Source organism: Pleurodeles waltl, chromosome 6 (genome assembly GCF_031143425.1).
Source record: "Pleurodeles waltl isolate 20211129_DDA chromosome 6, aPleWal1.hap1.20221129, whole genome shotgun sequence".
Taxonomy (NCBI): Eukaryota; Metazoa; Chordata; class Amphibia; order Caudata; family Salamandridae; genus Pleurodeles; species Pleurodeles waltl.
The window spans coordinates 883,162,482-883,306,660 of record NC_090445.1 but is presented as its reverse complement, the minus strand read 5'-3'; positions in this window follow the sequence as shown (position 1 = coordinate 883,306,660).

Below are 144,179 nucleotides of genomic sequence, written 5' to 3'. Positions count from 1 at the left end.
GGGTCATTCTAACCCTGGCGGTCGTCGACCGCCAGGGCTAAAATGACGGGGGCACCGCCAACAGGCTGGCGGTGCCCCGCAGGGCATTCTGACTGCGGCGGTTCTGCTGCGGTCAGAAGTGGAAAACTGGCGGTCTCCCGCCGGTTTTCCGCTGCCCTTCTGAATCCTCCATGGCGGCGCAGCTCGCTGCGCCGCCATGGGGATTCAGACACCCCATACCGCCATCCTGTTCCTGGCGGTTCGCCCGCCAGGAACAGGATGGCGGTATGGGGTGTCGTGGGGCCCCTGGGGGCCCCTGCAGTGCCCATGCCAATGGCATGGGCACTGCAGGGGCCCCCGTAAGAGGGCCCCACAATGAATTTCACTGTCTGCATTGCAGACAGTGAAATTCGCGACGGATGCCACTGCACCCGTCGCACCTTCCTACTCCGCCGGCTCCATTCGGAGCCGGCGTCCTCGTGGGAAGGTTGTTTTAAACTGGGCTGGCGGGCGGCCTTTTGGCGGTCGCCCGCCAGCCCAGTGTAAAACCCAGAATACCCGCAGCGGTCTAATGACCGCGGTGCGGTATTCTGGAGGGGGGAACACTGGCGGGCGGCCTCCGCCGCCCGCCAGGGTGAGAATCACCCCCATAGTCTGCCAAATACTTTGGTGGCACTCTTCTGGATGCTGATGTCCTTCTTGCCCTCTCCTGTTGTTCTTCAATACGTGCACCTGCGCCTTGCTCTCTGCCTTCCTTGCCTAGCATTTCTCCATCATCCATCATCATAAACCCACTGCACTTCTCTCTACCTGTTTGTTCACTATTCTCTTTCACCACCTTTCCATCCTTTCCCCTTTCATAGAACGCCACCCTACGCATGTCCCAGTCACATTTTCCTAAACTACGAATGACTCATGTACATCTTTCACTCTGTATTGACCTCAAAATTTGATTAACCCACCACAAATCCTACCAGGTTTCACCTTCACCCAGTCTCCTGTTTCTGTTCTCTCTCCATTCTCCCTTTGTTTCCTATCCTTTTCTACTACCGTAGCTAAATCCCCTTGACGCATCAAAGTTTTCATCCATGATTGAGACATTTTGGTATTCACTTTTCTCCCTCTCATCACCTCAAAAGGTATTTTCCTCGTAATGCCATTACCAGTGGTACGTCACGCCCATACTAGGTCACACACCATCTTCCTTACATTCCCTCTTCTTGCTATCGCCATTTGGACCACCCCTTTCTCCATGCGGTCGGCCCTTTCTACCATGCGATTTGCTTGGGGATTGTAAAACGAGGTGTGAGAATGGTAAATCCCACAATGTTCCAGGTTTCTGGTCACCTCTTCCGATACCAATTGAGTTCCATTGTCAGTGATTATCTTACGCGGGTACCCCTCTTCCTTGAACACTTCTTCAAGTACTCTTATTGTGCTTTGAGTAGTGACTTCACGCATGAACCTCACCGCTAACAACCTACTATGGACATCTACCATCGCCAGGGCATATCTCAAATCATAATTCAATTTCCTCATAGGTCCTATGTAATCCAAACACACAGTGTGCCTCGGGACACAAGGATCACTTATTGTGCCCATCGTGCCTTGCTCTCCCACTCTCAACCTCTTTTCTCCTCCCTTGCAGTCATCATATCATTCTACCCACTCATTCACCTCCTGATCCATACCTGGCCACCAAAAATGTTCCTGCATTCTCCTTTTACTTAAAGTCTGACCCAAATGACTCTCTTGTGCCATTCTAAATAACACATATCTCCAACCTTCGGGGGCACTACTCTTTCCCCTCTCACAATGATCTTGTTATCACACACCATCAACTCATCTATTAACTCTATATATGGTCTAACTGATGGTGATACTGTACTCTCTCTCCTGCTTCCCTGGATCACCAAGTCCATAACCTGTTGCAAAACTACATCTTTGTCCATACAGTCAAACCATGTTTTTTCCTTTACTGCTCCTTGAGTGCACTCCATCACATCATCTACACTTGCTACTGCCCCCTCACCTTCAGATGCTTCCACCTCTTCCTTATCTACCTTGTACAACGGTAAGGGTGATCTGGACAAACCATCCGCTTGAACATTTTTCCACCCTGGAATATCTTTTACCGTGTCTTGGTATTCCTGCAAACGTACCGCCAACCTTTCTGATACTTTCCCAGCTCCACCCGGTACCAAGACTCTCACTGATGGTTTGTGATCATCACGTATTATGATTGGTGACCCCCACACGTACATCCTGAAATATTCCACAGCCCATGCTGCTGCCAATGCTTCTCTTTCTATGACAGGATTGTTGCACTCTGTGTGCGTCAATGAGCGTGAAGCAAATACTTCTCTCTTCTCTCCAGTTCCATTCTTCTGCGTTGATACAGCTCCCAAACCTACTGCACTAGCATCCACAATTATTATGGGTGTGAATTTCGTATCAAATGGAACCAAACCTCCTGCTGAACAAATTTCTTTCTTTATATGTTCAAAAGCTTTTTGCTGGTCATCCGTCCACTCATATTTACATCCCTTCCACTACAACTTTTTCATACTCTCAGTTTTTTCTGCAAAATCTCTTATGACCTTTGAATAGAATTCAATAAGACTGAGGAAGGATCTCAGTTGGTCCTTGTCTAACCGATGTGGTGCTTTCCCTATCACTTCTAATAGGTCTCTCTTTGGCCTCACTCCAGACGATGACAATGTGTACCCAAGGTACTCCACCTCCTCAACGCAAAATATACACTTTTATTTTTTAAGTGTTAGACTTGCTTCTATTATTCTATCCAACACTCTTTTAAGGACTATGGCCCTCGTTGCGACCATGGCGGTGGGTGATAAAGTGGCGTTAATACCGCTAACAGGCTGGCAGTAACTACAGCCAAATTAGGACCGTGGCGGTGATATCTCCGAAAGACAGCCAATGTACCACACCGACCGCCAGTGGCGGAAACAACAGGTACCACGGCGGTAGCCTCCTACAGCCAGGTGGAAGACAAAGTTCTGCCCATTATATTATGACATAGCAAGCCGCCAGCTTTTCCGGGGCGAAACCAACGCCATCTAAAGCCTGGCGGAAAGAGAACACAAAAGTCAAAGGACTCACCATTGGAGACACAGGGAAGAACTACTCCGGCATGGAACCAGAACTGCATGTTTTCCAGATGATCTTCCACGTCACGCTCCACCACGAACACCAACGCCGGCGAAGATGACAACAGTGAGTACAGCCACCTAGCACACAAGGCAGTGTGGGAGGAAAACGAGAGTGACACACACACGCACAACATACACCTGACACACACACACACCATACACACAAGCAGATGCACAAGATCATCAATTGTCCATGATAACAGGCAACATTATGCAAGGACTACAGGAATTGACTACAGTGATTGTAACAAGATCAACATCAAAAATAATACGTCAATGTGGCCATGCAACAGATATGTACAATCTTCCAACAAGGGACACTGCCCAGTCCATAGTTCACAGGGTCCACATGGCCACAGAGCAAAGTCCAAGGCCCCACTCGATTCCTGCACCAATACGGAGAGACCACTGCAAGGACATCAGTTGGCAAATAGGCAGGCACCTCAGGGGGAGGCGGGGGCACCTCAGCCGGATGCGGAAACAAGACCACTGGTTCTGGAGGGGGCAACATGCCCTGTGCTTGGTCCTGGGGAGTGCAAGGCCACAGTCTCTCGAGTGGGTGACTTGCCCACTGGTTCTGGAGGGGGCAACATGCACTGTGCTTTGTCCTGCGAAGAGCAAGGCCACAGTCTCTCGAGTGGGTGAATACCTCACTAGTTCTGGAGGGGGCAACACGCCCTGTGCTTGGTCCTGGGGAGTGCAAGACCACAGTCTCTCAAGTAGGTGACTTGCCCACTGATTCTGGAGGGGGCAACATGCCCTGTGCTTGTCCTGGGGAGTGCAAGGCCACAATCTCTCAAGTGGGTGAGTACCGCACTGGTTCTGGAGGGGGCAACATACCCTGTGCTTGGTCCTGGGGAGTGCAAGGCCACAATCTCTCAAGTGGGTGAGTACCGCACTGGTTCTGGAGGGGGCAACATACCCTGTGCTTGGTCCTGGGGAGTGCAAGGCCACAGTCTCTCAAGTGGTTGACTTGCCCACTGATTCTGGAGGGGGCAACATGCCCTGGGCTTGGTCGTGGGGAGTGCAAGGCCACAGTCTCTCAAGTGGGTGACTTTCCCACTGGTTCTGGAGAGGGCAACATGCCCTGTGCTTGGTCCAGGGGAGTGCAAGGCCACACTCTCTCAAGTGGGTGACTTGCCCACTGGTTCGTGAGAGGGCAACATGCCCTGTGCTTTGTCCTGGGGAGTGCAAGGCCACAGTCTCTCAAGTGGGTGAATACCCCACTGGTTCTGGAGGAGTCAACATGCCCTGTGCTTGGTCCTGGGGAGTGCAAGGCCACAGTCTCTTGAGTGGGTGAATACCACACTGGCTCTGGTGGGGGCAGGCCGCACAGCAGCCCATGGAGGCTGGACTATATGGCGTCCACCGGCGGTGACGGCTGCACTGTGGTGGTGGTTGTGGGAGGCTCCTGCTAAGCCCCTGCCCCCTCAGATGGCTGCTCTGTGGTGGTGGTTGTGGGAGGCTCCTGCTCAGCCCTGCACCATCCAATGGCTGCACTGTGGTGGTGGTTGTGGGAGGCCCCTGCTCAGCCTCTGCACCCTCCAATGGCTGCACTGTGGTGGTCGTTGTGGGAGGCTCCTGCTCCGCCCCTGCATTCTCTGATGGCTGCACAACCACAGCTGGCAGTGGGGGCTCTGTGACCGCTGCTGGTGCAGGCTCCTTCCCCTTCTTGGTGGCAGGTGCAGGCTCCTTCCCCTGCTTGGTGGCTGTTGCAGGCTCTTTCCCCTTCTTGGTGGCTGCTGCAGGCTCCTTCCCCTTCAGTATTTGTGGCCTGGAATCTTTTTCACCACGAGTAGGTGCTGCTGAAACTGGGCCCGTGGACTCTTTGGCTGAGGTGCTTGGCTCGGTGCTTGATACCCTGCCCATACGTGCAGGACAGGGGGTGGGGTAGGGAAGAGGTCAATCTGGAAAAGGAAAAGCTTTTTAGGGACATTGGGGAGGGAAGAGGGAGAAGTAATGGGGGTGGAGGATGAGGGAGTGGTTGTTGGAGGTGTTTGCTGGATTTGGGTGCAGGTGCATGGGTTGTATGCTGTTGGGAGGTGGGTGGATGTTGGGTGTCTGAGTGCTTGCATTTGTGTACTTTAGGAGGGGGGACAGACACGGTGGGAGAAGACACAGGGGACATGTGCATGGATGTTGTGGAGGTGTCTGCCAGTGAGGTGTGTGTTCTGCTTGGTGTGGTGATGATGCAGGTAGTGGTTGATGATGGAGTGCATGCAGGTGTGAGTGTGGACGTAACTGGGTGGGAGTTGGAGGAGGAGGAGGAGGAGTGAGAGACAGTGGAAATAGTGGATGTTGTTGTCTCTGCAACTGGATATTGTTTGTGTGAGTGCTTGTGGGATGTAGTGTGGTGCTTGTGTTTGCCTGTGACACTCATGCTCGCCTGCCTGTGTGCTTGGGATGGGGTTGAGGAGAATGGGACTGGGAAGTGGTAGTTGGAGGGGGGACGGTAGAAACAGGGACTATGGCTGCCATCAGAGAGGACGCTAGAGCCTGGATCGATCTCTGTTGGGCCACCAATCCACTGTTAATGCCCTCCAGGAATGCATTAGATTGCTGCATCTGTGCTGCAAGCCCCTGGATGGCATTCACAATGGTTGATTGCCCTACGGAGATGGATCTCAGGAGGTCAATAGCCTCCTCACTCAGGGCATCAGGGCTCACTGGGGCAGGGCCTGAGGTGCCTGGGCGAAGGAGATGCCCACGCTTCGGTGCTGGTACGGGGTGGCGGCTGTACCTGTAGTTGGGATAGTCACAGAGTTGTCCGCCACTACCAGGGAGCTCCAAGTGGAGGAGGTGCCAGAGTCTGTGATGTCCCCTCCAGTCTCCGCCGTGGTGCTCCCCTCACCTTCCGTCCCACTGATGCCCTCAGTGTCGGTGGACTCTGCCTCCAGGGTCCTGTGGGATGCAGCTCCCTCTGTCACTAGTGCCTCCGCCAGATGATGCTAATGCAGATAAGAATAGGATGACAAAACAAGAAGGGGGGAGAGATAGAAAGGATAACTGGGTCAATGACTGCACCAACACCACCGTTGGCATACACAGCACCCTCACACACAGGGAACAGGCCTACGCACTATGCATTGCACTACCAGTGATATTGCTAGCCACCAAGGTATGAGGAGGATCGCACACCACCAACTGCAGCACACCTGGGACCCACGCAGCCCTGACCAATAGTGGATGCCAACAAGCTTGGTAGGCAGTATTCCCCCTTCAGACCCTTAGCCACCAGAGGACCTACGCTGCTATGTCTGGCCTGGTCTAGGGGCACCTACTGACACACAACCACCACCCGGATACCACCCCTCCAGCTCTGAACTTCAATGATGGCCACTGTACTCACCCCCTTGTGGCTGCTGTGATGCCCTCAAGCACCCATCCACCTCTGGATAGGCCACTGCCAGTATGCAGGCCATCAGGGGGTCAGGGTCTGACGGGCACCCCTTCCTCTTAGGAAGGCCATCCTCAGCTGGGCCTCCGTGGTCTTCTGTGCCCAGCGTCTCAGGTCCTCCTACCGTTTCCGACAGTGGGTGCTCCACCTGCCATAGACCCCCAGGGTCCGCACCTCCTTGGCGATGGCATACCATATACCCTTCTTTTGATGGGTGCTGACCTGCAGAGGCAATACAGACAGGAGGACACCATGAGACAAAAAGTGCAGCCAGTAAAACCAATGGCCCACCATACCAGTTTCCATCACCATTAGCACACACATAGCCCAGCACACAACGTGTACCCAGCCAAGAGGACATCCCTCCCCCTTACACGATGGCTTCACACACAACTCCATGCATTCATGCCACAGGCATCGTGCCCACAGTGTACTCACATGTTGGTCTGGAGGCCCATACAGCAGTCCGTACTGGGGTAGGACCCCATCTACCAGTCTCTCCAATTCCTCATAAGTGAAGGCTGGGGCCCTTTCCCCAGTCACACAGGCCATGGTAGGTTCCAGACACAGGTCACAGCATCACATGCAGTGTAGGTCCTCTCCTATGGAAGCTCAGGAAACAAGTGAGGAATATGATAGAAAATGGTGGTCACGTCCATGGCGGTGCATACCGTCAACGATGGCGTAGATCACCATTGGCCACTGTCCCCCGTAGGGCCCAATAATAACCAATGAGGAGTTGCTCAGCGGCTCCCGACCACCTACCGCCACAGCGCACAACGTCAGCGGCATTACCTCACTTCCACCTGTCCTTCCACACAGGACAGGCAGACGCCATTTCAGGGGGAGGAACAGGCCTATGGAATAATGCTGCATCACAGGATAAATAGCCACATACTTGACAAATTACACTGTCCCATAGCATGTGTGCAGATTGCGGACTACTGTTGTTGCTCCATTGTTCAGTTTGTGACAACCTTCTCACTCTTTGGTCCCTCAGATACCTACCGCTGAAGATGAATAGGAGATGGAGACATACCCCCATGTACAGACGTGGACTTGGCTACACTGGAGGACAGGCACATTATCCTCAACTGTATGCTGGACAGGGCCACAATCACAGACCTATGTACCAAAGACAGTTCCTCATTGCTCTCCTTATTTGAAGACGATGTGGTTATATACATAGATTATACAAAAGATCCACATCTATGAGATGGTCGGACTCCATAACACATCTCTATTCTATATACTTTCCAACCTTATTCATAGAGAGATGTGTTCCACAATCCTTAAAGGTCCTTAGGACTATTGGAGAGACCAATGCATATGAATCATAAACAGTAAAAATTACCAATTTTAAATAGTTCTGAAACACAAAAATCTAAAAATCCTTCACCGTGCAAAATCTTTAAAAACAAAACAAAACACTATTATAAGATGTCTTAGCCACCAAACCACATTAATGTCATTGTGATTCTCATGCTCTATATGCTTAGGTGTAATTATAAGTGCCCATTCTATGGTCAATAATCCCTTGTGTCTGTGAAATGCAAATCGAAGTAGCTAAACTTAATTCTTTCATGCTTGAACTCTATTATCTGTACCTTTTATTGTTGACTCAACATTCATCCGCAGTCTGTACTTCTACTCTCTACAATTGGATCAAGAAATGTATATTAATAAATCAAACACTGGGTACCTCAAAGCTATTCTTTTGTAAAGCATTTTCTCTTAAAGCTTGGAGTACTTACCTATCAGCTGCTATTCATTGCTCCACTAACGTTTAAGGGATCTTTTTTAGCTGCCTTTCGTGGCTGTCGAGCTTGACCGTGTTCGTACCGAGTCGTACTAAAGCGGCGGCCATTTTGGAAAGGAAGTTATAGCGATCGCGTAGCTAAACGTGGCGGCCATCTTAACACTTGTTTTATGTTGCAGGGCTTATGTCTATATATCTAAATCAATGGGGGGGAGGTACCGGGAGGTTAATGGTCCAGTGTACAGTCTCCCAATTATAGTAATCATGAAAAGTGAACGAGTACACTGTTCCAATGCACTAAAAGAAAACCAGGAGACCTAATTCTACAGGAGCAAGAGCCCTCATACATCACAATAAATGACTGGCTTCATCATCGGAAACGCTCCTCGCCAGGCCGGTGCTGCAATGCCTGATGGGCTCCCTGGAGGGGGCTCTTAACCATATTGCTCTTCTAGTGGCTTATAAGTCCAGGTCATATGGATGGGGTACCCTATTCCAAGTACCAAAGCAAATCGGAGAGAACAGAAAAAGGATAAAATTGGTTATCCATCTCGAAGACACATCATACATTTAATCAGTACAGGTGAGATGAAGACCAAGATAAAAAACCATAGTGAAAGTAAAATGATGAGTGACAATGCTCAATTACTCTCAATAAAAAGGCAAAAACATGAGAGGACTAAGGCCCTCATTACAACATTGGCGGTAAAAGGCGCTTACTGCCGTGCAGAAGACCGTCAAAACACCGCCGCGGCTGTGGAATTCCGCCTCAGCTATTATGACACACATCTCGGAATCCGCCGAAATTCAGACACCCACACAAGATCGCCACACCAAAGGTCAGTGATAAACTGGCGAAATCAAAACCTCCACCGTCACGCCAACAGAAACACGCCCATGCTATCACGACCCACCAATCCACACGGCGGTCTTTCAACCGCAGTATTCCATTGGCGGTACACACCGCCGTGCTCAAAATACACACACATCTCCAAAACACTGCCACATTGGACAATTCAAAATACACACACCTGATACACATACAAACACCACTCCCACACCCCCAACACAATATAAAACACACACCTACATCACCCACAAACCCCTACGACCAAAAATCAGAGACGAAGGCCAGATAGACAGAGAGCACAGCAACTGAGAACCCCACCACACAGAGGCACACAACACCATCACCCATACAACATCATACGCACAAAACACCACACACCACTACAAATCACCACACACATCAACACTTACAGCACCCCACACATCACCCACACCACCTCATGTCACGCCAAAGACACCCCCGGTTTTCCGAGGAGGAGCTCAGGGTCATGGTGGAGGAAATCCTACGGGTAGAGCCACAGCTATTTGGCTCACAGGTGCAGCACACATCCATACATAGCCAGGAAGATGGAGCTATGGCAAAGAATCATCATGGACAGGGTCAACGCTGTGGGACAGCATCCAAGAAATCGGGAGGACATCAGGAAGAGGTGGAACGACCTACGGGGGAAGGTGCGTTCTGTGGTATCCAGGCACAACATCGCGGTACAGCGGACTGGCGGCGGACCCCCACCTCCTCCCCCACAACTAACAACATGGGAGGAGCAAGTCTTGACCATCATGCATCCAGAGGGCCTCGGAGGAGTCGGTGGAGGAATGGACACTGGTAAGTCAAATCTCAACTATCATATCCCCCACCCTACCTGCATGCCATCCCACACCCCCACCCTCACCCCCTCCCCTATCACTCCAACTCCTCACTAATGTACTCATAACACAAACCACCCATCCCAACACCAAGCCCCGCATGCAAAAACAAAGCATGGTCACCCCTCACCCAAGCATGCTCACTGCACATACCCATAACAACCCCCTAACCATCATCACACAAACCCACACACAGGAATGCTTGCACTCGGGTACACAAACACACACCCATTGCACACCATTACACACACACATGCAATAATCATGCTCTTATATCCCTGCAGGACCACTACGTAACGTCACCACACCGGAGGGTCCAGACAACTCCACTCCACCCACAGAAGAGGCCCACAGTGACAACAGCAGCTCTGCCCTGCTGGATCCTGATGACCAGCCCGGACCATCGTGGGCCTCGGGACAGTCGGTTCCCCTTGCACAGGCACAGCCCAACACTGACCTTCCACCCTCTGGTGACACCAGCACAGCACCCACCCAGCGGGCCCATACCTCCGTACCCAGGACACGTCAATCAGCTGTGTGTCCACCACTACAGGGAACCCAGGATAACCCACCACCCCAACAACAACAGGGACCTGGGGGCAGTGGTAGTGGGCACACAGTCCAGGGGACAGAGGCACAGGAACACAGGGGAATGGGGAGGGCTGCTGTGCGACAGGGGGCGGACAGGCTAAGGGAACCCACTCTCCACGAGGCCCTCTCCTCAAATCATGGGAGCCTACCACCACTCCCAGGAGACGATGGCGACGGTCCTGGCCAGGTTTCAGGAGACCCAGCGCCTGCAGGACGAACTGTATTTGGGGTTCAGGGAGGAGCTCAGAACCATCAGCTCCGCCCTGGGCACCATCGTAGGGGTGCTGAAGGACATACAAAAGACCATGAGGGACACCGTGGCACTCCAAGGGGCCCCTGACACTAGCATGGACGATGAACTGCCCACCACCTCCGCCGGCGCTAGTGGACAGGACGCCCCGCCACAGGACCACCACACCAGCACCCCACTCCCTGCAGACGGACAACCACCCCGCAAGCGGTCCCTGAGATCCAGGAACAGGACAGAGCAAGATGGCAAGACCCCCGCCAGGAAATGAGACCACCCTGATTGTCCTCCCACTGTCTCACTTTGTTACCCTGTCCCAATTGGAAGTGCCCCATCTCCACTTCCTATACCCATATGGGCAGTGCACCTGTGTGACTAATGGACTGGACTCTGCCATGGACATTCCTCCACCGTCCCCCATCACCATATCACTACTCCCCTCCATTTTTGAGCACTGAAATAAACACCCTTGAACCACAAAACAATCTGGAGTCAGTCTGTGATTTGGTAAATATGTATAATCAATGACAGTGTCAACATGCGTTTCCAATTGTAAAGCCAACATACCTATGTCACACATCACAAGTCCTTGAAGGATGCAAGCAGATGACACACGTTGCCAACCACACCTGTGAAACCGTAATGGAAAGGTACAACTCAGTGACCAAATACTGCTATGAAATGACAGACAGGATAGAGGTGGAAGTGTGAAAGTGAATGTAATGGTAAAAAGAAAACTGTTCTCACCTGTGTGTCACTGGAAATATTGCTGTATGACTGACTCCCTGTTGTCTATGTCTTCTTCCTCAGCGTCCTCCTCATCACTGTCCACAGGCTCCACAGGCTCCACAGCTGCCACAACACCGCCATCTGGACCATCCTCCTGCAGAAAAGGCACCTGGCGTCGCAAAGCAAGATTGTGAAGCATCGAGCAGGCGATGATGATCTGGCACACCTTCTTCGGTGAGTACAATAGGGAACCACCTGTCATATGCAGACATCTGAACCTGGCCTTCAGGAGGCCGAAGGTGCGTTTGATCACCCTCCTAGTCCGCCCATGGGCCTCATTGTAACGTTCCTCTGCCCTGGGGTCAATAGCCATGACAGGTTGTGGTAACCAGAGTCCCCCAATAGCCACACCCGGTGCCTCTGGAGTTGACCCATCATATTAGGGATGCTGCTATTGCACAGGATGTAGGCGTCATGCACTGAGCTAGGGAACATAGCATTTACCTGGGAGGTGTACTGGTCTGCCAAACATACCATCTGTACATTCATAGAATGATAACTCTTCCGGTTCCTGTACACCTGTTCACTCCTGTGGGGGGGGTACCAAAGCCACATGGGTCCCATCAATGGCACCTATGATGTTGGGAATATGTCCAAGGGCATAGAAGTCACCTTTAACAGTAGCCAAATCCTCCACCTGAGGGAAAACGATGTAGCTCCTCATGTGTTTCAGCAGGGCAGACAACACTCTGGACAACACGTTGGAAAACATAGGCTGGGACATCCCTGATGCCATGGCCACTGTTGTTTGAAAAGACCCACTTGCAAGGAAATGGAGCACTGATAGCACCTGCACTTGAAGGGGGGATCCCTGTGGGATGGTGGATAGCTGACATCAGGTCTGGCTCGACTGGGTACACAGTTCCTGGATTGTGGCACAGTCAAACCTGTAGGTGATGATTAAATGTCGCTCCTCCATTGTCAACAGGTCCACCAGCAGTCGGTACACCGGAGGATTCCGCCATCTCCTCACATGTCCCAGCTGACGGTGCCTAGGAAGGACAACAGCGACCCGAGAGTCAAGCAACTCAGAGGTATGTACTCACAGCTACACAGAACACAAAACATAATCCAAAAAGTTGTCTGTATGTGTGTTGGGTCCAGGCCTAGGTATGTGTGACGCAGTTGAAAATAAAGCCATGTGGGCCCCTGAAATGGCGGCTGCCTGACCTCTAAACTGGGACAATGGGATGTGAGGTAACTGCGCTGGCGTTGTACACTGTCGTGGTAGGCGGTCGAAGACCGCTGCGCAATGCTGCATTGGTTAACATTGGACCCTATGGGTCCCAGGAGCCAATGACGAAGTGCGCCGGCGGTGATGTTACGCACCGCCGCGGACGTCACCGCCATTTTCTATCTGTTGAATCACTCGATACCTGATCCTCGACAGGAGAGGACCTATACTGCAAGTGCTGCTGTGACCTCGGTCTGGAAGAGACAATGGCTCGTGCGTCTGGGGAAAGGGCCCCTGCCTTCACTGCACAGGAGTTGGAGAAGCTCGAGGACGGGGTGCTCCCCCAGTACACGCTACTCTACGGTCCTCCAGACCAACAGGTGAGTACACAGGGAGCAAGTTGTATGGGCTATGCCTGGGTGGAGAGGGCTGGTTGTAAGAAGGAAGGGGACAGAGTTCTGCGAGCATGAAGGACTGTGAATGCATGTGCCACATGGCAAGGGTAGGGATGTGGGCCACTCACTTCGACGTGCAGTTGGTAATGACTTCTCTTCTTCCCCTGTACATGTCATGTAGGTCAGCGCCCACAAGAAGAATGATATTTGGCGTGCCATCGCCAAGGACGTCCGTACCCTGGGGGTCCACCAGAGACGGAGCACCCACTACCGTAAAAGATGGGAGGACATTCGCCGCTGGAGCAAGAAGACGGCGGAGGCTTAGCTGGGGATGGCCTCCCAACGTGGGAGGGGTGCCCGTCGCACCATGACCCCCCTGATGTTCTGGATCCTGGCGGTGGCCTACCCTGAGTTGGATGGGCGCTTGAGGGCATCACAGCAGACACAAGGGGGTGAGTACACTCTCATTCAGTGGACTTTGCGCGCAGTGAAGGTGTCTGGGTGGGGGAGGAGGGCTGTGGGTTTCCCTAGGCCAGGGCGACTTCCGTAGGCTATGCCCCTCCGTAATGCAGGCCATGTGGCACTCCACCCCACCTCTGTAGAGTGCCAAGTACAGGTATACATGCCCCTGTGTCATCTATGTGTGCTGATGTCCACCATAGCCATGTAGGCCATATCCTCCACCTGAGGGAAAACGATGTAGCTCCTTACGTGTTTCAGCAGAGCAGACAACACTCTGGACAACACTTTGGAAAACATAGGCTGGGACATCCCTGATGCCATGGCCACTGTTGTCTGAAACGATCCACTTGCAAGGAAATGGAGCACTGACAGCACCTGCACTTGAGGGGGGATTCCCGTGGGATGGCGGATTGGTGACATCAGGTCTGGCTCCAACTGGGTACATAGTTCCTGGATAGTGGCACGTTCAAACCTGTAGGTGATGAGTAAATGTCGCCACTCCATTGTCAACAGGTCCACCAGCGGTCGGTACACCGGAGGATTCCACCATCTTCTCAAATGTACAAGCTGACGGTGCCTAGGAAGGACAACAGCGACCACAGAGTCAACAAAATCCCAGGTATGTACCCACAGATACACAGAACACGACAGCAAAGACAAAAATCTTCCTGTATGTGTGTCGAGTGTAGGCCTAGGTATGTGTGACGCAGTTGCAAATTAAGGCATGTGGGCCCCTGAAATGGCGGCTGCCTGACCTCTAAACTGGGACAATGGGATGTGAGGTAACTGCACTGGCGTTGTACACCGTCGCGGTAGGCGGTCGAAAACCGCGGCGCAAAGCTGCATTGGTTAACATTGGAACCTATGGGTCCCAGGAGCCAATGATGAAGTGCGCCGGCGGTGATGATACGCACTGCCGCGGACGTGACCGCCATTTTCTATCTTTTCAATCACTCGATACCTGATCTTCGACAGGAGAGGACCTACACTGCAAGTGCTGCTGTGACCTCGGTCTGGAAGAAACAATGGCTGCTGCGTCTGGGGAAAGGGCCCCTGCCTTCACTGCTCAGGAGTTGGAGAAGCTCGTGGATGGGGTCCTCCCCAGTACACGCTACTCTACGGTCCTCCAGACCAACAGGTAAGTACACAGGGAGCACGTTGTATGGGCTATGCCTGGGTGGAGAGGGCTGGTTGTAAGAGGGAAGGGGGCAGAGTGAAGTGAACTTGAAGGACTGTGAATGCATGTGCCACATGGCAAGGGCAGGGATGGGGGCCACTCACTTCAACGGTGCTCTTGCTAATGACTTCTCTTCTTCCCCTGTGCATGTCATTTAGGTCAGCGCCCACCAGAAGAAGGACATTTGGCGTGCCATCGCCAAGGACGTACGGACCCTGGGGGTCCACCAGAGACGGGGCACCCACTGCCATAAAAGATGGGAGGACATTCGCCGCTGGAGCAAGAAGACGGCGGAGGCTCAGCTGGGGATGGCCTCCCAACGTGGGAGGGGTGTCCGTCGCACCATGACCCCCCTGATGTTCCGGATCCTGGCGGTGGCCTACCCTGAGTTGGATGGGCGCTTGAGGGCATCACAGCAGACACAAGGGGGTGAGTACACCCTCATTCTGGGGACTTTGCGCGCAGTTGAGTGGTCTAGGTGTGGGAGGAGGGCTGTGGGTTTCCCTAGGCCAGGGCGACTTCCATAGGCTAGGCCCTTCCGTAATGCAGGCCATGTGGCACTCCACCCCACCGCAGTGGAGTGCCAAGTACAGGTATACATGCCCCTGTGGCATCCATGTGTGCAGATGTCCACCATAGCGACGTAGGCCATATCCCAGGAATTGCATCTGTAGAGGCCAGGAGCACGGCGTAGTGCAGGGGGCTGCTGTGTCTGTATTGTCCGCCAACGGTAGCGGTAAGCCATGCACTCAACCTGTCTTTCTTCTGTCGTCGTCCCCCTTTCTCTGCTCTCCCTGTTCTTTTGTGCATCAGCATCATCAGGCGGAGGTACAGTGGCACCGGAGCACGAGGGAGCTGCATCCCACATGGCCATGGAGGGCCACACCACGGACTCAGAATGCACCAGTGGGACGGAGGGCGAGGGGAGCTTCACGTCGGGCACCGGATCACCAACCAGCGACACAGACTCGTCCGCCGATGGGAGCTCCCTTGTGGTGGCGGCACCATCTGTGCCCCACACTTCTACAGGTACAGCTGCCACCTCCCCTACCAGCACCGCCCGCCCAGCATCCCCTCAGCGTTCGCCCCGTGCCCGCTCACCCAGGAGGGTGGGCATCACCTTCGCCCCAGGCACCTCAGTCCCTGCCCCTGTCACCCCTGCTGCCCTCAGTGAGGAGGCCATTGACCTCCTCAGGTCACTCACTGTTGGGCAGTCTACCATTGTGAATGCCATCCAGGGTGTAGAAAGGGAGTTGCAACACAGTAATGCATTCCTGGAGGGCATTCATTTCTGGTCAGGCTGCCCTTCATCGAACCCTGCAATCTTTGGCCTCAGCACTGATGGCAGCCATTGTCCCTGTGTCTAGCCTTCCCCCCTCCAACTTCCTCCACCCAGACCCAAGCCCCTGTACCCCAGCCTATCCCAAGCACACCATCAGACAAGCATGCACACACCTCAACACACAAAAGTAGCTCAGGCAAACATAGGCACCACACATCCCACAGGCACTCACACAAGCATCAGACACATACAGACACAGCAACATCCACTGCCTCCACTGTGTCCCCCTCCTCATCGTCTCCCTCCTCCCTCCCAGTGTCGTCTACACTCTCACCTGCATGCACTACATCTACAGCCACTAGGACTTGCACCAGAACACCCAGCACCACACCCCACTCACCTGCACTCACCACCCCCACTCCCATTTACACGTCCCCTGTGTCCTCTCCCAGTGTGTCTGTGAAGCCCCCTCCCAAAGTACACAAACGCGGGCACCCACACACCCAACATCCATCCACCTCACCACAGCCTCCAGAACCTGCACCTGCACCCAAAACACCTAAAGTGACACCTCCTACAACCACCTCCTCTTCCTCCACTCCCAGACCCCCTCCAGCTACCCATCCCAGTGTTCGTCATAAACTCTCCCTCAGCAACGTTGATCTCTTTGCCCCCATCCCCACCCCTCCAATTCATAAGTCCCGTAGTAGCGCCTCAGCCAAAAAGACTCCAGTACCAGTGGTGCGTGTTACAGGTGTGTGGAGTGCACCGTCCACCAGGGCAGGCAGTGTGACACGGAGCCAAAGCACTGCCAGTCCACCCTCTGTAAAGCATCTCAAGTTGGAAAGTGGCCGACGGGACAGGGTGAAGACTCCTGGCGGCAAAACTGCTCACAAGGGTCCCAGGGGGATTACAGAGTCAGCTGTGACTCCTCCAAAGGTGGTGAAGGGCCAGAGGAAGTCTGCACAGTCTGGTGAGAGCAGCATGGCGGAGAAGGGTGCCATCCTCCACCGCCAGCACCGTCGTCACTGGACAGGAGACCACCGCCCGAGCCATTGCCCAGGAGGGCAGGAGTATCGTCACTGGTCAGGAGACCACCGCCGGAGTTATTGCCCAGGAGGGCAGGAGTATCGTCACCAGTCAGGAGACCACCGCCGGAGTCAGTGCCCAGGAGGGCATGAGTATCGTCACTGGTCAGGAGACCACCACCGGAGTCAGTGCCCAGGAGGGCCCCGGCTTCCACAGCCCCGCTGGAAAATGAGGGACTGTCATGCCGGAGTCAGTGCCCAGGAGGGCATGAGTATCGTCACTGGTCAGGAGACCACCACCGGAGTCAGTGCCCAGGAGGGCCCCGGCTGCCACAGCCCCGCTGGAAAATGAGGGACCGTCATGCCACACACCAATGCACAGGTCAGAGACGGCCATGGCAAAGCACTTGAGAGACTGTGGCTTTGCACTCCCCAGGATTGTTCAGTGGGCAAACCAACCACTGTAGAGACTTGAGAGACTGTGGCTTTGCACTCCCCAGGATACATCAATGGGCATGGAGCCCCGTCGTGGATCTGGCGTGGTGCTGTAATCCGGCTGAGGTGCCCCCCCTTCCCTTCCCCCTGAGGTGCCTGTTGTATTTCTATCTGATGACCCAGCAGTGTTCTCTCCGTTTGTGGACAGGTATCTATTGTGGGCCTCGCCCATGCATTTTTGGACCAGTGGTGCACGGACATTTATATGTGTATACCTGCACTGCTTCTCGTAATATATATACTTTTGAATCTGTATATATATATCTGTATATATTTGGTAACTGTATTTTGATACATTACAATTTTGGAACTGATTTCTTTGGTCTTTGCATTCTTCCGGGGGGGTTGTGGGTTGTTACTGTGATGTTTTGACATGCAAAGCTGTGTGTGTTATAATGTGCGAGGGTGGGGGTGGTGGTGGGGGTGTTTCGTGTGTGTCCGTGACTTTTGCCTCCCCCCTCCCCTACGTCGTAGGTGCAGTACTCACCGTTGTCTTCGCCGCCGCCGTTGCTGGTGTTGGTAAATGAGCAGGAAGACAAGGGCAGGTAGGATTTGTAATTCCGGCTCCATGGTGTCCTCCTTCCTCGTGGGATGTGTAGAAGGTGAGCGTTTTCCCATTGCAAAAGCTGTTTCCGCCGTGTATTTATCCACGGTGAATCCGCCCCGGAAAAGGTGGTGGATTGGCGGGTTGTTATACTGTGGGCGGTACATTGTCTCCCGCCTATCTGTTGGTGGTGACCGCCGCGCTGCTTGTCTGTACCGCTGTGGCGGTCGGAGTGTTAAAGTGGCTGTCTATGTTGGCGGTTTCTGCCACAGTCATGATTCCCTTTTTTTGTCCGCCGGCCTGTTTGCGGTATTACCGCAACTTTAACACCGTCCGCCAGGGTTGTAATGACCCCCTAAGACTGTAAAAGTACCTCTAATCGTGTGTCAACATGCTTATGTCTATATAACCATAAGGTAAAATATATTCTACAATCATTAACTTTTCTTTCATTCCCTCTTACTAAACAGAAGCAGATAAAAGGCAATACCCATTATACTTGTCTCGCTTGTTTTATAACTGCTTTATCACGTTTCATAGCACTAGGACCTAAGATTACAGCTGCCATATTGGAAAGGGAAGGGTAACTATTATGTCAAGGACCTAGATGGCCGTATTATCACCTGTTTTATCGATTTTAGAACCTCATAAAGTTGTTACATCATTATAATCAAAAAGGCTCTATTTTTATTTTATATATCTAACACTTTTCCTGACCAAACCTTAATATTAGATTCCTAATATTTCTGCAGTCATATAGCTAAAACGTTTAAAACAAATCCCTCATAACTTTAACAGCAAGCCTGTCGTCTTCTCACAGGCCGGTTTGGAGGAAATATCTTTACAATCTATCATCTTAACAAGTGCTTTCTCACACCATTTATTCAGCTTAATTCTAGAGTATCAATTATCAAGCACACTGCTACAGCCTATTCACGATACATATATTTTTCTTAATATGCCTGCCTGTTTTTATTAAACGGATCGCTATCTACCACATAGCATCATAATCCTATGAATATTACCATACTAGACATTATCTACATGACACAAGAAATACATCATACACAAACGCTACACAACTGTTCTGTCCTGAATTTACTCATATAGTTGTCGCTTGATCAACATATAGAAAGACCCCCTAATACATGGAACATTTTATACAACATCCCGGAATCAACAGGTTTTCTGTAATACAAAAATGTCTCTAGATTAAAGACCAAATTTCATCCAAATGGTTCAGGCCTTGTCTTGCTGTTGCATATTTCTCGATTAGGCTTGCCTCCATTCTCAGCAAGTTATTGGATATTGAAAGTCCATCTCCATTTGGATGTAGCACTAGCAATACTGTCCACCAGATATCGTCTGATTTATGATTTAATTCACAAAAGTGTTCCACCAATGGTGCGCCTTGAATTGCACATTTAATCCTCGATCTGTGTTGCAGAATTCTCATCTTAACTTGTTTTGATGTTTGTCCAATGTACACCTGATCACATGGGCACTTAATACAATAAACCACATTCTTGGTATTGCAATTTTTACACCTGTTATGTCCTTGAACTGGGGGAAGTTGAAGCATCATTCTTAAATCTTTCTTTTTCTGTATGGGGAAAGCCGCTTTAACCCAGTGGTCCTGCAGATTTTGTACTTTTTTAAAAGAAAACAAAGGTTTTTCGATACTCAGACCACTCACTATTCTCCAATTCTTTTTCAATAATTGAACTTATTTTGTTGGCTTTAGGACTAAATGTGATAACACAAGTTAGAGGTAAAACAAAACAAGTGTTTGGATGTTTAGCGACGTGATCGATATAACTTCCTTTGCAAAATGGCTGCCGCTTCAGTACCACTCGGTACGAACACGGTCAAGCTCGGCAGCCACGAACCGCAGCTAAAAAAGCTCCCTTAATCGTTAGTGGAGCAATGAATAGCGGCTAATAAGTAAATACTCCAAGCTTTAAGAGAAAATGCTTTACAAAAGTAAAACTTTGAGGTACCCAGTTTTTGATTTATTAATATACATTTCTTGATCCAATTGTAGAGAGTAGAAGTACAGACTGCGGATAAATGTTGAGTCAACAATAAAAGGTACAGATAAGAGATTTCAAGCATTAAAGAATTAAGTTTAGCTACTTCGAATTATATTTCACAGACACAAGGGATTATTGATCATAGAATGGGCGCTTCTAACTACACCTAATCAAATAGAGCATGAGAATCACAATGACATTAATGTGGTTTGGTGGTTAAGACATCTTATAATGGTGATGTTTTTTTTTTTAAAGAAGATTTTGCATGGCGGATGATTTTTAGATTTTTGTGTTTCAGAACTATTTAATATTAGTAATGTTTACTGTCTATATTTAATAGGCATTGGTCTCTCCAATAGTCCTAAGGGGGCCCAAACGTGAAGGGGCCGAAACGCGTTGACTTTTGTGATATTGAGAGAGGTTGTAAGGAAGATTTATTTTACCTTTCAGGATTGTGGAGCACATCTCTCTATGAATAAGCATGGAAAGTATATAGAATAGAGATGTGTTATGGAGTACAACCATCTCATAAATGTGGATCTATTGTATAATCTATGTATATAACCACATCGTCTTCAAATAAGGAGAGCAATGAGGAACTGTCTTTAGTACATAGGTTATGGCAGGTTATGGTTTTTACGTATTAATGGTGATTTTATACCAATGATTTTTGCCCTTTTTGTGAATAAATGAAGTAACAAATTCTGTAATTATTTTCATTGCTGTTGATTGATTAACAACAGTTGCCTTGTGTGCAAATTAAGTTTAGAGATTATTTCCTACTATTAGGCCATTTACATTTTGTGTATTCTCTGCCCGGGTATAGTAGGGTTAAAAGGGTAGATCCCTTTTAATTAATTTTCTGATAAAACACATGTGCAGCTACATTGCATTCCCCTAGGTTGAGGATTTGGCCACTGTGAAGGCCAGGTTGTATGCAATGGGACAATATCCCCAATATAATTGGGGTGATTGACGGAACACATATTGCATGTGCCCCCCATTGCCAGAATGAACAGGTGTCCAGGAATCGTAAGAGTTTCCACTCCATGAATGTGCAGATGATGAGTTTGGCGGACCAGTGCATCTCCCATGTCAATGCTAAGTATCCTGGGTCGGTGCATGATGCCTTTGTCCTGAGGAATAGCAGCATTCCAAATGTGATGGCCCAACTACAGAGGCACAGGGTGTGGTTAATAGGTGAGCCCTGGTTCCCAACCGGTATTTGTTGTTGTATGCCTATGGTGTGGGCCATGTAGGATGGTGTGTGTCTAAATGTTGTCCCTCAATATTTGCAGGTGACTCTGGTTACCCAAACCTATCATGGCTGCTGACCCCTGTGAGGAATGCCAGGACAAGGGCAGAAGAACGTTATAATGAGGCACCTGGGCGAACCAGAAGGATAATTGAAAGGACCTTTGGCCTCCTGAAGGCCAGGTTCCGGTGCCTCATCTGACTGGTGGATCCCTGTGCTACTCACCCAAGAGGGTCTGACAGATAGTGGTGCCATGTCCCTTTTCTGTAGGAGGAGGAGACTGGAGATGCCCCTGTGGCAGCAGTGGACCCTGTGGGCAGTGAGGATAAGGAGGCAGAGGATGAGGATGTGGACAACAGAACATCTGTGATCCGTCAGTACTTCCAATGACACACAGATGAGGCAGTGCAACTTTACATTTTAATGACTTTGGTTGTATTCTATGTGTCTTTGGCATGCTGGTATTTACCACTTCTATGCCCACTTACTGTTACCTCTGGCTATTCATTTTGCAGATGTTGGTGATTTGACAAATACACCTGGTGTGATCACAACAGCCAGCTACAGGTTATTGCTTCTATGATCATTCTATGTACAGTTCATTTGCAATGGTTGTACCTGTTTCAATCAATACATATTTAAAACACATGATATACTCAAAATCGATTTATATCAAAGGGTGTTTATTGTAGTACTAATATATAGAGGGTAAAGTGAAATGGGATTGGGTGATGATGGAAGAAAGTCCAGGGTATTGTTCCAGTCTGTTTGTAGCACAGGTGCATTGTCCATGGGGACATAGGAAGGGGAGCAATGGCAGTTCAAGGTGGACAGGGTGACTGAGTGGAACACAAGGGGGCCAATCAGGAAAGTCTAATTTCTTGGCAAGTGTCTCTGGCTTCTGTCTGGATCGCAGGGAGGGGTGCTGGTGGCCTGTGGGTCCTGTGGCAGGGCCCCCTGACCACTAGCGGCAGCAAAAGTGGAAGGCTGTTAAGATGACTGGATAGTGGCAGGGGCCCGCTGGTGTGACACTGCCTCCCTCATAATGTTGCCCATACCTGCCAGCAACCCTGCTATGGAGTTCAGGGTGTTGTTGATGGCCTGCAAGTCCTCCCTGATCCCCTGATATGGTCCCTCCTGCAGCTGCCTGTTCTCCTGCACATTGTCTAGGATCTGGCCCATCGTGTCCTGGGAATGTTGATAGGCTCACAGGATCTCGGAGAGTGCCTCCTGGAGAGTTGGTTCCCTGGTCCTGTCCTCCCCCTGGTGCACTGTGGTCCTCCCTGTGTCCCTGTTGGCCTGTGCCTGTGTCCCCTGAACTGTGTGACCACTGACCCCAGGTCCCTGATTGTCTTGTGTGCGATGTGTGGCCTGGGGTCCCTGTACAAGTGGGCACACTGCTGATTGACGTGTCCCGGGGACAGAGGTGTGGGGACGCTGGGTGGGTTCTTTGGTGTTTCCTGATGGGGGAGGCTCTGTTGTGGTCTGTGACTGGGCTTGGGTAACCGGCTGTCCAGTAGTCCCTGATGGGCCAGGTAGATCGTCCAGATCCTGAAGACCAGAGTTACTGTCATCACTGTGGGTCTCTTCTGTAGGGGGACTGGATAGTGCTGGCACCTCCTCTTCAGTGACATTGGCTGGGGTACCTGTGGGGATGTGAATGATGTATTATGCTGTATGTGTATGACATATTGTACATCCCTGGCTTCCCCTCTATGGTTGGGGTTGCCCTGCCAGCTTTTACTTGTGTATGTTGGTGTATGGTGGCATTGTTAGTTTCTCTGTGCTGTGCATGCTTTAGTCATGGGTGTCCATGCAGGGCTGTGAGAGTTGTCCATGCATTGGTACAGCATGCAGGGCTTGGCATTGGGATTAGTGATATGTGATGGTGGAGTGTGTGGGATGGCATTGGAGTGCTGGGGCTGAGGGTGAGGGTATGTGATGGCATGCAGGTAGGGGGGTGATAATTGTTGTAAGTTGACTTACCAGAGTCCAGTCCTCTGACTCTGGCCAGGCCCTCAGGATGCAGTAATGCCAAGACTTGCTCCTCCCATGCTGTGAGTTGTGGGGGAGGAGGTGGGGGTCCACAGCCAGTCCTCTGGATAGCGAGCTGGTATCTTGCTGCTATTGAATGTAGCTTCCCCCGTAGGTCGTTCCACCTCTTCCTGATGTTATCCCTTGTTCTTGGGTGCTGTCCCACGGCATTGACCCTGTGCACGATTCTCCGCCATAGCTCCATCTTCCTGACTATTGATATTTGCTGCACCAGTGCTCCAAATAGCTGTGGCTCTACCCAGACAATTTCCTCCACCATGACCCTTAACTCCTCCTCAGTGAAACGGGGGTGCCTTTGTGGTGCCATGGGTGTTATGTGATGTGTGTTGGTGATGGTGTGTTGCGTAATGTGTTGGGGTGTGTGAAGTGGGGTGCGTGAGGGGTGTATGTGGTGTGTGTGTCTTATTGTCGCAGTGGTATTGGTGTCAGTCTTGTGTCAATGATTTGTAATCATGGGTAATGTGTGTGTATGTTTTATAGTGGTGTGAGTGTGTGGGTGTGATGTGTGTATGGGTGTCAGGTGTGTGTTGTTTGAATTGTCCAATGTGGTGTTGTTTTGTTTGTGGGTGTCCATTGTGAGTGTGGCTGTATGTACCGCCAATGGTTTACCGCCATTGAATGTCCACCGTGGTGATTCGTGGGTCATAATGTGATGGGCGTTGTTCTGTTGGCTTAACGGTGTGGGTACCGCCAGTTTATCACTGACCTTTGGTCTGGCGGATTTGTGTATGTGGCTGTATTCTGTCAGATTGGTGTGTATGTGTCATAATATGGTGGACGGATATCCGCCGACACGGCGGTAAGTTGGCGGCTGTCAGTGTGGCGTTAAGCGGGATTTGCCGCCAGGGTCGTAATGAGGGCCTATGTTATGATTTTCGATGGTGTCCGAAAAAACTAAAATGTTGTCTTGGAAATACACTACCCCATCAATTCCCTTCAAGATTTGACCAATCATCCTTTGAAATACCCCAGCTGCAGATGAACGTCCAAAAGGCATCCTAGTAAGCTGGAATACCCATTCTGTTGTGATAAATGCTGTAAGTTGTTTAGAATCTTTATGTGACTTTATCTGATGGTACTCACTTCTTAGGTCCAATTTGGAAAAATACTTTCCTCCTTTCGAAATCAATATTAGCTCATTAATATTGGGAAGTGGTAAGTCTGTCATTATATTTTGATTCAATGTGCGTAAGTCCACACCAAATCTGAGGGTACCATCGGATTGCTTTGTGATGACTACTGGAGAAATCCAACTCAAAGTGTCTATTGGTTTAATTATGTTTTGATCTTCTGTCTCCTGAAGCATTCGTTTAACCTCTTGTCTAGCTATTATCGGATCCTTCTGCACTTTATGCTGGATTGGAGTTGCTGAAGATTTAAGTTTTATTCTGTGTACACAACCCTTGAGCTCCCCAATAATTTCCTGAAAACACTACACTTGCCTCTTCTAGTATTTGTGCTACTGTAATTTCATCGACCACCATGACTTGGCTGGGTGACCTGGGGTTAATTATCAAATGAAGGTCGTACTGATGTTCCCATCCTAGTATTGGTGGTCCACTTTCTGCTACATACACCTTTCCCTGTACCCATCTGTCATGGAACTCAATCCTACCCAACATGTATCCCATTATTTTTATTTTCTCTCCCTGATACCATCCTGGATTGATATCTTTAGGAAGCAAGCGTACTTAAGGCCAATGCAGCTTAAACAAGTCTTTAGGTACAATTGTGTATAGCGATCCTGAATCTACCATCAACTGTATCTTCCTGTTTTTCCCAATGAACATAGCTTTCGGTCTGTTCTGCCTCCCTTTCTATACTTGACCATCCGATACACATAAAATCATGTCTTCACTTATGTCTTCATCCTCTCCATCGTCTTTGAGTGTCACTATCTTCGATTTGTTATTTCACGATCCTTGCCTACCGGATTCAGATGTATGATAACTACTCCCACATCTCGCGCACATTTATTCTGTCTTCACGGTATAGTTGTTTCCCTTCCTGTAAACAATGTTTTTCTTCATGCTCACAGCATAATCTTTGGGGGTGCCTGAGATTTCTTTCTTATCTTTGTCCATATACAACACATCATCATCAGCTGTTTTCCGTTCCATCTCTTTCATACATTGTCCCGACTGCTCTACCACCTTTGCTATTTCTATAGCATCATGTAGTGAGGGTTTTTTGCAGCCCATGGTTTCTCTTGCATTCTTTTATTTTTTAATTGACCTATCAACTGGTCCCGTGTCATCTCATCCCTCATATTTCCAAATTGACATTTTAATGATAGTTCTCGTAATCTCATTACAAATTGGTCTATAGTTTCATCACTTTTCTATGGTTGTGTTTAAAATTTATACCTACACATTACTACGTTTTTTGTCTTTCACAAAATGTTTTTCTAATCGTGCTTTAGCCTCCACATATACATCAGCTATTGGTTGACCATTCTTGCCTATTGCTGGTGGCAAGTATTTAAATATGTGTTGGCCTTCCTTGCCTAATGTACTTAACAGCACAGTTTTTTCTCCATGGGCGAAACTACCTTCCATCTAAAGCCTCTATATAATTCTCAAATATCTCTAACCACTGCTCCCATTCAATCTGTGGAGTTCCAGGTTGTGCTAAAAATACAGGTGGAAGAATGACGGCTCCTTCCATGACCGCTCTCACTTCCTAAAGAATGTGGGAGAAAAAAACATGGGCGTTATATTATTTTATTAGATCTATTGTTTTCCTTTTTTCTTCCTTTTTTTCACAGTAGTACATACTTAAATAGTGACTGACTGAACTGAGACACGCATTGAACCCATAGATGTGCGCATCATCACGATTTCTTGCGCTCCACTTTTACACCAGTGTTTTAATGGTACGTCGTGCATCACTAGATGTTCATGTAATATCTCCCAATCTCTCAAAATGGCCGCCAGTGCATCACTTTCAATTTTTTTAGGGGGATTTGGTCTTGTTTCATTGTCTAGTCCAATGTAAACTCCTTCCCCCAATCAATTAAGATGGCCACCATCAAGTAGTTGAGCGTGCCTCTCAAAAGGAATCAGCCCTTGTTTCTTCCAAGAAGTCTTTGCACTAGAGCACTCCTGTGCTCCCAACTTTTTTTCGTGCACGCTATGTGGGTGCTGCCCAGTGATCACGTGCAATCAGCCCCCAGTCGTGAGTTTTGACTATTGCTTTATTCTTTTTATAAAGGGGCGCCTCCCCTTTATCGTTCGCTCGGTGTTTTATTATCACCTAGAAGTGTCACTTGCCTTAAGATCTATGTTGCTTTGTCAGTTTATTCCTCGTGGGTGCTTGCACTGATTTCCCTTGCATCAATGTCCATTTCTGAGGCTGGAGCTCATCGCCAGTGTTGGAAATGAAGAAGCTTCCCTGTAGTGGTACGTTGAATATAGGATTTATTGTTGTACTCGTATTGACGCCGTCACTGCTCCCTCTCCAGCCAGCTGTCAACTGACAACTGACCATAGAGAAAACTCCCCCAGCATCGTAGAACACAGAACATTACCCTGACATTCGACATTAAAGATATATACACATTACAACAACTTACTTCAGCGCTGGTGCACAAACTGCTGCCTAGCATCAATGTAGGCACCCTTGTGCCATGGTGCATGGGTGTCTGCATTGCAGGGATGATTGTTTAGGGAACCTTCCAGCACATAAAACCTCATTAATGGTGTTTTCCTCTTTCTATGTGTGCTGCATAATGCAGCACACATAGAAAGAGGAAAAAAACAGGGAGAAACAATTTAATTTCTCCTCATTGCGCCACTTTAATGCCACACCTGAGGTGGTGTAGGAATCGGACGCATTTCCAGCCTTGTAAACATGGGAATGTGTCAGATTCCATGGTTGTTGAGTGGAAACACCTACAGCAACACCAATGGAATTCCCCTTGCGTGAAAGAGGGGCATATTTGCAAGGCCATGAAAAGCCACACAATGTGGCTTTGCGTGCCCTGGTAAATATGGGCCGGCACACTGTGCCATTGGAGTGTCAAAAAATGATGCTCTGGTGGCACAGTGTGCCGCTACAGTCTTGCAAGTGAGGCCCTTAGTTATCAACGTTTTTCTCTAGTGTCTTAAATATAAGAATGGAACTGCTTATATTTGTAAACCTTGCACCCTTCCTCTGGTGTATATAGGCAGAGTCTCCATGGTGAGAGAAACCTCATTTCAGCAGGCCACATATTTTTTGTTTTACATAAAATAAGCAACAGATAGATCAGCAGGACAGAGACCGTCACAAAGCTGTGCATGTACACGCGGATGGTGTGATATAGTTGGTTCTATCCACGAGACTGTATTAACCCAGAGTGAAAAATAAATCACACACAAAAAAACATGAGAATGGAACAATAAAAAACATAAGAAAAACATATATTGGACAATCTGAATTGTATCCAAAGCCCTTCTTTGGTATGTTTTGTGCACATAGAAATGAACATCACTTTAAATGAAAGCAACAGTTTTTCTTTCAATGGCTACATATAACAAGCATTGGCAAAGCCAATAGGTCTCGCCTATGCAAGAGCGATTGGCTTTGCCAATGTGTTTTAGCCATGTTGTACACCATTGTGGCTGCTGTTCAGCATGGCTTAAGGTTAGTGACATATAAAAGAGTAGTGTGGAGTGTTGTTGAGTTAAATGGCAAAGAGTGGAGTAGAGTTTTGTAGAGTGTTGTGGCAGAGAGTGCTGTGTATTGGAGTGGCATAGTGTGGAGTCACATAGAGTGGCATACACTGGAGTGGGATAAAGTAGAATGAACCGGTGAAGGGTCCATTGGCGTAGAGTGTTGCAGAGTATAGTGGTGTAGAGTGCAGCGGCATTGAGAGGAGAGGCATTGAATTCAGCGGCATACAATGCAGCATCACTGAATGCTGTGGCGTGGATTAGTATGGTGCATCGTAGAGTGCAGTTGGCGCATAGTAGAGTGCAGTGGTGCAGAGTAGAGCAGTGAAGAGTGGACTGGCACAGAGTAGAGTGGCGCAGAGTAGGGTGGTGCAGAGGGCAGTGGCACAGAATGCACTGGTGTAGAGTGCAGTGGTATAGAGTGGAACACCGTGGAGTAGAGTGGTATAGAGTGGTGCACATTGGAGTTGAGTGATATGTAGGGCAGTGTTGCAGAGTAGAGTTGAGTGGCATAGAGTGCAGTGGCATAAATGGTGCAGATTAGAGTAACATAGAGTGGTGCAGAGTAGAGTATAGTGCTGTAGAGTGCAGTGGCATAGAGTGCAGTGGCATGGAGTGGAGTAGCATAGGGTAAAGTAGTGCAGAGTGGAGTGGCGTAGAGTTAAGTCGCAGAGAGTGGCGTGTTGTACACCACAGTGTCAGTGTGCAGTGGTGTAGAGTGGAGTAGAGAGGCATAGAGAGCAGTGGCATAGAGTACAGTGATGTAGAGTGCAGTGGCATAGGTTGCATGTGCCAGAGTGCAGATGTGTGTATTGCATTGGCGTATAGTGCAGAGGTTAAGAGTAGAATAGCCTAGAGTGCAGTGGCATAGAGTGGAGAGGTGCAGAGTGAAATAGAGTGACTTACAGTGCAGTGGCATATAGTACAGTGAAGTGGCATAGAGTGGAGTGCTGCAGAGTGGAGTGGAGTTGGGTAGAGTGGCATAAAGTGTAATACATAGAGTAAAGTGGTGTAGAGTGCAGTGGTCTAGAGTTCTGTAGTGTAGAGTAGATTATAGTGACGCTCAGTGAATGGGTGTAGAGTGCAGGGGTATAGAGTTGAGTGTTACAGAGTAAAGTGCGTTGGCATAGAGTGTATTGGCACAGAGTGCAGTGTTTCAGAGTGGTGAAGACTACAGTGGAGTAGAGGAGTTGTGCAGAGTAGATTTGTGTGGCATGAAGTGGTGTAGAGGACAATGGTGTAGATTAGAGTAGCAAAGAGTGCATTGTCATGGAGTAGAATGGTACAGGGTAGAGTAGAGAAGTGTAGCAGGAAGTTGCTTAGAGTGCAGTGGCGTAGAGGGGTGTGGTACAGAGTGCAGTGGTTTGGAGTGGTGTAAAGTGGAGTGGTGCAGAGTAGAGTGCAGTGGTGTGGGGTGGTACAAAGCAGAGTGGAGTGGTGTAGCATGGAATATTTATGCTGTGGTAGTCCACTGCCCTTACAGACAACACATTTTCAATTGAAATGCCCATTACATTTGCACAGACAGAGAGATTTACTAATAAAACTATACAGTGCACAGATGAACATGTGTGGAAATTACATCACCTAGTGTAATGATTTGTTCTGATCATGTTAAAGTATTTGTTTCCAACACACATCAGAATAACAAAAGATGTGCTTCATTTGTGTTCCTAATTCTGAAGTATTCTGGAATACTTACACAGCTCATTTAAATGTTGTTTTGTGCTAGAAAAAACTATTTCCTATCCCAATATCCAGCAAGATCATTACATTAATCCTCTCACTTTGAAGTCGGAAAAAGAAAATTAAACAAGTGCCCCCCTAGGACAGTGTCTGGCATTTCACCTTGGTCCTTGAATGCACAGCAAATATGACGAGATAAAAACAATATTTACAATCATATTTACAGAAAAGGAGTACTCATATGAATATTGTAAATAAAGTTTGGACATGGGAAAATACAAACTCAAGCTGGATAGCCTAAAACAAATAAAGCTAGCAAATGGAAAGCAAGAAAATGTGAATTAAACCGCGAAGGCATTGACCAGCCACAGTGAGAATGTATTCCTAGGTCAGCTTTCTGAATGCCCCCAAGATATCTTTAACAAACCAGACATCTGTGGTAGGCCGCATCCTAAAAAGGACTACATAGCAGCCATGCCATGCAGCAGCCATCTTTTGAGAAGCTTCCTATGTTAAAATCAATCAAAGCCGTCTCTGTTGTTTCACAAAATGAGAGGGCAGCTGGGGCTGCAAATCAACACAGATGCCTGGATTACGTTTAAAGACTAGACAAGTGCTGTGCTATTTTATTCTTATTTTTTCCAACTTGCTTTCAAATATTGAGGAACATTTTTTTTCAGATTACAAACATCAGCCTTTTTGCACGTTCTTTTGCTCTAACAATATTACTCTGTTGACAAGTGTTTGTAGCATCAAGTAGTCATTGCCAGTTATTCTTTGGATTATTGTTATGGATGGTGCATCAACAAGAGGCCACCTACATATAGCTCTGAATAACTGTAAGAAGCCCAGAAAATGGCTTTTTTAGGACTGGGCTTTGACAGCAAAGCTGTCAAATAGAGTTGTTGCTAACAATATATATCTATAGAGAGCATTGACTTGGGATCCTCCCGTTCCGGCTATTGCATTTCTTCAATTAGTCTTTTTCAGTCATTGGATTGATACTTATCAATAATATCTTGGTTCGTCATGGTGGATTATTCATCTCTTACCTAATGCTATTGTCTGTCTGTCAGTATCCTTGCACTTCCACTTGAGCACTTATATTGAGCTACATAAGGTAGTTGTTTGCAACCATAGCTCTGTTTATTTGAAATATAAACAAAATCATGACTGTATGGAAGGCAAGTAAGCCTTTAATACAGTATGGCCCTCATTACAACCCTGGCGGTAAATCCCGCTTACCGCCGTGCAGGAAACCGTCAACATACCTCTGCAGCTGCAGAATTCCGCTACAGGTACCCACAGCTCGGAATCCGCCACAATACAGACACCCACACAAGTCCGCCACAACAAAGGTCAGTGATAAACTGGTGATACCAAAACCGACACCGTCACGCCAACAAGAATACGCCTACACTATCACGACCCACGAATCAACGCGGCGTACTTTCAACCATTGGCGGTACACACCGCCGCGCTCAAAATACACACACATTTACAAAACACAACCACATTGGACAATTCGAAATACACACACCTGATACACATACACACACCACACCCACACACCCACACCACTATAAAACACACACCCACATCACCCACAAACCCTTACTACCAGAAATTTGAAAGCAGGCCAGAGAGAGACACACTACCTTAAACAACACCAGCATTAACAGACACACAACGCCATAACTTACACAACATCCACGCACCTCAAACAACACACACCAACACATCCCCTCACACATCACATCAGACTCCACCTCACACATCACCCACACCACATCATGGCACCTCAAAGACACCCCAGGTTCTCTGAGGAGGAGCTCAGGGTCATGGTGGAGGAAATCAGCCGGGTAGAACCACAGCTATTCGGATCACAGGTGCAGCACACCTCCATTGCAAGGAAGATGGAGCTATGGCAGAGAATTGTCGACAGGGTCAATGCAGTGGGACAGCATCCAAGAACTAGGGATGACATCAGGAAGAGGTGGAACGAACTATGGGGGAAGGTGCTTTTCGTGGTATCCAGACACCAGATTGCAGTACAGAGGACTGGCGGTGGACCCCCACCTCCTCCCCCACAACTAACAACATGGGAGGAGCAAGTCTTGGCAATACTGCATCCTGAGGGCCTCGCAGGAGTAGCAGGAGGACTGGAATCTGGTAAGTCATATCTTCACTACTTTATCCCCCACACTACCTGCATGCCATCACATACCCCACCCTTACCCTCACACCCAACAACCCACAGATATCCCACCAACACAACCCACACATCCCAAAAACAAGCCCTGCATGTAACACCAATGCATGGAAACCCATCACCAAAGCATGTCCAGTACAGATACCCACACAGACCACAAACCAACTATCACACAAGGACCAAGCCAAGAATGCAAGCACTGGAGTACAGGGTCACTCACCCATTGCACACAATGGCACACACAGATGCAATAATCCTGCTTTACACTCCTATAGGACCCCTACCCAATGTCACCAGACAGGAGGTGCCAGACATATCAAGTCCCCCCAGAGAAGAGACCCATAGTGATGACAGCAGCTCTGCACAACTGGATCAAGATGACCAGCCCGGCCCATCAGGGACCTCGGGACAGTCGGTTCCCCTGACACTGTCAGAAGCTAACAGACCCTCCCCCCTTAGGAAACACCACCACAGCACCCACCCAACGGGCCCATCCCTCTGTCCCCAGGACACGTCAATCAGCAGTGCGTCGACCACTACAGGGAACCCAGGCAACCCTACTAACACAGGACGATCAGGCACCTGAGGGCAGTGGCAGTGGGCACACGGTTCAGGGGACAGAGGCACAGGACAACAGGGAAGCTGGGAGGACAGCTGTGCGACAGGGGGAGGACAGGCCCAGGGAACCCACTCTCCATGAGGCACTCTCCAACATCATGGGAGCTTACCATCATTCCCAGGAGACGATGGCAACAGTACTGGACAGGTTTCAGGAGACCCAGCGGCTGCAGGAGGAACACTACCTTGGGATCAAGGAGGACTTGAAGTCCATTAACAATACCCTGGTCACCATTGCAGGGGTGCTGGCAGACCTTGTCAACACCAGGAGAGACACAGTGGCACAACAAGGGGCCCCTGACACTAGCCTGGATGATGAAAAGCCCTCCACCTCCGCAGACGCTAGTGGACAGGAGGCACCGCCACAGAAACACGACACATGCACCCCACCCCCTGCAGATGGAGAACCACCCCGCAAATGGTCTCTGAGATCCAGGAACAAGACAGAGAACATTGCCTAGACCCCCGCCAGGAAATGAGACCCCCCTGAATGTCACCCTTCTGTCTCACTTTGTCACCCTGTCATCCTTAAACTGCCATTGTTCCACTCCCTATGCCCCTTTGGACAATGCACCTGTGAAAAAAATAGACTGGACTCTGCCATGAACATTCCTCCACCATCCCCCCAGCCCATTTTACAACCCCTCCACTTATTAGCACAGAAATAAATACACTTCAATCAAAAAAAACAATCTGGAGTCAGTCTGTGGTTTCACAAATGTGTAATTGCAATAACCATGGAATAAAGAAATGTCAATTTACTTGTGCACATACCGATGTAACACAGCTGTAGGGCAGGAGGAAATATAGCAGAGGGCACAAAGTGGGACCCACATCTGTGAAATGGAAAGGCAAAGTGACAAGTCAGGGTCCATACACTGAGTGAAAATGACAGACTTATGCTAGCTCCAACAATAGTATGAGATGTGGGAGGCAGTGACATCTTCTTACCTGTGTCTCACTGGAAGTATTGCATGATTATGTTGTTTCGGTTGTCGATATCCTCTTCTTCTGCCTCCACTTCTTCACTGTTCACAGGCTCCACAGCTGCCACAAGACCACCAGCTGGCCCATCCTCCTGCAGAAAAGGCACCTGCCGTCACAAAGCCAGGTTGTGCAGCATACAGCAGGCCACGATGATCTGGCACACCTTCTTTGGTGAGTAGTATAGGGAACCACTGTCATATGGAGGCACCGGAATCTGGCCTTCAGTAGGCCGAAGGTGCGTTCGATCACCCTCCTAGGTCGCCCATGTGCCTCATTGTAGCGTTCCTCTGCCTTTGTCCTGGGATTCCTCACTGGGGTCAGTAGCCATTACAGGTTGGGGTCACCTGAGTCAGCTGCAAATATCGAAGGACATCTGTTAGACACACACTAACCCTTAGGGACAACCCCATACTCACACACCTATTCACACTGTACTGGGTCCTTGGCCTCACCTATTAGCCAAACACGGTGCCTCTGGAGTTGCCCCATCACATAAGGGATGCTGCTATTCCTCAAAATGTAAGCGTCATGCACTGAGCCAGGAAACTTGGCATTCACATGGGAGATGTACTGGTCTGCCAAACACACAATCTGCACATTCATCGAATGGTACCTCTTCCGGTTTCTGTACACCTGTTCACTCCTGCGTGGGGGTACTAATGCCACATGTGTCCCATCAGTGGTACCAATGATGTTGGGGATATGTCCCTGGGCATAGAAGTCACCTTTCACTGTGGGCAAATCCTCCACCTGAGGGAAAACAATGTAGCTGCGCATGTGTTTCAGCAGGGCAGTCAACACTCTGGACAACACGTTGGAGAACATTGGCTGGGACATCCCTGATGCAATGGCCACTATTGTTTGAATGGAACCACTTGTCAGGAAATGGAGTACTGACAGGACCTGCACTAGAGGGGGTATCCCTGTGGGATGGCGAATAGCTGACATCAGGTCTGGCTCCAACTGGGCACACAGTTCCTGGATTGTTGCACGATCAAGTCTGTATGTGACTATGATGTGTCTCTCTTCCATTGTTGACAGGTCCACCAGAGGTCTGTACACCAGAGGATGCCGCCATCTCATTACCTGCCCCAGAAAACGTGCCCTATGGAGGAGAACAGCGAGCAGAGAGTAAGCCAACACTGAGGTATCACAAAACGTAATTTGCAGAAATTTATTAATCTGCTATGTGCTTGTAACTGTGTGTATTCCATGCCTAGATCGGTGTGACGCAGTTATTATTAATGCCATGTGGCCCCCTGAAATGGCGGCTGCCTGACCTGTAAGGTGGGACAAGGGGATATGAGGTAACTGCGCTGGCGTTGTACACCGTTGCGGTGGGCGGTGGAAGACCGCAGCACAATTCAGCATTGGTTAACATTGGGCCCTATGGGTCTGAGCAGCCAATGACGATGTACTCCGGCGGTGATGGTACGCACCGCCGTGGACGTGACGGACATTTTCTGTCTGTTCACTCACTTGATACCTGACCTTGAACAGGAGAGGACCTACACTGCAAGTGCTGCTGTGACCTGTGTCTGGAAGCGACAATGGCTACAGTGTCTGGGGAAAGGGCCCCTGCCTTCACTTCGGAGGAGTTGGAGAAACTAGTGGATGGGGTCCTCCCCCAGTACACGCAACTGTACGGTCCTCCAGACAAACAGGTGAGTACACTGTGAGCATGCTGAATGGGCAATGCCTGCTTTGAGTGGTGTGGCTGGAAGATACATGGGAGGGCTGAGGCCTACATGTGCGGATGGTGAGTGTATGTGTGTCAGGGCATGGGTAGGAACTGGTGGGCAATGAGTATTGGGACCCGGACGGGTGAGTAATAACCTTTCACTCTGTACCATTCCTCTAGGTCAGCGTCCACCAGAAGAAGGCTGTTTGGCATGCCATCGCCAAGGACGTCCGGACCCTGGAGGTCTACCACAGATGGAGCACCCACTGCCATAAAAGATGGGAGGACCTGTGCCGCTGGAGCAAGAAGACGGCGGAGGCCCAGCTGGGGATGGCCTCCCAACGTGCGAGGGGTGCGCGTCGCACCATGACCCCCTTGATGTTCCAGATCCTGGCGGCGGCCTATCCGGAGTTGGATGGGTGCTTGAGGGCACCACAGCAGCCACAAGGGGGTGGGTACACTCTCATTCAGCTGATTCTGCATGCATTACGGGGTGTCTGGGCGGGGGAGGTGGGCAGTGAGTTCATCTAGGCCAGGGCAATCTTGGTAGGCAAGGTCCCTTGTGAGGCAGGCTATGTGGCACCCAAACCCCACTAGTGATAAGAGCCATCTACACCTAGTCAGGCTCCTGTGACTTCCAGGTGTGCAGCAATTGGGCTTAGGCCTCGTACCCCATGGGCATGTGAAAAATCTACGAACTATAAGTGCATGGCGTAGTGCAGAGGGCTGCTCACTGTCTGTTGTGTCCGCCAACGGTAGTGGTGTTGCATGCACTGAACATGTCTTTCTTCTGTCTCCCCCCCCCTTTTTGTGGTCTCCCTGTTCTTGTGTGTAAAAGCATCATCTGGCGGAGGAGCATTGGCACTGGAGTAGGAGGCAGCTGCATCCCACTTGGCCCTGGAGGGTGAAGCTATGGAGTCTGAAGCCACCAGTGGGACGGAGGGCGAGGGGAGCTCCATGGAGGGAACAGGAGCAGAGACCAGCTAAGCGACTCCTCCTCTGATGGGAGCTCCCTTGCGGTGGTGGGCCCCTCTGTGCCCACCACATCAACAGGTACAGCCACCACCCCCCTACCAGCACCGCCCTCCCAGCAGCCCCTCAGCGTCTGTCCCGTGCCCGCTCACCCAGGAAGGTGGGCATCTCCTACGCCCCAGGCACCTCAGGCCCTGCCCCAGTCAGCCCTGCTGCCCTCGGTGAGGAGGTTATTGACATCCTGAGATCCCTCACTGTTGGGCAGTCTACCATTCTGAATGCCATCCAGGGTGTTGAGAGGCATTTGCAACAAACAAATGCATACCTTGAGGGCATTCACTCTGGCCAGGCAGCCCAACAGAAAGCATTTCAGGCTGTGGCCTCAGCAGTGATGGCAGCCATTGTACCTGTGTCCAGCCTCCCTCCTCCAACCTCCTCCACCCAGACCCAATCTCCTGTACCTCTGCCTATCCCAAGCACACCATCAGACCAGCATGCACACACATCAACACACAAGAGTGGCTCAGGCAAACATAAGCACCACACATCCCACAGGCACTCACACAAGCAACATACCCATGCACACATACCAACATCCACTTCCTCCACTGTGTCCCCCTCCTCCACGTCTCCCTGCACTACATCCTCAGTCACTACCTCCATCACCATCACGCCCATCACCATACACCGCTCAGGTGCAATCACCACCCCCACTACCATTCACACATCCCCAGTGTCCTCTACCAGTGTGTCTGTGAGCCCTCCTCCTAAAGTACACAAACGCAGGCACACACCCAGCCAACAGCCATCCACCTTACAACAGCTTCCAGCCCATGCACCTTCACCCAAATTTAGCAGACGTACATCTCCTACAACCACTACCTCTTCCTCCACTCCCAAACCTCCTCCATCTTCCCGTCCCAGTGTTTCTAAAAAACTCTTCCTGGCTAACATTGACCTCTTCCCTACACCTCCCCCCCGTCCTTCCCCTAGGGCCAGGCTTTCCAGGTCCCAGCCCAGCACCTCAGCCACCACATCCCCAGGCACAGTGGTGCCAGCAACTGCGGGGTCATGGAGTGCGGCAACCATCAGGGCTGCCAGTGTGCCACGTAGCGAGGGCAAGGACATTCCGCCACCTGCCAAGGTGAAAAAGGTGCCCACATCCCAGAGTGAGAAGCCGAAACTACCAGCCACCAAGGGGTCAGCGAAAACGAAAGGGGATAGTGGCAAGACAACTGCGCCACCATCCAAGGTGGGGAAGGGCCAAAAACAGAAGGGCCGGGCAGGAGAGGGCATGGTGGCACAGACTGAGGGACCAGTGTCACACCTTCTGTTCACGTCCACGCCAACCTGTACGGCGGCGAACACCGCCACCTGCACCGCCACCTGCACCACCTCAGGCACTTCAACAGCCGCTGCGACAGTCTCCAGCCTCTTCCCCGGTGGGCAGCCATCCGAGGCTGCAGGAGACATCCTGCTTTCTCCCTCAGCAGGTGCTCACACATGCCCTGCCACCAGCACCGCCACCACAGACACCGCCGCCAGCACCACCACCACAGACCCTGTCGCCAGCACCGCCACCACAGACCCCGCCGCCAGCACCATCACCACAGACACCGCCACAAGCACCGCCACCACAGACACCGCCGCAAGCACCGCCAGCGGCCACGCGACGTCCTAGGACAGTGTCACCACCGCTGACATGCCTACCATCCCCAGTGGTCAGCCGTCCGAGGCTGGTGGTGAGTTCAAGGACCCTGGGCAGCTTCCATGAAGCATTAATGTCAACACTGTTGGCACCTGCAGGTGGAATGCGAAGCTGCAGCAGTGTGGGGTATGTCGCTGCCTCCATGGCGTATCATGCTACCTGTACCTCGCCAATGTCGTGCCACGCACACCCAGGTGAGTGAATTGTATCGGCCACACTGCACGTGGAGCACTCTGGACACCAGGCCCCCTCCAGAACCAGTGGAGAATGACATCCACTACCTCAGTCCTTGGCAGGATGAAGCACTCTGGGCACCAGGCCCCCTCCAGAACCAGTGGAGAATGACATCCACTACCTCAGTCCTTGGCAGGATGAAGCACTCTGGGCACCAGGCCCCCTCCAGAACCAGTGGAAACTGTTATCCACTTGGGAGACTGTGGCTTTGCACTCCCCAGGATAAAGCAGTGGGCAAACCACCCACTTGAGACTTGAGAGACTGTGGCTTTGCACTCGCCAGGATACAACAATGGGCATGGAGCCCCCTCGTGCAGCAGTGCCATTGTGCGTTCATCTGGCTGAGGTGCCACCCTCCCCCTCCCTCTGAGGTGCCTGTTTCATTTCGATCTGATGCCCCTGCAGTGTTCTCTCTGTTTCCAGTCAGGTATCTAGTGTGGGCTTCGCCCATGCATTTTGGGCCCAGTGATCCACGGCCATTGATTGGTGCACTATCCGGACTTGTGTAGTTGGTGTACATAATTGTATTTCCTGGATTTTGAACTTTGATAATGAGATTTCACATGATTACATTTGTTCAAATCATTTCCTTTTGTCCTTGCGTTCTTCCAGGGGGTGGGTGGGATGTATGTGTAATGTTGCTGCATGTATTTGTGGGTATGGTGTTGTGGTTGAGGGTGGGGGTGGGGGTGTTGCGTGTTGCGTGTGTGTGTCACTCTCTTTTCCCTCCCTCCTCCCCCCTCCCCTGTGTTGTAGGTGCAGTACTCACCGTGGTCGTCGCCGCCGTCTTTGGTGCTCCTGATAGAAGAGAAGGAAGACCATCATTGGCAGTATCTGCAATTCGGGCTCCATGGCGTCCTGGTTCCTCGTGGGGTGTGGAGAGGTGAGTGTTTTCCCTTCTGTGTACTGTTTCCGCTGTGTTTTTGTTCGCGTTGGTTCCACCCCGGAAAAGGCGGATAGGCCTCTTGTGATACGGTGGGCGGTACGTTGTCTTCCGCCTGTCTGTTGGCGGTTACCGCTGCGGTGTTTGTTTTTACCGCTGTGGCGGTCGGAGTGTTAAAGTGGCTGTCTCTGTTGGCGGTTTCCGCCATAGTCATAATTCAATTTTTTTTTCCGCCGGACTGTTTGCAGTATTACCGCCGATTTAACACCGACCGCCAGGGTTGTAATGAGGGCCTATGTCTTTCAGCATTTGCCTGGCTCTAATGTGTTTATGCAGCATGCATGGGAATATTAAAACTATTGACATTACCAATGCTTGTTTCTATGAGTGGTGAGTCCTTCAGGAGCCAAAATTCTGTTTTCGATAGAGTTAAAATTCTTCACAACATTTCTGCTTATTCTTTAACTGATAACAACCTACAACATGATCTTGTCTAATCAGTAGTTGTTTTAGACTGCAGAGTTTTAACGAGATATGTAGAGTTGGAGACTGAGAGAGTGTAGCCTGGCTGTGCCACTATGCCTCTTAACATGAATGAGAAAGGGTGGTTATTTTTCTACATATGATGAAAAGACGTTTTCATATAAATGATGCACTGCAATACACACAAATAAAGTGCACAGTTGGATGTAACATTTTTAAGCAAGCTATATTTAATCATAATTTTAAAAGCATGTTTATGTTGTGATGGTTTAGAAGTATTATTCTATATAATTATTTTGTATTTATTCATAAGTAATGCATAGAATTCATTTAAACTGAAAGTATATTTGTGTTTCATTAGCCTGGCTGAAGTGAAGGCCACACATATTTTTTCTGTGCCTAATCTTCAATGTGCAGCTTGCTTTTTCATGTTTTTTCATGAGCTCTGGGGCTGAATTAATAAGGAGCCCTTTGTGCTTGAGAGATAAGAAGATCTGCAAGAAATGACACAAGGATGAAAGGAGTAACCTGGGATGATGGTTGAATCTCTTCTGAAATTCCTGAGAGTGCAAAGGTGCACAAGATCAATGCAGAAGGCTTCAGAAGGTTTCAGAAAGTTAAAGTGTCAATTAATTTTAATTTGAAGACTCGTTTTTCAGCAAGGATGTTTTTACAAATAAAATAGAGGGCATGTCAACTTATGGTCCACTCATAGTGCGTATGGTTAACTTAGCCAAGTAAATATAATTTGAACAATGTCCTTCATATAGGCTGCAAAAATGTACACACATTTAAAAGTTTCAAGTCTGCATGATTAATATATTGTACATGTAAATCCTCTCTTAGATGCGTTATACTTACACTGCATTTTTTTCGATTGCCCATGGTCCTGGAGAAAGCTCAATTATTTGAGCTTCAAAACAACGCAGTACATGCTGCCATCGATGATTATTTGTATTTAAATAGCACAATTCTAAGATGCTTTTGTGAATGATGTACTGTTGTTTGAGTTGTGTGGGTTGGTGCTGTCCAGTATACTTTAGGAATTTGGGTAACTTTGGGTAACTGACGAATATCAAAATTCCTGATTTTCACACAAAGTGCAGCATGGAATGGACATATGATATGAAATCTATAATATATAAAGCATCTGTTTAGGGATTATTTGATTGGGAAACATCTGATAATTCAGGAGGATGGCCAAGGAGATGTGAACAACCAGAACTCAGGAAATATGGCTCCTATTAAAGGACACGAGTTTCAAGATTGTAGCTGGCATGTTCCCCAAGTAGCTATGCTCCCCTCTTTGTCCTTTGGCCTTTGGCTTTGTCTGGTATCAGCAGTATAGTTGCAGAACTGAAGACACAGTAAGAATAGACCTTTCTAATGTTAACGTTAATATCAATAAGAATTTATAGATTTCCCATCCACCTTAGATCGCTTAGCTCTAGAACTTTTCGGATGTTCATAAGCTGATTCAATAAATCCCATACTCTTGTTAAAAAAGCCAGGTCTTCAGGTATTTTAAAAAAAAAGAAGTATCCATCACAGATCAGATTATACTCGGCAAAAAAATCCCAACTGGTAGAGGTTGTGCTACAAAACGTTGGCCACCAGATCTACACATCCAGGGACAATCAGCAAATGAGAGCCTACTGACTTCAAATTACGGGATGAAGTACGTTAGTTTATTTTGTCTGAAATCAATTCTGGAGCTAAATTATTTAAGCTCTTTACAATCAAGCAACAAAGTTTAAACTGTATTCTTTGTTTGACTGGGAGCCAGCAGAGTTATTTTAATAAAGGGGTGACATCTGTATGTCTAGGCTTGCTAAAGACCAGCCTGGCTGATTTATTCTGTAACACCTGAAGTTGATGCAACAGGACATCAAGTAAGGTGGCATACATTGCATTTGCTTCATCCAATCTCGACAAGATGGTAGCCACAACCATTATTATACATGCTTCAAAGTTATAAAAGGCACAGCTTTCCTCAACATTCTCAGTAGAAATTTGCATTTTGGTACCACCAAATTTACTTGGGTCTGCATTGTAAGATACTCATCCATCATTACTCCCAGGCCTTTAGCCCCTATTGAAGGAGGGGGTGGGTTGGGTCCAAGTCATCAGGCCAGTAGTGTAAACTTCAGGCCTTGAAATTATTATTCAAAAGGATGGCTTCAGTCTTATCAGCATTCCTTTATAGTTGATTTAATTCCATCATTGAGCAATAAGTCTCATTGTGTCCTGAAAATGTATTTGTGTCCAAAAGGTGCCATCTAAATGAGAAATCGGACGGCTGAAGTGCCATGGCTGGTGTATGTTCAGATGCTGCTCCAGCACCAGGCTCCATATCCATCCTGCCTGCGGCATCTGTGCCTTTGTCTATGCCTCTGGCAGCTGGTGTTCCCTTCCTGCCCTTGGCAGCTGGTGGTGCCTCCTTCCTTCTGCCAGCTGGTCGTGTCTCCTTGTGTTTGGCAACTGATGGTGCCTCCTTGCTTCTGCCATCTGGTCATGCCTCCTTGCGTTTGGCAGCTGGTGGTGCCCCCTTGCTTCTGCCAGCTGGTGCTCCCTTTGTGGATTTTACAGCAGGTGCTCCCTTTTTGCCCTTGGCAGCTGGTGCAGGCACACTGGCTGTGTGGACAGGTGTCTTCACAGAGCCTCTCACAACTGCAGTGGTTGCAGAAACAACAGTGGCCGTGGACTGGGTGGCTGAGGTGCTAGCCTGGGTCCTGACCACCCTGGTCCGGTTGAAGGCCAGGGGGAGGGGCAGGGAACAGGTCAAGGGCGGAGAAGAAAAGCTTTTTAGGGACACTGGTGCTGGTAGAGGGAGAAGGTTTGGGAGTGGAGGAAGAGGGAGTGGTGGTAGGAGGTGTCTGTCTGCTGTGTTTGGGTGCAGGTGCATGAGCTGGATGCTGTTGTGAGGTGGATGGCTGTTGGGTGTCTGAGTGCTTGCGTTTGTGTACTTTGGGAGGAGGAGGCAAAGACACAGTGGGAGAGGACACAGGGGACGTGTGCATGGATGTGGGGGTGGTGACTGCCAGTGAGGGGCGTGTAGTGATAAGCGTGCTGGTGATGGAGGTAGTGGATGAGGATGTAGTGCATGGAGGTGTGAGTGGAGACGCTTTTGGGAGGGAGGTGGACGAGGAGGAGGAGGGGGACACAGTGGGGGCAGTGGATGGTGGTGTGTCTGCATCTGGATGGTGCTTGTGTGACTGCCTGTGGGATGAAGTGTGGTGCTTGTGTTTGCCTGAGCCACTTCTGTGTTTTGATTTGGGTGCATGCTGGTCTGATGGTGTGCTTGGGATAGGCTGGGGTTGAGGGGAATGGGACTGGGTAGAGGAAGTTGGAGGGGGGGGCTAGACACAGGGGCAATGGCTGCCATCAGTGAGTTGGCCAGAGCCTGGAATGATCCCTGTTGGGCCGCCATGCCAGAGTTAATGCCCTCCAGGAATGCATTTGTTTGTTGCAAATGCCCTGCCGGACCCTGGATGGCATTCACTATGGTTAACTGCCCAACATAGATGGATCGCAGGAGGTCAATAGACTCCTCACTGAGGGCAGCAGGGCTGACTGGGGCACGGCCTGAGGTGCCTGGGGTGAAGGAGATGCCCACCCTCCTTGGTGAGCGGGCACGGGAAACACCCTGAGGGGCTGCTGGGAGGGCAGTGCTGGTACGGAGGTGGCGGCTGTACCTGTAGTTTGGGTGGCCACAGAGGTGTCCGCCACCACCAGGGAGCTTCCATTGGAGGAGGTGTTGCTGTCTGAACTGTCCCCTCCAGTCTCCACCGTGGTGCTCTCACCATCGGTGGATTCGGTCTCATGGTCCATGTGAGATGCAGCTCCCTCTGTCGCAGGTACCTCTGCTCCTCCGCCAGATGACAGATGCACAGAAGGACAGGGTGACAAAACAAAAAGGGGGGGAGACAGAGGATACACTTGTTCAATGCCAGCAACAACACCACCATGGGCGCACAATACACAAAGGGAACAGCCCTATGCACTAGGCCATGCACTACCAGTTACAATGCTACTCACCAGGCCATGGAGTACAATGCCGAACGCCAATAGCAGCACAGCCGAAACCCACAGGACCCTGCCCAGTAGTAGATGCCCACTAGCATATTAGGGGTTGGGGTGCATCAGACCCTGCCCATCAGGGAACCTATCCTGACATGTTCGTCCTGGCCTAGGGGCACCCACAGACCCACATCCCCCACCCAGACAACACCTCAAAATGCACTATTTTCTGAATCTGAAACTGTACTCACCCCCTTGTGGCTGCTGTGATGCCTTCAAGCGCCAATCCAACTCTGGATAGGCCACCGCCAGGATGCGGAACAACACGGGGGTCAGGTTACGACGGGCACCCCTTCCTCGTTGGAAGGCCATCCCCAGCTGTGCCTCCGCCGTATCTTTGCCCAGTGGCGCAGGTCCTCCCATAGTTTGCGACAGTGGGTGCTCCGCCTGTCAAAGACCCCCAGGGTCCTCACCTCCTTGGCAATGGCACGCCAAATACCCTTTTTCTGATGGGCGCTGACCTGCAGAAAAAGATACATAAAAAAAGGTATTAGTCAGACCGTCAGGACTGTTACACTCATGGCCCACCATATCCCTCCCATCCCCTTACACACATCGATTGACCACCATACGTCCAGCACTCTGGCCAGGACCCCTCAGCCACCCCTCCTTACACGAGGCTTACACACACAGCGCTCCATGCATTCATGCCCCATGCATCGTGCTCACAGTGTACTCACCTGTTGGTCTGGAGGACCATAAAGTAAACGGTACTGGGATAGGACCCCATCCACCAATCTCTCCAACTCCTCAAGTGAGGGCAGGGGCCCTTTCCCCAGACACTCGAGTCATTGTCGCTTCCAGACACAGGTCACTGTAGCACTTGCAGTGTAGGTCCTCTCCTGTTGAAGGCCAGGTAACAAGTGAGTGAACAGATAGAAAATGGCAGTCACATCCAGGGCGGTGTGTTCCGTCACCGCCGGTGTACATCACCGTTGGCTACTGGAACCCATAGGGCCCAATGATAACCAATGAGGTGTTACACGGAGGTCCTCGACCGCCTCCCGCAACGGCGCACAACGTCAGCGGAATTATCTCATTTCCACACAGTTCAGGCACCCGCCATTTAAGGGGGGTGGCAGGCCATGGCATCTAACTGTGTCACAGCACAAATAGGCACATTTACTGAACTACACGTTCACATATTGTTTCTGTCAGAACATGCAAGGCATTTTACTCTGAGGATATGTCTGGATATGACCATCTGCTCACCGTTCTTCACCCTAGAGTTCAACTGGTATGGATAAATAGGAGATGGAGACATCCCCCCATGTACAGACCCCTCGTGGACCTGGCAACAATGGAAGACAGGCACATTATCCTCACCTACAGACATGATAGGGCCACAATGCAAGAGCTGTGTGCACAATTGGAGCCAGACCTGATCACAACTATACGTCTCCCCACTGGGATCCCCCCTCTTGTTCAAGTCCTATCAGTGCTACATTTCTTGGCAAGTGGCTCTTTCCAAGCGACAGTGGCCAGGGCAGCAGGCATGTCACAGCCTACGTTCTCAAACGTGCTGACCAGAGTGTTGTCAGCCCTGATGAAACACATGCGCAGCTACATAGTTATCTCCCTGGCGGAAGATTTGGCCACAGTGAAGGCTGACTTCTATGCACTAGGACATATCCCCAACATCATTGGTGCTATTGATGGTACACATATTGCCTTTGTCCCCCTCCCCAGAGAAAGGAACAGGTGTACAGAAATCAAAAGAGCTATCACTCTATGAATGTGCAGATAGTGTGCCTGGTGAATGCAAAGTATCCTGGCGCTGAGCATGATGCCTTTATCCTGAGGAATAGCAGCATCCCATATGTAATAGCTCAACTCCAGAGGCACAGGGTGTGGCTAATAGGTGAGCCCTGGTTCCCACCCAGTGTATGTTGGTATATGGGTGTGGGGTTGGCCCTTAGGGTGAGTGTCTGGCTCACAGGTATCCCTCGATATTTACAGGGGACTCTGGTTACCCCAACCTCTCATGTCTACTGACCCCAGTGAGGAATCCCAGGACAAGAGCAGAGGAACGTTACAATGAGGCACATGGGCGAACAAGGAGGATCAATGAGCGCACCTTTGGCCTCCTGAAGGCCAGGTTCAGGTGCCTCCATCTGACAGGTGGACCCCTGTGCTACTCACCCAAGAATGTCTGCCAGATCATAGTTGCATGTTGCACAATCTAGCCTTGAGACGCCAGGTGCCTTTTCTGCAGGAGAATGAGGCTGGAGATGGTCGTGTGGCAGGGGTGGAGCCTGTGGACAGTGACGAAGAGGAGGCAGAGGAAGAGGATGTGAACAGAACGACTATAATACAACAGTACTTCCAGTGACACACAGGTAAGACACTGTAACCTCACCTTCCATTGCTACTTTGTGAGGTGTATTTTCTCTGGCTGGCTGCTGTTCACACTACAAGGGCCAATTACTGTACCCTTTAACATGTCTATTTGCAGATATTTGTGCCCTCCTCTGTCTCCTGGTGTACTGACTGCAGAACATTACAGGTTATGAGTATGCATACATCACTGTACAGTCTATTTACAACGTCCACAGATTGTTAAACAGCTACATCCTTAAATCATTCGACATACACCATACTTGTTTTTTCCAAGGGTGTTTATTTCAGTGCTGAGAAGTAAATGGGGATGTGCAATGGGCTTGGGTGATGGTGGAGGAAAGTCTAGGATAGGGTCCAGTCTATTTGTTTCACAGGTGCATTGTCCAATGGGGCATAGGAAGGGGAGCAATGGCAGTTCAAGGTGGACAGGGTGGCAGAGTGGGACACAAGGGTGACAATCAGGAGAATCGTATTTCCTGGGGGGGGTCTTAGCAATGTTCTCTGGCTTCTGCCTGGATTGCAGGGCCCGTTTGCGGGGTGGTTCTCATTCTGCAGCGGGTGGGGTGCTGGTGGCCTGTTGTTCCTGTGGCGGGCCTCCTGTCTACTAGTGTCAGCGGAGGTGGAAGGCTGTTCATCAGTGTGGCTGGTGTCAGGGGCCCGTTGGTGTGCCACTGCCTCCCTTATGATGTTGGCCATGTCTGCCAGCACCTCTGCAATGGTGACCAGGGTGGTGTGGATGTCCTTCAGGTCCTCCCTGATCCCCAGGTACTGTCCCTCCTGCAGCCGCTGGGTCTCCTACAACTTGTCCAGTATCTGGCCCATGGTCTCCTGGGAATGGTGGTATGCTCCCAGGATGTTGGTGAGTGCCTTGTGGAGAGTTGGTTCCCTGGGCCTGTCCTCCCCCTGTCACACAGCAGTCCTTCCAGCTTCCCTGTTGTCCTGTACCTCTGTCCCCTGAACCGTGTGCCCACTGCCACTGACCCCAGGTCCCTGATTGTCCTGTGTTTGTGGGGTGCCCTGGGGTCTCTTTAGTGGCAGACACACTGCTGATTGACGTGTCCTGGGGAGAGTGGTATGGGCCAGCTGGGTGGGTGCTGTGCTGGTGTTTCCTGAGTGGGGAGGCTCTGTGATGGTATGAGACTGTGCATGGGTAACCGACTGTCTAGAGGTCCCTGATGGGCCAGGTTGGTCATCTTGATCCAGGCGTGCAGAGGTGCTGTCATCACTGTGGGCCTCTTCTGGGGGGGACTGGATGTTGCTGGCACCTCCTCTCTGGTGACGTTGTGTGGGTGTCCTGTGGTGCTGTAAATGCAGTGTTATTGTTACTGCGTGTGACATCTTGTGCATGGGCATGTTTACCTCTATGGTTGTTATTACCAAGGCAGCTTTGGCTTGTTTGAGTTGTAATTTTGTGAGCTAGGTGATTCTCTCTAGTGTGCATGCTGTGGTGATGGGTGTCCATTCAGGGCTGTGAGTGGTGTCCATGCATTAGTGTTGCATGCAGTGCTGGGTACTGAGAGGGGTGGGTTGTGATGGTGTGGTGTATGTAGCGGGGTGAAGGTAGTAAAGATTTGACTTACCAGAGCCCAGTCCTCCTGCTACTCCTGCGAGGCCCTCAGGATGCATGATCGCCAAGACTTGCTCTCCCCATGTTGTTAGTTGAGGGGGAGGAGGCGGGGGCCCGCCGCCACTCCTCTGTACAGCTATCTGGTGTCTTGCAACCATGGAACACACCTTCCCCCGTAGGTCGTTCCACTTCTTCCTGATGTCGTCCCTTGTTCCAGGGGTGCTGTCCCATGGCGTTGACCATGTCAATGACTCTCCGCCATAGCTCCATCTTCCTAGCAATGGATGTCTGCTGCACCTGTGATCCGAATAGCTGTGGCTCTACCCGGATGATTTCCTCCACAATTACCCTTAGCTCCTCCTCAGAGAATCTGGGGTGTCTTTGTGGTGCCATGGGTGTAGTGTGAGAGGTGTGTGTGAGGGTGTGTGGGGTGATGTGTTGGGGTGTGTGCTCTGTGGTGCGTGGATGGTGTATGGGTGATGGTGTTATGTGGCTCTAGTTGTATGGGTGCTCTTGCTGTATCTCTCTGTGTTGGCAATTGTTTGTAGTGGTAAAGGGTTGTGGGTAATGTGGGTGTGTGTTTTATAGTATTGTGGGTGTGTGGGTTTGGTGTGTGTATGGGTGTCAGGTGTGTGTTATTTATATTGACCAATGTAGTGGTGTTTTGTAGGTGTGTGTGTATTTTGAGCGCACGTTATGTACCAGCCAATGGTTTACTGCGGCTGAATGTCCGCCGCAGTGATTCGTGGGTTATAATGCTGTGGGCGTATTTCTGTTGCCGTAACGGTGTGGGTTTTGGTAGCGCCATTTTATCACTGACCTTTGGTGTGGTGGACTTGTGTGTGTGTATGTATAGTGGCGTATTTTTATGTGTGTGTCATAATACGGGTGGCGGTATACAGCCACGGTCGCGGTATGTTGGCGGCAGTCAGCATGGCGGTAAGCGGCACTTACCGCCAATGTCATAATGAGGGCCTAAAAGTCTGATAGTCATTTGAGATTTTGTGTAGATCTCAGATCACCTCATCAAAACAATATTGCAGGCATGTATCTCTTCCCCAAAATTGATGAACTTTTTCAAGTTATATCTGTAAAATGCTTATCATCAAAACAGGTTGCACAATGATTTGAAACTGTTTACATCATGGATTACCATGGAGAGCACCTTTTCATTCACAAGCATATCATTTAGTTTTGTCTCTGCAGTAAGTGTCTTCCAAGGAATAATAGCAAAGCTTTTCAAGGGTGCTCAAATTAGTAGCACCTTTACGTTCAGACAAAGACATACTGTAATCTTGCTTGGGTCTCCCAGAGTATTACTCTAAATTTGTTGGAAGGTTTGTTGAAAAGACTGAATCCCTCAGAATGTTTTTAGGGAAAGGCTGCAATTTTACCTAGGGATTTGAGCAACACAAGTTCTTTGAATCTATCAAGGAAGAACTATGTAATGAGGTATTTCAGTTGCATTTGATACCAGATTGAAGTCTGTCATCACTGATAATGCCAGTGCATAAGGAGTGGGAGACGTTCTATCACAAGTCCATGGGGAAAAGAGAAAACAGTTGCTTTTGTCTTGAGTACTTTGACAGGTACTGAATGAAATTACTCTGTCATTGAATGGCAAGGCCCCTTGTGATGTCGCTGGGACCCAAGCAACACTTGACTACACTGTGGCCTCCTTGTCCCTATTTTCTGTAATCACTAATTATCATATTATAAAAACAGATAAGAGTGACCAAGGTCAACAATGTCTTGAGATGGACTGTGGCTTTCCTAGATTTAATTCTGCTCCTACTGCACCAAGGAATGTTACTATCACAAACTATAAGGACCTTCGTTGGAATGAAAAATCAATGAAGTCCATTGGTAACCTTTCAACTGCGATATTTGAACAATGCCATAATGTTATTTCTTGTGACCCAATAATCATTTGGTCAACATTTCTGGACAATTTTGCAGTTGGTCTTCTTACGGACAGACAACCAAAAATTCACGGAACCATAGGCAAGTAAAAATAAAAAAGAAGATAAAAATGTTAGCACATATGACCAAATTAAGAAGGCAACGGAACAGACTCTTCAGGCTACATAAGAAAACCCAAAGGACTGTCATATTAAGGCTGATCTAAAAACATCAACAATTCCTATCGGAAACAAATATGGAGCCATAAAATGCAGAATACTCACGACTTTCAGGTTAAGGCACTATTCCTGAGTAAAAAATCAAATTCACAGGGTTTCTGGAAAATGGTAAATGAATTGAATAAAGCCCCAATGATCTTGACTAGTTCAAATATTTCAGAATATTTATGGTCTGAATACTTAGCTCATCACTTTGGCGGATATGATGAAAAAAATTAAGATGTGATAACAAATGAACAATGCCCAGAAGGAGCAATACCAAATCCCCTAACTGCCCAAAGGAATCTGCATATTTAGCCTTCTTTAAGTCGGAGGTTGTTAACTTAATAAAGAGCAGTAAAAGTGCAGGGGCCCCAGGTCCAAATGGGGTCCCAAATGCACTGTTCAAAATGAACCTGGCCTTTTGGGGAGAAAAAATTGTTTTCAACCTATAACCATTGCATAGAACTAGGAAGTATTCTAAACTCTTGGAGGGGTGCTATAATTTATCCAATATGTAAAGGAGGCAGCAAATTATGTCCCGAAAATTATCGACTGATTACGCTAAGAGACGTAGAGGCTAACTACTATGCTGGTCAATTATTGTAGCATCTTCGTGCATGGGCAACTGAGAACAATATTATTCCCCCAAATCAGACTGGTTTTGCAAAGGGCCCATTTTAACTCTTTCCATTGTCTTTGACAAATGCAAACAGAAAAATCAACCTTTGTGTTTGTGTTTTGTAGACTCCAAATCAGCTTTTGATTTGGTACAGCAAAGTCTTCAATGGGAAAAGCTAGCTGCCTGGGGTATACCAGAGAAATTATTAAAGGGTATTCAGCAGTTATATACAAATACATGGATTAGAGTAAAAATAGGGGACGGTTCTTTCCTTTCAAAGAAAATTGAAACAAAACAAGGACTGAAACAGGGTTGTGTTCTGCCTCAGTATCTTTTTAATCTCTTTTTATCAGATCTGACTCTTAAGATCAATAAGGTGAATGTACATTCCCCTAAGGTTGGGGACATGTCCATTTCCAATCTGTTATACGCTGATGATGTAATACTCTTAAGCCAAAATAAAGTAGGTTTACGTCAGCTTATCGTAAATGTAATTGAATATGCTGAGCAGAACGGAATGAAAATCAATCAGATAAAAACCAAAGTGATGGAAGGCAGTAAAAAAAACTTTAGAGATGATAAATGGTGCACACAAGGGGGAGCATTAGAACAAGTCAACCATTATAGATACCTGGGTGTACTAGTTGATAAACGAGGTTCCTTTCTCCCTCAAAAACAGGATTTGCATAGGAAAGGAAATGTTCTACTGCTTGCCTTTGGCACTCTGAAAAAGTCCCTAAATGTCCCTATCTATCGCCCCCTCCTACAAGTTATTGCTGCAAAACTAAATTTGCCTATAGGCTATGGTAGTGAAGCTCTTTGAGGACAAGACGCCGCTATTCTAAATGAAATAATTGGAAAAATATTTAGGTCTCTATTCCAACTACCAGGATACACTTCAGAAGTTAAAATTAGGCTGGAGTTTGGGTACTTAAACCAAAATTTTGCTAGGAAATGCAGCTACATTAAAACATGGAAACACCTACAGTTAACAAAGGAAAATCATCTCTGCCAGGCACTCTGAAAGAAGATCAGTTAAAATCCTACAACCAAATCCAGACAGTATTTAGATCAAGCCCTAGAAGACTTGGTGGTACGGGAACTATGGGATTCAAACCTCTCCTATTGCACCTTTAAAAAAATCTTAAACTGAATAGCGAAGAACAGATCAGTACTTATGGATAAGACCCTGTTAGCAACCAGGTCACACTCATGGATGGTTATCAATGAGTAAAAAAATTTGAAATGCCAGCCGTATCTTGAGGCTGGGTCGTCAAAAGTGGATAAGGATCTTTTTATCAAATGCTGATTTGGCCTTATTCCTGGAGGCGCCACCTACCCCCACGGGAACGTACTGCAACAACTTTCCAGTGTAGGCTCTGTGGGTGTGGAGTGGAAGACATTACTCATCTGATCTGCATCTATAATGGTCTGCTGAAAGAGCGTAAAACTCTACTAAAAACAGCCTTCAATCAGAGGGGAAAACGATCCTGTAGAGAAGCGGTGAAAGCTTGTTTTAAACCTTCTGACTATATTTTGAATGCCAGATTTATAAAGCTTGTACGTTTGATAGTTAAACAATTATCACATATTTATCAATCATTATAAACATAATACATGCTTGCTGACCTATAAGTTATGAAATTATGAAGATCATTGCAGTTTTTAAGTTTCCTCTATTTAAAATCCATGGAAGTATTTTTGCTTTTTTGATAACTAATTCAACTTATAAATAATTTTCTAATTTAATATTTAATTTTTTTTAAGGAACAATGATGTTAAAAACTTTTAGTTTGTTTAAGATAACTTATCACATACGTAGAGTTGCACTGCAAGACAATGTGATGCACCCAATTGAAATACTTATGTGGGTATGATTATAACGTATTTACTCCTAAGAGGTTTTTGCTAGTAATGACAATGAATAATAATATATGTTTACAAAACGCAAATTGAAGAAATCTCGGCTAGTTACATTGAATCTATATGTTATAATTTATATTCAGAGTGAGCATGTATGATGTATTGGTTTTAATTAACTATGCATTTAAACAAATAAACTAAAACTAAACTGTCATTGAATGGCAAGTTCTAGAAGTGAACCTCACATCATCAAGAAATGTGGTACTTAATAATGCTTCTGATTTTTGGACAGCCAGACCAGGGTAACCAAAGCTACCTTAGGAGGCACAGTCTAATTGGCTACAAATTGAGGTTTTTCCACTGGTATGTGAGACAACATCCAGGCCACTGAAAATAAGTATCTGAACACTTGAGGCTCTTATCACCTAGCGGTCCGGCCCGGCCCACTGATGAAAACTGAGAACTCGATAATAGACTTAGGTCCAGATCAATAGTTTGGCAGACAGTACTTTGTCTGTCACAATGGTGGAGATCATCTCATATTCCACCCTGATTGATTAGTGTCTGCCAAATATTGAAATCGCTGCTGACTCGGTGGTGATCTCTGTACCCACGGAGGAACTATCATCACGGCAGGTCCTTTGAAGGTACAAGCTTATTCCTGTGCTTCCCCCATCGGGTTTGACGATCATCTACTAAACTTTTTTTTTTTCAAAACCAAACTTCCTTTGCTCTCAAACAACAAATAACTAGGGACACCCACACCCTGAGAGTCTTTTTTCCCTGGGTGTAAGGTTCATTAATAATATTTTCCTGTATGTCACGGCCAGGTTTTTCCTCGCTGTGATGGACAGGAAAAAAGTACACCAGACAATCTGTTCTAAATAGGGTGGACAGTCTGATGCCCTTACTCCGATGGCAAGTGCTTTGTCGAGCCACTGGAGGTAGCGTCCTGTTGACAGAACCAAGAAGGGCTCAATCAACAGAAAGCTGATGCTCTTTCTGGCCTTAAATAGGGCAGGTGGACTGTTATTTTGGCAGATGGGGCATTCTATTAGATTAGTGATTCAGTACCCTGTCAGCCAAACTCTAAATAACCCGCTAAATCTGAATTCAGAACTTGAGAACATGGAAAGTTGACAAATTAATCTCAACAGTGAACCAACAATAGTGACTTCATAATCTAGCTTTGTCCCGCTTGGCACTTTTGGTCCCAAAAGAGAAGGTTTTATAGGGCACTCATTACCTGAATTTCTGACCTCCTGGGACTCTTGTTGGCTTAAGCATTATGACTTATCCCACTGGTAGAAACTGTGACCCAAAAAAGCACCAAAAGTCCAAAGTTAAAAGCTATTGTGTGACTTTCAAGGCTTACCAAATCCCTTCTCCATCTTGGTTGTCTTAAAATCATGTCTAAATTCTGGTCTGCAGCAAACATTAACTTTAATAGATAGTTTTCTTTTCTTGACACTTTTTGTCTTACAACTTTAAAAATCCATAGTTATGTGTCCCTTAACACATTTTGTTATACTTTTTGTGATTTGTTTCGATTAATTGCTATTCATTTTTTATTGGTTTTGGCATTTTAATTAGTTGTGCTATTATTTTTTTAATTTGTCTGGTAAATTATTTCTGCTGTGTTATTAATTTTAATTAACCTGTTTATAGCTTTAACCTGTTACTCATTTTTCTGGGAAATTGCTTGCTGAATGGTGAGTTAGGCTAGGTGGTCAACACCCTACCCAATACACATGGTCACATGTTGGGCACAGTAGGATTAGTCTAAATAGGCATTGCTAAAGGCCAGTTCCTGAGGCTAACTCCTTCTGTGCATGGCCAAATGCTGTGCACATTGGGGGTTGGGCTCATAGCAGGTTTGCCTTATGTCCAATCCCTGCAGCACAGGGTAAAAAGCCATGTCCAATCGATTGGGTGTATGAGAGATGTATGTAGTATATCATCCAAAATTCACTTGAAATATTATGCTATGGGTAATTTATGATTTATTTTGTTCTTAAAACTATAACACATGCATAAAAAGACTCTAATTGACTGGAAAGCACAGTTAAGTGATGGCTATGAACAAAACGTTAAAAAAAGCATTGAAATTGAAAACCTATGGTTAATTGAGCAAACCATAACTTGCCTAACATGCACTACTCAAGACCTCACATGTGATGTTTCAGATGACATTTCACATTTTATTGTGTGCCAGTATAGGAATGAAAAGTTAGGTTGTGGTGTTAGAAGTTTCATAAAGCTCCCTTGTGTGACTGTTAGGTAACATAAACATAGAGTTCCAAGGGATGTTCTGTTTATATCTTGCAGATGAGGGAACAAAAGATCCGACAGAAGAATGTGTGAGTCGTACAAAAGTTACCATGTGATTACCATTATACTTTGTTACATTTGAATTGTATAATTTGCCACAAAACCACCCTGAACTTCAATCTAACTCAAAAATACCTTTGGTGAAAAATGTAACAGTTTCTTTCTCTTTAATGTACTCGGTTCAAGTATGTTCTCTGTCATGAATCCATGCACTTATAATAATTTCAGAGGATACAGAAATTTCCTGTTTCTTGTTTGGCCTAGTCCTGAATGTGTTTTGCAAGCACTTACATCAAAATTGATATTGATGCAACTATACAAACTACAAAGGAGAGTAGTTTTAAAAATAATAAACACAAGAGAATGAAAAGTCCCTGAAGATGCGCTACTTAATGTGTCATCTGTTCCATACATGTCTTGTTAAGCCACACATTGAGGATACAAAATATTTACAAAACTACTTGTGCTCATATTTACGAATTTTCAGAAATACCTGACAGCATATATGAAAATATCAGACAGTACTTGACCCAACAAGGCCCTGTTTAAGGAGGTTGCAGTGCTAAAACACAGGCTCCTCAGTTCTCAAATGAGAGTTTCATGTGACCGGGTTATCCTAATAGCTGGTGGAATGAAATTCCATACTAGGTAGTCTGACAGAACTGAGTTATCATACCCCACACCCAAGTGCACAGACCATTGAACTACTTGTTTAAAGTTTAGATAAAGGATAAAAGATTTATGGCCTGATTTAGTGTTTGGCAGATGGGGTTACTCTGTCACAAACGTGACGGAAATCCTGTCGGCCACATTACGATTCCATTATATCCTATGGAAATCGTAATACTGTGGATGGGATATCCGTAACATTTGTAATGGAGTAGCCCATACGCCAAAACTCTAAATCAGGCCCCTTAATCCCGTACATAAATTTGAATTTAAATTGTTCCTCATGATTGTGCTCTGTCATCCATGCTAGGATTATGAATGATGCCGCTTATGGGAGGACATTTTCAGACAGAACTGAATGTTTTTAGGCTACATGTGATAAACGTGTTAGGATGGTTTAAAATGTAGGGGAAATGTTCTCTCTAAAGTTTGATAAGTATGGTTGATAGAATTAAACCTATGTGAGACCTCTTACTGTAATATAGCATGTTTAGAGACAGAATTGGCTAGTTTTATGTGTTGACAGAAGTTTTTAAGGTATGGCAAGAACCAACCGAGGACTGCACCAACTAGTCTCATCCACTCCTTGAGCATCTTCAGTTGAGTGGAGTAATTCCCCATGTTGAGTGCTGCTTTGAGTTAATGTAGAATGAGAAGGCAGAAATCATCTTTGTCCAGCATGCAAAGAGCATTGTCAACTATTTTCAAAGTTTTGTTTTCCATGCTATGTCCTGATTTGAAGCCTAATAGGAGGTCACATAGGAGTTGAATCTCTTATAAAAATCGTTTGAGTTGGGTAGCCAAACACCTCTTGTCAGGATTCAGGTTCAGCAAATTCAGGGAACTGGGCGTAGCCCTAGTCAAGGCTGAAGATTGTGGAGAATTGAGCAGCGGAAAATAAGGAGACTGTGAACATTCGACTGTCAACTGTTTGATACACTAAAACACTAACTTCCTGGCTACATGAACACTTCTGGGGAAAAGGTGGTAGAGCTAGGACGTAAGACCATTCTGATGTGGAGTCTGTGCCTGGCACTGTGTTTTGGTTGGAATGGCTCTCTTTTTCTAGATAACACGTTTACTTGTCTCACATGTTTATTGGTTTTTCCCTACTTCGTTCCTTCACATTTGGTTCCTGTTGCAAAATGGCCCTCTCTGAAGGGTCACTCCAAACCTTTTGCCTTCTTCCTCCTCTTTTTCTGACCTCCTTTAGGACTCTGGGCACTTTACCACTGCTAACCAGTGCTAAAGTGCATGTGCTACCAGCCTGAAACATGCTAACATTGGCTCATACCCAGTTGGCATATTTAATTTACTTGTAAGTCCCTAGTAAAGTGCACTACATGTGCCGAGGGCCTGTAAATTAAATGCTGCTAGTGGGTCTGCAGCACTGATTGTGTCACCCACATAAGTAGCCCTTTAGCCATGTCTCAGGCCTGCCATTGCAAGGCCTATGTGCGCAGTTTCACTGGCACCTCAATTTGGCATTTAAAGCTACTTGCCAAGCATTAAACTCCCCTTTTATTACATTGACATGACTTGGTAGTGAAAAACACCCAAAGTTGTTTTTCACTATTGTGAAGCCTTTTTCTCTCATAGGTCAGCATTGGAAATTCCCTTATATACTTTTAAGTGGTAATTTCTGAACTGAAAGGAGTGGCATTGTCATGTTTGGTATGGTTGGAATGGTAGTGGGAAATCCTGCTTACTGGTGAAGTTGGATTTAACATTACTATTTTATAAATGCCACTTTTAGAAAATAGGCATTTCGCTGCAGAATCCACGCAGCACCTGTCTCACGGCTGAAAAATCTCAGCAGTGCCTCCTTAATCAATGCAGTGCCTTTTTCATCAATCTCAGTGTGTTTTGGATTTTCAACACATCGTCCCATGGCTTCAAAATATTCCCACATCTCAGTAAGGAGCCAAGGCTGTGCACCGGCAAAGCAACGCATCATCGTGCTTGAGAGGAAAGAAACAATACATCACCTCTGCCATGCTGTAAAAATCAATGCATCACTTTACTTTCCAATGCATCACCTCCCCTGCGGCTTTCTGCATCGTTATTTTTGATGCATCCCAGGTGCTTTGTGCTAAAAAGATACACCCATTGATTCCTGTAGATTAATACTTACCTAAATTTCTAAGAAGTGATTTCTTGACTTGTGCATATTCGATTCTTGTCATTTTGGTCTTATATTATCTATTTCCCTAAACTGGTGTGGAGTACTTTTTGTGGAGTTCTCACTGTGTTATTGTATGACTTATTGCACAAATACTTTACACATTACCTTCTAGGTTAAGCCTGGCAGCTTTGTGCCAAGCTACCCGAGGGTGATCTCAGGATAATTAATGTTGTGATGTGACTTACCCTGACTAGGATTGTGGTCCCTACTTGTACAGGGTGCATACCTCTGCCAACTAGAGACACAATTTCTAACATTGGTGTTCAGCAGTGAGGATAGGACCTGTGTTTCTGCAATGCCTTACAGTGGCTTAGTGTACACTACTATCCACTTCTAAAGACCTCCTTTTTCTACCCATTGGTCATTTTTCCAAATTTGATTCCGTGTGTCTCTTTGTGTTGCTCCTGGGATACCTTGACAGATTGGAAATGAATTCCAACTTCCCAGCAGATTACAATGAGATGGACCTTGTCCCGACTGAATCCATCAGAAAGGCTAGGCTGAGGAAGTTCTTTAAGGATAGAGGGCTGGCTGTGAAAAAGTGGTCCACCAGCAAGACCTACAGGATGCCCTATCTGCTTTTAAGGAAGCATGTTGGCTGACGTCTGCAGCAGGGGACCTAAAGGATGATGACCTTGAGAAGGAGGAGGAGGATAATGACTTAGCAGTGGCTACAGAGGAGAGAGTGGAGCCCACAGAGAGGGGGACCCCTGCTGGATCATATGCTGGAAGCAGTGTCTCCTCCCAAACCCTGTCCCCTGAGGAACTGAAGGACAGACAGGCTGAGAGGGACCTGATACTGCAGCTGGCCCAACACGCAGCAGAGGAGAGAAGAGCTGAGGCTGACAAAGCCCTGCTGGAGGGGAGGAGAGCTGAGGCTGAAAGAGCCTTGGAAGAAATACATATCTTGTTGGCTCATGAACTGAGTCTTAAGGAACTGTAGCATAGGCTCTCATTATCCTAATGAGGCTGCTGGATTCAGGCGACAGAAACACCTGACTTGTGGGGAACTGTGTCCAATCTCACACCATGAGACAACTGTCAGCCTTATCTGGTTTTCCGGCTAACTAGCAGCACCTCAACTCTGCCCATATGCAGGGGTGATTGTGGCAACCGGGCACCTAACAAAATTGCCTTCTCAGGGGAATTGTGGTATATCAGATCTCATCATTTTCTCTCAGTTACATTAGTCTCACACATGCAAAGACAAACAAAGGCAGAGGATGGTTCAATAAGGTTTATTGAATCAGCTGCACCTTAGATAAAATGGCATGAACTGCAATAATTAGGATGATGAAACACGCTAGAAGCAAAATGGTGACAAGGAGAGTGAAGCACTGGAAAAGTCCCACAATACGTCACTATGTGTAATATATATTGTTCCTACCTAAGCTATGTTAGAGTACAGCATTTTAAGCCCTAATCTGCCCTCCTGGGAAGACATCATCCCCCATACCTGAGTAAGAAAGCCAGTTGTCTAGAGAAGACACCATCCCCATGTAGGCCAGGGAATCAGCAGTCTCAGCAAGTAGCTGTAGCAAAGACAATCCGCATGCAGTTGTGGCCACCTGGCTCTAATCTCCCTCTAATGGGTATGGGACAGAGAAGTGTTTTTATAATAAAACAGCTAATGTTCTCAGAAAATGTCCCCACGTAAGAATGTGTATGTTTCTGTGAATGTTGGAGACGCAGTGTACCACTTTGCCGGCAACTCTATCTCGCTGCAGCCTTAAGGAAAGCACAAAGTGAAAAGAATGTCTTGCTAGAAATGCAGTGCATTCCTAGGCGAAAGAACAACTAGATAAAGAAAATAAAACAGCACTGCATATGTGGGCTATGCTAAAATAATAAAATTAAGCTGAATAAAATGAAACGTGGCTAGAGGGCACAAGTGGTAGGCCTAGTTGTTAAAATAACGTGACTAAAAGACATTACTAAAATGGCTATACAACAAAACGGGACTTGAAAGCAAAGCAGGAAGAGTCCAGTGGTGGCAGCAAAACTACCAAATCCAGTGCTGAAGAAAGGTCAACACACCCAGAGATTTGGTGTCTGACATGAGGAAGGGGGATGACAGGTGATTTGAGGAGTATGAGGTCAGTCTAGTAGCGCACAGGATCACTGAGGAGGATTGGGGAACTGCCCTATGGAGGCATATACCTGGTGATGCAAGAAGTGCCCTTCTGGCCCTATATGGGAGAGACAGGCTGTGGTATCCTATTGTGAAGGAAACAGTTGTCAAGAGATATAGTTCCACCCCAGAAGAAAGCAAGTTGAGATTCAGGAGCAGTAGGAAACTGTCTCACCAGTCATGGGGGAATTTTGCAGGTTACTTTTGCCGGGCACTGGATGGTTGGGTGAAGGGTAGTGCGGTAAACACTTTTGAGGGGCTGTACAATTTGATTGCCAGACAGCACATGTTCATTCACTGTAGGTTAAGCCTGGCAGCTCTGTGTAAAGCTACCGAAGGGTGAGCACAGGATAATTTAGGTTGTGTTGGGACTTACCCTGACTAGGACAATGGTCCCTATTTGGACAGGGTGCATACTAGAGACCTATTTTCTAACAGTTCCCCTTAATTTCTCCATTCAAATGTGTATTTGGATGTGCTTGGTACTCTAGGGTATCTTTCTTTCTCTTTCTTACCTCCTTAGTTCCTGGTTGGTGTGGTTCGCAACAGCATCTTGAGGATCCCCTCTGGTATCCTGGTCTGAAGGATGCTTGTCACATCAACATGTGGTACTGAAACCTGTAAACCTACCTATGCCTTGTTAGTTCAATCCTGCTTGTAAGTGTATAGTTACCTCTGGTCTTCCCTTTACCCTCCTACAGCTTGTTCAGTGACATACCAGTCCTATAAACACCAAAGGTGCCCTGTGTCATCCTCAGTGGGTGAAGATCCACTCCAAGAGTGAGATCCCATCCAGCGTTAGTCTCTTACTTCATTTCTCTGTTTTTCTGGATTCCTGCTTTGGGTGGGTTATTGCCTTTGCCATCTGTATAGGCTGCTTGGCTGTTTTTGGAAAAACGGTTTCTGTCTCACTGAACGCTACTTCGTTCCGAATAAATGAACTTTTCTCTGAAGACAAGACTCTAACTCTTATCTGTTTGACCATTTCATACAACGACAAAATATCTTAATCTTGTTGATGTTTTACTACTGTATACTGTGTGCTGTGATCTCTCTTGTATGCCATCTGTATAGGTGTTCAGGGACAGCATGGACTCTCAGCAGGTCTGATCAGCAGGAACCTGACACCTCTCTAAAGTTTTCCCTTGAAAGAGAAGTTTAGAGACTGGGTGGAAACTGTGAACATCCTTTAGACACACCCACGACTTTTATTTTTTTAAAGAGTTGAGACCTGGTGTATTTATAAGTAGCCTGTAACTGTCCTTTGAGACAAGAAGGCATTATTCCGGATGAACCAAGTGGTGCAACAGAGAAGCTTATGTCTTTCAGAAGTATTGTGGGGATGAGTTCTTAGATATGGGAAGTGCACGTGGTCTCAGCAATGGAATTAAGCTATTCCACAACATCTCATTTTATGAAGGAAGACTGTTTATTTGAACATAGTGATTGCCTATATCTTCTGTGAATGTATGTGAAAGAGTCAAAGCTTTTTAATTTTTTCAATGATTAAAGTTTAGAAATTGGCATAGCTTTCCTTGGAGACATTGGAGATCCCATCTAAGAGGAAGGCTGATGGTTGATTTTTTTCACAATTCTTACAAGCTTTTTTTGGGATGTTTTAGCAAAGTCTGTCTCTACTTTCATATTTATTTCATTTATTTTATGCATTTTATTTGAGGTTACAAGAGGGCTGTTGTGGAGAAGGCATTATTATTCTACTACCTGATTCATAAGGGGAGTCTTTAAAGATCTTCTTCATTTGAGTTTGTCCTTTTCTAGTCTCAGTTCAAGAATGAGTAAATTCCCCACAGAACCAACAGGTTTTCCCCTTTATTGAATTAAGTGCTGTCTGTATCACTGCAAGGTATGAAGCCCGACTGAAAGTCCCTTAGAAAGTGTTATTCTCTGGGCTGAAAGATATTTGGTGGGTGATGACAGTTTCAAGTGTTAGATCATCGATGTCCACCGTGGACCTTTTTGATGGTTTGCTTGTTATTTGTTTAAAGACCTGGGGAATTACTTCACTAGATTAGATGGGTCAAGATCAGCCTAAGTGTATGTATTATAGGTACACTGTACCTGTAATTTTAACTGATATGTATAGAATTGGCTTTGAAAATATATTTTGTATAGTTATTTAATTCATGTCAAAGTCACATCATGTTCTTTTGGGAGCAATCGTGTCTGTGCTTTTGAAAGATTTCTTTTCCAATTTCAGTTTTTCTGAGTATCATTGTACTACACCTTTTTTGAGCATCTCTCCTGTGCTGTCAGTGCATTCTAACACGGTCTCAACGTAGCGATTTAAATCAAATTCCTCAGGGATGAACTTTAGAGGGCAAACTACTTCTGAAGCTACTAAAGTGGCATGAATATTCTTCAGCACTATGACCCATTGCTTGGGTCTTTTGAGTTGTCCAATGTTCACAACATTTGAGGAGTGGAGTCATAAGGGGGTTGAAGAAATGGTCTGGCCATTACCCCGGGTTAGGATTTTTCAGTCATTAATAATCCTTCTTTCATCATAATAGGACGTAGGACAGAGCCTTTTTGTCCAAAGATATCACACTTATTTGAAAGACATAATTGCATGTCAGGAAATAGTACAAAACTAAAACACCAGATTTTTTACATTCTTCCAAGTGTAATTTGAAGTTTTACTTGAGAATGTTGTTATTCAAAGTTGTCAACAAATGTTGAATTGTCCCATGGAGGTTCATAGAGAGAGGTTTGGTAGGAGATGAGTCTCCTGCATTTAATCTATTGTGAGACAATGTAACAATAAAATTAGTAATTTGTTAAAGCCCTGCTTTTATTGAACTCACCCCACCACCGGTTTTATGTATTGTATTGAGATGGGTATTGAGTGAATTCTTTCAGACAGGTTTTAGTCAGGAAAAGTAAGCCAAGGTTTGCAGATGTTTTTATGTTTCCAATCTTCAGCCTATGTTGCATTGCCAAAATATGATTATGCACAATGAACCATTGTGAGGATTATGTCATGCAATCTATGGGCGTTATTATCATTTTTGTTTCTCTTAAGTTGTCAAGGTGTCCATTAATGCTGTGACAGACCAGTACCTATTCCCTTTTGTTCTCAAAGATAGACTTGTGTGCTCAGTGTGGCTGCTGAGGACATGAGCCCTTCTAGTTGGGCTGATTCTATCATAGTGCCTATTTTCAAGAAGGGGGGATAGATCTGACCTGAAGTGCTATTTTCCCATTTCCCTCCTGGACTCTTCTGCAAAATTAATGGGCAGGGTTCTATTTCAAAGGTTTGAGCAGTTGGCCACCGATAATTCTATTCTTTCGGAGGTCTGGCTTTAGGAGGGGATTGGGGACAGTGGAGCAATGTGTAAACCTGGACCTGCTGATTGGGAAATATATTTAGGCTAAGTCATGCACCCTTTATGTTTGTTTGGCTGACCACAGCAGCACTTTTGACTTGGCGGATAACTCAGTTCTTTGGCACACTTTACTCTTTCTTGGGGCCTACTAGAACATGGTTATCTTCTTGTCTCGAATGTACAGGAACCTGTCTGCCAAGGCATGTTTCATCCCTAAAGGGGATCATTCAAAATCAAGAGGGGAATCAGACAGGGCTGTGTTCTGGCCCTATTTTTGTTCTCTCTATACATTAATAGGGTTGACTGTGCCGTTAGGTCTCTGCAAACCGACGTGCCTATAGTTGCCAGCTGTTCCGTTCCTGTGCAGAGACTGATGTACACATTTGCTGATTATATGGAGGCTAGAAAATTAAAGATCAACAATGCCAAAACATTCATGATGCTATGTGGGAAAAGACCTAGAAGTGTAGGACTTTCTACATTAAGGCTCTCCAACTGTGAAGGTTAACTTGTTAAATTACTTGGGCATTCTTTTTACCAGTAATAGCTCATGGCTCCAACATATACAAAATGCTAGATCAAAAATTAGCAAAGTCTCTGAGGGTGTTTTCAGGTTTTCCTGCAAACCTGGCAGTCGCCGCATGAAAGAAATGGTCGACATCTTTCATAAAGCCAGAGCATTATCAGCTGCCATGCTTGGAGGGGCTCTCTGGGGCTCTACATCTTGCGGTCCACTCCGGTTTGAGGAAAATGCCTTTCTCATGGGTTTGTTATGTACCTCTGCCTCTGTCTCACTTTATACCATTCATTAAGAGGTCAGATTAATTTATTTGGAGGATTTACTTGTGCTAAATCTGATATTCCTCAGGCCTTCAATCCGGGCTATACCTGAAACAGCAGCCCATCATCCCTGTGAGTGCTGTGATTGCCAAATGGGTCAGAAATTGCTACCTGCCCCATGAATATTAATGAAGCAGGTGCCTTGCGACCCATTTGGGAATCGCAAACAGTGTGGTTAACACTGTTGTACATTTTGTTTCTCAATTCGCAATTCACAATTTGTACATCTGGCCCTCAGCAATTTATTTTATTCTGTAGATTTAATGATAGGTTATGGAAATACTATTTGAAGCAGTTTCTTTGCAAAATAATGTTAGGGATGATAAGGCTGAGTTAAGATTTCTGTGTACACTGGTGGAGATCCTCCAGTACTGCGTCAAATATTTGGGGAGTGGTTTTAATTAGAAAAAGCAACATAATTTGGGTGTAGCATTGAGGTCGGAACAGGGTTTTTGATGGCATTGTTTTCTATTGTATAATTGTACTTTTCTTTTAGTGGATTTTATTTTACTTTGTATGGCTGTTTTTTTAAATTACCCGCTCTTGTATTTTTATTGTATTCTTTTATGGTCTGTAATCAAGAGGATTCAATTCAAGGCTCTCACCTTTGCCTATAGCGCCTTTGCTCATTAAGATCCTCCCTATCTAATGACAAGTCTGAAGCCCTAGTCTCAAACCAGATCCTTAAGATACAATCATCTGAAACTGTTCCAAGTTCCTCGCATTTACAAAGCAAAAAGAGGTTGGAGTTCTTTCAAACACCTGGCTCCCAAACTATGGAATGCAGTGCCACTTAGTTTGCCCTGCAGCCCTTCTGAATCCTGCTTCAGACAGTCTCAAGACCCTGCTTTTTGACTCCTGCCTAGTAGGCTAATTGGTCCTGACCCTGTTTAGGCTTTATCTTTTCCCTGAGCTCACCACTACCCCAGGACCCCTCTTCGGAGGCAGCTGCATGCTCTAGAAATACCACGAATTGAATTGGATGGTCAACTTTGTTTGTGCAGAATAAAGAATTCGAACTGAACTGATATATGGTTTGTTGTCTGACACTTCTGAGGACATTTTTCACTGTTCTACAAGTAAATCATTAAAGACCATATGTTCATAGTTTGACATTTGCGATTTCCTAATAGAAAACATTTGCAATTTGCTTTTGAGAAATCGCAAACAGCTATGTACAACAGTGTGCTTAACACTGTTTTTAATTCCAAAATGGGTCATAAGAGACCTGCTTCATTATTATTCATACGCCAAGTCGCAATTTGCAACCCATTTGGAAATGGCCACAATCGCATGGATGATGGCCTGCTGGGGTCAACAGACCACTTTGTTTGTGATTGCTTTTTAAATAAAGCCATCTTTTTTGTAATGCAGCTGTTTTCTTAAAGGAAAATGGGATGGATTACAAAAAGGAACCTAAATAGTTTTCTTTTCATTTTTTAAGAGTAGGCAGTGGTCCTTGGGACCACTACTCGCTCTTAAAAAATGTTTTCACCTACATTCACAAAGGGGTTTGCTGATGGGTTACCCACAACTTGAAGTTGGTGGTAATCTGCAAATGATTTGCAACTGCATTCCCGGTCACAAAACATTCCTCCATACCACTGCAACTCGCTACTAGGAGGGGATGCCCTTGGCACACCCCTTCCTAATAGCAAGTCGTAAATCCTATTTTGCAATTCTGTAATAGGCTACAGACTCATAAAATAGGGTTGGTACATGCCAAAAAGCATTTTACAGGTAGCAAAAGGCCTGATGGACTGTTTGCGACCAGTAAAAGTCTTCGTACATCTGGCGTCAAGAGCCTGGAGATAAAGCCCCATGTTGAACATATTGTTAAGATTGAGGAACCGTTTTACATCTTTTGTAGACACAGATTGAAATGAGATTGGTCCACATTTTTGTGAAAATTAAGTGACTTGTTGACTTTAGACCTCAAAATAAGCAATCATTATGATATCAATCTTTTTAATTTGAACATGAATCACATTGAATTATTAATGGGAAAAGTACAAGTGGCTAAAACTGGAATCCTGATATTGTGAAAATCCCTTGATGATTGGATTCAGGACCTCTATTAACTGGGGATGTGCCAAAAAGCCCTATAGTGAAGTGTAAGTAAACTTATGTGAACTGTTTGAATTTATTTATTTTAATTGGTGACACCTGTCAACGCTGAATTTTACTGAGAAATATTCATGTATTCTGAATGTTAAATCTGCATAGAAAATGAATTAATATAGAGAAATAATACACAACTTTGAAAATGTGCCTACTTGAGTGACCGCTGGTAATCTGAAGTGTCCTTATTAATTGCTTATTAATATGAAACGTTGTGCCCATGTTTAGATTAATGTAGTAGTATGTTATATTAATGAGTACTTATTAAGTATTTGTTTTCTTAATGGTAAGTCTTAAGTTGGCAAGGTCTTAGGCCTAGTTGCACAGCCTCATGTTAAGTTGCACTGGTTAAACGAGTAACACAAAATGGCTGCATAGAGAAATAGATTTGTAATTTTCCACCGTGTTGACCAAATGCTAGTAACTGACTTTCTTTCCCATGAGAACTGCTTGCTAGGATACGCTGTATTAGTTATTGTTACATTGTAGAATCTAGTGTGTATGAAAGTGATGTTCCCAGGAGCTAACAATGGATGCACTGACTGGAGTATAAGGTGATACAAAATTGTTACATGACAAGCCTAACGATGTGAACAGGAGAAGGGGAGCCAGTAATCGACATGTGAAACACAGTATAGTTATATCTTAGATTTGAGGTTCTACTTTCATTGGACTAAATGTAAACATACAATTCTTTGACCAATAGCAACATGGGAAGAAGTTCTAGGGAATATTAACTTAGCCCGAATGCACCGAGAGGAGAGAGCTCACTTTTTCCTAAATCTTTACTGAGAAGTGCTATTCCCATTGACCCCATTCCTGAGGCATTTCTATCTTGAATTTTATTGCTAAGACTGCTGACCGAACTAATGCCCAATTGACGAAGCCAGTCGCAGTTTGCTGATCCAAACCAAGGAAAGGTACTAGCCCGATGATATTGATGATATAATTTGACTTTTGTTATAGGTACCAACCTTTAATTTTGATAGAGCCACAGCTAGATGTTTTCCAAATTTGTGTTAACTAAATTGTTTTGCATGAAGCCCAAACATGCTATTCTAATCTGAAGGATAGCTAGGAGTCTCACAGATGATGATTGCTAATAATTAACAATTGTTGATGCCATATCTTTGCTTAATCTAAATGTATGCTATTTCCATTGCTCAGTTGTTCTTGCTATTGATTTGTACAGTAGCTTTGGAATGTGTAGTGATCCATGCATTGATTACATTGAGATTCTTTAGAAGATTCGGTCAACCAGTATTGCTTGTATGCTTATCATTTGATTTTGAGATAAAGGGCCAGATGTAGGAAATTCAGAATTTGCGACTTGCAAATTGCAAGTCTCAGCGACTCGCAATTTGCAGGTCGCAAACCCGGATGCAGGATGGTGTCCCTGACACCATCTGCGAATCGCAAGGGGGTCGCAAAGACCCACCTCATTAAGAATAATGAGGTGGGTCGTAATTTGCGACCCCCTTCCTATTCGCAGCACTCACAGGGATGGTGGCCTGTTGGAGACAGCAGACCACCATGTCTGTGACTGCTTTTGAATAAAGCAGTTTTTTTTTGTATTGCAGCCCGTTTTCCTTAAAGGAAAACGAGTTGCAATACACATGAAAAAATAAAACGTTTTTGTTTCATTTTTTCAGAGCCATTCACAAAGGGGAAGGGGTCCCCATTTGAAATGGGTGCTAACTGCGAATTGCAAATAGGAAGGGGAACACCCCTTCCTATTTGCGAGTCACGTTCCCGTTTTGCGAGTCGGTAACCAGGTTACCGACTCGCAAAATTGGAATGAGCATCGCGATGTGCGTTTTGCATGGCGCAAACAGCGAAATTCGCTGTTTGCACCATGCAAAACGCTTGCTACATTTGGCCTTAAGTTACGTCATATTAGCATTTTTAACATAGGGAATAAACATTCTAACGTTTACACAAAGGTGTGGTTATTAATGGCGGAAGGGGTCATGGTGCGTGGAAATTACTGACTCAGAAGATTATTAATTCTAATGATTGTTATGGTTATTGTTTGGCAATTGAATTTGAGTCTTATGGTGGGAACTACTCTAAGCGCAGTCAAAAGGTCCATCTGAACCTCCAACATGTCCCCTTATAAATTAATGAAGAAAAGCCAAATAAGGCCAAACGCGCTAACACACTTATTTACCTTTCAGTGTATAATCTCTAAAGTATTTTTGGCTTTATTGTTTCAAGTTCTTTATTTAGTCTTTACTTATAAATGAGTTATATATTTTTTGTTTGTGAATTTATCAGTGTCTGAGTCTATTCCCTGGTGAAATTATTTAGTAATGAATATACACAGAAGGCTGTGTGTAGATTTTGCATTTTCATGACGACTGTGTAGAAAATGTGTATACAATATACTATACCTTTAAAGAATATTGTTCTATCTTGTTGATTCTGAATTTGAAACATAATACAAATAATACTTTTACTAAAATGTTGAAAAGACTTTTAAGTGTACCTTGAGGTGTGTAGTATATAGTGGAGTTTTTGCGAGTCTTTTGCAGAAGTACTGTGAGCATACAAATGTGCGCGTGTGTACATGTATAAGCTGGCGGGTGTGGGTGATCGTTAGATTTCCCAGGCCCACACAGGCTTTTCTACAATTGAGAATATCATGTCGCAGGCGTGGTGTGTAAGTAAGTCCTTCCTTGGACAAAACATGACTTGTTTTTTCAAAGAATTCATTTCTCCTCTTCTTTCCAACCATTTAGCTTAGGCAAGGTCACTGACTAAGTGTCTGACTGGCAGCTGGCAGATACCTGAGGTGCTGGGGTTTGTCAGCTCTGCTGACCACATGTCAGAGAGAAACGTAGGCAAAGTTATAGACTAAACATTGCAGAGAGTGAACGGCGAGAAGTGAACCTCCCTCTTGTACTGAGTGCAGCTTCTGCTGGACTTTCCATATTTGACTGTCTGCCACTGTCTCTCGGTGTTTCAGCTTGTGCACTTCCAGCCTCCACGACCTAGAATAAAAGCCATCTTTCCGATGCCGCAGACTCTGAAAGGAGAGCAAAGTGATGTGCAATCACTTATGCACACGGTCATTGGAATTATGCTACAGGGGAAAACTAGATTATGCCTCAGGGTTCACTAAGGGCCACATGCACGTATCTTAAGAATTGCGATTTCCTAATTGCGATTCTATGCGAATCGCAATAAGGAAATCGCAGTTTCCAATGTATGAAACTCATTTGAGTTCCATTTGTGACTCCCAGTGGGTTGAAAATAGACCTACCTCATTAATATTCATGAAGTAGGACGCAATTTGCGGCCCATTGGGGAACGCAAAAACCAAAGGGGTGGTGGCCTATTGGAGACAGCAGACCACTATGTCTGTGTTTGTTATTAAATAAAGCAATGTTTTTTTTAATGCAGCTTGTTTTCCTTAAAGGAAAGCAGAATGCCTTTCAAAAAAGAAAAATGAAACATTTCAGTTTCATTATTTAAGAGTAGACAGTGGTCCGTGGGACCACTGCCTACTCTTAAATAATGTTTTCTCATGCATTCACAAAGGAGAAGGGGTGCCTTCGGGACCCCTTGGCGTTTGCGACTGCGTTAGCACCAAGTTGAAATTGATGTTAAAAAGCAAATGTTTTGCAACCACAATTTGGTCGCAAAACATTTGTATGAAGAACTGTGAGTCGCTATTAGGAAGGGACACCCTTAACACGCCTCTTCCTAATACCGAATCCCTAACCCATTTTGCTATTCGGTAATAAGTTACCGAATAGCAAAATAGGGGTTTGTACATAGGAAAATGCTTTTTTTTGCTCGCACTCGGCCAGATTATGTTAATCAGGCCGTTAGTGAGCCAAAAAAAACTATGTACATGTGGCGATAAATTATGCAAGCAAAGGAGAAATATGAGGCAAAATGTGATACATTATGTGAAGGTACTTCATTATTTTGTCTTTTTTTACACATGATAACACTCTGAGGGCAAAGGTCCCACCTCATTAGTAACAGTTTAACACTAAAATGCAACATTAGGGGAGTGAAAGGTGACCAGTTGACTTTTGTGAAGGTCCTTCCACTGCGAGAAGCACCTGTTGCTGCATTTTAGTAACTTTTGAGTCATCCAAACTAGAAACAATTTTTGGTAAAATCTGCAAATTATGTAGCAAATGATCGACTATGTGGCTAATAAGGCAAATTTAACTATGTGGAGGGGGCAACAGAATTGCATAATTCCAGTTCCCCTGTTTATACCCCCAACATGTACACTCTCATTGAGACCACTTCCACAAGAGTCAGAAGCGTTTTCAGACATTTTCTATTGTTTCTGAACTTCCTATAACATGATAGGTAGCTGTCAACTATCATGTCTTCGTGTTTCTTTGTTAAGAATGTACACCACTGTCCGTCGTCAGCTGTTGTTTGCACAGGTAGGGCAGCTGCCTGTCCAAGCTAATTTTTTCACCTAGAGGGGTCTGAATGCCTGTTGAAAGACAGAGAAGCAGTCCCAAAAGACCTGTGTGTCTGCACATAAAAAAAGAAGCTCTGCCCTGTCCCTAGTCAGTAGTGTGCACGGTAGTGTAATGCAAAATGATGGGACCCCCTGTAGATTGTGAAGGGGCCCCTGAGTCTACCACATCTCACAGATATTTATTAGCCTTGGGATGAATGGGGGGACCTTTAAAGGGTTGGCAGCCCCTGAATGTTTTTGTGCGGCCCTGCGATGTAGGGGCTGCAGGAGACTGTGTTACCCATGTGCAGGGTAGGACTAGCCTATAGGGCAATCAGACAGTGCCTGGTGAGCTGGTCTGACAGATCAGTGTATAAGCTGTTTTTTTTGTCTGTTTGCAGGCCTACTTCGCGGTCTGCTAGGCTGATTTTTGATGATTTACCAGATATTAGCAGAAGCGTCTGCAACAAGCTCATATCCAAGCAGTTTTCCATACTTTGATCATTTATACAGCATATCTTTACAAGTTTAAAACTGCTCAAATTTGCAAACACGGGTCACATTTTTTGCTTTCTAATTCAATGATGGAGGCTACTTACATTTTGGCGTCCAGGCCTATTCTCTGTCCCAGTCCAACCCTGCCCACTGTGCCTCCCCTCCTCCACACACACACACACACACACACACACACACTGAGGTTGCCACCCGAAGAAATCTTGTATGATGCTTGATTTCAACAGTTCCAGTTTGGCTGCTACATGGCACTGTATACAATGCCAGAGAGGAGTGAATGTGATCAAACGTCTCTCTCTTTTAATGCCCACCGAGTACCAATGATCAAAAGTTTGGAACGCAGCAATTTTCTTTCCCTTGATGGTTTTGTTAAAGAACCTTCTACAAAGTTGCTATTAACATATCTTCCTCAGAACAACTGCCAGTTGTTTTCATTCCCCTCCTCCATACTTTGTCCTCTGCCCTCCTAGCTCCAGCCTTGAATCCCACAGCTTCTTCCCTCGCACCACATTCTCACCCTCGCATCCACACTACATCCTCATCTTTTGTTCTTCCTCCTTTGTCCTTTTTCTGTGTCTTGCGTAGCCGGCTCCCTGCTCTTGAACATTACAAGGAAATCTGTCCTAAAAGTACGAGAAGGTTCTAAATAAATGCATCATGAGCCATGCTTCATGGCAGTGCTGTGTTTGCACAGTGTCTGCTATGTGATCTTGCCCACTCCTTTTGCTGTGTGGGACGCTTTAATCCAGGTCAGCGAAAAGCAGCTGGTAGCAAGGATTCCCCGAAATCCTAACCCCTCAAATGCCATGAATCAAGATTCCTCTCGTGAATCCTTGGGACTAGATGAGAATGCACAGAGGGAGCCCTGCGAGGGATAGCAGAATTCTAACTCTGCATTCACATTAAAAAAAATGCTGCTGTGGCAAACCCTGTCACCAGGGTCTCAGTGGCTAAAAAGTGGCACATTGTAATGGGGCATTGGGAGACCATGAATTTTCCATGAAACCTTTGTCTGATTTCTTTGTTTACCCAAGCTGCCATTCATCCTGCAGCAGCTGTCCCTCATGGACAGCTCACACTTTGCTAATGGTTACTCATTAAATGGGCAGTTGGTAATCTTTCAATGTTTTGAGACCGAATGAGCAAAGCAATAATACAGGGCCAGATGATCATACATTTGGAATTGTGACTTCCTAATTGCGATTCAATGCAAATTGCAATTAGGAAATCGCAATTCCAAATGTTCAAAAATCTACTGAGTCACATATGCGATTCCCAGTGGGTCGCAAAAAGACCTATCTCATTAATATTCATGCGGTAGGTCTCGCTTTGCGACGACCCACTGGGAATTGCAAAACATTACAGGGATGGTGGCCTGCTGGGGCCAGCAGGCCACCATGTCTGTGATTGCTTTTAAATAATGCAATCTTTTTTTTTTTTTTTAAATGCAACCCGGGGAAAGCACAGATTATCTTGCTGCCTGTGTGCCTAGTTCTCATTGGTTCACTCATTCACGCTATTTTGTAAACTACATTGATCCTGTCAATTTGGCCTCTGACATTTTTACAAAACAGAAATGAAGAAATTAAGTTCTTTGTCTACTAAAACTGTAGCATTACATTGAGTGTAAACAGTAGGGGCCAGATGTACAAAGCGTTTTGCATGGCGCAAACTGTGAAATTCGCAGTTTGCACCATGCAAAACGAGCATTGCAATGCACATTCCCATTTTGCGAATCGGTACCGACTCGCAAAATGGGAGTGCGACTCACAAATAGGAAGGGGTGTTCCCTTCCTATTTGCGATTCGCACCGCAATGCAGAATTGCTTTGTGACCACAAATGCAGTCGCAAAGCAATTCGCAGTTAGCACCCATGTCAAGTGGGTGGTAACTCATTCGCAAAAGGGAAGGGCTCCCCATTGGACCCCTTTCCCTTTGTGAATGTCGCCCAAAATATTTTTTCAGAGCAGGCAGTGGTCCAATGGACCACTGCCTGCTCTGAAAAAATGAAACCAAATGGTTTCATTTTTAGGGTTGAGCCTGTGTCGCATGCGCTCGCACATGCGTATCGCTAGCGAGACGCTTTAGGTATTAGAAAAGGGCTCGGAGCCCCGTCAACTCACGTCAGTGTCTTTCATTGCCAAGTTGGCTTGCCTGTTAGAATCCGCTTCTTTTGATTAGTGGAAGGCACGCATTCGTCATGCCTTTTCCGTGGTTAGCCCTCCTCGAGCGCAGCGACCAAGTATGGAAAACATGCGAGGCTCGCTGGGGTTGTGGACTACTTTTTCTCTATTTTTCTTCTTTGTCTCACCTTCCCGCTCATGCGAATGGCGAATGGCAATTAAATAGTAAAGGTGAGCGGAAGAGGTCGAATCCGTGCAGCACAATTGTCATCGTAACATACAAATGCTCCTGCAGCTCATTAAAATAACCTTTTAGTGGAAACGCGTTGCGAATGAAAGGTGAATGGGGTTTGTTTACCATGCTGTAGGTCTGGTTATCATCGGTAGACAAGCAGTGTAAGTGGTGTCTCACCCCCTGTGGATATGCTGCTGTGCCTTACAGTGGGAGTCCCTGGGAGAATCACATTTCTGTTGTGCTGTCTTGTTTGCGATGCCTACAGTCCGCCTTGAGCTGATTTTCTAATGCAACAGCTGATTACATCATCTTCCTGTACACAGCGCAATGTGTGCTCCGATGCACGCACCGAGCCCAATCTATCTTCCATAAACAGTGAAGTAACCAGAGACAGTGTGAACAGGAGCAGTGGTGCACAGCGCTGTATGTGCCGCCATGTGTGCCCAGGTGAATGCACCAAGCCCGCCCCATCGATAGACAGTATAATAATGCACAGACAGTGTGAACAGAATCAGTGGTGCTCAGCACTGTATGTGCCGCCATGTGTGCCCAGGTGAATGCACCAAGCCCGCCCCGTCGATAGACAGTATAATAATGCACAGACAGTGTGAACAGAAGCAGTGGTACGCAGCACTGTATGTGCCGCCATGTGTGCCCTGGTGCATGCACCGAGCCTGCCCCGTTTATAGACAGTATAATAACGCACAGACAGTGTGAACAGAAGCAGTGGTGCGCAGCACTGTATGTGCCGCCATGTGTGCTCTGGTGCACGCACCGAGCCTGCCCCCTTTATAGACAGTATAATAATGCACAGACACTGTGAACAGAAGCAGTGGTGCGCAGCACTGTATGTGCCGCCATGTGTGCCCAGGTGAATGCACCAAGCCCGCCCCGTCGATAGACAGTATAATAATGCACAGACAGTGTGAACAGAAGCAGTGGTACGCAGCACTGTATGTGCCGCCATGTGTGCCCTGGTGCATGCACCGAGCCTGCCCCGTTTATAGACAGTATAATAACGCACAGACAGTGTGAACAGAAGCAGTGGTGCGCAGCACTGTATGTGCCGCCATGTGTGCCCTGGTGCATGCACCGAGCCCGTCCCTTCGTCCACAAACAGTAATCCAGTTCCTTGTTCAGCTCTCACACAGGTTGTCTGTAGGTCGGGCGGGCCTTGCCTCGGTGGCGCTTCTGACAGCGGAGTTTATGGCTGATGCTGGTGCACCCTCAGTGATAGGAAGGAGTGTGCAAAGAAGGTATCTTCTTTACCCAGTCTGACGCCGTGGGCACCGTTTACAACCAATCAACAATGACACAGCTAAACAGCATGCCATCAAGTGTATCCTGTACATAGGACACGTGGCTTGTGTATGTAAAGATAGTATGGTGTAATTGACTTGAATATTCACAGACATATGGATGTATACAATAGCTCGTAAAATCTTCATGTTTAGAAAAACATCACACAACATGCTTTATTTGACATGTTACACACCTCTGATCGGAATTTAGATATTTTGGGAGGTTTATAACAAAGCAGTTAATGAAATAAAATGTGGCCATGTCTCACATTCTCTAGCAAGATTTGACACTTTTAGTCCCAGGTGTTAAATGCACGTGTTGTGCAGTGGGTTGGAGAGGGCAGCTCGCACGGCAGTCTGGTCATAGGAATTTCAATCATTGGAAATTCATCTACAGTAATGCACTCATTAAATATTATCCCATTGTGGCCCAGCTTTCATTTTTTGATGCTATTATACGTTTAAGGCCATGCAAATAACACACAAATTAAAGCTAACCCGCAGAATTTAATGGCACCCATTAACTACTTCTCAAGTCTAGTTTTCCAAATCGAATGCACGCAGTGGTATGCACGTATTAGCATTTCATTTAGTGTACACGGAAAGAAAAGTCTTTTCGTAGTTACCGACGGTAATGTCACTGCACACTGCATGTGTGTGTGCTTGCTTCATTATCAGTGCCTAGAAGTGAGCGAGGGAGGCGAGACTGCTTTGTTAATGTCAATAGATCAGGATGGGGTGTAAATGTGAGGATGTGGCTCAATGGCCTGAGCTGCCGACCTTGGAGCTGCTGTCTATTTTGAGGGGAATCCTCTCTTGTGTCTTTTTTTAGGGGGGATTGTATTAGCAAGCCAGCAACTCTGATGGTGGGGTAGTTAAAGTAGTATTCTATTGGAATTAGCATGGCAGATTCAAATTAAGATGCTAAATGGCAACATTTTCATTTTTGGCTGCAGATACAGGAAGAAGATAAATGGAAGCGCTTTAGCTATATGGAAGGCCACTGGAATTATATGTAGGAAAAGACCAAATTATGAGGCAGGTATGAACAATTTATGTGTCAAGAAAAGTCCAGTTATGAATTTAAAATGCCAATAGTTCTAACTTACGCCAATGCGAGACCCATTGCATTGCAAATGCTTGTTTCTTTTGTATTGCAACTCGTTTTCCTTTAAGGAAAAAAAACTGCTTTATCAAAAAAGCAGTCACAGACATGGAGGTCTGCTGTCTCCAGCAGGCCACCATCCCTGGGAGTGCTGGGAATCGCAAGGGGGTCGAAATTGCGACCCACCTCATTAATATTAATGAGGTGGGTCTTTGCGACCCCCTTGCGATTCGCAGAAGGTGTCATGGACCCCATTCTGCATATGATTTTGTGAATCACAAATTGCGAGTCGCTCCGACTCCCATTTTCCGAATCGCAAAATCATATATTCCTACATCTGGCCCTAAAATCGGACGTTTCCTGTACATCAGAAAAATTCGGGGCAATTAAGCTTGCCATTTTGCTCTTTGTCAGAGGTACACCATGTTTCCAGTCTTGAGCTTTTCTGTTATGTGGTTGTGGCCAGTCGTGTCAGATTAATGCAGCTGAAATCCCAGCACATTTCTGAAACACTATGGCTGCACACCAAAGCACAACATTTCAATAGGTGCAACGTAATGATCGCTCAAAAATAAGGACATTTACCACTGGGGAAAAGGGTGAAAATAAATATGTTCCTGTTCTTTGAAATACATGGAAGGGGAGCTATAGAGGTCGTTCTCGAGTTTTTAACGTGATTATTTATTTCTTATCTTTCAGGTGGTGCAAACTATCAAACCTGCGAAATGCAGGAACGCTCATCCAGGTGTGTGCAATGCAATGTTATGGCACAGTTTGTGAATCTAATCAGTCAAGTTTTTAGATCTGTTGAGGTTGAGGGTAACTCACACTTTACCTTCCTGGGTGATTTCTTTTCCCTTGGTTTTTGGTCATTTCATAATTTATGTGTTAAGATTAATTTGTACACGTTGACAGAGATTTTGTGCTCTTATAAATGTGTTGATAGTTGTGAAAAAAGATTCTCAGTTTCAATATGAAATAAGGAGGCTCAGTTTAGTACAAGGCTATGGCCTGCATGCACATGAAATTTAGGATAGAAGAAAATACTGGATCCTCCTAAACAATGCAGCATTTCAGCCACCAGTGAGATAATTTCAACGTCCATGTGCAAATGACCAACATGAGATGAGATGATTCATAAAGTCCAGAACCTATTCCAGATCAAGGATGGTACACAGTACAAAGGTGTAGGAAAGTACCATCTTGCCTGGCATGTTACCCCCATTTTTCACTGTATATATGTTGTTTTAGTTGTATGTGTCACTGGGACCCTGCTAGTCAGGGCCCCAGTGCTCATAAGTGTGCCTGAATGTGTTACCTGTGTTATGACTAACTGTCTCACTGAGGCTCTGCTAACCAGAACCTCAGTGGTTATGCTCTCTCATTACTTTCAAATTGTCACTAACAGGCTAGTGACCAATTTTACCAATTTACATTGGCTTACTGAAACACCCTTATAATTCCCTAGTATATGGTACTGAGGTACCCAGGGTATTGGGGTTCCAGGAGATCCCTATGGGCTGCAGCATTTCTTTTGCCACCCATAGGGAGCTCTGACAATTCTTACACAGGCCTGCCACTGCAGCCTGAGTGAAATAACGTCCACGTTATTTCACAGCCATTTTTCACTGCACTTAAGTAGCTTATAAGTCACCTATATGTCTAACCTTTACCTAGTAAAGGTTGGGTGCTAAGTTACTTAGTGTGAGGGCACCCTGGCACTAGCCAAGGTGCCCCCACATTGTTGAGGGCCAATTCCCCGGACTTTGTGAGTGCGGGGACACCATTACACGCGTGCACTACATATAGGTCACTTCCTATATGTAGCTTCACAATGGTAACTCCGAATATGGCCATGTAATATGTCTATGATCATGGAATTGCCCCCTCTATACCATCCTGGCATAGTTGGTACAATCCCATGATCCCAGTGGTCTATAGCACAGACCCTGGTACTGCCAAACTGCCTTTCCCGGGGTTTCACTGCAGCTGCTGCTGCTGCCAACCCCTCAGACAGGCATCTGCCCTCCTGGGGTCCAGCCAGGCCTGGCCCAGGATGGCAGAACAAAGGACTTCCTCTGAGAGAGGGTGTTACACCCTCTCCCTTTGGAAAATGGTGTGAAGGCAGGGGAGGAGTAGCCTCCCCCAGCCTCTGGAAATGCTTTCATGGGCACATTTGGTGCCCATTTCTGCATAAGCCAGTCTACACCGGTTCAGGGACCCCTTAGCCCTGCTCTTGCGCGAAACTGGACAAAGGAAAGGGGAGTGACCACTTCCCTGACCTGTACCTCCCCTGGGAGGTGCCCAGAGCTCCTCCAGTGTGCTCCAGACCTCTGCCATCTTGGAAACAGAGGTGCTGCTGGCACACTGGACTGCTCTGAGTGGCCAGTGCCATCAGGTGACGTCAGAGACTCCTCCTGATAGGCTCCTTCAGGTGTTGCTAGCCTATCCTCTCTCCTAGGTAGCCAAACCCTCTTTTCTGGCTATTTAGGGTCTCTGTCTCTTGGGATTCCTTAGATAACGAATGCAAGAGCTCATCCCAGTTCCTCTGGATCTCTCTCTTCACCTTCTGCCAAGGAATCGACTGCTGACCGCGCTGGAAGCCTGCAAAACTGCAACATAGTAGCAAAGACGACTACTGCAACTCTGTAACGCTGATCCTGCCGCCTTCTCGACTGTTTTCCTGGTGGTGCATGCTGTGGGGGTAGTCTGCCTCCTCTCTGCACTAGAAGCTCCGAAGAAATCTCCCGTGGGTCGACGGAATCGTCCCCCTGCAACCGCAGGCACCAAAGAACTGCATCACCGGTACCTTGGGTATCCTCTCAGCACAACGAGCGAGGTCCCTTGAATCCAGCAACTCTGTCCAAGTGACTCCCACAGTCCAGTGACTCTTCAGTCCAAGTTTGGTGGAGGTAAGTCCTTGCCCCCCCACGCCAGACTGCTTTGTTGGAAACCGTGACTTTTGCAGCTACTCCGGCCTCCGTGCACTTCCGGCAGAAATCCTTTGTGCACAGTCCAGCCTGGGTCCACGGCATTCTAACCTGCATTGCATGACCTCCTAAGTTGTTCTCTGGCGACGTGGGACTCCTTTGTGCGACTTTGGGTGAGCACCGTTTAACGCATCCTTGTAGTGCCTGTTTCTGGCACTTCTCTGGGTGCTACCTGCTGGTGAGAGGGCTCCTTGTCTTGCTCGACGTCCCCTCTGTGTTCTGACGCAATTTGCGACATCCTGGTCCCTCCTGGGCCACAGCAGTGTCCAAAAACCCTTACAGCACGATTTGCAGCTAGCAAGGTTTGTTGGCGGTCTTTTGACGGGAAAACACTTCTGCACGACTCTCCACGGCGTGAGAGATCCGTCCTCCAAAGGGGAAGTCTGTAGCCCTTGTCGTTCTTGCAGAAACCTATGCTTCTATTGTCCAGTAGCAGCTCCTTTGCACCCACAGCTGGCATTTCCTGGGCATCTGCCCATCTCCGACTTGCTTGTGACTTTTGGACTTGGTCCCCTTGTTTCACAGGTACCCTCGACTGGAAATCCATCATTGTTGCATTGTTGGTTTGTGTCTTTCCTGCAGAATTCCCTATCACGACTTCTATGTCCTTTGGGGAACTTTAGTGCACTTTGCACTCACTTTTCAGGGTCTTGGGGTGGGCTATTTTTCTAACCCTTACTATTTTCTAATAGTCCCAGCGACCCTCTACAAGGTCACATAGGTTTGGCGTCCATTCGTGATTCACATTCCACTTTTGGAGTATATGGTTTGTGTTGCCCCTATCCCTATGTGTCTCCATTGCATCCTATTGTAACTATACATTGTTTGCACTGTTTTCTAATACTATTACTGCATATTTTGGTATTGTGTACATATATCTTGTGTATATTTGCTATCCTCATACTGAGGGTACTCACTGAGATACTTTTGGCATATTGTCATAAAAATAAAGTACCTTTATTTTTAGTATATCTGTGTATTGTGTTTTCTTATGATATTGTGCATATGACACTAAGTGGTACTGTAGGAGCTTCACTCGTCTCCTAGTTCAGCCTAAGCTGCTCTGCTAAGCTACCATTATCTATCAGCCTATGCTGCTAGACACCCTATACACTAATAAGGGATAACTGGGCCTGGTGCAAGGTGTAAGTACCCCTAGGTACTCACTACAAGCCAGTCCAGCCTCCTACAAAAGGCACTTTATTCTCCTTCAATGCTGCATTCTCCTGCAGGCATAAGCGCAGCTACAATATTGCGGCACTACTGTAAGTGTGTTCCCCTTCTCATCAAGCACAACACTAAAGCAAATCGGATATTATGTCACATTCATTACCAAGAATAGGATGTCGCCGTAGTTGCAAGAATAGTATTTACTTAAGGATTTAAGGAAAATTCTCTTCAAGGTTTTCAATTAGACATCTCTTATTCAAAAAGCGTTGGATGCCAGTTTTATCAGGGTCTTTCCATTCTTTATAAACAATACTCTTTATGACCTCAACAAGAGGCAAGTCATCCCCTAAGAGTGCAACGATACTGTGCATAAGATTCATCCTCTTCCGGGTGCTTTTGTTGGAAACTCGAGACTTCTCTAATGTGTACCAATAAGTCATACAGCTGGGACCCTTGAGCATATTTTCTCCTTGCACCACCGTCCTGTTCATCTTCTGGATCCATCCATTGCCTCTTTCCTTGGGGTTCATTTAATGCAGAATCCACTACATTCTTGATTATAGCCTCTAAGTCAATCATTGAAATATAAAGAACTTCGTCGTCCTGTTGCGCCAAACCTATGTGCTTTATCTGAGCACTTTCTGTCCTCCATTGGCAGAGACTGACTACACTCACGCAGCACTCTTCCTGTTTGTATTGTGATTGCCTACAGACCAGGGGCCAGATGTAGGAAGATATGATTTTGCGACTCAGAAATTGCGAGTCGGAGCGACTCGCAATGTGCGAGTTGCAAAATCATATGCAGAATGGTGTTCATGACACCATCTGCGAATCGCAAGGAGGTCGCAAAGACCCACCTCATTAATATTAATGAGGTGGGTCACAATTTGCGACCCCCTTGTGATTCCCTGCACTCACAGGGAAGGTAGCCTGCTGGAGACAGCAGACCTCCATGTCTGTGACTACTTTTTTAATAAAGCAGTTTTTTTTTTTGTATTGCAGCCCGTTTTCCTTAAAGGAAAACGAGTTGCAATACAAAAGAAAAAATTAAACCATTTGGTTTCATTTTTTCAGAGTAGGCAGTGGTCCATTGGACCACTGCCTGCTTTTTTCAGAGCAGGCAGTGCCTGCTCTGAAAAAATATTTTTGCCAACATTCAGAAAGGGGAAGGGGTCCCATGGGGACCCCTTCCCTTTTGCCAATGAGTTAGCACCCACTTGACATGGGTGCTAACTGCGAATTGCTTTGCGACCGCGTTCGCGGTCACAAAGCAATTTTGCATCGCAGTGCGAATCGCAAATAGGAAGGGAACACCCCTTCCTATTTGCGAGTCGCATTCCCATTTTGCGAGGCAAATTTTGCAGTTTGCGCCATGCAAAACGGTTGCTACATCTGGCTCCAACGCCCGTATTTATACTTTTTAGCGCAGCATTTGCGTCGTTTTTTTTACGCAAAATTGGTGCAAACTTACAAAATACAATAGTATTTTGTACGTTTGCGCTGCTTTTGCGTAAAAAAATGACGCAAATGCGGCACTAAAAAAGTATAAATATGGGCCCAAATCTCCTCGCTTGAAATTTGATCCCTCGGCACCTTCTGTGCTCCCTTACCCTGTCTGAAAACTGAAAAACATAGAGTAGATTTGGAGGAGGGAGGGACCTTAAATACCGACGCCACGGCAGTAAACACTGAAAAATACAAGTGATTTCTAAGGTTGTAAGGAATTTTAAACATTTGTATAGGATGTGAAGACTCATCATATAGTAAGGTCTGTTGCCAGGAGAACGGAGGAGAGTGGTAATAGTGGAATATTAGAGGCATTGGGTATGCTAATCGCTACTCCTGCAGAAATGTCTTATTTCTCAGGCCAATCAATGTCCCACTTTTCATTGGCAGGTGTATCCGCTTCCTGAAATTTCTGATACCTGCAGTCATTGTTCCTTTTGGGTGTAAAATTGCTGATGTGGGATTACCACAATGCTTGTGATGGAGCGCAGATGGTCTCCACTGTTTAATACCTGTTGATGAGGGTTTAAAGTCACATCTCCCTTTTAAGAGAAAAGAGCACGTGCGGCTGGAACACAACAGTTTCACTTTAACTTTCAAGACCACCTTTGCATTGGCCCCAGATACTCATAAGATCACAATCGGCGTCTGACTTGGATATGTTGTGAAAGTGATATGATGACACGGCAGCACCCTGAACAACTGGTTAAAAGGGGCATTTTATTTGGTTCTCACATTTGACAAGAAACTCCAAACAAAGGCCTGCGGAGCACACAGCTGTTGAAATTCTCTACAAATGTTTTGAACCCTTTCAAAATAAATAGGATTATCACAGTGTTCTCCGTACAAAGAGTGTTGTTGTCCGCCCAGAAATTCCTGTCTCCTTGAGGCCTCAGGTCCTGCCCTCACGCAGGTGTGCTGGAGTGGCAGTGCTCAGTGGCACAGTGCAAAATGATGAATTCCCCCCTGCAGAATTTTCAGAGGGGCTCAAGCTTCTCCCATATCTCGCAGACATGAATAGGTCTTGGGGTGAACGGGAGCCCCTGAAGGGTTGGGTCCCTCGGTGCCGACTCCGTGCGCCGCAGGGGCTTGGATTACGGCCCTGGCTATGGGGAGCCCCTATATAGTTACACTTGATGATAGTGGCACGTAGTATAGATAGCTTAAAAACATAAATATGTATTTTTTTCTGTTTTTCTGTTGCGATTTGATGTGCCCCCCGATCCATGATCGTTTGCTGATTTAAGTATTTTTGCAGAATATTGTTCCTCTATGGAGTGAAGCAAAATGCAACCACACAGAAAAACATTAAGCAGACATCCTTAACTGTGTGAAGACTTCCATGAAAAGTATGCATCTTTTTACACAAAAAGTTCGAATTGATAGGGTCTAGCAGGCCCTGGTGTTTATATCAGGCTCTAAAACTACACAGTGACATTAAACGCACGATGTACACAAAGTTTCATACTTTTCAGTGCTGCACTGGGGCAAGTAGGATGGAGCAATTAAAGTACCGATGGGAGATCTGAAGCCAGTGCAATTTGCAATCAGTTCTTACTAGCTGTTAGTGATAAGTGGATACAAATGTAGTGTCTGCATTTTATGTTCATCGTCCAAGCTTAAAGCCTGATTAAGAAATGGGGGTTAAACTCTGAGCTAATAGTGGGTGCGCATGGATCGGGATTCTGAGTTGCACAATATTTAAGGCACTCCCATTGTTTTTTTCCTTACAGATTTCAAGGAGTTCAGAGCTGCAGAAATTTCTTATATGATATGCAGAATTTCCCAGTTTTTCTGTCTCTGGTTGACTGGGTTTCCATGTCCATGTCTACCAGTTTCTCTCGGTGCTTTCCCATGCCTTTGTTTTCGTCTCCCTGTCGCAGTGTCAGCATCCCCATGTGTTGTTGCTGGTGGTTCACTGCCTTTATGTAAGTGTTTCCCCGTGTCAGCGTTTTTGCTTCATATTTCAGTATATTTGTCCTTGAGTATCTGTCCCAGTGTCAGTATAGCTCACTGTCCGCATTTCAATTTCTCTCTTTGGTTGATAGGGTGTCAATATAAACTGTGTTTTCCATCCAAATGCCTGAGTCTGTGCTCCCTTGTCGCCTTGTCAGTGTGTGTGTTGCTGTCCCTGTCCTAATGTTGGTGTTTGTGTCTGATTCCCCATTCTTAGTATGTGTATCCTCCCACAAGTGTTGGAGAGTGTGTTTCGCCGGTGCAGCATCAGTACTCATGCTTCTGTGCGTAAATGGTCTCGTGCCACTCTGTGTAGTTCCCTATCCAGCAGGGTGTCTGTGCCCCCTATGTCTGTCTCTGCCAGAATCCTTTGGAGGGGGCATGGGGCAAGCAGCTTCTACTGGGCCTCAGCCTTAGGGGCTGGGATTGTTTTTCTCTGATGCCCTGGTGTCCATCCTACTATGGCTTTTCATACTGGGGAAAGTAAAATCCTTTCAGCACTTGATTCTCAGTGGTAGCAGTGGTGAACAGTCACAGGCTTCTCGTGGATGTAGTGTACACAAACTCAGCACTCAACAATCACTCAACAGTACATTAAGTTAATGTACATCCCAGTGCCTTATGTTGGTAAAATAAAAGGTGTTCTTTAATCTGTTCTCTTAAAACTTCACAGCACATAACAGTCACAATTCTTTAGCTACTGTGCCTTGTATTCTGCCCCATCTCACCCATCTTTCAGGTGTTTTCCTCTTTGGTAGATCTAGGTAGGTCCCACCTACGGTTTGAGGGGGACCTTTAGCATGTACCAAGGCTTTGGTACATATCACCCAAGAGTTGAGTTCTAGTGCTCAGTTCGCAAGTAAGTAGTAATGTACACCCTCACCACTGCAAAGACCTCAGACTCTCTTTTCTGGCATTCAAACGTGCACTTCACTTTACTCTTGCTTCTGGGAGGGAATGTATTGGCTGGAGACGTGACCAGAAGTCCAGCAGGGCAGCAACAGAATTACAGCAGGAGCCACTATCCAGTGTCTCAAGTGGTAGTTGTCCGGAAAGACAACCTACCATCGGATTCCACCTGGTGGCCCACAGATGTTGTATGCACCCCCAATACTTGCTCACAAGTGAGAAACCTCAGAATCCTCACAAAAAACAAACTGGGCATGACCACCCAAGTCAATGCAGTGACCTCATGCTGCTTCAACACCCTAAGGATGCTGGACAAAAGCTTTAATTGGCTACTAGATAACACTAGGAAAATGATCACCCAAGCCCTCATCACCAGCAGACTATACCATGGGAACACCCTGTATGCAGGGATAACCAATCAGCTCACAAAAAGACTGCAGACCATCCAAAATGCAGTGGCTGGACTAGTTATCAGCTATCCATGCCGAGCCCACATCACCCCGCACTTTAGGGAACTCCACTGGATACCGATACACAAGCGTTCACACTTCAGACTCCTCCCACAGGTCCTGCCTACCTGAACAGCTGCATTAATGTCTGCCAACCTTCTAGACACCTCCACTCTGCCAGTCTTTCACTAGCAAACATCCTACAGCCTCCTCCTCTCATCTTGACTTTCACAAGAAGGTGAAACCCTGGATTTTCAAATATGCCTCCAGGGATGGCCTCACACACCTGCTACAGAGTGCCTGGAAACCCTCACGGGTGATTAGTATGCTATGAAAACACCAATAGCATAACATAACACAAGTCCTCACAGGAAAAAGTGACTCTGGCAATGGTGGACCCTCTTCTGGATCACCACTGAGGAGCAGTAAGTGGCCTGCAGATGGTTTTCAATTGCAGCAGCATGGCACACCTTGATCACAGGCTTGTAAAGCAGTATTGGCATCCAGCTAGGCATAACTTCTGTGTGAAAGCACAATCCACCTCAGGCTCAAACTTCTCAGTAACACATTCTGCCTTGGGCACAAACTTCTTGATGGCAGTGGCGATGACTGCTGACTGTGTTTCCCTCCTGCAACCACTCTGACAGAGAGGCCTCAGGGCATGCAGATGGCTCTCCTCAGTCTTTCTTTAGCTGAATGACCCACATTTCACCAGGAGCAATTTGTTTTGGCTCTTTAGGTGAGTCACACCTCTGCAAGGCTGGCAGTTTCCTTCCCTCTCCCAACAGTAGGGTGGCTTCAATGCACTTCATGCCAGGGATTCTCCTTATTCCAGCAAGTCCAGACCCTTTTTTATGTCCCCTTATCTTTGGGAATCTGGTTATCAGGCAGACAACAGCTCTGGTTGCGCAGTAGTCCTCTGAGTAGTCAGCAGAGCACTCCCTTCCTTGTTAGAACAACTACTGAGTCAATGGCTTCCACCTTTGTACAGGTAAAGCTAAAAGGGGATGTGTTTTCTCTGTCTACACCTTCTGAACTGCTTTGTGAAGAGTGATGCTCTTTGCACCAACCTAATCTCCTTTCAGTCGAACCCTCGATAAAGGCACAAAGAGGTGTGAGCTTTCTGATCTAGCTCATCAACAACCACAATGATAATGATCAGGAAGGAGTCAAAGGGCTAGCTTCACCTAAAGGACCCTTCTCACTCTGAACATCAGAACTTGCAGTCCCACCCTTCATCCTCACCATCTTCAAAATAGAAGTGTTGCTGAATAATTAATCAGCAGTCTCTCTCAGCAAAAGGACCTAATAAAAATTGTAAAGGAGCCATATCTCCTCTCTCCCCACTTCAGTGTTTATGCCTCTTCCCTTTAACTTCAAGAACATCATTAATACACTTCAAATGTCTAGGAGAAGAACTGTGAACAGGAAGAGGCCAAGACCTTCCAAAATGGAACCTAAATGTATCCATTGCTCTGGCTCACTATTTCAAACACTGTATGCACCACACAGGCCTTTGGGATGTTAGTGCAAGGACCTGGGATAGCCCACAGATGCGCAACTTTATACAAATGTGACACTAGGCCTCCACTTCAGTGACAAAGATAAAAAATGTCTGTTTACAACTAGTGAATGAAAAGACAGTATGCTGCAATGATCGATCTACATGCGGAACCCATGACCGACATGGTGTCCCACTGTCAGTCAAAATGGGGGCACACTTGGTGCATCTCTCCAGGACACAGGACCTCATTCATGTCAAGGGACAGGCCTAGGCATTTGTGTGAGGCTGGGGCCAAAATCAAAAACAAGGATGCCAGATACTCACAGTCAGGTACTCATGGCAGGATGACATAACTGTATACCATGCAGGGTACATCTATTGTCTCTTTGTTATACTGTCAATGTGTTCTGATGAGACGTCAGAGTCAGATTTGAAGTTGAAATATTTATCATCATGTGCGCAAGGTTCAGCGTTGCTCCTTCTTGCCGGCTCCTCGTAACTACTGCGATGACCAGATAAACCTCCTGAGCAACAGAACGTAGGAACCGTCAAGAGCTAGCGGGCTGGAATCTGTGATGACAACAACCTACATTACAACATATCTTCCTCTTTTCATTATCCAAAAGAACTTACGTTACCACAGTATTAAACACTAGTATTTGTAAGGATTAACAGGACAAAATGCAACACAAAAATTAACGGAACATGAATTGTTAACTGATTGATACATCTGTTTGTATAAAATAATAACCAGACAATATGTGAATGTATATCCAATTAGCTTTTCCTACTTTACATAGTCATCCAAATATCCTGATGCTTTCTTAACTCTTTGTGGTCTCGCCTTCATTATTTCTTCCCTGGATTCAATAATCTCTCTATTTCTCTCTCTACCATCTTCACTACCACGATCACAATGGTCTGCAAAGCCAGGCACATCACCTGTTCGTCTAGTGTACTGTGCAATTTCTGGACGTAAAGGCTTCCTTCCCAGCTCATCAAACATAAATCCACTGCATTCATCACTACTCACTTCTTCTGTAATAATGTTTTTCTTGGAATTAAACTTAGCCACCCTCCTGAAATTCCATCTTTCACCATTGTTCAAAATTACATACCAAGAATGAACTTCCTTGACTTGAAATGGCCCTTTGAATTTATTTATCCCTCTCGCAATTCTTCCAGACTTTACTTTCACCCAATCACCCGGCTACATTTTGTTCTTACCTCTTTCACCATCTGCAGAACTTCCAGATTTATTCCCTCTTCTAGATGCTGCCACATCAGCACTGGCTAGTTCTCTCAATCAAAACGGAGTCAATTTAGAATTTGGTCTTTTACCCCTCGTCATGAAAAAAGGTGAAAATCCCGTTGCACAATTGACAGTGGTGCGATATGCCCACACAACATCCGCAACCATACTTTCCACATCCATGTCACTAGCCAACGCTTGTTGTATGCACCCTTAACCATCCTGTTGGCCCTTTCCACCATTCCATTCGCCTGCGGATTATAAAGTGCCGTCCTTGAATGTTTAACACCACTCGATGAAAGGAACTCTCTCATTTCATAAGAGGTGAGTTGTGTACCATTATCCGTCACAAATCATACAGGGAATCCTTCTTTCTTAAATATCTCAGACAAGACTCTCACTGTAGATGCCGTGGTTATTTCTGACATAAACTTCACTATTAACAGTTTTGAATGAACATCCATCAATACAAATGCAAATCTTGACATGTGTTTAACTCCAAATAAAGGACCAACGAAGTCCCCACATACAGTATGCCATACTTGACCAGGATCCTCAATGTGACCTATTAGGGATTGCTTGCCTACTTTCAGACTCTTTTCACTGCGTACACACACATCACATCTCTCCACCCAGTGTACGATATCATCATCCATTCCTGGCCACCAGAAATTCTCTCTGAGTATCCTCTTCGTCAATGTTTGCCCTAAATGACCCTCATGAGCAATTTTGAAAATGTTCTTCCTCCCACCTAAAGGAGGAACAAAGTTTTCACCACGAAGCACAACATTATCACCCACACATGAGAGTTCATCCAATATCTTACCATACTTCCATATGTTTTTTGGCAAAGTGCTCTCTCAATGTCTACCACTCACTATCATTCTGATTTCTTCCCTCATTACATCGTCACACACCATGGCCTGACACCATTCCTCTTTACTCAATGCTCCTGACGACCATTGCACTACATCTCCAACACTTGTGACTAGATTCTCACAGTCTTTAATGCTACCATACTCCTCATTCAACAATTCCCAGTCTTGTGATAGGCGTGAGAGACAGTCAGCTTGCATGCACATTTCTCCATCCCGGTATATATTCTACAGTATAGTTGTACTCCTGAGACCTCGCTGCAAGTCTAATTAGTCTGGAAGAACCTTTCTCAGCTCCACCCGGAGTCAACACCTTTACTAGAGGCTTGTGATCAGTTCGCAACTTTAATTGTTTTCCCCATATGTACATTCTGAAATTTTCCATGCTCCATTTCGCCGCTAAAGCCTCCTTCTCTATTACAGAGTAGTTGCGTTCTGTTGGTGTCAAAGAACGTGACGCAAATGCAATTGTTCTTTCCTTTGATCCATGCATTTGTGATAAAATAGCACCTATGCCTGTGGCACTGGCGTCTACTGTAACAATTTATTATTTTTCACCATCAAATGGTACTAGGATGTCAGCTTCACAAATTTCTCTCTTGATCGACTCAAAACACTGTTTTTGTGCTGCACCCCACTCAAAGATCACACCTTTTCTCAATACATTTTTAAGTACCTCTGTTTTTGATGCAAAATTTTCTGAAAATGTGGAGTAATACTCCACTAAACCCAAAAACGACTTAAACTAGTCTTTATTTACAGGATCTGGTGCCAATTTGATGGCTTTCAATAGGTCTCTCTTTGGCTTTACCGCATCTTGCGCCAATGTGTGACCTAGATATTCCACCTCCTTGGCTAGAAATATGCACTTCTCATTTCTCAGGGTTAAACCTGACTTTAACATTTTATCTAGAACCAGCTTCAGCATCAAATTGTGACTCTCTACAGTGTCTCCAAAAATTAATATATCATCCTGAAAGTATATAACGTTCGGAATTTCTTTCAGTAAGTCAGTCATTACCCTTTGAAAGACATTTGCAGCCGAACACAAACCAAAAGGCATCCTGGTAAACTGAAACGTGCCTTCCATTGTGATAAATGTAGTCAAAACTTTCGATTCAGGATGTAATTTTACTTGATGATACACATGCTTTAAGTCAAGTTTCGAAAAAAACTTTCCTCCTTTCAGCATCAAAACAAGCTCATTGGTATTTGGTAGAGGAAAATTGTCCATTACAGCATTCTGATTCAAGCTTCTCAAATCGACACAAAATCGAAGTTTACCATCAGCCTACCTAGTTTTCACAACTGGAGATACTCAATTTGATTCTTCCACTGGTTCAATGACACCACCATATAGCATTTCACCAATCAAGTCTTTAACCTGTCCTCTAGCCAATATTGGTATTCTCGTAACCTTATGCCGTACTGGAATCGTACCATCTTTGAATTTAATCTTGTGACAGTACCCTTTCAATTGACCCATTTCTTCTCGAAATACATCCTTTGCATCTCTGAAAATATCTTTCAAGGTTACTTCTTCTACAATTAATATTTGCATTTTAGCTCAAGGATTGATGATGATATGAAGATCATATTGATGGATCCATCCTAGGATTGGTGGACCTGATTCAGCTACATATACCTTCCCTTTGGTGCTCCTTCCCCCAAATTGGATTTCAGCCATCATATAACCAATGAGGTCTATTTTCTCGGCTTGATATCCACCAGGACTTATATCTTTAGGTAATAACCTTGCTTGTGGCCATTTGGAAGTGAACAATTTTCTTGGAATAATGGTATATAAGGATCCTGAATCTACCATCAATTCAACAGGTTTTCCCTCGAATTACAAATTGTGCCTTGGGTCTTTGTTCCTTTGATCTTTGTATTCCTTCATCCTCAATAGCCAATATTCTGTCTGTACCCAGATTCATCTTACACATGCTATCATCTCCTTCTTCATCCGAGAGTGTCACCACATTCTTTTTACCTAAACCACAGCACATTCTAGCAAAGTGACCCTTGAGCCCACACTTCATACACACCTTCCCTATAGCAAAACAAAACCTTGCATTCGATGTGTGATTAAAACTTCCACATTTGTAGCATCTCTTATTCTCCGTTTCTCTTACAGATTTATTGTTGCAGTTCTTAACTTTGGCTGGAAAAGTGTCCTGTCGCTTCACTATGGCCGCTACTTTATCTTTTGTCTCCTTCTTTTCCATTGCTTTCATACAATACTCAGATTCTTCCACTATATCAATGGCTTCTTTCAAGGTGGGATCCTTTGCTGCACATAACCTCTCTTGCATTTTCCTGGTTCCACATTGGACAATCAATTGATCCCGAATCATTTAATCTTCCATCTGTCCAAAATGACACTTGACCGCTAATTCTATCAACCTAGAAATAAAATCATCAATAGATTCTCCATCTCTTTGAGGTTGGGTATAAAATAAGTGTCGTCTCATCACAACATTTTGAGTTCTTGCAAATCTGAGATCTAATTTTTCCTGGGCGTTTGTGTATACATCCACATCCACTTCATCAACCTGAACTGGCAAGTCTGGAAGATACTTATAAATGTGTTGGCCTTCTTTTCCTAAAGCATTTAATAAAATAGCTTTTTTCCTGCTAGGGCGAAACCTTTGACCGCCCAAAGCATCTTAATAATTAACAAAAATAATCCAGCCACTCCTCCCATTCTATTGCTGGCTGTCCTGGTAATGAATGGAGGAGGTTCTGTGATTGTTGGCATATCCATTTCAAAACTCAGTTCACAGTAAGATTTCTATGAAACCAAACTGTATGTACTTGCAACACCAATGAAATGACAAAAGAAATAAAAACAAAACATCTCAAGGCAGTCAAGGTACCTCGCTAGGTATTTTCCTCTAAATATTTCTCATTCCATCTAGTCCTTCCACTCTTTCCACAAGAGGAGTACTTCAATAGGTCCTTTCATCTAATTCTTGTCTTCGTCCCTCATAGGGTCAACACAGTATTTCCAGTGCTGACCGAGGAACCAGCACAAGTAAGAAGCTCTCCCGCTTCGTATGATTAGTATCGCGCTACCAAAGCCACTTAAAACCCAGTGCTCACGGGCCGTATTAAATTATCAAAACAAAATGCTCTCATTCCATGTATCGCATTGAAACTGCCAGAGGCGCACAGCTCCCTTCGATCCTATCACCTCCTTTTTGCGCCTTCACTGTAAACACAATGCCGCCGTTTGAAGCGAGGTGCTTCCACACGCATGGTTCGATTCTGCCGATACCTTGCCACACAACCTCTAGAACCGGCAAGTCGTCACCATAAATTGTTGTGATGAGACGTCCGAGTCGGATTTGAAGTTGAAATATTTATTATCATGTGCGCGAGGTTCAGCGTTGCTCCTTCTTGCCGGCTCCTCGTAACTGCCGCAATGACCAGATAAACATCCGTAGCAACAGAACGTAGTAACTGTCAAGAGCTCGCGCGCTGCAATCTATGATGACAACAACCTATATTACAACACAATGTATCCTTGTTCCTGTGGGAGTCTATTCCAGGCAATGTTACCCTATCCTAATGTAACTGTCTGTGGCTTCCTGTTCCAGTTTCACTGTCTCCCTGATCTAGTGTCATCCCTCTCCCTGTGTTTTCTCATTCCATTGTAAGTGTATGTCTCTCTGCCTGCCTGTTTAAGTATCAATGTTTCCCTCTTTCAATATTGGTGACTATATACCCCTGTCCCACTGTGGTATCTGTACCTCCCTGACCCAGTACCAAGTGCCAGGGTCTACTTTTTTCAGTGTCAGTGTATGAAGCTATCCTACCTATATGCCACCAGTTCAACGTTTTTGTTAGTCTCAATAGAAAATAGCATATAGCAGATGTTGCAAAAATATTAGTGAGATCACCCTAACAATGTTAATAATTATCTTTATTGGCCTGTTGTGTTTCTTTCTCCAGTGGAATATGACTCCACAAAGATTGAAATAACCACACTGACCCATACAGAAGATTTAGTTAATGGATTTTATGATAATATTTATGCTAAAATGTTGGATGCATACATTGAGATAATTAATTACATGCAACTACCAGCCTCTTAATGTCTATTGTGCAATATGTTTGTTAGCATTTTTAACAAAAGTTAGTTTTTGTCTCCATATTTATAAGATTTGAATGTCTCATTGGAAGATCTACTTCTCTCTGAAGATGAAGGTGTTAATAAGGGTCTTAAATATGGTAAATTTCTAAATAAAATTGCACAAATTAAACAGAAAAAACATAACAATAACCAGGAGTATATATGTGGCTTCAGTAATCAATAGCTGAGTTTATTTCTGACTGCAATGAGAGGAGTTAAAATTGTGACAGTCTGGACTGAAGGTAGGAAGATAAGACAGCAGATGAAGGCTCAGAAGAATTTAGATAGTCAAATTTGCACCCAAGATTGAGATTGGAACATGAGCAAAAGAATGAGATGTGTATGGTGCATGGTAACCTACAATAATTGGAAACATTGAATGTGATATTCCCACGGGTCTGTCAAAATTTAACTGCAAACAGCATTTCAGAAATAAACCACTCTATGTGAAGTTAAGTGGTCGCATGGTACAATCAGGGTACACTGGGTCAGAAGAGAAATTAAACGGTGAGAAAAAAATCAAGATCCAGAATCTCTTGACTTACTAATACTCATCTATTGTACCCACTCTAATCCAGCAACACAAACATTTCAGGGGGAGCGGTGTGTGTATTTTAGCAGTGAGTTTCTATAGACAGTTTTAATGTATTTCAAGCACTTTGCCCACTGGTTCTTTGAAATTTCATGACCAATCTGGGCTTTCCACTTTAGTTTCAACTTAGGATTTTCTCTCAAACAATGTGGCAGAATCACACTGTACAACAGGGTAAGGTGTTGCCTGTCAGTGAGTAGGTGATGTAATTGCCTCTAATTTTGGAGCTTCAGTCCCCTCTTTCCTCCATGTTTGCGACACAGCCCTAGTGAGTGCGTTATATGTGAAAGAGTGACCCTCACCCTCTATCGGAAACACTTCTTGCACATTCTCAAATGTGCGTAGCAGGTCACACTTGTAAAGATCTCCTGCTACTGTGAGGCCTGCTTCAGACCCTGGTGCACTTTCATTTTTTTCGTTAGCTGGTGGAATTTAGGCAAACACCCAGTGGGTAGCCAATGAACATGATTTAATTCCCCTCAGCAACTTGGTATATCATTGCCAGTTTCTGGGCACCAGTAATAAAATCAGAAAATTGGATAGTGGCCGCTGGTACCCAACAACCCACTTAATATTGTGCCTGTGGGCAGTGCTTCGTGTAATTCATCTCTCTCTCTGATTTATTGTGGCTGGTCAACCAACTCATTAACCCCTCCAGATGTCCTTCTAGGACATAGACCTCATGTTGCATGGCCACCCAGCCCTCCCATTGTGCTCTATGGAAAGCCACACATGGTATACTTGTGCACCAGATCCATCCTGTTAATCCTGTTAATACCCACTGTAGTTCCTGAAATAAGGTTATGCTCAGTGTGCAAGACAGGGCCACAAAGAGTACAGCAATCTGGGCAATACTAGCATTTTGGCTACTGCCACCCACCCATCGGGGACGACTGAAGTCTATTCCAGAATGGAATAGATTGTCGAGTTGCAGTGGCCACCCTACCCAAATTGCACTTAATGAGGTGTCCACTCATGTGATAAATCTCTATGCCCAAATAAACATCAAACTTCCTGTCAAGTCTGGCAGTTGTTGCCCGTGATTGCTCAGTACCGCCCTTCCTCTTTAATCATTCTCACTCAGTGGAGAGTGACTCTGCAATTCCAGCCAGGATCACGGATCAGCAGCTAATGTAAAGAAGTGAGATGTACCATTGTCAATCACTCTGAGGGGCTTATTTACAAGCCCCTTGTAAAGCCGGTGTGCCAGTTTTTCCCATATAAATAGTGACACATCGTCAGTGCAAGGGGCTTGTAAATGAATCCCTTAGTTTTGCTGGTTTAAATTGAGTATATTTCATATCTAATTGGCGTAGCTGTTTTTTAACACCCATAAATGCACCATTTTATCTTTGCACTGCATTTGTGTAGTCTGTTAGTTTGGAAAAATGCTAACCTTGTAGCCATCTATAGTCCATGGTTCTTGCACTTCAGAGACTGGCAAAATATTGTCCCTGTCTCTGAAATGTAGTAATTTTGCGACTATTGGCCATGGAGGGCCTTTTGTGGAGGCGATTTGCTCAAGGCTCTATACACACACTCCAAGGTGTAAAACTTTGAGAGCTTCCCACCCAGGACTCATTGTGGTAGCCACTCCTCATAGAACAGTTTGGCAATTGTACCTTTTTCTGTCACAAAGCTAACCATAATTTGTATGTTATGATGGTAAAAGAGCCCTTCTTTCCAAGAAAGCACAGGTGGGTAGGTTGACGGCTAGACTCCACTCTGCATTCCTCATGCTAATTAGCATTTGCACTGCCTTCACTCGAGGGGACAATATTGATACTCAAATGGAGTTGGTACCATAATAATAACAAGGTATTCACCTTCCACAAAGTTGTGGTGGTTTGGGATAGATAATTATTGGAAACACATAAGTTTAGATGTCAACCACTGTGTACCTTAGAACAATTGGTCAAGAAGAAATACCATAAGATCAGTATTGACTTGGAATGGCAAGAAACATGTTGACCCACTGAGCTATCGAAGATCATTACCTATCTAGATAGCGACCATTCTTTTTATTACACAGGTGGACTCATCTATAATAATTCCTCTAAGGACCTCTCAGTCTATTTTATCCTGCACATTCCTTCACACTCATAACTTTGTCTCTCCAATCTACACCATTAGCCCCACATCCTTACTTCACATATGGCATTTTACATAAAAGATCTCAAGCAGAGAGCCCCCTAGTGGGCGCCGTTGAGCATTGCAGCAGCGCCCCAACAAGGAACATGCCCAATGATGAAGCATGATACCCTTCTGGGTGTGTGAGGGCTCTTGCTTCTGAGGGACCATACCTCTTCTGGTACCTCAGACTTGAACCACACCTATTCCATTTTTCATCTTTTTTTCAAAAGGAACGGCATACCCTTGTTGTGATATTTTGCCTAGTTAGGAGCATATATGCTGGACCTATAAGCGCTCGTGGTCCCTTTTTTTTTTCTAGATGGTCCTCTGAGTTGTCCGCTCTGTCAGATAATTATCAGACCAAGCCTTCAGTGGCTTATGCATGTCAGCAAATATTGGAATCATGGTTGCAAGTGATGATTCATTTTTGAAAACCCTGTCCACCAGGTTCCTGTTGTCAGCCCTCAGGATCTCAAAAGAGTGATTGCTTCAGTCTTGGCTTGAAATAAAGTCCTGATGTCCAATATCGCCCAAACAATTCTGTCTCTGTGGTCATCAAGGGTTATTTCCATTTGCTTTGAGGAGCCTCTAGTGTCCCTGTCTTTCCTTTGCCTCATTTCTTAGATCCTCCCTCGATTGCAATAGTCTGGTGATTTTTTCTTCACAATGTTTGTGGTCATGTGACTGGGTTCACCTTCATTCCATGTGAACATATCAGCAGTCATAGCAGCCATAACTTTTAATTGGGGATCCAATCACATTGCGCCTCTAACCTACCTCTAATACTCAAAGATGCCATGCTGAACCATGTACACTTAAAAATAACCCTCCGGGTTAGACCAGACATCTTCAGTGATGTTCAACAGGCTACATCTTTCCTAAAAAAAATGGGAACATGGTTACAACCATCTATGATACCCCACATCTATTGATGCCATCAAAGCGATTCCACCTGAGGATACACCTCCACATAAGTCTTACTCAGGGTCATAGTGGTATAGAAACAGGAGTGCAATGGAATCACTTGGTTTCATGCATCACATGGAATACAAAAGTGCAGAAGAGTGAAATCATGAGACACAAAGAAAACATTCTAAAGAATCATAATCAGATTTCCATTCCATTTCATCATTATCATCAATCATTTTCCATAGACAAGATGAAGCGCTATGCTTGCTTTGTGCAACAGAGTTAATTGAATCAACGCAAACTAGGAAAATATTGTAAATCAGTACAAGGACGGAAAATATGACTAGTACAACTTCGATGTGCTGGGTCTCCTTTTCAAAATTTTGAAAAAATGTTCATTCTTCAAACTTCAAAAATATATTTCAACAAAGGACAAACACTCCACCTATCGGAGCCCACCCAGTCACCAATTGTATGGAAGCTCTTAACGTCTAAAGAGGCATTGGGTATGAAAGTGCAGCATTGGAAGCCCACAATTACACAAATCCTACCTTTCGCAATGAGGACTGTTGGACTTGGCCCTCTCTGCAGTGTCACCCCCAAATTTTGTTGCCTTCACCTCTCCTGTTTTCTAAACCCGTTTTTTGGCTTTTTGGACTCAGTGCACTTTATTACTGCTAACCAGTGCTAAAGTATTTGTAATCTCGCCTTTAAAAATAGTCAAATTGGCTTACACCCAAATGCCACATTTAACTTACTTGTAAGTTCCTAGTAAAGCTTTATTACATGTATCCAGGAGATGGAAATTAAATGCTACTGATGGGCCTGTAGCACTTATTGTGCCACCCACATAATTATCCTGTCAAAAATGTCTGTGGCCTGCCAGTGCAGCATGTGTGTTCAGTTTTAAACTGGCATTTTGGCCTTGAATAATAAATCTTTTGCTAGGCCCAATCTTTCCCTTTTTATGCAAATAAGTCACCGATAGAGTAGGCCCTAAACAGCCCATGGGGCAGGGTTCAGTGTACTGAAATAGTGCTCTATTTTTCAAAATTTGTATGACATTTTTCTTGTGTTGTTTCAATGTATTTATGTTTAAGTACTGCATAAACACGTACTGCATAAATAACTAACACATTGCCTCGAAGTTAAGCCTGACTGCTTTTGTGCACAGCTCTTAGAGGGGTACTCACAGGTTAATTTAATAACTTTTTAGGTTCCCCCTGAGAAGGATTGTGGCTATTCCTTGAGAAGTGCTCACACCCTGCATAACTAGCAGCTAAATTTCTCACAAAAACATAATAAAAATCCATCCTATTCTGTAAAATTACACTATGTAGCACTTCAAAATGATCAGTGAGAAACCCAAAGGCAATTGCATTTGAGTTCACTACCTCCTCCAGTACTTTAGCCAGTTGTGCACATTTATAGTAGACAGTCCTACTCCATAGATGGTAAATAGAATTGCAAAGAAATGTGTCACTCTGCAATTTTCTCTGGGCAGTCTCTTGCGGGTGGGATGATGCATGGCAGGCATGTGTCATATGGCAGGTATGACATAGACAGTGTTATAGGGTACAGACCAGTATTTAGGTAACCACACATGGGCTACTTTAGGTGGTCCTACTACGTCCCAACCGAGTTCCAGAGGAATAGGTTGTTTTAGTTAAGTTTTCTCCAGCAAAAGCCAGGTCTGGGATTAGTTCAGTGCATTTGATATAGTCAGATTGCACCCACTGTACCCTAACAAGGCATTCCTATTTCTAAGGTTGCACACTAGTCCTTGAGTAGAAGCAGCAAGAGGAACAGAAGAGTTTGCAGTACATTGATAGGGCACTGTTTTTCCTTAAGTGTTATGTTGTGTATTTTTGAGTGCACTATCGCTCATTAGGATATCTTTGAGCTGAGCAGGTGTTAGTGCCTCTCCTTGAAGGGCAGGGGTGGGGGTAAACAAAGAGCCAAGTCTTCAGCTTCTTATGGAACTCAGCAATCGAGGAAAAGCCTCTGATGTGAAGGGGGCGATCGTTTCATGCTTTATGAGTGAGGTAAGAGAAAGCTCAACCTCTCCCTCTCTTTCTGTGTACGCATGTGTTGTTTGCAAGTGGAAGTTCGGCTGAATGGAAGTAACTGGATGGTTGGTGGCAATAGATGCAATTGGATTGAGCTAATTTGTGTATCAGGAGCCAGTGGAGTTCACAGAGGAATGGCGTGATCTGTGTCTTGCTTGGGAGGTTCAGGTTGAGCATGGCAGCCATGTTCTGAATGGTTGGCAATCTTCTGGTGAGTTTCTTGTTGAATCTAGCATAGAGAGAGCGTTCCAGTAGTCTTGCCTACTGGTTACATGAGGTTGGTGGTGGCTTTTCTGATGTTGCTCGGGAGCCAATTGAAGACCTTCTTCAGGGTCTTCAGGGTGAGAAAGAAGTATGTTGTGACCGCGTTGACTTGTGTGGAATGGTCCAGTTTGATCCCAAGGTGTCTGGCGTAGGAGCTGGGGGTGGGTGTTGGACGAAGGTCTGCTGCCCACGAGGTGGATTCCCAGGGTGAGGTGCTTTTTCCGAAGATCATTACTTCTGTCTTGTTTGAGTTGAGCTTGAGACTGTTGGATTTCATCCAGGTGGTGACTTTCATTTTGTATGTTGTGAACTTGTTAATTGTGTTGGGGGTTCTGACCGAGAGGGACAGTATGAGTTGCATGTCATCAGCATACAAGAAGATGTTGATATTGTGGGTGCTGAATGACATTGGAAATTTTGTATGCATTGAAGAGGGTGGGGCTGAGGTATGGGGCTGAGGTGTGACACTTGAGGCACTCCACATATCAATTTACAGGCTTCCAAGGTGTATGGGGCTAGGTTGAATACTTGTGTTCTTTCTGTCAAGAAGGAGCAGATTCAGTGGAGTGTGGACCTTGAATGCCCATCTAATGCCCAAATCTTATGAGGATGGGGTGGGATTCTATGCCAGACACTGCAGGGACGTCCAGTAGGATGAGGGCTGCTGTCTCTTCTCTGTCTAGGATCATGCATGTGTCATCTGTTGATGCAATGAATGCTGTTTCAGTGTTACGGCTGGGTCTGACTCTGGACTGTGTGACGTCGAGGAGCTGGTGTTTGACAAGGTGGTTGCAAGACCTCTGTTGATAAGCTTCTCTAATTCCTTGGCTGGATAGGGTAGGAAGGAGATTGGTCTGCGGTGAGCTGTGTAAGGTCTGCAAATGGGATCTTGAGGAGGACAGAGACAGTGGCATGTTCCCATGTTTTAGGGCAGGTGGCTGAGTTGATTGACGCACTGATGATGGGAGTGAAAGCTTTGCTTATGGAGTGAGTCCTCTGTTGAAATCGTGGTGGTACGGGGGCCTGACAGTGCCCCTGAGTGGACTGAACTCATGGTACTGGTGAGCACAGCTGTGGAAATGGCATACCACGTGATCAGGGTTTGATCTTCGGCCGAGATGGGTTCACTTTCTGCAAGGTCGATGGGGTCTGGATGACGGTTGAAGTTGCCTTATAAGTCTGTGATCATTTTTGCAGAAACATTCTGAGAGCATGTTGTATAGGTCTTGTGATGGTGCTGGAGGTGGCTGTGGGCACAATTAACTCTTTGACAGTGACATTAATTTCCTTGCGCTGTTGCCTGTTGCTGGTGGTGCCAATGTTGTGTGGGAGTGCAATACCCGTGGTGCTCCTGATTTGTTGGTGGTAGCATCTCAGAGTGGTTTTGTCCACTGTGTCATTGCTCATTCTCCACTTGTGATCCAGTTGCTTGCAGTGCTGTTTTATCATCCTAAGTTTTTCTATGCACCAGCTGGCTTGTTTATTTATTTGAGAGTTTTATATAGCGCTGGCTAGACCTGGAGTTATCAGGGTGCTTTACAAGGCATAGTATAGAAAAAGAGATTCAAAGTTAAAATAGTATATCCAGAAGTAATAAGAAAACAGTGTACCATGATATATGTATCTCAAAAAGCAAGAATTAATCTAACATTGTCCATCCGAGTCATTAGTGATAAAATAAATGCTGAACTGGGTCTGGATACTGTATCAAATGATCCTGTTGGTGTAGTAAGCTCAGGGGGCAGGTTGAAGTATCTAAGGCATTAGTGTTGTGTTCTGGTGTTTTGCCACCCGAGAGTGGTGCCAGTGAGTTGGTGCAGGTGCTTATCCTTGAGTGGTGGTCAGTGTTCAGTGGTTTGGGACTGGAATGCTAAAACTGATGAGGGAGTGATCTGTCCAAGTAACTGGCAAGTGAAAGGAGGGTGATACGATAATCCGATTTCAAGGTTTAATTCCCATGCATATGAAAATAATCAAATTGTTAATTAAAATCAAACAGGATTAGATTCATGGACACATCTCTGGTACTATCCTTCGACAGGTGGCTTCCCAAAAAAGCACAATAGAAGATTAAAATCCTATTTGTACCATTACAGCATTTGTAAAATATTATTGTCCTTGTAGAGAGAATGCTTGCCCTGGAGGTAGGTAGCAGATTTGGGATGGTTAATTGCTTCAGGCCTACTGTCCACCCCCCATAAACACAGCAGCACATTGAGCTAACCAACAAGGCGTGCAGAAAAGAGGATTTGCCAGACCCACTAAGGGATGGGAGGCTTCCTCCACCCATCTCATAGGCCATAGCTGTGGGAATGAGGAGTGGATGCTTTATAATGATATAAGTACAGTTGTGTAGCAGCAACAGTAGCCCTTCCAGGTGTTAGAGTAGGGTTACATCAATCTGCTGAGGCAGCCGATGTGGCAATGGAAGAATGTCCTTTGCCAGCAGCAACCGATGCAGGGGTAGCGAGGCTGGCAGGCCCAATAACTTTTTGCTCTGTGGTTTGCTTACAGTGGAATGTGTGAATCTAGAAAGCCAGTCTTTGGCACTTCACAGTGGCGTGAATAGTGAGGGGGATCTTCAGGGACTCCACAAACAGCATTGCAGTACTAACTTATGTGGGTGAATATACTTGTGGACCAGTTGCCAGACTATAGATCATTACAGGCTTCAGGGGGACAGATGGGCAGTGCAATATGAACCGAAAAAGGAAACTGTTGAGACAGAAAATAGGATACCTGCAGCACTGCACAGTCATATCACCATTTAAGTACAAGTCAAGCAAACCTGGAGACAGAGGGGTAGAGGAGAGCAGCATAATGATTTCATGAAGATTTAGGTTACCCTTTTGTTAAAGAGTGGATTTATATTCACCAGAGTTCTAAAGGTAAAGAATTGGTCCACTATTGCCAAGTTTCACTACAATCTTAGCTATATTGTTCTTCAAAGAACCATTGAACTGTTCCACTCTCTTAGAGAACTCAGGGTAGTAGGAACAGTGAAAGTGTTGTTTAAATCATAAAGCCATACATAATTCTTGCATCACAGATGACAAAAAGTGAGTACTTTTGTCACTTTCTCTTGGCAGGGGGATCTGAAATAAAAGAATGAAATCCTTTAACACTTTTTGAGTTACAGTGAAGCCATCAATTTGAACACTTAGGTAGGCTTCAATCCATGCAGAAAAGATGCACACTAAAACAAGAGCATAAACATAAGTGCAACATTGAGGCATTTGTATGAAATCAATTTGAATGTGAATGGAAGGCACTCATGGAGATAAATAAGTAGTGAGGTGTTGTTGACAAACCAATGTTAAGGTATGACAATACTGTTGGGAAATGTTGGGGAAAAAAGGGGCAAAGCAGTGGTTATTTGTGACATAGATCTCTGCTTTTGTAGGTAACACCATGGTGCAGAGGGTCGAGATTCACTTTTGGAGCAAAGTGGCCCCTTCACATACCATCTGAATTCTTTTTACAGTCTTATTTTACCCACCATTATTTTCCACATCAGAAGCTCATTCTTGTAAATCAACAAGATCTTTCAAAGAGGGCATAAGTGGCTCAATAATGTGATACATAGACAGTAACTCCAGAACGGAAAGATGGAGTAGCCCTTTTGGCAGCTTGGTCAGCTATGGCATTTCACCTAGACACTTCATCTTGCGCAGACTGGTGGGCAGCACATTTAACAAGAGTAATTTTAGAAGATTTTCCAAAGAGCATGAAGTAAACCCTACATGTAAGATCCATATGTAATACAGCCTCAGGCAGAGGTGAGTATTCCATTCCTCATTGCACACAGAAAAGCACAAAGGTATCAACAACAATGTACTCACTATTCATATTCTGTTGGATTTTACATATTCATTAGTGCAAAATAGGGTCATTTGTGCTCTACAAAATTGTGCTAAACATGGAATTACTTTTCTTGTAGAGGTCTGTGTAATGATCTGGAATTCTTAGGTTATTCTGCATGATTAGGCTAACTGGAATTACACAAGTTCTGCCCACCCCTAACATATACAATGCGATTTGGCCACTAGAGAATGTGAAGGCAAAAATATACTAACTATCAAAATATATTGGGATTGAGAAGAGAGTAGAACATAAGTCTACAACAGGGAACCATGATGCAGTGCCACTATACATGACAGAAAAGGAGAAGGGTTGTGTACAACAGGGAAACTCAGCAATGTTGTAACATTATTATCACATAAATCTTTCACAAAATGGTAAGGTGCAATACCAATTTTTTTGAAAGACAGAATATGGCTGTTACAGATACTTACTGTGTGTATTAAAATCCCTTGTTTCAAAAGAGCAGTGGTGACTGAGCAGGTCCTATCCTCTGTTTCAAGACATAAGCTGTACTGGAGTAATACGTGGAAGCTTTTTCATTGGGTTCACCCTCATCATTACTGGCTCAACAGTGAGCACTTAACACACATCAGAAGCATGTTTGGACTATAAGGTGGAAGAAAAATGGTCAAACACATCAGGCATTGACTGACGTGGAGATTTAGAGTTTGGTGGATGTTAATGGTCCGTTAAAAACCATCTGATTATCCGTCCACTGCCTTGGAGTTCCATCCATTGGATTTAGAGTATGACACATTGACAGGTGAAAGTCCATCAACTGTCCACTGCCCTGTCAGTTTTTCCTTCCTCCGTCGACAGTTGAACAGGAAACACGATGGACAGAGCAATAGAAAGACACTATGGGGGTCACTATGAACCAGGTGGTCGGTGCATACCGCCACATTATGACATTGGTGGGTTGGCTGAAGCCAACCCGTCACTATACCACACTGACCGCCATGGTGGCAGCAGCCGCCGGGCCGGAGATAACAATCGCCAACCTGGCGGCCGCTACTGTACCGCTGGTGGCATTATGACCCTGCCTACCGCCATGGTTTTCGTGGTGTTCGTATCGCCACGAGAACCATGGTGGTAGGCCCTACCAGTGTCAGGGAATTCCCTCCCTGTCACTGGTAGGAAGGCCACCCACCCCCCTAACACTCCCCAGACAACCCCCACCCCTCCCTCCATCCATCCCCCCTCCATCTGAGCTCCCCCCTTCCAATCCCACCATACACGCACACTCGCAGGCACACACCACGCATTCACACACTCACACAGGCATACATGCATGCATCCATTCATTCACGCACTCATCCGTACACACATTCAAACTGACACGCAGACAGGCATTCACATTTCCATTCATCTTCATTCTCACACATGCACACACACACACACGCAAACAACACTACACACTCATTTGCATTCATGCACACACTCACACATTCATGCACACACCCCTACACACACACACACAACACCCCTCCCCCCACCCCCTCTCCTGTTGGAAATCCACCTTACCTGCATCCAGGGGGTCTTCCGGCAGGGGACGGGATGGGGCGCTGGTACCGCCAGCAGCGCCCGCCAGTAGACATAATGCGGCTGGTGGCGGTCTACTGGTGTGGCGCTGCTGGTGGTAGCAGCGCCACCTTAACACCATCCGCCAGTATGGCCACAGACAGATTTCCTCCCTTCTCATGGTGGAAATCCGGCTGTGGTCATATTATGGTGGACGGATGTTAGCCGCGGCGACGGTCTTTTGGTGGTAGGTGGCATTTACCGCCATTGTCAAAATGAGGGCCTATGTTTTCTGCTGTATTTAGAGTATAATTTCTACTGATAGAAACATGGTAATTCATCCTCCACATCTTAATTTGGGGAAAACGCATAAGTAGCCAAATGTGATCAAATGCTGCCAACAATAACCACTAAATCCAATCAAACATCAGGCCCCTGCTACTCCATGGCCTAAGGTTTGTTTTGGAGGTGCTGGGTTAACAACAACACAATCCAGAACAAAATACAAGGTAAGTCAAGCTTCTTAACTTTATCACATGTGCTGTGTTAACTAATAATGGCACTAAGCAACTTAATGAACCCCAAACTATATCTAGCAGCAATTTACCCAGTCTTTGTCTGTCTGGCCATGTCATTAACTAATATTCAGAGTGAAACCTACACCCCACTCTACCAAGTTACCACAGACTTCTTGATCAAATGAAACAACCATGTACCCCAAGTACATTGTTGTAATACTCAATCACTGATATTTTACTTCTTTAAATCTGGCACATATTGTAAAGGGCCGGACAAACACATCCTCATGCCAGACCTTGTACTCCTAACCTTTACCTAGGTGTAAGAATGCATAATCAATGACATGGACTTTATATTAACCACCATGCCGCAAGCTATTCATTCATTTAATCTCTAAAATAATGGAGTGAAATGTCTCATACACACTACCTTTCAGAATGCCACTTATACTATGCCCTCTCAACAATTGTTTAACACACAAAGGAAAGAGAATGATCTACATCTTCACAACAAATTGAGCAACACATGGTAAATATAAAGACCTGCAAATGTAAGTAAATATTTAACCTATGCAACATATTGGAATATGTAATCACATCTTAAAACATAATATATCTTTAACTGAGCAACAGACAAAAATGTAAAAACCCTTTTTTACATGAAAAAAGGAAAGGGGACAACAAAAATCTTCCTCCTCTGAGTACTCTAATATATTATACACAAAAGTAATACAAATAAAAGTCTGTGGGTAGGGTAGAAAAATAGAGTCCTATCACAGCCTCATTCCCTTTATCCTCCAGGCACTGGGTTTGCCTCCCAGCCTTTGCTGCAATGTCCTCCTCATGAGATTCTCCATCCTTCAGGAGCTTATTCCGGGCACCTACTTTTTGAAATGGAGTGGGGTGGTAAGGATTTTTAAGAGGGCCAGGTGTTCCGCAGGAGGGAAGGTGATCGAAATGGTGATGGGAATGTTTTGGAGTTTTGGGTGTGGCAAGGACAGGTAGAATGAAATATGGAGGGTAAGGAATCTGTTCAGAAGGAGACGTTGGGTTAGCTTGTAAAGCGGATTCAGAGCTTTGAATAGAGTCAGGAGAATGGGCCATGAAGGAGGAATAGAGACAGGTGTTCCAGAAGCACTGCTAACTGTGGAACTAGGAGAGACAGGACTCTCTCTAAGAGTGCAGAGTACATGCCATCCAGTGTCTATACCTTGTGAGGGTTGCTGGCTGACACCTTTGTAGAAATGTTTTTAGGTGTATATATTGTGCATCGATAATAACAATGAAAATGCCTCTTTACTCTTGATGTTACAGATATAAACTGAACTAACAACTGTAATTAAAACAAATGTCATATGGTGTGTAGAAGTGTGCTTATTAATGTGTTTTAATTATGCCACATTTCTCCGTAAACCACCTTTTTAGACAAAACGAATGCCATCTCTGTCACTCACTCCTGCTTCCTCCTCCACCCCTGTTTACAGCCTCTCCAGGGGCACACAGTCACAGTAAAGCTGAGGTTATATTAACTTATTTACATTGCTTTGTTGTTTTGCTCACAATTAACTTTCTGTGGTGCTGATGTAAGATCGAAACAAGCATTTGTCTCATTTGTTACTTTACTGAATATATTCAGTTGGAGAAAGCCTTAGTCTTAAATGTCCCTATTTATTTGAACACCTCTGGATGATATTAGCCTAATGTATGCTGAATACTTTAAAAAAAATTAGGATGGTGCTTATGTGTTAAGATAATGATTATATGATTTTTGGGTTCTGATTTACTGAAGAAATGATATTTTTGCTCACACCATGATGTGTTTGCAGTATTTCTAATTTCCAATGTAAGAATTCTGTGTCAGAACCCCATGATTTTGGGATGACCCAGAGATTTGCCAAAGCTTTTCTATGCTTCTAGGGATGTTGTCTGATTTTCTGATGTTTGTGCTGCGCATTTAGGTCTTAAAATAAATTCTTATTTTACATACTCTGTATAATTTTGCATCCATCAGCCTTCATGGCATTGACTCTTTACCGCTTAATATGAATTTTGTTATAAGACCCTTTAGCTTCTGATTGATCTAGAACTCAGTTACCGAGTGGACCTCATTTCTTAATGAGCTGTTTTAACTCTGCTCTTTTGATGTTTAGGGAGGTACCTTAACACAGCAACACACTGCCCCATGAAATTGACACTTAACACTGTCTCTGATCCACTAAACTGTGGGAGAACCAGATGAAATACGTTTTGGGTGTCTAGGTTTTGGGATACTGTTTTGCTCCCAAACCCTAGACAGCATGCAACCATGCTGTCTGCCCCACATAGAGGTGCTTAAGACCTGGCAGTGCCTCCTTTGGCACCAGTGCTGGTGGGATAGGGCAAGGCGAGATGTGCCTAGGGTGAAGGAGCCCCCATTCCATTTCCGGCCTGGGTGTTGGCTCTTTTCTGGGTTGCAAGAGGGATGGAGCACTTGGTTGTAATGGTGATGGCATACAAAGGAACAGATGGTGCGTTCTGTTTTGGTTCATTCACCACCACAAGTGGTGACCTGAGTTAGAGGCCTCCCAGTTTTTACATTATAATGGCCTCTTGGTCAGCACCATCACCCTCAGTGCCACTTGGTTCCTTAATGTTGTTGGATCTACTTTCTGATCCCAGTGGCTCTCCTGTATGATTCTGAAGTTGACCAACATCTCTCTTGCTTGCTCCAGAGGAAGCTGGGAGCATACTTATGCACACATCAGTCACATTAATACAGAGGTACATAATACAGAGGTCAATAACAAAAGGCACACATGTCAAAAAGGGCATAACATAAAACCTTTTACCATACTGACCTCAATTAAAGGCACACAAAGGGATATCTTAAAGGGCCTGATTGTGATGTTGCTCCTTCTCAAATAGCAAGGCTATCCTGTGTGCCTTGTTACAAAGGCTTTATATATCTGTCACATTTGTGAAGGCTTGATGTGTCTCTCAAACTCTAAAACAGAGCTAGACTCACACATCTGACATACATTTATATCCACAAACTACAGGTTATATATGATTTTCATACTGTTTGAATATGCTATATGTTTATTTTGCCATCCTTTTAAATAACTGTCCTATTTGTCAAAATGTAACTCAGCCATATATTGTGTTTTTTTATGCTGACACTAAGGTTCTGCGCATGGTGTATACTCATAGGCCATGGCCACCATTTATATTTCCACATACTTGACCTCACACTTGTGCAACTATTTGGACAAAATGTTTTTAAACATCATTGGTTCAATTGGTGTTAACAATGGGGTCTTTGGTTGGCAGTCTGTTTGCTTTCTTTCCAAGCAGGACCCTCACTCTAGTCAGGGTAGGGAGATACACACCGAGATAACTCCTGCTCACCCCATTGGTAGCTTGGCACAAGCAGTCAGGCTTAACTGAGAGGCAATGTGGAAAGTATTTGTACCAACACACACAGTAACACAGTGAAAACACCACAAAATGACTACACACCAGTTTAGAAAAATAGCCAATATTCATCTAACTCAAACAAGACCAAAACGAAAAAAATCCAACATACACAAAGATATGAATTTTTAAAGTAAAAAGAGTCTTAATCATAGAAATCAATGGATGTGTGGTTTTAACCCAAAGTACCTGGTATGTGTGAAAAATAAAGCTGCACACGCAATCGTGCATCGGAAAAAAGCAAGCAATAAGTTGATTCCTTATTCGCAAGTGAGGTCGTGTGTCGATTCTTTCTCTGCCAGGTAAGCGGTGCATCGATTTCTGGAGCAGTAGCCTCGGCTCCGTACGGTGATGTTGAGGATTTTGATGCCTATGGACTATGTGTGGAAAATCTGGACACACGGCAGTGATAAATCTGTGCTGAGCTGGCGATGCTTCGATTTCACAGGCGATGAGTTGATTTTTTAGCTGCAGTGCAGGCGCTGTGTCGATGTTTCTGCAGCTCGGCTTCAGTGCATGGATTTTCTCTCTGGTTCTGCCAGCTTCTCCTTCCAGGGGGCAAAGGACTGGATGTCAGGGGGTCTCCCCAAGAGAGCCCAGAGGCTGGCAGGGGAAGTCTTTGATGTCCCTGAGACTTCTTAACAGGAGGCCAGCTCAGTCGTCAAAGCCCTTGGAGAAACTTCACAAGCAAGATACACAGCAAAGTCAAGTCTTTTTCCTCTTTAAGGCAGAAGCAGCAACTGCAGGCCAACCGAGCAAAGCACACTCAGCAAAGGGGCAGTACTCCTCCTTCAGCTCTTCTCCTTGGCAGAGGTTCCTCTTGATCTAGAAGTGTTCTAAAAGTCTGGGCTTTTGGGTCCACTACTTATACTAATTTCTGCCTTTGAAGTAGGCAAACTTCAAAGGAAAGTATCTGTTGTTCACAAGTTCCTGCCTTGCCCAGGCCTGACTCCAGACAAACACCAGGGGTTTGGAGACTGCATTGTGTGAGGACAGGCACAGTCCTTTCAGGTGCAGGTGTTAGCTCCTCCCTCCCCAATCTAGCCCATAAGATTCATCAGGATATGCAGGGCACACCTCAGCTCCCTTTGTGTCACTGTCTAGAGGGAATTCACAAACAGCCCAACTGTCAGTCTGACCTAGATGACTTTCTAAAAGTGGCATTTTCAAACTGACAATCTATAAACCAACTCTACCAAAAGAGGTATTTTTAAATTGTGAGTTCAGAGACCCCAAACTCCATATCTCTATCTGCTTCCAATGGGAAACTGCACTTAAATGATATTTAAAGACAGTCCCCATGTTAATACATGGGAGAGATAGACCTTTCAATAGTGAAAAACAAATTTGGCAGTATTTCACTTTCAGGACATATAAAACATACCAGTACATGTTCTACCTTTTAAATATACTGAACCCTGGCCATGGGGGTACCAAGGGCCTACCTTATGGGTGATGTACATGTAGTAAAATGGCAGGTTTGAGCCTGGCAAGTGGGTAGACTTGCCAGGTTGAACTGGCAGTGCAAAACTGTACACACAGACACTGCAGTGGCAGGTCTGAGACATGTTTATAGGGCTACTCATGTGGGTGGCAGTATCTGTGCTATAGCCCCCCTAGTAGCATTTGATTTACATGTCCTGGGCACACATAGTGCACTTTACGAGGGACTTACCAGTAAATCAAATGAGTCAATCTTGGAAAACCAATTACTAATACATTTTAGACAGAGAGCATATGTACTTTAGCACTGGTTAGGAGAGGTAAAGTGCCCAGAGTCCTAAAGCCAACAAAAACAGGTCAGGGGGCATTTTATATGGGGCGTTTTGTTTTGTATGGGGTGTTTTGTAGAACATGGACCATACGTGGGAGTAACATCATCTTAAAGAGAACCGCTCTTCCCATCAGTGAGATCACAAGTGTTTACCAGTAGACCACGTCGCTCCGGAGGTGGTATAGCTGTGTGAATAGGCTGCGATTCTACTTTCGCCTGATGTAGCTGCCCAAATATTGAAATCCATTGCTTATCACTGGAGCGATGCATTGGGGTGTAAATGTAGGGCTGTCATCCATTAGTGGGAAAATCAGGGACTTGTACCATTTGATCTGGTACCCGGAGTGTTCTTAAAAAAGCTCAAAAATGTGTAGTAGTCTGTCCACTGTTAAGAAGGATTGTGTAGGATAAAGTAGGATGTCGACATATAGGAAGATCCTTTCCTCCCAGTCTCCCCTCCCACTGATGCCCATTATGAGTGGGTCCCCTCGAATCCAGGCCGCCAAGGGCTCTAGTGCCAACGCAAAAACCATTGGGAATAGTGAGCATTCCTGCCATGTGCCCTTATGCAGAATGAATGAAGGGCTGGACAGCACATTATTAAACTGTACTTTCGCCAGAGGGGCCTGGTACAGGAGCACGACCAATCTACTAATTTGGGGCCAAAGGCCAGTTTGGCAAGAGCTTCAATAAGGTAAGTCCATTCAGTGCTGTCAAATGCCACCTGTGCATTTAATGAGAGCAGCACCACCTGCTCAGAATGTGAGTAAGTAGTCATTTGTAGTACGCCATAGAGCCAGTGCAAATTAACTAGGTGCCCCTTTGTGGCATGATGCCCGACTGATTTGGGTGTATCACAGATGTGATACCAGCGGCGACTGCCACAAACCACAACATGAAGGGTGGGCGGGCGGGTTGGGGGGAGTGGTGACAGAGGGAAATAAATAAAATAAAAAATCTATAATAAACATTTGTTTTTAAACATATCTTTCCCTATGCCGCCGGCCACCTTACCATCCTCTTCTGATGGTGTCCTAGCATTCCCTGGGACACCAGCACAGGCTCCCCACACAATCATGGCGCTGCTGTCATGCTATAACTAGCATGACAGCAGTGCAGGATTGGTCTTAGCAGCTTGGGCTGCTGCTCAGACACTGCGCTGGAGTCTGTGCAGTTTCTCTAACCTGGTTGTGTAACACAGCCGGGTTGGAGAAACCTAAGTGCACATGTCAGTTTGGCCAGCCTAAGATGGCCGGCCAAACTAACATGTGCACCTAGTGCACTGACTCCACTTCCCCTCCTCCCCCTCCCATGGACCAGCTCCATCCCTCCCTTCACACGCTGGCTCAGCTGAGCCAGAAGCTAAAAAATAAAATTAAATATTGCTTAATTTTTCAGCTTCTGGCTCTTAGCCAGTTGGCTGATGCTACTTTGCCATTGCAAAGGAGCTGCCCCTTTTTGATACTGGCCTCAGTCTGTTGGCCAGTACCTTGGTTAAAACGTTTGCTTCCAGAATCTATAACAAAATCGGCCTATGTGAACTACAGGCCATGGGTAGCTTCCCTTTTTTATGGATAACCACTATCCTGGCAGTTCTCTGGTCTTCTGGCAGGCTTCCTTCTTCCCTGGCCACCAGGAACATATTTAACACGTGTTATGTGCCATACATTTATACAGCTCTACTGGCAGGCCATTAGGTCCTGTCGCCTTCCCTGATTGACGGCCTTGAATTGCCTGTTTGTGCTCCTCCACTAGCAGATCGTGATCCTGATCCAAGGAATCCCTGTCTTTGTTTGAAAGTGTAGGAACTGGGAGGTTCCTCAGTAGTTCAGTATATTCCACTGCTGACATAGTGGTCCTAGATTTGTATGTCTTTTCATAGTATGCTGCAAAAGCTTCCGCATTAGCTGCTCCAATAATGTGTCGACCTCCCTCTGCATCTTGAATTTCTAGGACCCAGATCCTTTCCCTGTCCCTTTTTTCTAGCCAGGCAATCAATTTACTGGCCTTATCACCTACATCATATAGTCTATGCTGTGTAGCAAGGGCATACAAGCGTGTCTTATTATTTGTGAGGTCCCTTAACTCTAATGGTTTAAGACAAAGTTGGTGTTGTAGTTGAGGTCCCAATTCGCCTCCTCCCAGCTCTAGCTCTTCCAGGGCAAGGATCTCTTTTTCAAATGCCTCGTGTTGTAGTTTCTATTCTATGTTTTTCACCACAATTAGTAACTGTAAGTGGCCCTAGAGCACTGTCTTGAAGGCCTCCCACAGGACACTTGCGGACTGCACATTCCCTGTATTTTCCAGAAAATATTGGTCTACCCTCTCTTTAATCTTAGTTCAGAAAGACTCGTCCTTCAGGAACCAGGGGTCAATTCCAGGAGGTAGCACCAGGGAGCAGGGAGGGCCACACAGGAGCACCCCCACTGGGGTATGATCAAATATGCAGCGGGCTTTATGGGTTGCATTGGAAATAGGTCAGCCTATAGATGATGAGTGAGAATGTGTGCACTGTAGAGCAATATGTGAACTGCCTAGCTATGGGGTTGTGCTCATGCCATAAGTCTACCAGACCCATTGCATCTATGAAGGCTCATAGCAGGCTAACGTCGTTACCAGTCTGGGATCTGGAATATCTATCAAGGGCGGGCTCTAGTGTAGAGTTGAAGTCTCCCCCCTAAGATGAGAATGCCAGGGGGCAACTCCAGTAGCAGAGCGCTGAGTGCAGGAAGGGCCTCTGTATGCAGTAGGATGTATATGAAACAATTGTTTAACGTACGCCCTCCCACGTACCCCTTTTGAGCCACAAAATGTCCTAAATGGTCTGCCATGTGCAGCTGGGAATTGAAGTTCTAAGCAGTATACCTGTGCCCCAGGAGCTAGTGGTAAAGCCTGTATATGTCACTAAAGTGTAACCAAAGCGATCTCTAGCTTTGTAATGATTACTTTGCAAGTGGGCCTCTTATAGGAGGACCAGTTCTGGGGCATGTCAGCAGAGATACTGCAGCACCACAGTGAGCCTTCTCTTGTTGCCCAGGTGTAAGGAAATGCCTCCTTGGCATGGTTACCCCCTGACTTTTTGCCTTTGCTGATGCCAAGTTATGATTTGAAAGAGTGCTGGGGCCCTGCTAACCAGGCCCCAGCACCAGTGTTCTTTCCCTAAACTGTACCTTTGTCTCCACAATTGGCACAACCCTGGCACCCAGGTAAGTCCCTTGTAACTGGTACTCCTGGTACCAAGGGCCCTGATGCCAGGGAAGGTCTCTAAGGGCTGCAGCATGTCTTCTGCAACCCTGGGGACCCCTCACTCAGCACATACACACTGCTTGCCAGCTTGTGTGTGCTGGTGAGGAGAAAATGACTAAGTCGACAGGGCACTCCCCTCAGAGTGCCATGCCAACCTCACACTGCCTGTGGCATAGGTAAGTCACCCCTCTAGCCAGCCCTAAGGCAGGGTGCACTATACCACAGGTGAGGGCATATGTGCATGAGCACTATGCCCCTACAGTGTCTAAGCAAAACCTTAGACATTGTAAGTGCAGGGTAGTCATAAGAGTATATGGTCTGGGAGTCTGTCAAACACGAACTCCACAGCACCATAATGGCTACACTGAAAACTGGGAAGTTTGGTATCAAACTTCTCAGCACAATAAATGCACACTGATGCCAGTGTGCACTTTATTGTAAAATACACCCAGAGGGCATCTTACAGATGCCCCCTGAAAACATACCCGACTTCCAGTGTGGGCTGACTAGTTTCTGCCAGCCTGCCACACTAGACATGTTGCTGGCCCCATGCTGAGAGTGCCTTTGTCACTCTGTGGCCAGGAACAAAGCCTGTACTGGGTGGAGCTGCTTCTCACCTCCCCCTGCAGGAACTGTAACACCTGGCGGTGAGCCTCAAAGGCTCACCCCCTTTGTTACAGCGCCACAGGGCATCCCAGCTAGTGGAGATGCCCGCCCCTCCGGCCACTGCCCCCACTTTGGGCGGCAAGGCTGGAGGAGATAATGAGGAAAACAAGGAGGAGTCACCCCCCAGTCAGGACAGCCCCTAAGGTGTCCTGAGCTGAGGTGACTCTTACTTTTAGAAATCCTCCACCTTGTAGAAGGAGGATTCCCCCAATAGGATTAGGGATGTGCCCCCCTCCCCACAGGGAGGAGGCACAAAGAGGGTGTAGCTACCCTCCAGGACAGTAACCATTGGCTACTGCCCTCCCAGACCTAAACACACCCCTAAATTCAGTATTTAGGGGCTCCCAGAACCGAGGAAGAGAGATTCCTGCAACCTAAAGAAGAAGAAGGACTGCTGACCTGAAGCCCTGCAGTGAAGAAGAAGACGACAACTGATTTGGCCCCAGACCCACCGGCCTGTCTCCCTACTTCGAAGAAAACTGCAACAGCGACGCATCCAATAGAGTCCAGCGACCTCTGAAGCCTCAGAGGACTACCCTGCATCAAAAAGACCAAGGATCTCCCGAGAACAGCGGCCCTGTTCAACAAACTGCAACTTTCTGCAACGAAGAAGCAACTTTTAAAGACCACACGTTTCCCGCAGGAAGCGTGAGACTTTCCACTCTGCACCCGACGCCCCCGGCTCTACCTGTGAAAAACTAACACTACAGGGAGGACTCCCCAGCGACTGCGAGCCCGTGAGTAGCCAGAGACGACCCCTCTGAGCCCCCACAGCGACACCTGCAGAGGAAATCCAGAGGCTCCCCATGACCGCGACTGCCTGTAACAAGGAACCCGACGCCTGGAACCAGCACTGCACCCGCAGCCCCCAGGACCTGAAGGAACCGAACTCCAGTTCAGGAGTGACCCCCAGGTGACCCTCTGCCTAGCCCAGGTGGTGGCTACCCCGAGGAGCCCCCCCTGTGCCTGCCTGCATCGTTGAAGAGACCCCCGGGTCTCCTCACTGATTCCTATCAGAAATCCGACGCCTATTTGCACTCTGCACCCGGCCGCCCCTGTGCCGCTGAGGGTGTACTTTCTGTGCCTGCTTGTGTCCCCCCCAGTACCCTACAAAACCCCCCTGGTCTGCCGTCCGAGGACGCTGGTACTTACCTGCTGGCAGACTGGAACCGGGGCACCCCTATTTCCATTGAAGCCTATGTGTTTTGGGCACTACTTTGACCTCTGCACCTGACCGGCCCTGAGCTGCTGGTGTGGTAACTATGGGGTTGCCTTGAACCCCCAACGGTGGGCTACCTTGGACCCAACTTTGAACCCTGTAAGTGTTTTGCTTACCTGTGAACTTAACATTTACTTACCACCCCCAGGAACTGTTGATTTTTGCACAGTGTCCACTTTTAAAATAGTTTATTGCCATTTTTGTCACAACTGTACATGCTATTGTGATTATTCAAAGTTCCTAGAATACCTGAGTGAAATACCTTTCATTTGAAGTATTACTTGTAAATCTTGAACCTGTGGTTCTTAAAATAAACTAAGAAAATATATTTTTCTATATAAAAACCTATTGGCCTGGAGTAAGTCTTTGAGTGTGTGTTCCTCATTTATTGCCTGTGTGTGTACAACAAATGCTTAACACTACCCTCTGATAAGCCTACTGCTCGACCACACTACCACAAAATAGAGCATTAGAATTATCTCTTTTTGCCACTATCTTACCTCTAAGGGGAACCCTTGGACTCTGTGCACACTATTTCTTACTTTGCAATAGTATATACAGAGCCAATTTCCCACACCAGGTCATTGACATTCCATGTCATGATCTTTAGGGTTGAATGAGAGTGGGCTCCCATGGTAGATGAATTTATGTTTATGTGAGGACGCTTACCAATGTGCTGGCGAACTACCTGTGTATTGTCCTCCCAGTGTGACATAAGTACCTGTCTCAGTATGCCTACTCCAGCTGAGCTTAAGGAAAGGAAAACACAAGTTAATGCAACAATAAACACAAGAAGATCCAAACGCTCAACATGTAAATCTCCCCACACCCTCCTACCCTGCACTGTATGCTTGAAACTGCCAACAACCGCAACATGCAAGGTGCCTGTCGCCCCAACAATAGCAAGTAACTGTGTAGGGTTGGCCTGTGCCACCTCAACGGGCCAGACTGAAACAAAACATAGGCCCTCATTACAACCCTGGCGGTAAATCCCGCTTACCACCGTGCAGAAGACTGCCAACATACTGTTGCGGCAGCGGAATTCCGCTACAGGTATTACGACCCACAGCTCGGAATCCACCACAATACAGACTCCCATACAAATCCGCCACACCACAGGTCAGTGATAAACTGGCGATAACAAAACCGACACCATCACGCCAACAGGAATACGCCCACACTATTACGACCCACAAATCAACGCGGCGGTCTTTCAAACGCGGTAAACCATTGGCGGTACACAACGCCGTGCTCAAAATACACACACATATACAAAACACAACCACATTGGACAATTCGAAATACACACACCTGATACACATACACACACCACACCCACACACTCACACCACTATAAAACACACACCCACATCACCCACAAATCCTTACTACCAGAATTTTGAACCCACGCCAGAGAGAGACACTACCAAAAACAACAACAGCATCCACAGAGACACAACACCATCACTTACACAACATCCACACACACTAACAAAACACACCAACACATCCCCTCACACATCACAACAGACACCACCTCACACATCACCCACACCACATCATGGCACCTCAACGACACCCCAGGTTCTCTGAGGAGGAGCTCAGGGTCATGGTGGAGGAAATCATACGGGTACAGCCACAGCTATTCGGATCACAGGTGCAGCAGACATCCACTGCAAGGAAGATGGAGCTATGGTGCAGAATCATCGACAGGGTAAATGCAGTGGGACAGCATCGGGATGATATCAGGAAGAGGTGGAACAACCTACGGGGGAAGGTGCGTTCCGTGGTCTCCAGACACCAGATTGCTGTACGATAGACCCCCACTTCTTCCCCACAACTAACAACATGGGAGGAGCAAGTCTTGGCTATACTGCATCCTGAGGGGGTCACAGGAGTAGCAGGAGGACTGGACTCTGGTAAGGCAAATCTTTACTACTATATCCCCCCCACCATACCTGCATGCCATCACATACTCCCACCCTTACCCTCACAACCATCACCCCAACAACCCACAGATACCCCACCAACAACCCACACATCCCAAAACCAAGCCCTGCATGTAACTCAAATGCATGGACACCCATCACCCAAGCATGTCCAGTAGAGAGACTCACTCATGCCCCAAAATCACCAATCACACAGGGACCAAGCCAATAATGCAAGCACTGGAGTACAGGGTCACTCACCCATTGCATACAATGGCACACACAGACACAATAACTATGCATTCACACCCCAAAAGGACCCCTACCCAACATCACCAGACAGGAGGTGCCAGACATATCCAGTCCCCCCACAGAAGAGGCACACAGTGATGACAGCAGCTCTGCACAACTGGATCAAGGTGACCAGCCCGGCCCATCAGGGACCTCGGGACAGTCAGTTCCCCTGACACTGGCACAAGCCACCACAGAGCCTCCCCCCTCAGGAAACACCAGCACAGCACCCACCCAGTGGGCCCATCCCTCTGTCCCCAGGACACATCAATCAGCAGTGTGTCCACCACTACAGGGAACCCAGGCAAACCCACCAACTCAAGAAAATCAGGGACCTGGGGGCAGTGGCAGTGGACGCACGGTTCAGGGGACAGAGGCACAGGATAACAGGGAAACTGGGAAACTGGGAGGACTGCTTTGCGACAGAGGGAGGACAGGCCCAGGGAACCCACTCTCCATGAGGCACTCTCCAACATCATGAGAGCTTACCATCATTCCCAGGAGACGATGGCAACGGTACTGGCCAAGTTTCAGGAGACCCAGCGGCTGCAGGAGGAACACTACCTTGGGATCAGGGAGGACTTAAAGTCCATTTTCCACCCTGGTCACCATTGCAGGGGGGCTGGCAGACCTCACCAACACCAGGAGGGACACAGTGGCACAACAAAGGGCCCCTGACACTAGCCTGGACGATGAACAGCCCTCCACCTCTGCCAGCGCTAATAGACAGGAGGCACCACTACAGGAATAACAGCACACCAGCACCCCAACCCCTGCAGATGGAGAACCACCCAGCAAACAGTCCCTGAGATCCAGGAACAAGACAGAGAACAATGCCAAGACCCCCGCCAGGAAATGAGACCCCCCTGAATGTCACCCTTCTGTCCCACTATGTCACCCTGTCCATCCTTAAACTGCCATTGCTCCACTTCCTATGCCCCTTTGGACAATGCACCTGTGAAACAAATAGACTGGACTCTGCCATGGACATTCCTCCACCATCCCCCCAGCCCATTTTACAACCCCCTCCACTTATTTGCACAGGAATAAACACTCTTCAATCACAAAACAATCTGGAGTCAGTCTGTGCTTTCACAAATGTGTAATTGCAACAACTATGGAATATAGCAGTGTCAATTTACTTGTTCATATACCAATGTAACACAGCTGTTGGCCAGTAAACATAGCAGAGGGCACAGAGAGGGACCCAAATCTGTGAAATGGAAAGTCAAAGTGACAAGTCAGGGTCCATACACTAAATGAAAATGACACACTTATGCTAGTTCCAACAATAGAATGAGATGTGGGAAGCAGTGGCATCTTCTTACCTGTGTCTCACTGGAAGTATTGCATGATGATGTTGTTTCGGTTGTCGATATCCTCTTCTTCTGCCTCCTCTTCTTCACTGTCCACAGGCTCCACAGCTGCCACAAGACCAACATCTGGCCCATCCTCCTGCAGAAAAGGCACCTGGCATCGCAAAGCCAGGTTGTGCAGCATACAGTAGGCCACGATTATCTGGCATACCTTCTTCGGTGAGTAGTAGAGGGATCCACCTGTCAGAATGGAGGCACCGGAATCTGCCCTTCAGGGGGCCGAAAGTGCGCTCCATCACCCTCCTAGTTCGTCCATGTGCCTCAGTGTAGCGTTTCTCTGCCCTTGTCCTGGGATTCCTCACTGGGGTCAGTAGCCATGACAGGTTGGGGTAACCAGAGTCACCTGCAAATGTCAAGGGACAACTGTTAGACACACACTAACCCTTATGGACAGCCCCATACCCAGACACCTATGTCAACTGTATTAGAACCTTGACCTCACCTATTAGCCACACACGGTGCCTCTGGAGTTGCCCCATCACATAAGGGATGCTGCTATTCCTCAAAATGTAAGCGTCATGCACAGAGCCAGGATACTTGGCATTGACATGGGGGATGTACTGGTCTACACAAAAACACAAATGAGAGTACGGGGTTCTTGTACTGGGGGCAGGTCAGTAGTGTAACATTTGTAGCACTATGCCCCTCGTAAACCTCAACTGGAGGTGGGACAACAGTGGATTCTGGTGTGTGGGATGAAAAAAGGGGAATTTCCTTTGCGGTCCTGTCGAGAGGTCGGTCTAGGCGCAGAGCGAGCGCCCGCCTTTGATGCAAGTCTGATTATAAGGGGACGCTCCCTCTCCAGGACACCAGAGGCTAGTAGCCTCTAGTGATAGGGTCCCCCCAGGTATTCCCTTGGCAAGGTAGGCCCCCCGCCCGTTCGGGTGATACTTATTATTATATTTCTTGATTACTATTAATTACTTAGCATGTATAGCAGGGATCCTTCGCCCTGACGAATGCCCCGAGACCCTCCAGCTCCTCGTTGTGGGCAGAAACATGTCGGCTTTTTCCATTTAGATAGGAGACCCAGTGAGTCATTGCTCTCACTTGGTGTCCCAGTCTTCTTTTTAATCACACCAGACAGAACCTTCTATTAAAATACACACACGGCTATCTGTTTAGGTGTTTTTATTTCCTAGTCTAGCTGGATCCCCTTTTCCAGAACCAGAATTGATTTACGCACTCCCTCCTGTTCCTTTAACAGGGAGGTTGAGTCCGCCCAGGTGGCACTGCCCTACCTGGGTGGGGCTAGGTGGTCATATGATGAAGCATGACACCATTGAGTGTGTGAGACCACCTAGTCCGTAAAGGAAATTCCCCTTTTTTCATCCCACACACCAGAATCCACTGTTGTCCCACCTCCAGTTGAGGTTTACGAGGGGCATAGTGCTACAAATGTTACACTACTGACCTGCCCCCGGTACAAGAACCCCGTACTCTCATTTGTGTTTTTGTGTAGACTTCTGGGAGTCGAGTACGGTTGTGTTCTCCATCTATCCCCCCACTCCCAATTTCTCTCTCTCTGTGTTTCGGATGTACTGGTCTGCCAAACACACCATCTGAACATTCATCGAATGGTAGCTCTTCCGGTTTCTGTACACCTGTTCATTCCTGCGGGGGGGGGACAAATGCCACATCTGTCCCATCAATGGCACTAATGATGTTGGGGATATGTCCCAGGGCATAGAAGTCACCTTTCACTGTGGGAAAATCCTCTACCTGAGGAAAAACGATGTAGCTGCGCATGTGTTTCAGCAGGGCAGTCAACACTCTGGACAACACGTTAGAGAACATTGGCTGGGACATCCCTGATGCCATGGCCACTGTTGTTTGAAAAGACCCACTGTCCAGGAAATGGAGTACAGACAGGACCTGTACTAGAGGGGGGATTCCTGTGGGATGGTGAATAGCTGACATCAGGTACGGCTCCAACTTGGCACACAGTTCCTGGATTGTTGCACGATCAAGTCTGTATGAGACCAGGATGTGTCTCTCTTCCATTGTCGACAGGTCCACCAGGGGTCTGTACACCGGAGGATGCCACCATCTCATCACCTGCCCCAGCGGACGTGCCTTTCGAGGAGAATAGTGAGCAGAGAGTCATCCAACACTGAGGTATCACAATGTTAAATTTTCAGAAACGTAATAAATCCGCAATGTGCCGGTATCTGTCTATATTCCTGGCCTAGACAGGTGTGACGCAGTTAACATCCATCCCATGTGGCCTCCTGAAATGGCTGCTGCCTGACCTGTAAGGTGGGACAAGGGGATATGAGGTAACCGCTAGCGTTGTACACCGTTGCGGTGGGCGGTTGAAGACCGCAGCACAATTCAGCATTGGTTAACATTGGGCCCTATGGGTCCCAGGAGCCAATGACGATGTACGCCGGCAGTGACGGTACGCACGGCCACAGACGTGACCGCCATTTTCTGTCTGTTCACTCACTTGATACCTGACCTTCAACGGGAGAGGACCTACACTGCAAGTGCTGCTGTGACTTCAGTCTGGAAGCGACGATGGTTCCTGTGTCTGGGGAAAGAGCCCCTGCCTTCACTTTGGAGGAGCTGGAGAAACTAGTGGATGGGGTCCTCCCCCAGTACACGCAACTGTACGGTCCTCCAGACAAACAGGTGAGTACACTGTGAGCATGCCTCATGGGCAATGCCTGTTTTGAGTGGTGTGGATGGAAGATACATGGGGAGGGGACTGAGGCCTGCATGTGCGGATGGGGAGTGTATGTGCGTCAGGGCAAGAATGGGAACTGGGGGGCAATGAGTATGACGGTCCGGACGGGTCAGTAATTTCCATTTCCCCCTGTACCATTCCTCTAGGTCAGCGCCCACCAGAAGAAGGGTATTTGCATTCCATCGCCAAGGACGTTCGGACCCTGGGGGTCTACCACAGACGGAGCACCCACTGCCGTAAAAGATGGGAGGACCTGCGCCGCTGGAGCAAGAAGACAGCGGAGGCTCAGGTGGGGATGGCTTCCCAACGTGGGAGGGGTGCCCGTCGCACAATGACCCCCCTGATGTTCCGGATCCTGGTGGTGGCATATCCGGAGTTGGATGGGTGCTTGAGGGCATCACAGCAGCCACATGGGTGTGTACACTCTCATTCAGCTGACTGCACGCATTACGAGGTGTCTGGGTGGGGGAGGTGGGCAGTGGGTTCCCCTAGGCCAGGGCGAAGTTTGTAGGCAAGGTCCCTTGTGAGGCAGGCTATGTGGCACCCCAGCCCCAACAGTGGTAAGAGCTCTACATCTAGTCAGGCTCCCGTGACTTCCAGGTGTGCAGCAATTGGTGTTATGCCTCGTACCCCATTGTCCGGTGAAATTTCTAGGAACTGTTCGTGCATGGCGTAGTGCAGAGGGCTGCTCCCTGTGTGTTGTGTCCGCCAACGGAAGGGGTTTTGCATGCACTGAACATGTCTTTCTTCTGTCTCCCCCCCCCTTTTTGTGGTCTCCCTGTTCTTGTGTGCAATAGCATCATCAGTCGGAGGAGAATTGTCACCGGAGCAGGAGGGAGCTGCAACCCACTTGGCCCTGGAGGGCGAAACAACTGAGTCTGAAGTCTCCAGTGGGACGGAGGGCGAGGGGAGCTCCACAGCGGGGACAGGAGCAGACAGCAGTGACAGTGACTCCTCCTCTGAAGGGAGCTCCCTTGCGGTGGCGGGCACCTCTGTGCCCACTGCATCAACAGGTACGGCCGCCACCCCCCCTACCAGCACCGCCCTCCCAGCATCCCCTTAGCGTGAGTCCCGTGCCCGCTCACCCAGGAGGGTGGGCATCTCCTTCGCCCCAGGCACCTCAGGCCCTGCCCCTGTCAGCCCTGCTGTCCTCAGTGAGGAGGCTATTGACCTCCTGAGATCCCTCACTGTTGGGCAATCTACCATTGTGAATGCCATCCAGGGTGTCGAGAGGCATTTGCAACAAACACATGCATACCTGGAGGGCATTCAATCTGGGCAGGCAGCCCAACAGAGAGCATTTCAGGCTCTGGCCTCAGCACTGATGGCAGCCATTGTCCCGGTGTCCAGCCTCCCCCCTCCAACTTCCTCCACCCAGACCCAATCCCCTGTACCTCAGCCTATCCCAAGCACACCATCAAACCAGCATGCACACTCATCAACACACAAGAGTGGCTCAGGCAAATATAAGCCCCACACATCCCACAGGCACTCATGCAAGCACCATCCCCATGAAGACACAGCAATATCCACAGCCTCCACTGTGTCCCCCTCCTCCACATCCTCCTCATCCCTCCCTGTCTTGTCTCCACTCACACCTGCATGCACTACATCCTCAGCCATTGCCTCCATCACCAGCATGCCCATCACCACACACCGCTCACGCGCACTCACCACCCCCACTACCATGCACACATCCCCAGTGTCCTCTACCAGTGTGTCTGTGAGCCCTCCTCCCAAAGTTCACAAACGCAGGCACACACCCACCCAACAGCCATCCACCTCACAACAGCCTCCGGCCCATGCACCTTCACCCAAATTCAGCAGACGTACACCTCCTACAACCACTACCTCTGCCTCCACTCCCAAACCCACTCCATCTTCCCGTCCCAGTGTGTCTAAGAAACTCTTCCTGGCTAACATTGACCTTTTCCCTACACCTCCCCCCCGTCTTTCCCCTAGGGCCAGGCTTTCCAGGTCCCAGCCCAGCACCTCAGCCACCAAATCCCCAGCCACAGTGGTGCCAGCAACTGCGGCGTCATGGAGTGCGCCACCCATCAGGGCTGCCAGTGTGCCACGTAGCGAGGGCAAGGACATTCCGCCACCTGCCAAGGTGAAAAAGGTGCCCACATCCCGGAGGGAGAAGCCTAAAGTACCAGCCACCAAGGGCTCAGCAAAAACCAAAGGGGATAGTGGCAAGATAACTGCGGCACCATCAAAGCTGGGGAAGGGCCAAAAGCTGAAGAGCAGGTCAGGAGAGGGCATGGTGGCACCGACTGAGGGACCAGTGTCACACTTTCTGTCCACGACCACGCCAACCTGTACGGCGGCGAACACCGCTAGCTGCCCCGCCACCACAACCACCACCTGCACCGTCACCTGCACCTCCCCCAGAATGTCTACAGGCTCAGCAACAGTCCCCAGCCTCTTCCCCAGTGGGTAGCCGTCTGAGGCTGCAGGAAACGTCCTGCTGTGTCCCTCCACAGGTTCTGACCCAAGCACCGCCGCAAGCACCACCGCAAACACTGCCGCAACAGACACCACCGCAAGGACCGCCGAGACAGATGCCGCCGCAAGCACCGCCACCTGCACCTCCCCCAGCACGTCCACAGCCTCAGCAACAGTCCCCAGCCTCTTCACCAGTGGGCAGCCGTCCGAGGCTGCAGGAAATGTTCTGCTGTGTCCCTCTGCAGGTGCTGACCCATGCACCGCCGCCAGCACCACCGCAAGCACCGCCGCGACAGACACCGTCGCAAGCACCGCCACCGGCCCTGCGGCGTCCTCGGACACAGGCACCACCGCTGACATGGCTACCATCCCCAGTGGTCAGTCGTCTGAGGCTGGAGGAGAGTTCCTGGACCCTGGGCAGCTTCCATGAGGCATTTCTTCCATCACTAGTTACACCTGCAGGTGGAAGGCGCAGCCGCAGCAGTGTGGGGTATGTCGCTGCCTCCATGGCGTATCATGCTACCTGAACCTCGCCAATCTCGTGGCACGCACACCCAGGTGAGGGAATTGTAACGGCTGCACTGCACGTGGAGCACTCTGGGCACAAGCCCCTCCAGAACCAGTGGAGAGATACATGCACTACCTCTGTCCTTGGCATGATGAAGCACTCTGGGTACCAGGGCCCCTCCAGAACCAGTGGAGAAAGACATCCACTACCTCTGTCCTTGGCAGGATGAAGCACTCTGGGCACCAGGCCCCCTCCCGAACCAGTGGAGAATGACATCCACTTGAGAGACTGTGGCTTTGCACTCCCCAGGATAAAGCAGGATAAAGCAGTGGGGAAACCACCCAATGGAAAGACTTGAGAGACTGTGGCTTTGCACTCCCCAGGATACATCAATTGGCATGGAGCCCCCTCGTGCAGCAGTGGCGTCGTGCGTTCATCCGGCTGAGGTACCCCCCCCCCGAGGTGCCTGTATATTTTCGATCTGATGCTCCAGCAATGTTCTCTCCGTTTCGAGTCAGGTATCATGTGTTGGCCTCGCCCATGCATTTGGGCCCAGTGGTCCACGGACAATGATTAGTACACTATCCGGACTTGTGTAGTTGCAGTACATATTTGTATATACTGATTTTTGAAATTGCACTATCTGATTTTTTCTTGATTACAATCGTTACAATCATTTCCTTTTGTCCTTGCATTCTTCCAGGGAGTGAGGGGGTGTATATGTAATGTTGCTGCATGTATACGTGTGTATTGTGTTGTGGGTGGGGGTGGGGGTACTGCCTGTTGCATGTGTGTGTCACTCTCTTTACCCTCCCACCCTCCCCTGTGTTGTAGGTGCAGTACTCACCGTGGGCGTCAACGGCGTCTTTGCTGCTCCTGATACAAGAGGAGGAAGCCCAACATTGGTAACACCTGTAGTTCGGGCTGCATGGCGTCCTGGTTCCTCATTGGGTGTCGAGAGGTGAGTGTTTTCCCTTCTGTGTACTGTTTCCGCCGTGCTTTTGATAGCGTTGGTTCCACCCCGGAAAAGGTGGCGGATAGGCCTCTTGTAATAGGGTGGGCGGGACTTTGTCTCCCACATGTCTGTTGGCGGTGACCGCCGCGCTGTTCGTTTCTTCCGTGTTAAAGAGGCATTGGCGGTTTCCGCCACGGTTGTAATCCCATTTTTTTTGCCGCCAGCCTGTTTGCGGTATTACCGCCGCTTTAACACAGACCGCCAGGGTTGTAATGAGGGCCATAGTGTTGTACCCAATTGATTTAAATAACGTTTCACTTCCACATATAATATAGTAACTGTGTTGATCTGCCTCCTCATTAATAAGGAGTCTCTTAGTCCACCCTCTAGCTTCCCATGTCAAAGGTTAGGCCTGCATCAATGTAATAATTTGTTGTTTTTACTAACAATACATACATTGCAGGGACATTATTTAGTCTCAACATTTAAATGTTGATATTTCTTAATAATCTTTCATGTCAGTGGATGTAAGAAATGTGGATGGAATATGGTGTGGTTGTGTGACCTCACAGTGTAATTCTGCCAACATTATGTATCAAATTTTGTCAGGTCAGTTTGGAAAACCTTAGTTTCATCCTGGGTGACACAGAGCAGTCAGGCTTTCTCAAAGGAACACATGCAAAGCACTAAGTAGTACCAGAACAGCCAGATAAGCAGAAACAAGACTCTTTCAAAATATGACACCGATTTACACACCTGAAAAACAAAAATCTTCTTAAGGGATCCAGCTATATGAATTTTAGAAGAAACAATATATCACTGCCTTTTCACTCTCTGTAATAAATAGCTGTAATCGACCACAACAAGTAAATTGGGGTGCCAACTTTGATATAGAACTAGTCACAGAGGCCAAAGAGGTCTAGGGGGAAATGTACCTGTCAGTTTTAGCAGTCTCAGGTCAGGTTTCACACCCTTAGGCAGGACCACTATTTAACTCAATGGAATGGTCCTGATGAAAGGGGTACAGGATGCTAAAAGATGCTGAAGATGCTGGGGGTGCTGAGCTGGTGTGGTAGGTCTTTTAGTAACCAACCTTTGGTCCTTCAGCTTTGGGGGGGGGGGGGGGGGTTGGCCTCAGGGGTCAATCTCCTACGATGTCCAGGTGAAGTCCATTGCATGGTTGGAAGGGTGCAGACTTCTCAGCTTTTATGGCTCCTAGGCTGTAACAGGAAATCAGGCAACTTACTCTTGGAGTTTGTTTCGGTCTGTTACTCATGGGCAAATTTGCCATGAGTGGGGCAGTGGAAGCACAGCCCTCTCTGTTTGCCAGTCCTCAGATGCAGCAGGTTCCATACAGTCTTCAATGTAGCTCTCTCTCTTTGCTGGATCCAGGGAGCAGAATGCCAATCTTTCTTTGGTTGCCTTTCTAGAACAGATGTGATATGATGTATGGTTCCCAGGGGTGCCACTTCTATGCCTGCTATGAGCCTAGGGGGGGGGTGATGGCGGCTAATTAGCTAATGGTCCACCTTGTCTCCTCCTGCCTGATGATGACTTCCTCTGACGTGTGGCATCCAGCTAACTCAGAGTGCACCATTCATCCCACTCCCAACATGGTCATACTATTCTCTTGGTCTGTGGACCTTCCTAGCCTATCCCATAGGTGGGCTACACAATTCTAGAAAAAATGCTTTGACAGTGGGTTTTCCCCCTCTGTCGAAGATACCAGCCTCCTGTCTGCCAGTAAAAAAGAGCAGCCCCTTCCTAGTGTAGCTACCATTTGCCTTTCAAAGGCAGATTTCCCTTTGAAGCTCGCCTTTTGGGCTCACACCCATTCTGGCCATCCTGCCAGGAGAAAGTCACACCTCTTCCCCCAGCAGGTCCTGTGTTCCTCTTTCTGGGAGTCATTCTTACCTCCCCCAAGAAGGAGGCAGGATGTTTCGAGGACAACAGCCGTTTGCAAGAGAAACTGGCTACTGGAAAACCTGGACAACAATGTGCCAACCTTCTAAAGTTACCATTTGTAAAATAGTTACATTAAATTCAACTTGAGCTATAAGTCAGTTTAATGGAATGATTCTTTTAATATCTTTAAGTATTGAATTTAGTAGGCCTATTTGGAAGTCAGCACTGCTTACCTTTAGGGCATGTTAGGCCTACCTTAGGGGTGACATTTATATTTAAGGTTTGGGCTTTGCCAGGAATTTACATTTTGAGTTATCAGTTTAAACAATGCTCTATTGGTCACAGTGGCAGACTGGGAGTCATGCTTTGCTTTATCACACTCGTGGTGGCACAATAAGTGCTTCAGTTCATGAGAAACACTTAACTTACAGGCTCTAGGTACCCCTGCTACCATATCCTACATATTTATAAGTAAGTTAATTTATGCCATTTGGGTATAAACCAATAAAGCATATTCTTTTTGAGAGTCAGAGCACTGGCACTAGAGTGTGGTTGGCAGGTCCCAGTGCACTTTTAGAGTTGAAAAATCAGCAGCATCAGTCCAAACGTTTGGGGGCGATCATGCAAAAAGAGGCATTTCCTTACATAGGAGTACTTTAAGTACAACTCATTGACTTACTTGAGTTACAAAATGATGTCAACATGATGAAAATCATGTCATTGGGCTCTTGCATGACAGATGATGGATTCCGTCAATCTTGGACCATTATTTTGGATGCGGGATAGTTCTCACCAGAAATGGTAGGTACAGATTGCACTTTGTAGTCCGTCGTCCATGGTGGATAGGTCAGGCATCAGTTATGTTTTTTCTGCCACTATTAAGCAACATTGTTAGCATAGGGTATGCCGGACAATGTGGTAGACTGGCAGTGCATTACTGATGCAAGCATCCATCATCCATAACGTTGCTTCCGACAATAACAATTAGAACGTCTACAATGCAAACTATAGATTTACACTGTCCATGGTGTAGTGTATGTCAGCCATGACAAGCTTTTTTTTTTTTTAAATGTAAGAATACTTTTAAAAAATTGACTGCCTACATATAATGTAGAAAAGTTATGTAAATAATTAGGAAATAATTCGAAAATTAGATGATTTTACCTACTTTTTTATTTTTCATTTTTGATTGGCGATTATTTTTTAAATAATCATATTCTCAATACATACACATAGATATAGAAAAAAATAAAAATAAAAACAAATTAGATTTTTGAAAATCATTTATATGTGTCAGTTTACCTTGGCTAAAGCGAAAAGTGTTTAAATATGTCCAACACTCGTGTAAACATACAACATTGGCACACTGCACTTCTATGATGCAAATATATTGATCCACCATCCCAGGGAAGACAACAAAGCATACACCAAAGCAACAAAAGAGTGCTTGAACCATATCCCATTGTGGAACCCATGCAGGGAATGCACATCATTAAGAAGTATAGGTTGAACTGTGACACCATTGACTTCTTTGCGCTACAATTTCAATCAGAACTGTTGCTTTGTGTAGGAATTCAGACTGCCTTCCCACCTATTCTGAAGATTATGGCAGTGTTACATTTCTGTGCTACTGGCTCCTTACTGTGCACAGTTAGCATCTCCTATGGGATGTTACGGCCAATTTTTTCAGCTGTCATCAGCAGCTCCTAGATGGTATGTTCAGATGTATGAATGACTACATACAATTTGCTACAGATAATGCTAGACTCAACAATATTAGGTTCTAGTTCTATGGGTTGGGAGGCATAACACATGTTGGTGCAATTGATGGAAACCTTACTGCATTGGTGCCACATCACGACGGGGAGCAGAAAGAAGCATTTCCACTTCATCAATGTGCAGGTGGTTTGCATAGCTGAACTCTACCTCACCAGGTGTGTGTGTTGGTGAGTATTTCAATTTGTGCTGTAGTGATGTTTTCCTGGACTGTTGGGGCATTCCAGACATAATTTGGCTCATGTTTGCTTTTGTGTTTGTGTTTTACAGGGACTCTGCTTACCCTTGCCACTCATTACATTTAAAACTACTGAGAAACTCAATAACGCCAGAAGAAGTTTGCTTCAGTGAGGTCCACGTGCAACAAGGTGGCCCCTGAAGTGGACTTTTGTGCTTCTGAACATCCAGTCCTGGTGCCTGGAAAACACTGGAAATCCCTCTTTTACTCTTGGGGAGGTCTGCAAGATTGTTGTACTATGTTCTTCGCTTCCCAACAATGTCTTGCAGAGAAAAAAAACCTTCACCCTGATGGTGATTATCACTGGGAACCCCAGGCTGATATTGGTGAGATTCTTCAGTATGATGACAGTGGTGAGGATAAAATGTTACAATAACGGGGTGTTCCTGTTTTCCTCAGAACCTGGGCTTATAATATAGCTATAAACAATATTGTTTCTGTCTGATCTACTTTAAAAATAGATAAATGCAGTCTAAGGGAAGAGGCCTAGCGAAAGATCCTCTTCTTTTACAATCAATGAAGGGGACCCACGTATTTAGGAATATTGTCCTGTAGAAAACCATGCAATATATCAGACAACAAATGTAGAAATGTCAGCAAAGGTGTTCTACAAATCAGCAAAAAAACGCATCAGCGCAGTGCTCATAACAGGTGAAAAAGGTAATACACCAATTACTAAGAACAAACAGTAAATGCCTAGTTAAGTCAACTCTGTGCAAGACAACTATATAATTTCACATGGTATATGCAGTTTCAGCATTGCAACATTCAAGCATAAAACATAAATAATATTGACGTTTCGACCTGTTAATGGTGGACTTTAAGGGGACTGGGTCTTCAGGAATGAGGCTGCTGACACACCCGATGTAATAAAGGAATCTAAAATGAGACGTGTCCAATTGTATACACAAGTACACAGCTTGTTGATGATTCACCTCCCGAGGAGTTTGGTGCATGCCAGCAACGCAAGCAAATCACCACTACACAGTAAAGGGTGTCCCAAAGGCTACCCTACATAGTGAGAATCACAATGGTTGGCTTGTTAACCGCCCAAAGGTTTTAACATAAATGTGATGAAATGGAGGTGGTAGCACACTCTACTCATCCGTTGTATAAAGATCGGGGTTGCAAACTCCCTGTAATGCTATCAAAATAATCAATGGCGGTCTAGATAAGTGCTCTGGAAAGTTACATATAATCAGACTACGGGGTGATCGCCATAAAAAATTGCCTACTGACCAAGTATATAGCGAACTACCTGGGTGTTAAAGTCTGCGAAGGCAAAAGTAATAACTCAGGAGATAAGTAAAATGGGCATAAGTTCGCGTTAGAAGGAATTAGAAACATTTTTTAAAAAGCCCCAATTAATAGGAAAATAAACCTTACCCTGCGCTATCTATGAATCCGAGTGAAAAGCTGCAGGCAAAGGTAAATGGCTGCTCTTTGTTTATAGACGTAGTCTTCAGCTTCAGTTGCAAACAGATACACTGCATCCTCTCTGCGTATTGTACAATTAAAACACAGCATAGAGTGATGCACTTGGCAAGCGGGTATTATATACAGAACATAGATTCGGAAGTTTATTGATTAAAAAAACCAAAACTGTGAAAACATTGTAAATAATTCACTCATTGGATAGCTTGTAGTGCCGATCATGGGAAAACGTCATTCTTGAGCTCGTATTTTATGGACAAGACACAAATCATTAACATATATAAAAACATTTAAGACTTCTTCTCAAACAATGTGTGAGTGCAGATTGGAAGTGATTCGACTGCTTATTTGTGAATCAGTGTTTTCATAAGTCAGGCAACTGATGCATTCACACACATTGATTTAATAGAAAATAAAGTCGAGCCAACAATTGCTTAGATACCTTTCACAGGTAACAATTCACGAGTGGACTGGAAATGAGTGTACGAAAGGCAGATTAGATAAATAGTTCAGACACTCACATTAGGATATCCCTTTTTGTGTCTCAGGGTGATGGCTTGTTGGATGTTGTCATCAAATGGCCCAGATGAACAAACATCCTAAGGACCATAGAAGGGGCGAGAATGTTAACAGGTAAGGTGGTAACAGGTGGGACCGTATGCAACAGTGTCCTGCTTTAAGTGGAACTGCCTTCAGTATTTGTTTCTGGGACTGAGCTAGCAGCACATGCTGCTTGATCATAGAAATGGCAGCTAATTTGGACACTGCTGCAGGCAATGTACCACCTGTGCTCCAAAAGATCATTCTAAGCCATTAGAGGTTCAAAAATCTAGCCCAATTGGTCTTCCTGCCATGTAGTTTCTCCCATCATGATTTGTCTCATGGTATTTACATTGGTGGACACAAAATGAGCCTTCCTTACCACAGTAGGTCCTGGTTAAGCCCTTTCCAAACTTGGGACCTTGACTGGGTGGACACAAAGGTGTGCACTTGCGGCACTGCAAATTAAATGGCCGTGGTTGTCACAGGATCTAGGGCAGGGGTGGTCATATTGAGAGGTGTGGGCATGTGCTGCCACAGGTGGATTGTGGGAGCAATGATTTATGTAATGTGGACAGTCCTGTACTGGATGCAGTACATTGTGTGTCCTCAGGAAGAGGCGTTGAGTGCTGGCCGCAAACACCTGACGGGCATGATGGTCGTCCACATCATCCTCATTGGCAGGAGTGCTACTTCCACTGAAGGCATCCAAACTCCTCTGCTAATTGTGGTTTCGGAGTTCAGTGCTGTGATAGTGTGTATGAGCTGTCAAGCCTAGGGTTGTTTGACTCTTAGTTCCCCAGGTGCATCTTACTATGCCTCAGCGACAATCTGTGAAGCTGAGTTCCAAAAGCGGTAAATCCAGATTATTGAGGTAGAACGATCCTAGTTTTCTTATTGAGTTTACTGAGGAGATACACCACAATATGATTCCAACACAATTTAATTCCAACATTGAAGGTGTAGTCAATTTAAAATATGAACATTCACAATGAGTCATTTTGAACTGGAGAACAAATTACAGTGCTACTTTATTAGAATAGAAAACATACACAAACATATTTCATTGGCAATATGCAGGTCTGATTTCAAATTATATGTTTTAGCCGATTCCCTGTGACTCCACCAACCCACTTTTGTAGAGGGTGGTTTATTAGCTAGCTACACATTGGAAGTGCCTCTTTTATCGCATATGGTCTATAATTAGTTTTATTTAAAAAAGTTAGACTTGAGCCAACTGAACAGCTCTGGTCAGCAGGCACAGGCCACTTTGCAGTGCTCTTGAGAGCCTTATAAATACAACAGTTCTATTCTAATTCGATGTAAGTCAGGTAATGGATTTGTGTTTGTTGAAGAAGTCAAAATGAGTAATTCCGGAACTTTTAAAGGAAAAATTGACTCATTGTTATGATAATGGAGTACTACTTATTATACAAAATGGGTTAACTACATTTTGTTCCCACTTTGACATTATTTAGCTTACACATATTAATACAAATATGTTTGTTAGTAGACTACATTAAAAATGAATACAAATTGATTCCCAGAATGTAGTGATATGCATTTTCTAAAACCAGAATAGGAACATTGTAACCCTAGTAACATGGAATCATCTGTTCAAACTTGTACTACCAGAAATATTTTGATTGATATTGCATGAGATCAGGAAAGTATGTGCTATGTTAATATGATTACACCTTACATTGTAAGGAGAAACTTTATAGATGTTGTCTTTATATATGGATTGGGTGTTTTGTTTTTGTGTCCAAATGTTGGATGAAATCAGGGTGAGTATATTGGCAATGATAAATACATAGACAATCTAATGAGATGCGACGGAGGTCAGTTAGCATACTTTTCTGAATGGGTTGTCATTAGAATAAAGGCTTAGGTTATGGATTAGGGGTGTGGGAATATAGAGATTGTGAATTTAGTATTGTGTGAGAGGGCATGCCTTCAGATCGGAGTATGCACAACACCTTCTCCTTTCAGGGAATGAGGTTGAGGGGCTTAGGAGAACCACCACCAGTTGTCAGGGCTTCTAGGAAAGGAGTGCCCCCGGCAGGTCATTCCACCAATTGCAGATGCTCTCCTGTGTGGGAGCCAATAGAGATATGGAGTTTGGTGTCTCTGAACTCACAATTTAAAAATAAATCTTTTGGTGAAGTTGGTGTTTGAATTGTAAGTTTGAAAATGCTAGTTTTAGAAAGTGGGCTTTTTTTGCTTAACCATTCTGTTCCTCTGCCTGTCTGCTGAATACATGTCTGGGCCAGCATGACAGTTGGGCTGTTTGTGCATTCACTCTAGACAGTCACACAAAGGGAGCTGAGGTGTGCCCTGCATATCTTGATGGTCCATCGCCAGGCTGATGGGTCTTCCTGAGCTGAGCTAGAGTAGTGAGAAGAGCTGCCACTTGCACCTGACTAGGGCTGTGCCTGTCCACACAAAAAACAATCTCCAACCACTTGGAGTCTGTCTTGGGCCAGGGCAGGGAAAGGCAGTCTTGTGCACTACAAACACTTCTCTTTGAAGTTTTCCTACTTCAAAAACAGAAATGGGTATGCGTACTGGACCTCTGACATCACATAGTTAGCATACTTCTTGACTGAGGACATTCTGCCAGGAAGAAGAGCGGGATGCTGTAGGAGGGACTGCCACTCTGCCTGTTTCTTTGTTATGTTGGCCTGCTGCTTGCTGCTTCTGTCCTCGGAGTGAAAGAATTGGACTTTGCTTTCTAAATCCTACATCCTGCTTCCAAGGTTCTCCAAGAGCTTGAGTTGGGCTTCCACCCTGATAAGAAGTCTTGGGGCCATCAAAGACTTCACCTGCCAGCAACTGGTCTCTGTCACTGAGAGTCCTGACTTGCCAAGTGATGCCAAATCCTGTCCCTTGGCCCTTGGAAGTGAGTTCTGGTGATCTTAAGGATAAAATCCACATCGACCCCCAGTGCTGCTGTAAATTGGCATATTGCTGGAAGGATCCAGTGTAGCGCCTGCTTCACTGCTGCAGAATCAACGCAGCACCTGCACTGCTGCTGCAGAATCAACGCAGCACCTGTCCAGCCACTGCAGAAGTGGCACAATGCCTGTTTTACCGCTGTAGACCAACACAGCACGTCTGAATTTTCTTCATGAACACCAGCTGCAGAAAGGAAACAAGGCTGTGTGTCTGGAAACCGACGCATCACCTCCCCTGACAGTAAGAAAGTGACCCATCACCTCCTTTCAACAGTAAGGAACCAACACATCCATCCCCTGGCAGTAAGGAAGTGATGCATCTCCTGCTTTTCCAACACCACCTCCCCTGTGCCTGTTTTTGCCTTTGATTTTTGATGCATCTAAGGTACTTTGCCCTAAAACAAATGCATCCATTGATTTCTATGCACTAAACTTGCTTAATCTTTTTTTAAGTGATATCTTGATTTATCTATGTTATTTTTTTGTCGTTTTGGTCTTGTTTTACACAGATGAATATTGACTATTTTTCTAAACTGATGTGGAGTATTTTTGTAGTGTTTTCACTGTGTTACTGTGTGTGTGTGTACGAATAATTTACACATTGCCTCTGAGATAAACCAGACAGCTCATGCCAAGCTACCAAGGGGGTGAGCAGGGGTTATCTTAGTTGTGTGACTCTTCTACTCTGACTAGAGTGAGGGTCCCTCCTTAGGGTGCAAACCACTGCCAAATAGAGACCCAATTTTTAACACTACATATGAGCATAACCGATGGATCAGTCTTTCTGTAATGTAGGGACAAATGTCTGTCTGCCAAAATATATATGAAGCACTTATTTTCACTTATGTCATTGTTTTCAGACAAGTCTGCTAAAACAGCATTTTAATTTTCTCTTGCCATCTTGAAGTAGACGCCATACGATACACCTTAATTTACATAAGTTATCACTTTCTAAAATGTTTTCAGGTGAGGTAGGCCTTAAAAGGAAAGTAATTCAGTCAGTGAGGGGACCAAAAGAGGCATATGGAGGATTTGTAACATAATGAGAAGTACTTGTGTTAGAATGCCAAATATATCAAGAGTTTTGCCCCATAGAATAAGTTAAGAGACTAGAGGTTTCCAGTACAAACCCACTAGCACCAGTCTATGTTATGAGGTGGGCTTTCCCTTAATGAGCATGATATGTATGACCTTTTCTGATATTCAGGGATTATAGAATTCACAAGGTACTTGGGTCATCTTGGGCTCTTTTAAAAGTTAGGCTATCGCTTTTGTGGATTCTAAATGAATTCATGTTGCTCATGTTGTTCATGTGACCCCTAAGGTATATTAGGACAATCACATTTCCTGTGCCCCAATTGCCTTCAAATGAAACATGAGGTCCCACTGGGCACAGCAGAATCTCTCCTTCCTCCTTCTCTTTTCTCACTCTGGATCTTCCTCTTCCCTGTGCACTCTGGTCATTTGCCTTTCCATTCCGCACTGGATCATCCCTGTGACTGCTTATTGCAAGGATTGCATTTGCAGCCACATTAGCCTGGAATACGTACATTCCTTCTTTCTTTTCTGCACCCGCAATGTCACGATTTGCGAGTGAAAACAATTCAGAAAGACCTTTATTGTGCCACTCTATGCAGATCGTACTCAGCTACTCCTGAAATTTGGGCAACAGTCCTTAAACAAAGGCAGCACTAACAGCTTCTTAAATATATAATCTTACTCCAATCTGTTTTGTTGGATATACCTCAATAACAGCAATCAAGAATGCATCACTAGCAGTTACAAGAGCAGTCACATCCAGGGGTGCTTGTCATGATCAATTGGCTTTGATAGTTAACGGATCTCGCTCTCCACTTGGTGTAATTGTATATACTAGTTGATTAAAATTAGCCCAATTAAGTTTTTAACATTCATAAAATTCGCAATTCTTGATGAAACTATTGAGGATTATGTTACATTCTGGGAAGTTGCCACTTGATGTCTACTATGTCAGCTGGGAATCTGGGAACATGGGTCATGGCTGAATCTTCTACTCCGTGACCTGGGTAGTCCCTCAGAGACAGTAAGGCCTGAGGTTGGACTCTAGACATATGATTGGTACTGTCACTGTCTTAGGGACACTGTTCTACTCAGGATGTTCTCTTCATTTCTTTTGCTCTCTTCCATGATGTTTTCCAGAAAGTTTTGGGCTGCAAGCCTGACTTTTCCAATGTTGTGCTTCAGAATGGTGGGGTACTGAGTAAGATTGCATTATCGTGGCAAGTGGAGTGTTGTCTTGTCAGCATTTCATCTTGTCTTCATACCAGCCATGTTGTCACTTGCAGCTGCTGTCACTATGTTGATGGGCTTGTTTGTGCTGGATCTTCTTGTGCCCTGCCTGCCAACTCCATAGCTAGGACATGCCCTGTGGTGTGTCCTCAAAACCCGTTCCTGCTATTGGAAAATTTAGAACATTTAGCAAATCCTCCTACTTCTGAGATCTTGTCAGTAATTTGGGGAACATGTAAGAAGGTGGCAGTGCAATGGGGGCAACCCCTTACCCTGTCCCACAGATGACTATATTGGTATCTCAGTTTTTCAAGTTGTCTTTAAATCCCTGCTCCTGAGATTACTGTCTACACCTCCTGGCATCAATTCTTCTGGGATCAATTTATACTCTCAAGGCTATTGACACATTCAGTATCAAAGGTAATTTCCTCCAGAAAATACTTTTTTATCCACACACATAGTGCACTTGGCTTAGGGACTGATGTATAGTTTGACAGAGAGGTTACTCTGTCACAACATGATGTTAGAGTTTTGTTTGACAGGTCAGGGTGTTTGGGGTTGGTGTGGGTATGCAAGGGTAATAATCAGATGGTGTTTTATTGCAGTAAATGTGAGCATATACTGGACTCAAGAGGCCGTGATTGTTGAAATAGCGAGCACATAGGTTTGACATTGCTGGTGCCCGGCCTGCTAATTGCACTGCTCATGAGGCATATGAGAGGGTTAACAGATCTGGCAAATCTCAACTGGTACTCACAGACCTGAATAAGCATAGAGGAAATCACCATGGCACAAAGGCCACGTTTAACCAAATTTAGCAAGGATAGGTTTATGACTGGATTGTGAACTGCTATTTTGCCTTGAACTTGGTAAACTCCCAAGGCATTGGAACCCTTATCAAGTATAACATACCCTTCCAAACACATTGCATGCATGGAGACCTTGAAGGGCATTACCTGGTGCTACAGGTGAAACTGAGTGGCAAGCACATTATGTAAGTTAACAGGTATGATCTAAATGTAGACTGACACCATTTTTTTCAATATATTATAGTAGCCTTCACCCAAGCAGGCAGGAACACTATAAGTTTAGGTTGGTACTTCAATGTGGTCCTAGTTCTTATATTAGGTAGAAAGAGTGCAGTACCACATCCCTCGTGGAAGGCTGTTACATCTGTTACATGTGTTACATCAGCATGACTTAGTAGATACATGGCGCATGCAATACCCTTCCGAACATGACTATCCCTACTACTCAGCAGTGGTTAACATAATCTCTTTTCTTGATTACAGGGGGTCTATCAGAGATGCTAGCTCCTGGACTGTGGAGATCCTGCATCTGGCTTGGATGCTCTTAGGACACATATGTAGAGTGGATCCTCACCATTCCCAGTCCTTATAGCCATAGTGGTAGCTCCAATCCTGGCCAGGGGTTATTTGGGAGGTGTTTAATGTGGTAATTAGAGGGAGTGCTTTGATAAACATTTGGGGGTACTCAGAGCCATTCTAACCTGTTTGTTGCATCTAGAAAACATGCTGCAAGATAAAAAGCTCTGTCTTGCTGGTACAGAGAATGCTGTGCTACAGGACTGCATGACAAAGTAGACAAGACAGAGGATTAGTTACATTACCATACTACCTCTCCAAGTATGCTGCAGCTAGAAAATGAGGATCAAGAACAACCCCGCAGATTACTGGCAGGCCCGAGTTGATCTGCATGGTCCTCGTGAGATATCATAAAAGTGTGTAAACTTGTGGAAGAGGTCTCTGACTCAAAAGGGATTGTGCAGGAATTTGCAGCTTTTTATTGTGAGTTATATACCTCAGATGCCTTGCCACCTAAACATTCTTGATTGTGTTGACATGGTGGCACTCGCCTTCCTTGACAATGCACACCAAGAATATTTGATGCCACATGTCTTGAAAGATGAGATTACATCAGCAATTTGAGATATGTAGGGAGCAAAGACACTCAGGAGAAATATACTCCCAGTAGAGTTCTATACAGAATATACAAACTTGCTAGCACCCCATCACCTCCTTATGTATGAGAACGTGAGGTGCACTAGGGCATTCCCCCCACAGTACCGGAGGTGCTACTGATAACCATATGAAAACTGGACAATCTGCTCACCCAATATGATTTATACTGTCCATTGTTATTAATCAACAGAGACAATAAGACATTGGAAAGGGTTCTAGCTGTGTGGTTCCTCCCTTTATTACCAAGGATTGTCATCTAGATCAATCTTGATGTATCCTAGGTATATCAAAGTTGCACAACTTGTTCATGCTGTTCCCATTGCACCATAACCTTTGCCATGAAATTGAAGCTGTTGCCATGTTCCAAGACATGAAAAAACTTTCAACTGTGTTGAATGGATCTTTCTATTTGGATTGTTAGAAATGGAGGGAGTAGTTCAAGAGGTTTCACAGTGGATCAAGTTGCTTTACGCGCAACCCACAGTCCAGATCTTTATAAATGACATGCTATCATCACAAACTGTGATAGTAATCAGGATGAGGGAGGGCTTCCCTCATTACCAATTCCATTTGCCCTTGCAGTGAAATCATTAGTTTGGGTGCTCTGCCAGCACCATTCAGAAGAGGAGCTAAGCTTTGAGGCCTGTTGTATTTTCCCGTGCTTATTCGTGGAAGATGTGCTATTAGCTGTAAAGAACCCCATCAAACCTCTCACTCTTCAGTCAGGAGTGCCTTAAATTTGGAAAGTTAACATTGATGCCTATACATTTGAAGTAAAATTGCCTGTTTATGTAGACACTTAGTACAATAAAGATGTGATTTAGAGTTCCCTTTTATTATGAAGTTACTCTGTCTACAAATACCTTGGTATTCACATTCACCAAGACATTGGGAAGATTATAAGAAACAGCTATGGAGTGGCATGCAAGTCACTGAGTAAATGGGGGAGCAAAAGGACACACATCCAGTCTCCACAGTATGCTTGATAGCCCTGATAAAGATTGCATTCTTTAGCATATTTCTATATCTTTTTCTGATTATTCCCATACCACTACCAGAACACATTTTATTTACATTGAGATCTCTCCTTGTTAGAATGGTTTAGGCAGCTAAACACCCCCCTATTAAGTGGGAGACTCTAATACCGCCATGAAGAGATGGTGGGATTGGAGGTACCCGATATTGAATCTTATTATCTCTGCCTTTAGGCCCATTATGCCTATTACTTGTACTAAAAAGCACTTTTGGAGTCCAGGGACAAAGGACTTTACTGAATGATTTCTGATGTTTTAGACAGCAAGCCACTTTGGTGGCTAAATACTCTACATTAAACACACAAAAGGTGATCGGGTGTGCTTGCAATATGTCTAACCACTGGCAATCACTCGGGGAAGCATTCCAACCCATCCTTCTTTTTCCCACCATGCCACCTCAGTTTGGACCCAGCCATATGTAAATCTAGCTTGACTCTGCCCTATTAGAACAGTCCCAACTGCTAGGTCAGGCCCTCCCTGAGCTGGAGCACAAGCAACCCAGGCCCTGTTTAGCCCTGACTGGGGCGCATCAGTCAGGTGTAGCGTGGTTCCAGGGATACGGTGAGCACGGGACCCATATCTGGGCATACCCTTGCCACTTATGATGGTACATCAAACACACAAAAGGTAATAGGAGAAGTGTTTGTAATATGTCCAACCACAGGCAATTGCTTGTGTAGCATTCCAACCCATAGTTCTTTTTCACAGCCATGTGAACGGATGGATTGCAAGCTGGATGAGGAAATGAAAGATCTTATTGTGGCTTTTGCTCTTTACCTATATGTGTGTGTGTAAATACGGCACATAGGCAGTCTTCTAATGACCTTCAAGGTTGTGACTTCTATGACCAAAGACCAGTCATGAAGTGGGCACAGGAACAGAACAATGTTCCTAAGTTTTTCTAACTTGATTAGAACAGCTCCCACACATTTGATTTATAAAACAACCGTCCCTGAATGGTTGAGCTGCTGCAGGTTAAGCGAGGATACTCCTCTGCTGTGAAGCGAGAGAAAGGAGGGCCAGAAGCAAGCCTTCTCTCCAGGGTCCCTGCTCCTGAAAAAACATTTAAACGTGTGCAACCCTTAATCAGCAAACCTAAAGTCTACTTGGCAGTCAGTTTAGGGTTTAATTGATAGACTCTTGAGTTTGACCTTTTATTGGAAACTTTTAAAAAATTGCTTTAGGTACAGTAAGTGTATTACTATTAACGTTGAAATCAGTGGGAACATTTAAACACAATCTTTTTGCAACAGTCATTTATACTGTGTGCAACCTTTGTTATACTTTATGTAATATTTTTTTTTTAAATTAATAACTTACACATGCACATTGTTTTCTGGCACGGCTTGGACCTCTTAGCACTATAAATACGCATCACTATTTCCTCAGTGCACTGATCAGGATTCAAATCAGAGACCTCTCGTTACTCCAACAGACGTCTGAAGGAAAGGGGCTTTTGTACCCGAAAGATGCATTTCCTAGACAAATTTAAGTTGCATTTATTTTTTGTTTAAGGTGTGTGCATTATATTTTATATGCAATTACCTGTAGGCGTAAGGCCAACAAAATAGATATTTTTTGTATGCTTTTAGCCACGTCACTGACCCAGCCCTCACACTCTCCGACCCGGCCCTCGTAGTAGTCAGGATCACAGTTCCCTAACTTTTGCATATGCCCTACGACCCGCTGCCCAGTGCTTAATTTGTGCTTGTTGTTTCCGGTGCTGAACACCGGCACTTATTTTTAAGGGCCGGCCCTTAATCTTCTGCCTTAAGCATTTGCTGCGAGCAAAGGACAATGGTAGAAAGCAGAAAGCTGCAGAGGGAGCTGAAGGGGGCAGCGAGTGGCTTTATATGGATTGAAGAGGGCCGAGATGGCTTCAGGATTACGCTGCCTCAGTCTTCCGTGTTCACACATTTAATTGCAGCAGCCGCGTGTTTACAAGGACGGCTTTGGGCACCGGCACGTTTTTATTTACAAATTAAGAAATGCCGGTGCCATATACTGAGAAGAATACCAATGATATTGTTTTATTTCCACTGCAAAGATATTGTAAAAAGCAATATGAAAGTTCAATTTATAAAATCGGATACAGGGCACATGCTACCTAGGTCCTAGCCGCTGCCTTTCGGGCTGCCTGCAAAAAAGCAGCACATTGTAGGGATTGGGATTTCGGATTTACTACTGTAGTTCTGGGGTTCAAAGGATAAAGCAGCTTCAGTTAAAAAAATATATACATATGGGAGTAGGCAACGTAAATGTTCACCGTGCATTTCTAGCGTGGTTATTGTCAAGAGACATTATAACCCTAATCAAGGGCGTAGAGAACTACCTGCTATACCACCAGATTAAGCGAGGGTGTTACTGAGGGCATTACATTGTTTTATGGCCCTTCTTAACATTCATCTTTGGCTCGCATGTCATCCCAAGGCACAAGTTAAAACTAATAGACCCTACAAGAATAAACTATAATAACACAGCTGTGGGGCGGGGGCTCAAAAGAAAACCATTTTAAAAGCATGCTATGACAGAGAGAGAAGGACAAAATATTAAAATGACAAAAAAAGTTAGAGGCCAATGGAGTGAAGCAACGCAAAGGAAAGCAAGTGAAATGCAAATAATGAGGAAAGAATAAAGAAAGAATGAAGGAATGAGGGTATAAGTGAACACAAGAAATAAGGAAAAAAGGTCTAGATGAATAAAAGGAAGGAAGCAAAGAAAGAATGAAGAGTGGAAAGAAGAAAATGAAAGAACAAAGCAATGGAAAGAAAAACAAGCATTTGCAATCAATTGGTCTCGGATTTACTCGAGTTAGAGTTTAGTGTTGCAAATTCCTAACTGGACTTTTCTTGCCACATAAATTGAAAATGAAAAGTAAAACATTTGACATAAGTGAGGTGATTCAAAGAGCCATGGATGCCATGATCATGAGCGTGAAGGAGAGACACAAAAAGAAAAGGAAGTTAGCTTGCAGTCAAACGTTTCGGCAATCGTTCAATTATCAATGTAACAGGGGCAGTCTGCAAGTCGGTAACAAAACCACCCCAAGGCAGGACAAACGTAAAGCATCAACCAATTATATCTAAGGATTTTTGAAAGGCAAGCATAGGAACGAGTGAAAGTGATGGGCCTGAGGTGGGAGTGGTTAAAAGCCCACAATACTTACAACAGGTCAACGCACTTGCACGCTCGACCGAATGAAAGGAAAGAAAGGAGGAAAGCAGAAAAATATATTGAAGAAATGTGAAATGAAAGGATTGGCAATTGAAGGAAAGAAAAGAAAGAAATATTAATGAATGGAAGGAATACAATAAGAAAAGATGCAAAGAATGTGTGAATGAATGCCAGGAACAACATAAGAATAAATGGATAGAAAGGATAGAAAGTTAGAAAAGAGGATTGATGAAATAAGGGAATAGACAAAAGGAAAGAAAGATTGAAAGAATTAATGAAATACACATAAAACACAAAAAGATGAAGGAAAGAAGGAAGCATTAAAAGAAATAAAGAAGATCGATAGGATGGATGAGAGAAAGAGGTCAGTACAGGTAAGAGTGTAGTTTTGGGCATAGTTCCGTTCAAATCTTGCTACAGTATTCATTATTTTGCTTCATGTTCTGCTAATTTTTCCCAGGGGTACAAATTCCAAGACACTTCATAGGAAGGTTTGGGATTGCTAACTTTACTCCTGCATTTGTTGCTATATGTGGGCCAAAGTAGGGGGTATTTTTTATTTGTGTCGCTGCTCCCTTGACCCTTTTGATTTTATTTCCTCGTCGCCAGAGACCAGCTTGGAGACATAGCACATAAAGCCTACCGGCCTTAGTGGGTTTATAAAGTGGCGTTTCATTGGCGCTTTCATATCTAGTGCAGCCTTGATTCCTCTCCTTTATCAGCCACCAGTGTCTGTCGTCCACCTCACTTCCCGCTGCCTCGGGAAAGCAGAGCGTGTGGGAAAGCACTGGTCTTCGGAGGAGGCACGTTCTGCACGCCGTGTTCTTCAAGGCAAGGACACTCGGACCCCACGGCCAACGCCAAACAATAAGAGCCATTGAGGCTGCGCCCGCTGTCTGAGTATCGCCTGAGTGTGCCGACGGGGCTCAAAGAATACTTTCAATGCTCTGTTTGTTTTTTATCTGTCAAAAGGAAAAAAAAAAATGATATTCCCAAGATGAGAGGTTGAAGGAGGCATTTAGGACCGAGGACTGAAACTTTGTTCATTGCTAAATTCTATCTCGCTCGCGCGTCAACATTGTTACACTTTTAGTTTGTGCAAATATCTGAAATTATTAGAGCCTAAGTGTTGGGGCAGAAATTACTTGATAGGACCTGAAAGAATTTCTAGAAACCTTGCGATTACTGTTTTGCTGTTCTCATTAGGTGTATGCTTTAAATCGCAAATATTAGACGAAAACAGTTAATCATTTACACTGTCACTGAGGCTAAAGCCTGTTCAGATAAGCACCGTCAAAGATATATGCTTTCCGCCGCGCCTGGCTGCAGTTCTGCAGACCACTTGGCCAGGTATAAACCACTCATTTGTATAGCGCCGACATAACAGCGCTACAAACCCAAGCTGCCCTTCTTTGCACTTATAAAGTAGCGAACAATCTCTAATACAGAATTGATGTTCTAATTAGCATTGACTGTGTGCATTGATTCACGTCTTTGCAGGAAGTGATGCCATAAACCTAACATATCCTTAATTTTCCTGCGAATGGGTCTGTTTTAATTCTAAGCTGAAATGCGTTCGCCACTGTGTAGTTATAGCAAAGTCAGAGTTGCCATAGGAAGAGCGTTTTCTGTTTCGCTAATACTTGCGGCAGAGTTTGAGAGATCTGCACAACCTTTCATGGAAAGTTTTGTTATGATCTGTTAAGTGGGGGCAAGAAAATGGGCAAGGTACCAAAAGTGTGATTTCCCATGTTAATTCCCCATAAGAAAATTTGTTTTCTGATATTGAAAAAAATGGCTGAATGAAATTGTTCCAAATATGGCAAAAAGTTTGAACTTCACTCAGAAAAAGTGCTTTGTGTTATTTAGTGTAACCTCATTCATCAATTTTCGATAAATTGGAGTTTGAAGAGGGTATCAGGTTTGAAATGAAGGGATTTAAACATTAAGTATATCTGGACCAATAGTGTCCAGTTATGCTGGGATTGGCATATATAAAGGGGAGTAGTCAATCATGATTAGCTGGCCACAACATGAACAATCTGTTATGGTAGCCATCACAGGATTCAGGGACATGGCCCCTACATCCTCAAATTGAATT